At 47.1% G+C, this 142280-nt stretch overlaps 4 protein-coding genes across 8 annotated transcripts; 2 read left to right on the top strand and 2 right to left on the bottom strand.

Annotated features, from left to right (window-relative positions):
* Positions 1–28315: 28315 nt before the first annotated feature.
* LOC144094050 (uncharacterized) lies at positions 28316–59135 on the top strand. 5 transcript variants are annotated; one of them, XM_077627909.1, is made up of 14 exons: positions 28316–28507; positions 29084–29388; positions 31416–31585; positions 34329–34475; positions 37519–37635; positions 37759–37878; positions 39210–39290; positions 40996–41049; positions 41863–42027; positions 43191–43233; positions 47505–47587; positions 48442–48877; positions 49233–49323; positions 54286–59135. In XM_077627909.1, the coding sequence occupies exons 2-14, from the start codon at positions 29097–29099 to the stop codon at positions 54473–54475; spliced, it is 1989 nt and encodes a 662-aa protein (XP_077484035.1). In that variant the 5' UTR covers positions 28316–28507; positions 29084–29096; the 3' UTR covers positions 54476–59135. The 5 variants fall into 5 exon arrangements, with proteins under 5 accessions (XP_077484035.1, XP_077484036.1, XP_077484034.1 ...); XM_077627910.1 differs by having other exon boundaries at positions 28319–28482; XM_077627908.1 differs by having other exon boundaries at positions 28329–28547.
* A 7866-nt stretch (positions 59136–67001) lies between these two features.
* zetaCOP (COPI coat complex subunit zeta) lies at positions 67002–76881 on the bottom strand. Its single transcript, XM_077627907.1, has 7 exons — positions 76768–76881; positions 76443–76511; positions 76255–76336; positions 76062–76153; positions 73323–73456; positions 67669–67759; positions 67002–67120 (listed from the first exon to the last, which is right to left on the bottom strand). The coding sequence occupies exons 1-7, from the start codon at positions 76783–76785 to the stop codon at positions 67073–67075; spliced, it is 534 nt and encodes a 177-aa protein (XP_077484033.1). The 5' UTR covers positions 76786–76881; the 3' UTR covers positions 67002–67072.
* On the bottom strand, positions 70526–72958 carry LOC144094048 (uncharacterized). Its single transcript, XM_077627906.1, has one exon. It carries the CDS (start codon positions 72824–72826, stop codon positions 70652–70654), a length of 2175 nt encoding a protein of 724 aa, XP_077484032.1. The 5' UTR covers positions 72827–72958; the 3' UTR covers positions 70526–70651.
* Positions 76882–80357: 3476 nt separating the features above from the next.
* On the top strand, positions 80358–138616 carry LOC144094046 (SWI/SNF complex subunit SMARCC1-like). The gene is given in 26 exon segments (XM_077627901.1): positions 80358–80490; positions 81062–81181; positions 83849–83934; positions 85689–85812; positions 86863–86986; positions 90584–90653; positions 90735–90810; positions 92434–92517; positions 92690–92731; positions 95135–95229; positions 95309–95433; positions 98122–98213; positions 100837–100979; positions 101800–101871; positions 102218–102331; positions 104671–105203; positions 105804–105926; positions 106585–106746; positions 108355–108449; positions 109423–109668; positions 112820–112954; positions 117221–117354; positions 117356–117747; positions 132228–132368; positions 133643–133771; positions 138072–138616. Coding segments are annotated over 26 exon segments (3654 nt in total). The 5' UTR covers positions 80358–80373; the 3' UTR covers positions 138152–138616.
* The last annotated feature ends 3664 nt before the right edge of the window (positions 138617–142280 follow it).

Below are 142280 nucleotides of genomic sequence, written 5' to 3'. Positions count from 1 at the left end.
GTACGGCATGGAGCCGCTCAGATGCAAACGGTACAGCTGTTGCCTTCAGTATATGCCTTCGTCATGCGGAGCTGAAATGCTGCGAGGCACGGAATCCCTGGTCACTGAGTCGGTCACCGGCAGCACTAGGACTACCACAGTTGCCCGACTGAAAACGCATAAGCAATAAAATGGCAGCCCCCATGAACCGTCGCAGTGTAAACAAGTATCACGTGATGCAAACTGACCAATGATCGTGGCGGCGGCACAGAACAATAGGAGAAAAGAGTGCCGGTACTCTCTAGTTCTGCCCTTAGCGATGGCCGGTGAAGCCTGCAGACAAGCCACTGTGGCGATCCGTTCCCACGCTGGTGCTGTGCCCGTGAGGCCAGGGGTAGTCGTGTCGGTGGAGACGTCGGGGAAAATCGGAAGACTGCCGGAACCACTTCGCGGCCCGTGGCAGCGACTCCTTAAAGGGATTTTCGCAGAACCCTGCTCCCCGCTTGTCCCACGCAGCAACGACCAGGCGAGCGCGGTAAATGCATACCGCAGACACATGGCGAGAGATTGTGTCTTGGTGGCAATCCTCGAGAAATGCTGGCGCCAATCCTAATACCAGCTGGCGGCCATTCCTAATAGCGTCTAGCTTAGCTATAGTCGTGGGGTTGTTTCCTGTTTTGCTTATGCCCCCTGCCCTGGCCGGGAATCTTCTAATAATGCTTACCACTTGGTTTGCGTGCGCGTCTAGCTTAGCTATAGTCGTGGGGTTGTTTCCTGTTTTGCTTATGCCCCCTGCCCTGGCCGAGATTCTTCTAATAATGCTTACCACTTGGTTTGCGTGCGCGTCTAGCTTAGCTATAGTCGTGGGGTTGTTTCCTGTTTTGCTTATGCCCCCTGCCCTGGCCGAGATTCTTCTAATAATGCTTACCACTTGGTTTGCGTGCGCGTCTAGCTTAGCTATAGTCGTGGGGTTGTTTCCTGTTTTGCTTATGCCCCCTGCCCTGGCCGAGATTCTTCTAATAATGCTTACCACTTGGTTTGCGTGCGCGTCTAGCTTAGCTATAGTCGTGGGGTTGTTTCCTGTTTTGCTTATGCCCCCTGCCCTGGCCGAGATTCTTCTAATAATGCTTACCACTTGGTTTGCGTGCGCGTCTAGCTTAGCTATAGTCGTGGGGTTGTTTCCTGTTTTGCTTATGCCCCCTGCCCTGGCCGGGAATCTTCTAATAATGCTTACCACTTGGTTTGCGTGCGCGTCTAGCTTAGCTATAGTCGTGGGGTTGTTTCCTGTTTTGCTTATGCCCCCTGCCCTGGCCGGGAATCTTCTAATAATGCTTACCACTTTGCGTGCGCGTCTAGCTTAGCTATAGTCGTGGGGTTGTTTCCTGTTTTGCTTATGCCCCCTGCCCTGGCCGAGATTCTTCTAATAATGCTTACCACTTGGTTTGCGTGCGCGTCTAGCTTAGCTATAGTCGTGGGGTTGTTTCCTGTTTTGCTTATGCCCCCTGCCCTGGCCGAGATTCTTCTAATAATGCTTACCACTTGGTTTGCGTGCGCGTCTAGCTTAGCTATAGTCGTGGGGTTGTTTCCTGTTTTGCTTATGCCCCCTGCCCTGGCCGAGATTCTTCTAATAATGCTTACCACTTGGTTTGCGTGCGCGTCTAGCTTAGCTATAGTCGTGGGGTTGTTTCCTGTTTTGCTTATGCCCCCTGCCCTGGCCGGGAATCTTCTAATAATGCTTACCACTTGGTTTGCGTGCGCGTCTAGCTTAGCTATAGTCGTGGGGTTGTTTCCTGTTTTGCTTATGCCCCCTGCCCTGGCCGGGAATCTTCTAATAATGCTTACCACTTTGCGTGCGCGTCTAGCTTAGCTATAGTCGTGGGGTTGTTTCCTGTTTTGCTTATGCCCCCTGCCCTGGCCGAGATTCTTCTAATAATGCTTACCACTTTGCGTGCGCGTCTAGCTTAGCTATAGTCGTGGGGTTGTTTCCTGTTTTGCTTATGCCCCCTGCCCTGGCCGGGAATCTTCTAATAATGCTTACCACTAGGTTTGCGTGCGCGTCTAGCTTAGCTATAGTCGTGGGGTTGTTTCCTGTTTTGCTTATGCCCCCTGCCCTGGCCGGGAATCTTCTAATAATGCTTACCACTTTGCGTGCGCGTCTAGCTTAGCTATAGTCGTGGGGTTGTTTCCTGTTTTGCTTATGCCCCCTGCCCTGGCCGAGATTCTTCTAATAATGCTTACCACTTGGTTTGCGTGCGCGTCTAGCTTAGCTATAGTCGTGGGGTTGTTTCCTGTTTTGCTTATGCCCCCTGCCCTGGCCGAGATTCTTCTAATAATGCTTACCACTTGGTTTGCGTGCGCGTCTAGCTTAGCTATAGTCGTAGGGTTGTTTCCTGTTTTGCTTATGCCCCCTGCCCTGGCCGAGATTCTTCTAATAATGCTTACCACTTGGCTTGCGTGCGCGTCTAGCTTAGCTATAGTCGTGGGGTTGTTTCCTGTTTTGCTTATGCCCCCTGCCCTGGCCGAGATTCTTCTAATAATGTTTACCACTTGGTTTGCGTGCGCGTCTAGCTTAGCTATAGTCGTGGGGTTGTTTCCTGTTTTGCTTATGCCCCCTGCCCTGGCCGGGAATCTTCTAATAATGCTTACCACTTGGTTTGTGTGCGCGTCTAGCTTAGCTATAGTCGTGGGGTTGTTTCCTGTTTTGCTTATGCCCCCTGCCCTGGCCGAGATTCTTCTAATAATGCTTACCACTTGGTTTGCGTGCGCGTCTAGCTTACCTATAGTCGTGGGGTTGTTTCCTGTTTTGCTTATGCCCCCTGCCCTGGCCGAGATTCTTCTAATAATGCTTACCACTTGGTTTGCGTGCGCGTCTAGCTTAGCTATAGTCGTGGGGTTGTTTCCTGTTTTGCTTATGCCCCCTGCCCTGGCCGAGATTCTTCTATTAATGCTTACCACCTGGTTTGCGTGCGCGTCTAGCTTAGCTATAGTCGTGGGGTTGTTTCCTGTTTTGCTTATGCCCCCTGCCCTGGCCGAGATTGTTCTAATAATGCTTACCACTTTGCGTGCGCGTCTAGCTTAGCTATAGTCGTGGGGTTGTTTCCTGTTTTGCTTATGCCCCCTGCCCTGGCCGAGATTCTTCTAATAATGCTTACCACTTTGCGTGCGCGTCTAGCTTAGCTATAGTCGTGGGGTTGTTTCCTGTTTTGCTTATGCCCCCTGCCCTGGCCGAGATTCTTCTAATAATGCTTACCACTTGGTTTGCGTGCGCGTCTAGCTTAGCTATAGTCGTGGGGTTGTTTCCTGTTTTGCTTATGCCCCCTGCCCTGGCCGAGATTCTTCTATTAATGCTTACCACTTTGCGTGCGCGTCTAGCTTAGCTATAGTCGTGGGGTTGTTTCCTGTTTTGCTTATGCCCCCTGCCCTGGCCGGGAATCTTCTAAAAATGCTTACCACTTGGTTTGCGTGCGCGTCTAGCTTAGCTATAGTCGTGGGGTTGTTTCCTGTTTTGCTTATGCCCCCTGCCCTGGCCGAGATTCTTCTAATAATGCTTACCACTTGGTTTCCGTGCGCGTCTAGCTTAGCTATAGTCGTGGGGTTGGTTCCTGTTTTGCTTATGCCCCCTGCCCTGGCCGAGATTCTTCTAATAATGCTTACCACTTGGTTTGCGTGCGCGTCTAGCTTAGCTATAGTCGTGGGGTTGTTTCCTGTTTTGCTTATGCCCCCTGCCCTGGCCGAGATTCTTCTAATAATGTTTACCACTTGGTTTGCGTGCGCGTCTAGCTTAGCTATAGGCGTGGGGTTGTTTCCTGTTTTGCTTATGCCCCCTGCCCTGGCCGGGAATCTTCTAATAATGCTTACCACTTGGTTTGCGTGCGCGTCTAGCTTAGCTATAGTCGTGGGGTTGTTTCCTGTTTTGCTTATGCCCCCTGCCCTGGCCGAGATTCTTCTAATAATGCTTACCACTTGGTTTGCGTGCGCGTCTAGCTTAGCTATAGTCGTGGGGTTGTTTCCTGTTTTGCTTATGCCCCCTGCCCTGGCCGAGATTCTTCTAATAATGCTTACCACTTGGTTTGCGTGCGCGTCTAGCTTAGCTATAGTCGTGGGTTTGTTTCCTGTTTTGCTTATGCCCCCTGCCCTGGCCGAGAATCTTCTAATAATGCTTACCACTTGGTTTGCGTGCGCGTCTAGCTTAGCTATAGTCGTGGGGTTGTTTCCTGTTTTGCTTATGCCCCCTGCCCTGGCCGGGAATCTTCTAATAATGCTTACCACCTGGTTTGCGTGCGCGTCTAGCTTAGCTATAGTCGTGGGTTTGTTTCCTGTTTTGCTTATGCCCCCTGCCCTGGCCGGGAATCTTCTAATAATGCTTACCACCTGGTTTGCGTGCGCGTCTAGCTTAGCTATAGTCGTGGGTTTGTTTCCTGTTTTGCTTATGCCCCCTGCCCTGGCCGAGATTCTTCTAATAATGCTTACCACTTGGTTTGCGTGCGCGTCTAGCTTAGCTATAGTCGTGGGTTTGTTTCCTGTTTTGCTTATGCCCCCTGCCCTGGCCGAGATTCTTCTAATAATGCTTACCACTTGGTTTGCGTGCGCGTCTAGCTTAGCTATAGTCGTGGGGTTGTTTTCTGTTTTGCTTATGCCCCCTGCCCTGGCCGAGATTCTTCTAATAATGCTTACCACTTGGTTTGCGTGCGCGTCTAGCTTAGCTATAGTCGTGGGGTTGTTTCCTGTTTTGCTTATGCCCCCTGCCCTGGCCGAGATTCTTCTAATAATGCTTACCACTTGGTTTGCGTGCGCGTCTAGCTTAGCTATAGTCGTGGGTTTGTTTCCTGTTTTGCTTATGCCCCCTGCCCTGGCCGGGAATCTTCTAATAATGCTTACCACTTGGTTTGCGTGCGCGTCTAGCTTAGCTATAGTCGTGGGGTTGTTTCCTGTTTTGCTTATGCCCCCTGCCCTGGCCGGGAATCTTCTAATAATGCTTACCACTTTGCGTGCGCGTCTAGCTTAGCTATAGTCGTGGGGTTGTTTCCTGTTTTGCTTATGCCCCCTGCCCTGGCCGAGATTCTTCTAATAATGCTTACCACTTTGCGTGCGCGTCTAGCTTAGCTATAGTCGTGGGGTTGTTTCCTCTTTTGCTTATGCCCCCTGCCCTGGCCGGGAATCTTCTAATAATGCTTACCACTTGGTTTGCGTGCGCGTCTAGCTTAGCTATAGTCGTGGTGTTGTTTCCTGTTTTGCTTATGCCCCCTGCCCTGGCCGAGATTCTTCTAATAATGCTTACCACTTGGTTTGCGTGCGCGTCTAGCTTAGCTATAGTCGTGGGGTTGTTTCCTGTTTTGCTTATGCCCCCTGCCCTGGCCGAGATTCTTCTAATAATGCTTACCACTTGGTTTGCGTGCGCGTCTAGCTTAGCTATAGTCGTGGGGTTGTTTCCTGTTTTGCTTATGCCCCCTGCCCTGGCCGAGATTCTTCTAATAATGCTTACCACTTTGCGTGCGCGTCTAGCTTAGCTATAGTCGTGGGGTTGTTTCCTGTTTTGCTTATGCCCCCTGCCCTGGCCGGGAATCTTCTAAAAATGCTTACCACTTGGTTTGCGTGCGCGTCTAGCTTAGCTATAGTCGTGGGGTTGTTTCCTGTTTTGCTTATGCCCCCTGCCCTGGCCGAGATTCTTCTAATAATGCTTACCACTTGGTTTGCGTGCGCGTCTAGCTTAGCTATAGTCGTGGGGTTGGTTCCTGTTTTGCTTATGCCCCCTGCCCTGGCCGAGATTCTTCTAATAATGCTTACCACTTGGTTTGCGTGCGCGTCTAGCTTAGCTATAGTCGTGGGGTTGTTTCCTGTTTTGCTTATGCCCCCTGCCCTGGCCGAGATTCTTCTAATAATGTTTACCACTTGGTTTGCGTGCGCGTCTAGCTTAGCTATAGTCGTGGGGTTGTTTCCTGTTTTGCTTATGCCCCCTGCCCTGGCCGGGAATCTTCTAATAATGCTTACCACTTGGTTTGCGTGCGCGTCTAGCTTAGCTATAGTCGTGGGGTTGTTTCCTGTTTTGCTTATGCCCCCTGCCCTGGCCGAGATTCTTCTAATAATGTTTACCACTTGGTTTGCGTGCGCGTCTAGCTTAGCTATAGTCGTGGGGTTGTTTCCTGTTTTGCTTATGCCCCCTGCCCTGGCCGAGATTCTTCTAATTATGCTTACCACTTGGTTTGCGTGCGCGTCTAGCTTAGCTACAGTCGTGGGTTTGTTTCCTGTTTTGCTTATGCCCCCTGCCCTGGCCGGGAATCTTCTAATAATGCTTACCACTTGGTTTGCGTGCGCGTCTAGCTTAGCTATAGTCGTGGGGTTGTTTCCTGTTTTGCTTATGCCCCCTGCCCTGGCCGGGAATCTTCTAATAATGCTTACCACCTGGTTTGCGTGCGCGTCTAGCTTAGCTATAGTCGTGGGTTTGTTTCCTGTTTTGCTTATGCCCCCTGCCCTGGCCGGGAATCTTCTAATAATGCTTACCACCTGGTTTGCGTGCGCGTCTAGCTTAGCTATAGTCGTGGGTTTGTTTCCTGTTTTGCTTATGCCCCCTGCCCTGGCCGAGATTCTTCTAATAATGCTTACCACTTGGTTTGCGTGCGCGTCTAGCTTATCTATAGTCGTGGGTTTGTTTCCTGTTTTGCTTATGCCCCCTGCCCTGGCCGAGATTCTTCTAATAATGCTTACCACTTGGTTTGCGTGCGCGTCTAGCTTAGCTATAGTCGTGGGGTTGTTTCCTGTTTTGCTTATGCCCCCTGCCCTGGCCGAGATTCTTCTAATAATGCTTACCACTTGGTTTGCGTGCGCGTCTAGCTTAGCTATAGTCGTGGGGTTGTTTCCTGTTTTGCTTATGCCCCCTGCCCTGGCCGAGATTCTTCTAATAATGCTTACCACTTGGTTTGCGTGCGCGTCTAGCTTAGCTATAGTCGTGGGTTTGTTTCCTGTTTTGCTTATGCCCCCTGCCCTGGCCGGGAATCTTCTAATAATGCTTACCACTTGGTTTGCGTGCGCGTCTAGCTTAGCTATAGTCGTGGGGTTGTTTCCTGTTTTGCTTATGCCCCCTGCCCTGGCCGAGATTCTTCTAATAATGCTTACCACTTGGTTTGCGTGCGCGTCTAGCTTAGCTATAGTCGCGGGGTTGTTTCCTGTTTTGCTTATGCCCAATGCCCTCGCCGAGATTCTTCTAATAATGCTTACCACTTGGTTTGCGTGCGCGTCTAGCTTAGCTATAGTCGTGGGGTTGTTTCCAGTTTTGCTTATGCCCCCTGCCCTGGCCGAGATTCTTCTAATAATGCTTACCACTTGGTTTGCGTGCGCGTCTAGCTTAGCTATAGTCGTGGGGTTGTTTCCTGTTTTGCTTATGCCCCCTGCCCTGGCCGAGATTCTTCTAATAATGCTTACCACTTGGTTTGCGTGCGCGTCTAGCTTAGCTATAGTCGTGGGGTTGTTTCCTGTTTTGCTTATGCCCCCTGCCCTGGCCGAGATTCTTCTAATAATGCTTACCACCTGGTTTGCGTGCGCGTCTAGCTTAGCTATAGTCGTGGGGTTGTTTCCTGTTTTGCTTATGCCCCCTGCCCTGGCCGAGATTGTTCTAATAATGCTTACCACTTTGCGTGCGCGTCTAGCTTAGCTATAGTCGTGGGGTTGTTTCCTGTTTTGCTTATGCCCCCTGCCCTGGCCGAGATTCTTCTAATAATGCTTACCACTTTGCGTGCGCGTCTAGCTTAGCTATAGTCGTGGGGTTGTTTCCTGTTTTCCTTATGCCCCCTGCCCTGGCCGAGATTCTTCTAATAATGCTTACCACTTGGTTTGCGTGCGCGTCTAGCTTAGCTATAGTCGTGGGGTTGTTTCCTGTTTTGCTTATGCCCCCTGCCCTCGCCGAGATTCTTCTAATAATGCTTACCACTTGGTTTGCGTGCGCGTCTAGCTTAGCTATAGTCGTGGGGTTGTTTCCAGTTTTGCTTATGCCCCCTGCCCTGGCCGAGATTCTTCTAATAATGCTTACCACTTGGTTTGCGTGCGCGTCTAGCTTAGCTATAGTCGTGGGGTTGTTTCCTGTTTTGCTTATGCCCCCTGCCCTGGCCGAGATTCTTCTAATAATGCTTACCACTTGGTTTGCGTGCGCGTCTAGCTTAGCTATAGTCGTGGGGTTGTTTCCTGTTTTGCTTATGCCCCCTGCCCTGGCCGAGATTCTTCTAATAATGCTTACCACTTGGTTTGCGTGCGCGTCTAGCTTAGCTATAGTCGTGGGGTTGTTTCCTGTTTTGCTTATGCCCCCTGCCCTGGCCGGGAATCTTCTAATAATGCTTACCACTTGGTTTGCGTGCGCGTCTAGCTTAGCTATAGTCGTGGGGTTGTTTCCTGTTTTGCTTATGCCCCCTGCCCTGGCCGAGATTCTTCTAATAATGCTTACCACTTGGTTTGCGTGCGCGTCTAGCTTAGCTATAGTCGTGGGGTTGTTTCCTGTTTTGCTTATGCCCCCTGCCCTGGCCGAGATTCTTCTAATAATGCTTACCACTTGGTTTGCGTGCGCGTCTAGCTTAGCTATAGTCGTGGGGTTGTTTCCTGTTTTGCGTATGCCCCCTGCCCTGGCCGAGATTCTTCTAATAATGCTTACCACTTGGTTTGCGTGCGCGTCTAGATTAGCTATAGTCGTGGGGTTGTTTCCTGTTTTGCTTATGCCCCCTGCCCTGGCCGAGATTCTTCTAATAATGCTTACCACTTGGTTTGCGTGCGCGTCTAGCTTAGCTATAGTCGTGGGGTTGTTTCCTGTTTTGCTTATGCCCCCTGCCCTGGCCGGGAATCTTCTAATAATGCTTACCACTTGGTTTGCGTGCGCGTCTAGCTTAGCTATAGTCGTGGGGTTGTTTCCTGTTTTGCTTATGCCCCCTGCCCTGGCCGAGATTCTTCTAATAATGCTTACCACTTGGTTTGCGTGCGCGTCTAGCTTAGCTATAGTCGTGGGGTTGTTTCCTGTTTTGCTTATGCCCCCTGCCCTCGCCGAGATTCTTCTAATAATGCTTACCACTTGGTTTGCGTGCGCGTCTAGCTTAGCTATAGTCGTGGGGTTGTTTCCAGTTTTGCTAATGCCCCCTGCCCTGGCCGAGATTCTTCTAATAATGCTTACCACTTGGTTTGCGTGCGCGTCTAGCTTAGCTATAGTCATGGGGTTGTTTCCTGTTTTGCTTGTGCCCCCTGCCCTGGCCGAGATTCTTCTAATAATGCTTACCACTTGGTTTGCGTGCGCGTCTAGCTTAGCTATAGTCGTGGGTTTGTTTCCTGTTTTGCTTATGCCCCCTGCCCTGGCCGGGAATCTTCTAATAATGCTTACCACTTGGTTTGCGTGCGCGTCTAGCTTAGCTATAGTCGTGGGGTTGTTTCCTGTTTTGCTTATGCCCCCTGCCCTGGCCGAGATTCTTCTAATAATGCTTACCACTTGGTTTGCGTGCGCGTCTAGCTTAGCTATAGTCGTGGGGTTGTTTCCTGTTTTGCTTATGCCCCCTGCCCTCGCCGAGATTCTTCTAATAATGCTTACCACTTGGTTTGCGTGCGCGTCTAGCTTAGCTATAGTCGTGGGGTTGTTTCCAGTTTTGCTTATGCCCCCTGCCCTGGCCGAGATTCTTCTAATAATGCTTACCACTTGGTTTGCGTGCGCGTCTAGCTTAGCTATAGTCGTGGGGTTGTTTCCTGTTTTGCTTATGCCCCCTGCCCTGGCCGAGATTCTTCTAATAATGCTTACCACTTGGTTTGCGTGCGCGTCTAGCTTAGCTATAGTCGTGGGGTTGTTTCCTGTTTTGCTTATGCCCCCTGCCCTGGCCGAGATTCTTCTAATAATGCTTACCACCTGGTTTGCGTGCGCGTCTAGCTTAGCTATAGTCGTGGGGTTGTTTCCTGTTTTGCTTATGCCCCCTGCCCTGGCCGAGATTGTTCTAATAATGCTTACCACTTTGCGTGCGCGTCTAGTTTAGCTATAGTCGTGGGGTTGTTTCCTGTTTTGCTTATGCCCCCTGCCCTGGCCGAGATTCTTCTAATAATGCTTACCACTTTGCGTGCGCGTCTAGCTTAGCTATAGTCGTGGGGTTGTTTCCTGTTTTGCTTATGCCCCCTGCCCTGGCCGAGATTCTTCTAATAATGCTTACCACTTGGTTTGCGTGCGCGTCTAGCTTAGCTATAGTCGTGGGGTTGTTTCCTGTTTTGCTTATGCCCCCTGCCCTGGCCGAGATTCTTCTAATAATGCTTACCACTTGGTTTGCGTGCGCGTCTAGCTTAGCTATAGTCGTGGGGTTGTTTCCTGTTTTGCTTATGCCCCCTGCCCTGGCCGAGATTCTTCTAATAATGCTTACCACTTGGTTTGCGTGCGTGTCTAGCTTAGCTATAGTCGTGGGGTTGTTTCCTGTTTTGCTTATGCCCCCTGCCCTGGCCGGGAATCTTCTAATAATGCTTACCACTTGGTTTGCGTGCGCGTCTAGATTAGCTATAGTCGTGGGGTTGTTTCCTGTTTTGCTTATGCCCCCTGCCCTGGCCGGGAATCTTCTAATAATGCTTACCACTTTGCGTGCGCGTCTAGCTTAGCTATAGTCGTGGGGTTGTTTCCTGTTTTGCTTATGCCCCCTGCCCTGGCCGAGATTCTTCTAATAATGCTTACCACTTGGTTTGCGTGCGCGTCTAGCTTAGCTATAGTCGTGGGGTTGTTTCCTGTTTTGCTTATGCCCCCTGCCCTGGCCGAGATTCTTCTAATAATGCTTACCACTTGGTTTGCGTGCGCGTCTAGCTTAGCTATAGTCGTGGGGTTGTTTCCTGTTTTGCTTATGTCCCATGCCCTGGCCGAGATTCTTCTAATAATGCTTACCACTTGGTTTGCGTGCGCGTCTAGCTTAGCTATAGTCGTGGGGTTGTTTCCTGTTTTGCTTATGCTCCCTGCCCTGGCCGAGATTCTTCTAATAATGCTTACCACTTGGTTTGCGTGCGCGTCTAGCTTAGCTATAGTCGTGGGGTTGTTTCCTGTTTTGCTTATGCCCCCTGCCCTGGCCGAGATTCTTCTAATAATGCTTACCACTTGGTTTGCGTGCGCGTCTAGCTTAGCTATAGTCGTGGGGTTGTTTCCTGTTTTGCTTATGCCCCCTGCCCTGGCCGAGATTCTTCTAATAATGCTTACCACTTTGCGCGCGCGTCTAGCTTAGCTATAGTCGTGGGGTTGTTTCCTGTTCTGCTTATGCCCCCTGCCCTGGCCGAGATTCTTCTAATAATGCTTACCACTTGGTTTGCGTGCGCGTCTAGCTTAGCTATAGTCGTGGGGTTGTTTCCTGTTTTGCTTATGCCCCCTGCCCTGGCCGAGATTCTTCTAATAATGCTTACCACTTGGTTTGCGTGCGCGTCTAGCTTAGCTATAGTCGTGGGGTTGTTTCCTGTTTTGCTTATGCCCCCTGCCCTGGCCGAGATTCTTCTAATAATGCTTACCACTTTGCGTGCGCGTCTAGCTTAGCTATAGTCGTGGGGTTGTTTCCTGTTTTGCTTATGCCCCCTGCCCTGGCCGAGATTCTTCTAATAATGCTTACCACTTGGTTTGCGTGCGCGTCTAGCTTAGCTATAGTCGTGGGGTTGTTTCCTGTTTTGCTTATGCCCCCTGCCCTGGCCGAGATTCTTCTAATAATGCTTACCACTTGGTTTGCGTGCGCGTCTAGCTTAGCTATAGTCGTGGGGTTGTTTCCTGTTTTGCTTATGCCCCCTGCCCTGGCCGAGATTCTTCTAATAATGCTTACCACTTGGTTTGCGTGCGCGTCTACCTTAGCTATAGTCGTGGGGTTGTTTCCTGTTTTGCTTATGCCTCCTGCCCTGGCCGGGAATCTTCTAATAATGCTTACCACTTGGTTTGCGTGCGCGTCTAGATTAGCTATAGTCGTGGGGTTGTTTCCTGTTTTGCTTATGCCCCCTGCCCTGGCCGGGAATCTTCTAATAATGCTTACCACTTTGCGTGCGCGTCTAGCTTAGCTATAGTCGTGGGGTTGCTTCCTGTTTTGCTTATTCCCCCTGCCCTGGCCGAGATTCTTCTAATAATGCTTACCACTTGGTTTGCGTGCGCGTCTAGCTTAGCTATAGTCGTGGGGTTGTTTCCTGTTTTGCTTATGCCCCCTGCCCTGGCCGAGATTCTTCTAATAATGCTTACCACTTGGTTTGCGGGCGCGTCTAGCTTAGCTATAGTCGTGGGGTTGTTTCCTGTTTTGCTTATGCCCCCTGCCTTGGCCGAGATTCTTCTAATAATGCTTACCACTTGGTTTGCGTGCGCGTCTAGCTTAGCTATAGTCGTGGGGTTGTTTCCTGTTTTGCTTATGCCCCCTGCCCTGGCCGAGATTCTTCTAATAATGCTTACCACTTTGCGTGCGCGTCTAGCTTAGCTATAGTCGTGGGGTTGTTTCCTGTTTTGCTTATGCCCCCTGCCCTGGCCGAGATTCTTCTAATAATGCTTACCACTTTGCGTGCGCGTCTAGCTTAGCTATAGTCGTGGGGTTGTTTCCTGTTTTGCTTATGCCCCCTGCCCTGGCCGAGATTCTTTTAATAATGCTTACCACTTAGTTTGCGTGCGCGTCTAGCTTAGCTATAGTCGTGGGGTTGTTTCCTGTTTTGCTTATGCCCCCTGCCCTGGCCGGGAATCTTCTAATAATGCTTACCACTTGGTTTGCGTGCGCGTCTAGCTTAGCTATAGTCGTGGGGTTGTTTCCTGTTTTGCTTATGCCCCCTGCCCTGGCCGAGATTCTTCTAATAATGCTTACCACTTGGTTTGCGTGCGCGTCTAGCTTAGCTATAGTCGTGGGGTTGTTTCCTGTTTTGCTTATGTCCCATGCCCTGGCCGAGATTCTTCTAATAATGCTTACCACTTGGTTTGCGTGCGCGTCTAGCTTAGCTATAGTCGTGGGGTTGTTTCCTGTTTTGCTTATGCTCCCTGCCCTGGCCGAGATTCTTCTAATAATGCTTACCACTTGGTTTGCGTGCGCGTCTAGCTTAGCTATAGTCGTGGGGTTGTTTCCTGTTTTGCTTATGCCCCCTGCCCTGGCCGAGATTCTTCTAATAATGCTTACCACTTGGTTTGTGTGCGCGTCTAGCTTAGCTATAGTCGTGGGGTTGTTTCCTGTTTTGCTTATGCCCCCTGCCCTGGCCGAGATTCTTCTAATAATGCTTACCACTTTGCGCGCACGTCTAGCTTAGCTATAGTCGTGGGGTTGTTTCCTGTTTTTCTTATGCCCCCTGCCCTGGCCGAGATTCTTCTAATAATGCTTACCACTTGGTTTGCGTGCGCGTCTAGCTTAGCTATAGTCGTGGGGTTGTTTCCTGTTTTGCTTATGCCCCCTGCCCTGGCCGAGATTCTTCTAATAATGCTTACCACTTGGTTTGCGTGCGCGTCTAGCTTAGCTATAGTCGTGGGGTTGTTTCCTGTTTTGCTTATGCCCCCTGCCCTGGCCGAGATTCTTCTAATAATGCTTACCACTTGGTTTGCGTGCGCGTCTAGCTTAGCTATAGTCGTGGGGTTGTATCCTGTTTTGCTTATGCCCCCTGCCCTGGCCGAGATTCTTCTAATAATGCTTACCACTTGGTTTGCGTGTGCGTCTAGCTTAGCTATAGTCGTGGGGTTGTTTCCTGTTTTGCTTATGCCCCCTGCCCTGGCCGAGATTCTTCTAATAATGCTTACCACTTGGTTTGCGTGCGCGTCTAGCTTAGCTATAGTCGAGGGGTTGTTTCCTGTTTTGCTTATGCCCCCTGCCCTGGCCGAGATTCTTCTAATAATGCTTACCACTTGGTTTGCGTGCGCGTCTAGCTTAGCTATAGTCGTGGGGTTGTTTCCTGTTTTGCTTATGCCCCCTGCCCTGGCCGAGATTCTTCTAATAATGCTTACCACTTGGTTTGCGTGCGCGTCTAGCTTAGCTATAGTCGTGGGGTTGTTTCCTGTTTTGCTTATGCCCCCTGCCCTGGCCGAGATTCTTCTAATAATGCTTACCACTTTGCGTGCGCGTCTAGCTCAGCTATAGTCGTGGGGTTGTTTCCTGTTTTGCCTATGCCCCCTGCCCTGGCCGAGATTCTTCTAATAATGCTTACCACTTGGTTTGCGTGCGCGTCTAGCTTAGCTATAGTCGTGGGGTTGTTTCCTGTTTTGTTTATGCCCCCTGCCCTGGCCGAGATTCTTCTAATAATGCTTACCACTTGGTTTGCGTGCGCGTCTAGCTTAGCTATAGTCGTGGGGTTGTTTCCTGTTTTGCTTATGCCCCCTGCCGTGGCCGATATTCTTCTAATAATGCTTACCACTTTGCGTGCGCGTCTAGCTTAGCTATAGTCGTGGGGTTGTTTCCTGTTTTGCTTATGCCCCCTGCCCTGGCCGGGAATCTTCTAATAATGCTTACCACTTGGTTTGCGTGCGCGTCTAGCTTAGCTATAGTCGTGGGGTTGTTTCCTGTTTTGCTTATGCCCCCTGCCCTGGCCGAGATTCTTCTAATAATGCTTACCACTTGGTTTGCGTGCGCGTCTAGCTTAGCTATAGTCGTGGGGTTGTTTCCTGTTTTGCTTATGCCCCCTGCCCTGGCCGAGATTCTTCTAATAATGCTTACCACTTGGTTTGCGTGCGCGTCTAGCTTAGCTATAGTCGTGGGGTTGTTTCCTGTTTTGCTTATGCCCCCTGCCCTGGCCGGGAATCTTCTAATAATGCTTACCACTTGGTTTGCGTGCGCGTCTAGCTTAGCTATAGTCGTGGGGTTGTTTCCTGTTTTGCTTATGCCCCCTGCCCTGGCCGAGATTCTTCTAATAATGCTTACCACTTGGTTTGCGTGCGCGTCTAGCTTAGCTATAGTCGTGGGGTTGTTTCCTGTTTTGCTAATGCCCCCTGCCCTGGCCGAGATTCTTCTAATAATGCTTACCACTTAGTTTGCGTGCGCGTCTAGCTTAGCTATAGTCGTGGGGTTGTTTCCTGTTTTGCTTATGCCCCCTGCCCTGGCCGGGAATCTTCTAATAAAGCTTACCACTTGGTTTGCGTGCGCGTCTAGCTTAGCTATAGTCGTGGGGTTGTTTCCTGTTTTGCTTATGCCCCCTGCCCTGGCCGAGATTCTTCTAATAATGCTTACCACTTGGTTTGCGTGCGCGTCTAGCTTAGCTATAGTCGTGGGGTTGTTTCCTGTTTTGCTTATGAACCCTGCCCTGGCCGAGATTCTTCTAATAATGCTTACCACTTGGTTTGCGTGCGCGTCTAGCTTAGCTATAGTCGTGGGGTTGTTTCCTGTTTTGCTTATGCCCCCTGCCCTGGCCGAGATTCTTCTAATAATGCTTACCACTTGGTTTGCGTGCGCGTCTAGCTTAGCTATAGTCGTGGGGTTGTTTCCTGTTTTGCTTATGCCCCCTGCCCTGGCCGGGAATCTTCTAATAATGCTTACCACTTTGCGTGCGCGTCTAGCTTAGCTATAGTCGTGGGGTTGTTTCCTGTTTTGCTTATGCCCCCTGCCCTGGCCGAGATTCTTCTAATAATGCTTACCACTTGGTTTGCGTGCGCGTCTAGCTTAGCTATAGTCGTGGGGTTGTTTCCTGTTTTGCTTATGCCCCCTGCCCTGGCCGGGAATCTTCTAATAATGCTTACCACTTGTTTTGCGTGCGCGTCTAGCTTAGCTATAGTCGTGCGGTTGTTTCCTGTTTTGCTTATGCCCCCTGCCCTGGCCGAGATTCTTCTAATAATGCTTACCACTTTGCGTGCGCGTCTAGCTTAGCTATAGTCGTGGGGTTGTTTCCTGTTTTGCTTATGCCCCCTGCCCTGGCCGAGACTCTTCTAATAATGCTTACCACTTGGTTTGCGTGCGCGTCTAGCTTAGCTATAGTCGTGGGGTTGTTTCCTGTTTTGCTTATGCCCCCTGCCCTGGCCGAGATTCTTCTAATAATGCTTACCACTTGGTTTGCGTGCGCGTCTAGCTTAGCTATAGTCGTGGGGTTGTTTCCTGTTTTGCTTATGCCCCCTGCCCTGGCCGAGATTCTTCTAATAATGCTTACCACTTGGTTTGCGTGCGCGTCTAGCTTAGCTATAGTCGTGGGGTTGTTTCCTGTTTTGCTTATGCCCCCTGCCCTGGCCGAGATTCTTCTAATAATGCTTACCACTTTGCGTGCGCGTCTAGCTTAGCTATAGTCGTGGGGTTGTTTCCTGTTTTGCTTATGCCCCCTGCCCTGGCCGAGATTCTTCTAATAATGCTTACCACTTGGTTTGCGTGCGCGTCTAGCTTAGCTATAGTCGTGGGTTTGTTTCCTGTTTTGCTTATGCCCCCTGCCCTGGCCGAGATTCTTCTAATAATGCTTACCACTTGGTTTGCGTGCGCGTCTAGCTTAGCTATAGTCGTGGGGTTGTTTCCTGTTTTGCTTATGCCCCCTGCCCTGGCCGAGATTCTTCTAATAATTCTTACCACTTTGCGTGCGCGTCTAGCTTAGCTATAGTCGTGGGGTTGTTTCCTGTTTTGCTTATGCCCCCTGCCCTGGCCGAGATTCTTCTAATAATGCTTACCACTTGGTTTGCGTGCGCGTCTAGCTTAGCTATAGTCGTGGGGTTGTTTCCTGTTTTGCTTATGCCTCTGCCCTGGCCGAGATTCTTCTAATAATGCTTACCACTTGGTTTGCGTGCGCGTCTAGCTTAGCTATAGTCGTGGGGTTGTTTCCTGTTTTGCTTATGCCCCCTGCCCTGGCCGAGATTCTTCTAATAATGCTTACCACTTGGTTTGCGTGCGCGTCTAGCTTAGCTGTAGTCGTGGGGTTGTTTCCTGTTTTGCTTATGCCCCCTGCACTGGCCGAGATTCTTCTAATAATGCTTACCACTTTGCGTGCGCGTCTAGCTTAGCTATAGTCGTGGGGTTGTTTCCTGTTTTGCTTATGCCCCCTGCCCTGGCCGAGATTCTTCTAATAATGCTTACCACTTGGTTTGCGTGCGCGTCTAGCTTAGCTATAGTCGTGGGGTTGTTTCCTGTTTTGCTTATGCCCCCTGCCCTGGCCGAGATTCTTCTAATAATGCTTACCACTTGGTTTGCGTGCGCGTCTAGCTTAGCTATAGTCGTGGGGTTGTTTCCTGTTTTGCTTATGCCCCCTGCCCTGGCCGAGATTCTTCTAATAATGCTTACCACTTGGTTTGCGTGCGCGTCTAGCTTAGCTATAGTCGTGGGGTTGTTTCCTGTTTTGCTTATGCCCCCTGCCCTGGCCGAGATTCTTCTAATAATGCTTACCACTTGGTTTGCGTGCGCGTCTAGCTTAGCTATAGTCGTGGGGTTGTTTCCTGTTTTGCTTATGCCCCCTGCCCTGGCCGAGAATCTTCTAATAATGCTTACCACTTGGTTTGCGTGCGCGTCTAGCTTAGCTATAGTCGTGAGGTTGTTTCCTGTTTTGCTTATGCCCCCTGCCCTGGCCGAGATTCTTCTAATAATGCTTACCACTTGGTTTGCGTGCGCGTCTAGCTTAGCTATAGTCGTGGGGTTGTTTCCTGTTTTGCTTATGCCCCCTGCCCTGGCCGAGATTCTTCGAATAATGCTTACCACTTTGCGTGCGCGTCTAGCTTAGCTATAGTCGTGGGGTTGTTTCCTGTTTTGCTTATGCCCCCTGCCCTGGCCGAGATTCTTCTAATAATGCTTACCACTTGGTTTGCGTGCGCGTCTAGCTTAGCTATAGTCGTGGGGTTGTTTCCTGTTTTGCTTATGCCCCCTGCCCTGGCCGAGAATCTTCTAATAATGCTTACCACTTGGTTTGCGTGCGCGTCTAGCTTAGCTATAGTCGTGGGGTTGTTTCCTGTTTTGCTTATGCCCCCTGCCCTGGCCGAGATTCTTCTAATAATGCTTACCACTTTGCGTGTGCGTCTAGCTATAGTCGTGGGGTTGTTTCCTGTTTTGCTTATGCCCCCTGCCCTGGCCGAGATTCTTCTAATAATGCTTACCACTTGGTTTGCGTGCGCGTCTAGCTTAGCTATAGTCGTGAGGTTGTTTCCTGTTTTGCTTATGCCCCCTGCCCTTGCCGGGAATCTTCTAATAATGCTTACCACTTGGTTTGCGTGCGCGTCTAGCTTAGCTATAGTCGTGGGGTTGTTTCCTGTTTTGCTTATGCCCCCTGCCCTGGCCGAGATTCTTCTAATAATGCTTACCACTTGGTTTGCGTGCGCGTCTAGCTTAGCTATAGTCGTGGGGTTGTTTCCTGTTTTGCTTATGCCCCCTGCCCTGGCCGGAAATCTTCTAATAATGCTTACCACTTGGTTTGCGTGCGCGTCTAGCTTAGCTATAGTCGTGGGGTTGTTTCCTGTTTTGCTTATGCCCCCTGCCCTGGCCGGAAATCTTCTAATAATGCTTACCACTTGGTTTGCGTGCGCGTCTAGCTTAGCTATAGTCGTGGAGTTGTTTCCTGTTTTGCTTATGCCCCCTGCCCTGGCCGGAAATCTTCTAATAATGCTTACCACTTGGTTTGCGTGCGCGTCTAGCTTAGCTATAGTCGTGGGGTTGTTTCCTGTTTTGCTTATGCCCCCTGCCCTGGCCGGAAATCTTCTAATAATGCTTACCACTTGGTTTGCGTGCGCGTCTAGCTTAGCTATAGTCGTGCGGTTGTTTCCTGTTTTGCTTATGCCCCCTGCCCTGGCCGGAAATCTTCTAATAATGCTTACCACTTGGTTTGCGTGCGCGTCTAGCTTAGCTATAGTCGTGGGGTTGTTTCCTGTTTTGCTTATGCCCCCTGCCCTGGCCGGAAATCTTCTAATAATGCTTACCACTTGGTTTGCGTGCGCGTCTAGCTTAGCTATAGTCGTGGGGTTGTTTCCTGTTTTGCTTATGCCCCGTGCCCTGGCCGGAAATCTTCTAATAATGCTTACCACTTGGTTTGCGTGCGCGTCTAGCTTAGCTATAGTCGTGGGGTTGTTTCCTGTTTTGCTTATGCCCCCTGCCCTGGCCGGAAATCTTCTAATAATGCTTACCACTTGGTTTGCGTGCGCGTCTAGCTTAGCTATAGTCGTGGGGTTGTTTCCTGTTTTGCTTATGCCCCCTGCCCTGGCCGGAAATCTTCTAATAATGCTTACCACTTGGTTTGCGTGCGCGTCTAGCTTAGCTATAGTCGTGGGGTTGTTTCCTGTTTTGCTTATGCCCCCTGCCCTGGCCGAGATTCTTCTAATAATGCTTACCACTTGGTTTGCGTGCGCGTCTAGCTTAGCTATAGTCGTGGGGTTGTTTCCTGTTTTGCTTATGCCCCCTGCCCTGGCCGGAAATCTTCTAATAATGCTTACCACTTGGTTTGCGTGCGCGTCTAGCTTAGCTATATTCGTGGGGTTGTTTCCTGTTTTGCTTATGCCCCCTGCCCTGGCCGGAAATCTTCTAATAATGCTTACCACTTGGTTTGCGTGCGCGTCTAGCTTAGCTATAGTCGTGGGGTTGTTTCCTGTTTTTCTTATGCCCCCTGCCCTGGCCGAGATTCTTCTAATAATGCTTACCACTTGGTTTGCGTGCGCGTCTAGCTTAGCTATAGTCGTGGGGTTGTTTCCTGTTTTGCTTATGAGCCTGCCCAGAATTCGGATCTCATCTACTTGCGGAATTTCTTTCCCGTCTAAGAATATTGAGATTCTGGGAGGAGATGCGTTGGTTGTCCTCGTCCGAGGCCCGATGAATAGTAGTTACTTCGTCGGGGAGCAGCTCAGCCCTTTACTTTTGGCATGGAGGTCTATGATGTCGGCTGCCGCCTTTCTTCGATAGACCCATCGCTGCCATCATTGAGCCAAACGTTGACGTCGCCTGCGTAAACGCTCGTCTTTAGTCCTCCGATCCTTCCTAACCTACGCGGGAGATGTATCATAACTAGATTAAATAGGAAGGGGGACAGGATGGCTTCTTGCGGGGCGCCCTGTTTCCTAATTTAATCTCTTCCGAGCTGAGGCTCTGCATGTGCAGAGTCCCAGTTCTGTCTTTGTGAAAAGATTTGACGTAGTCGAAGGTTCTCTTCCCTACGTTAACGTCTGACAGACCGTCGAGGATGGCCGAGTGGCTGACATTATCAAGCGAGAGAGAGAGAGAGAGACTCTTTAATGAAGAAACAGAGAATTTAGCCGGGGTTTCAATATCGCTGGCATGCTACTCTGCGTAGGGAGGGGAATTTGGGAGATAAAGACTGAAGGAGAGCAGCGGGGAAAAAAAACGAAGATAAAATGCAGCCATGAAATGGGTACTAAGGATGCAGTGGCGCGTATTGATGTAACCTATGGAATGATGGAGTGCATAGTCCGACGAATGGGCTGACGAAGTTCACTGCAAGAAGAATGCATGAAGGTAACCTGCAAGTGAATTACGAGCTTATCGAGATGTCCAATGTCTTTTCAATATGTAAAAAGAAAGTTCATTGCAAGTCTCTGTTGCCTGAAGCAGGCTAAGGGGCCTAAAACTTTGTCCATTGTTAGGGGCACTGGGCAGAGCTTCTGCATGCAATGTTCATAGTACGCACGCTCGTTAGCATACGCAGGGCACTCAAGCAGGATATGTCCAATATTGCTCTCGTATCTTTGGTCTTTGGTTTGTCTATAATATCATGTTTGAGGCTTAGCATGGTATCTTGAGCTGATGTACTACACCGCTTACAATGCTATGCCGAGGAAAGTGCTCTTCTGACTCAAAGAGCCTATTTAAAAAAATGTGTGAAATCTTAGGTGAAACACACTGTGTACACATCTGGATTTTTATGAAGAAAGGAAAGGTAACTCTTCGGGATTCGCGTTCTGTCTTTTCCATCCGAGTGGCAGCCAGTCGTAGGAGCACCTGCAGTTTATTGTGCTTATTGTGCTGCTCTTGGAAAAAGAAAAAAGGCTTCTCCTTTCCTTGTATCGGAGGGAAAATAAACTATTATTGTTGTTGTTGCAGTCGCAGAGGCGCGCCACTGCACGCAACAAGTGCCGCCATTCTCTCCCCGTAATTGAGGAAAGAAAGGCGCTCGAAGAGAGAGCGGGGGATTTTGCATCGAACAAGACCTGCATTGACAACAAGCTACGAGAAAACAGCCTGTGCATACACGTGCACGACACACGCACTGCCCCTGGCAACTTAGCGCGCTTCCAGATCGCCGACCACGTCTCGACCGTTCGGGATTATGCATGTGCCGATGCTCGAGATATCAGCAAGTCGCGTCACCACCGCAACTCTGTGACGTCAGTGTGCGATGACGGAGATGTGTATTATCTTGCGTCGACATCACGCTGCAGCGTCTCCGGTCCAAGACGCTCATGCGGCCGCCTTCTGCGTCATGATTGACGTTTGGGAACAAAGGGCGGCATATGAGGCAGGCTCTGAGCGCGTGCAGGACTCTGGCCAGACTGTTCTTTCCGGTGTCCGGTGCGCGACGGATGGCTGACGTAAGGAGACGCTTTGAAGCGCCGAGCGGAACGCACGTGCTGAGCCACGAGGACGATAAATCGGTTGTTGTACCTGTCTGCGTTTGTTTGCCAACTGCTTCTGTGTCCCATTCCGTAGCTTTTCCAAAGTCAAAGCGTTCTTTATTTTCGAAAGTACAAGGCATTACATAAAAAAATATTTGGACCGATAGCAGTGCGGCTATAGTGAAACGGTCCAGTGCAAAATAGAATAAAATACACCAGGCAGTGGTAATGAGCAAGAAAATAAAATTAAAATAAAATAAAAGGAAACACACAAACAGCAATAAAAAATGGCTTGGAACAAAATGCGCACTTGAAGTAACACTTAAGAAAAACCGGTGGTAAGGGACAGGAAAAAAAGTTAACAAAGGTCAACAAACCGTTAAAAAAGAAGGGGGGGGGGGGGGGAGAGAGTCAGAGCCCTTCCTGGTTGCTAGTAAAGAAAAACTTGCGGCACAGTTTAAAGTTATTTGCAAGCTTCACATTATTAGGCACTGTGTTCCAGACTTTTTCGGCGGAAAATTGAACTAAGCGTTCCCCGTATACATTGCGACAGGCAGGCAAATTGATATTTCCATTTAATGCATGTCTTGTGTTACGGTATGGCAATAAGAAAAAAACTTGGTGGTAGGGCAGTATTAGTATTAATAATATTATTTATCAATACACATAGTTTGTAAGCAAGCATGGATTCAAATGACAATATGTGATGCTTCTTTTGTAGGCAACTGTAGCTATTGTTTGAAGACGCATGGCCAATTACCTGCAATGCTGTAGTCTCTGTATGGGAACTAAATAGATTTTGTATGTTTGGCCCCACAATTCGTGGCAGTAGCTGATGTGACAGTGAAATAGCGAAAAGTACAAGGAACGGAGTACATTGTACGGAAAATACTAACACCACGTATGGCCCCGTCAAAAGTCTCTAGGGCACACGGTTTACTTTTTAACCTGTAGTGAAGCATTCAAGTCACCCATCAAGCTGTCAACTTCTGCAAGGCGAGAATAGGCGGCAGTGGCACAAGCCTTTCAGGGTCCTCTGGTGCTTAAGGGATCCGGGACAGTTCCACAATGCGGTTCTAAAGTAGTCCTTATGGCCGAAGACTTTTGACCAAACTGTACGTTACATGCACCGGGTGTACTATGTTCACGCGACAACTTTCTGTGGCACTGTAGCAGAAGATAGGAGCGCTAGGCGGCGGCTTCCACCAGTCTTCCCGAAGCCCTCCTGATCCAGCCAGCCACATAGGTCTGGAGGCATTTGGCTGATCGCGCTCATGCCGTCTAGCAGATAGTTACAGAAAATGGACCCAAACTAGGGCCTTTTGATACTTTTATACGTAAAGAGACCCAGAAAGGGGATCTCAATAAAGGTGCGATATGTCTTGGATGTTAAAAGACGCCGCTTCATAATTATCCCCCAGCAAGGATTTTTTAATTGCGTTTTGTGGAAGCTGAGTTATATATATGCAGACAAAATTTGAACTTTCGCGCCTTTGCCTCTCCTCTCGCATGCCAAAACGGCGGCGCTCCTCCGCCGAATTTCACGAGGGACGGGTTGATCTCATTTCATGACATCACCCATCACTTTAGCCTCGAGAGGCGCGCATATCCCCCTCCCCCCAAATCGTTAACAAAAGCGCAGGAAGTTACCTGGCGCCGACTGCAAACACGCTCCCTTCTGAATCCGGCAGTGCTTGCCCTCATGTACCCTGGCCGGTATGACCCAAACTGCCATAAATGTGGTGAAAGGGCCACATACGACCACATTCTCTGGAACTGCGCAAATCATCCGCCTCCGGCGGAGTTGACACAGCTCCCTCCTCCCGAGCGGTGGGAGACCGTGCTGGTCAGCTCGGGCCCTAACATTCAAGTACGGGCAATCGAGCGGACCAACGAGGTCGCCGCCAGCCATGGGCTAGCGGCCGTCTAGTATGTGTCTCCTGCAACCTGCTCTTGACGCAATAAATGTTTTACAATCAATCAATCCGCCGGCCCCACTCACTCGGCCCCTCCCCAACCTCCGCCGGCTGCGGCGCGCGCGGAGTGGGCGCGGCTGCGCGTGACGTCTGAAAGAATTTGGCGCTGTGAACCAATGATTACGCCCGGCTGCTGACGTCACTTGCATGACATGACGTCGTATGCCAGTCTGTTATCTGTCTGTTGTTGCCAGGAAGAAAGAAAAGGAAAGTGCACAGGCCTGCCCACTGGCTCAAGCAGAGCCGCAATCGCTACCACGTGCAGATAGTAGGAGAGCTGAAAGATGGGATAGAAAGACAGGATAGAATAGACGTGCGGTATAAAGACCAAGGCCGATCCCGGAGGCAGTGCAATACCGGGCCAACCGGTGGCGGAAGTGAAGCAACCTTCAAACTCTCCGGCACATTTCCAAAAATAAGTCCAATTGGGACCCGTATCAGATATTCTACGGTGTCCGGACCGAGTCATGTCGTATGCCAGATTTCGCGCGAAAGCCCGGCACAGCGCGTCGCCGCGAGGTGCGAAAGCGGAAATTTTTAAAAATGTAAATTTCCCGCTCGATTTTGAGGCCTCGTACGCGGCATGGACGCTCGGTGGCCTGTACTCCACATAGTGCAAGCATTTTAAAGCCAAGATCAAACATCCCTTTCTGTGGCCCTTTAACGCTGAGATAAAGGTTCAAATGCAGCAGCCTTCGGTGACCGCTCCACAGCGCTACTGTAATTAGAGAAGACAGACTTCTATTTGTGTATAGATATACACCATAAAGTACGTACTACTGGGCGTGGCTCAGTAACCAATGCAAATTTGCCGCTTCGACAGTTCAAGTGCGGCAATTGCAATGCGTCCCACTGCGAATTCGGGGGGAGCGCTGTCATCAGCTCGCATAACCCGGAAGCTGTATTTTGTGCCTATTTCTCTACATGGTTCTCTGAAAGACGCCATGCTCCAGTTTCAAGGTGGCACTATACTAATTTTTTTTCCTTATAATATTGGCTTTCCAGGCAAGGTCAGCTGAATGGTTAATACCACTTATTCTCTTTAGTCACGAGTTATTAGCAAATTGTGGAGAACTTTTCATTTCTCGAATTTTTGCTAGGAAGACGTACGCAACAATATACCACGGCAAAAAATGGCCACCCTTTCAGATTACTAATTGCACAATTTCTGTCGAGTTCTTAAAATTAAAAAAAAAACTGTAGTGCCACAGAAAGCGATGGACACACTTTGTCGCATTGTCCTTCGTCTTCTGTGGTGGTGATGGTGGCTATACCTTTTTTAACGGGTGGGCCGTGAAGTCTATCGCACGGCCAAGCCTATAGATTGGCCTATGGACCTCCTTCACCCCGCGACGTCACGAAGATGCGGTGGCGCTGATGTCAGCAGCGACTTTCGCATGGTAGGCAAAACAGCTACCGCCAGCCGATGCCTACAGGCGCGCTCACATTAGCGGGAAAACGCGCAACGCAGGACGTTTTCCGCGTGCCGCTTCCCGCACAAGCCGGTTTTTCTCCCGCGGACAGCCTGCTGTGCCGTCCCGCAGAGCGATGGGTCCGGTACCTATTTTTCCCGTGCCGCTGACGAGAACAGCCAATGGGCGCCGACCGTGAACCGTGACGTCGGTCCCAGTTCAGTGACCCCGTCGGCGGAGGCGGAGGCTGCGCGCGTCCGGCCGGCCGGCCGACCGGGCACTGGGCGGCTGCTTTGCCAGCATGAACATGCGACTTGAGACGGTGCAGAAGCGACGGTGCAGAAGCAGCGAACAAACAAGTAATAAGTACGTTTACCGCAGTCAACAGCTCATCGCTCGAACCAGTCATCCTCGAGACAAAAAGGGCGACGGGAGGGGAGCTAACAGACGATCAAGACGATGACGCGAGAAAAGGGTGCGCTCTCCAGTCTTCTCTGGTGTCACGTGACTATCCCCTTCTCTTTCTGCTCGTTCGGGTCCTCCCTCTACGCCTCCTCTCTCCACATTCCAAGACAACCACAGCGAGAAAACGCGCGCAGTGTGAGCGTCATTCCGAGGAGCTGCGAGGCAGCGTCGACGTTGACGCTGTGCCGGTGCGGGAAGCTTCCCGCTAGTGTGAGCGCGCCTTACCGCAGCTGCTGCCGCTACCGGCGGCTGCATCATGCCTGAGCACTGCAGAAGCAGCATGTATTGATCAGCTGCGTCACTGTTCGATCCACGTAGTAGCATAAAAGGAAATTTAAATTAGCCCCGATAGGCTTCTCGCGATAAATACCGCATTAGTAAACTGGCTAACGGGGAATGGGCCGCGGTAGTAAAGCGCGAAGTCTGGGAGTCGCTCGGCACTGCCACTCAATGTACTTAACAGCATGTAAGTTACTGCGTTCATTCACCTTAACATCAGCATAGCACGCTTATAACTGCGCAAGAAAAAAAGCACGTATGTAGCTGCGCACGCATTTATCACCTGAGCCGGTGTGCACGGGGCCCCCGCCGGCAGGTTCACTCGCCCCCAAGGAACGCGTTCTTTTGTTAATAGCACAGCATGTTTCAATGGCACGTTTTATGGCATGTGATATTTACTTGAATGTGTTTCTTAATATGACCGACGTAATTATTTGATTCGAGTAGAAAGAAATCTGGCAAGTTCATGCGCGGCCACGTTGGCATGCTTAGAATAGCGTACCTTAAGTGTGCTAAAAGCCGCATGCTTTTTCATTGCATCATGCATGTGTCATGTTTCATGATGCAGTCCATGACCGCGAAGGTTGTTTGGAAAGAAGCAGCCGCAGGCGTGATACTAACAGACGTGTCGAGATTGAGAGGGGGCGCGGCAATGAAAAGTGTTTTCGTTATTTGTGCACGCGATATGAAACTAAATTTGGTGCAAATATGAAATTGCTGCGCTGGTTTCAGTAATGTCTTTTATTTTTAGCTATACCTGGTGCAGTTCTTGGGTAATTATAATTGACACCCTCGTCGAGTCACCTCAAGGCCTTAAATAATTGAGTAGAAAGTGCGCAAATTTTTTATGCCAGCATGTTCACAAAGCCCTGTTCTGCATATAACGCTATTACTTCTTTTTTTAGATGGTCATGTACTTATGCATGCATAGTTACGTGAAAACTTTTCTTACAAAAATAACGAACATAATACTGCACGTGTAGGAAAAAAAATCGAGAGATAAATTACACTCCTCAACGTCTCAGGAATTGTTTGCGACAAATAGAATCATTCTATTTTCATGCGTTACGAAATTACGAAGGTGTGAGTGATGTCAATCGCAGAAAATGTGAAAGGTCAGAAAACGAACCTTAACGTTTACTTCCTCGTTTTTGGCCTCTTCGCTTGCGCTTTGGTCAAAGAAATGCGGCCCTGAACTCAAAGAAAGCCTCAAAGAAATTACCTCACAATTTTCGACGACCACGCATCTCGAAAGCGTACTTTATAAATTTCTACTGAATATTAAGCTATAATTTTTCGTCACGAAACAGAACACCCCAGGGCTAAGAAAGAAAATATTTCCTGAAATCAAAAATTTTCACCAAATCGACCAGTTTAACAAGGGGAGAAGTCGGCCTGCCTGGTGCATGATCCTGCGGATAAAAACAGCGCTTAAGCGGGACAGCTAGAGGAGAATGGGGACACGACGCTGTCCCCACTTTTCGCACAGCACGACGCCTACGTATGTCAGCAGACGGTGCGCGCACGTTTGCTCCGCCGAAAGAACGCCAGCACATCCTCTCACTACTGTCCCGAAGTAAAATTATTCTGGCTAGAGTAGAGTGTCAAAAATTTCATATTTAATTCAATGCCTAGCGTAGAAATTAACGCCAGAAACGCTTTCTGTTTACTACTAACCATATATACAATACAAAGTGGCGATCTATTTCTCTGAATACGCCGCACGTGGCCAACGCGAGATGGTGTACTTCAAGAAATTACTAAGCTGTAAACATCAACCATTGCTGTGATTCGCAGAACTGAAAACGCGCCTACAAGCCTTGAAAACCCGCGCTCAACGCCTTTCCGCAACGACACTCCCTGGCCTTTTGCCTACCACGAGCCCGCTAGCGACTGTAGCGCCACCTCGTTTGTTTACAAACATGCAGGAGGTCTATTATAGGTGGCCTGCAAATTTTTTCTCTTTTTCTAGAATAATGGACCAACAAGTCACGGTCCTTATATAAGTCCACAGCGTGACCCAAAGCTGTTTTTAGAGTCTTATACTTATAGTTATACTTCTTTTGACTCAGCGCTCTCATAAAAAGCTATTGTATGCAAATATAAGCACATTTTTGGCCTTTTAACGAGCCCGTGCTGCAAAGCAGACGAAAATACGCACCACAGCCTATTGCAAAACGCGGACGCATCCGTCCTAAACAGAACGTTTGTTTGTGTTCATTTCGCTTTGCCTGGCTCCGAATGAGTATACGTGGCTTATTGTGGAGGGTTCCAGGTTTAAGCTCCAGTCATATGCGGCATGTTACACCCCAACAGCAGAGTTCTTACTCTTCAATACATTGAACTTATTTTTTGCCCGTTTAGGTTAATGCTGGCAGAGTCCTTCAAAGCATTGAACGACTCTGCCAACAGTAACCTAAACCGACAACAAATAAGTTACGGGCACAAATGGAGACAATATATAACGTGCACGTACGTGACCATAACCAAAGAGGTTATAGCGAGACCATTGCCAGGTAAAACCCTGATAGTTTACAGCTGAGGCTAGGTTAGCGCATGAAAATACTTAGTCATGGTTATAAATAATAATTTGGCAATTACTTGCTCTCAGACCACGATCTTTACTAGACAGAGTTCTGGAAGGTTTAAATGTGGCGCGTTGTTCTCGTCCAAAAGCTCTGAAAGCTAATTTGTAAACAGCTAACGTAAACGTCTCACGTTAAAATTTATGCAACAAAAAGCGGTTAAAATTTGTAGTTTTTGAAGATATTTCTGGAAAGTTTTGTAGTATGTCTCATCGGCAAATTTCTGTCACGTGACGTTGTGATTGTTAGCATTCCGTGTATTGCTGGCATCGTGTCTTGCGCACGGTAAGATAGCGTTATCGCTAGTCTTGCTTGCATCGTCTCCGCGGCGATGCCCCATCTTTCGTGACTTGGCACTACGCTTTCATTGGACACCTTGCAAGAGACGGCAAGTCAGCGGGCTCTTTCAGCACTCTTGTGAGCACTCGCGTTGCTTGTTCAGCTGTTGCAACCCGTAGTAAGTGACGTCGTTTGCTTCCGCGTTGAAAAATCCGTGTTGTGTTTACAGCCAAGTAAGACTGCGACTAAAATCTGGATCCTGCCTGTGCACGTTAAACGTGTCTACTGACACGCAGTTGCGCTGTCAAGGTTGGCACTGGGGTCACAAACACGGTAATGGAGGGCCTTGTTAGCCTTGCACGACCATGGTAGTGTTGCCTGAGAGCAAATGAGGCGCGACCTCGTTCAGCAGCAGTGTTTACTGCTGGAGAATTGTGTCTGCAGGCGCTGGTGGTAAACCGTTTGTGGACCAAAGCCTCTTCGGCTAGAGATGGAAATTACGGTACGGGTCGTCACGAGCCAGGCACGCTTGCTTGCTCATTGTTTTGGCTGCTACGGTTTTGCATGCTTCGGCGCATTCGCGTCGGCAGTCTTGTTCCGGAAAGACATTCGCGTTAACTTGGCCGCATTGTAATCTTAGGAGCACGCTTGCCGATCTGTGTTACGTGCAAAAGTTAGTAATGCTCCTCAGCATAACAAGCGCGGCATTTGCAGAAATCCTTGAGCGATGGAAACTCCTACGACCAGTGTTGACCAGAACGGCGGCGCTTCCAGCAGTTCCAGCGAGAGCGCCAATCCGTTGGCGGACCTCGGAGCGTACTTCAGCTCGCCGGCTAAGCGGGGCTACGCCACCTGGGAGGAAGTAGAGCTTGAACTGCACATTTCTGGCCCCTACGTGTCGAGTAGCTGCTTCATCGAGGTCTGCATAGCCGAGTCGATGAAGCAGGCCACGCTGATTCCGTATGACAAGTGGGTCCAGCTGACGATTCCCGACACCTTCAACATCTTCATCACCCAGGGTGAGATTTGTGGTCAGCTGGGGTGGCTTTTATGTTTAGGTAGATTTAAGCATAAGAGCACCTTTCTTCTGTTGGTGTTTATGCAACTGTAAAGCTTTCAGCATCTTTCCAAGGGTTAATTTGTATTGCAATGATACTAGCAAATAATTGCCATGTCAAACATTTCTACCCTTTGCTGTCGATGCAACAGCAAACTATCTTGCTTCTGCAGTGCATTGCGTTGTTGTAGAGCGGTTGTTTGTTAGAGCCGTGCTAAATGTGCAAATTTAATGCCTTTAAGTGCTTACTGCCTTAAGTTTTAATAGCATCCGCACGGTGCCACACGCATAAATTTAATGGCATTAGCCTTACTGCCATTTACAACCTCCCGAGTTCGCCACAACTGATTCGCCCGAGTAGTGCGTATTCTCATCTGCCATTCCACATGCAGGAAAACATGCAGCTTTGTTAATAGCATCCTAACCAGTAGCAGATGGTTAATTCGTAAGTTTCAGTCGGATGAGGCAGCTCAACTGCATCTTCGATACAAAGGATGCTATTTTCGCATGCACTTCTGGCAGATACTCCCGGCTTGTGTGCTGACACGCTAGTTTATGGCTACTTTTTTGACTTGTCAAGCAAGAACGGCGGCATTGTCTGCAAAATAATTTTTGTGTTACATTTGAACAACATTCCTGAGATATTGTGCTCATTAGCCCTCTTTGCATTCAGGTGAAATGCGTGACTGCTTTGAAAGCATTACCGTCATTGTGACTTTCATACAATGGCATTAAATGTGCACATATAGCACCAACTCCAAAAATAAAGACAATAACAATCTTCCGGCCTTATGGATTTACAGCCACATGTGCCACGGGTATTAGGGGCTGACAACTCCTCCTTCAAAGAATCAGTGAGCCCAGAGTGTTTTCTTGTTCTTCTTAGATCTGTGTGTTGCTTTTTTTTTTTTTGCAACCACTTGTATTTCGTGACCTGCATTTTGTTGCTGCTAGTGGCATCAGCAGTGCAATGTTGGGCTAAACATGCTTTGCGTTTGCAAGCAACCCTCTGATGCCTTGTAGAGACCTCGCAAACTGGGACAACAGTGCACTAATGTATTGTGCGGCTCATATTAGGCTTTATTTCTATCCAGTAAGAGTGCATGTGTCTTTTTGTTTTGTTGTCACTGCTATGATCTTGCGGTCAGTGTGCTTAATGCGAAGCTTTTAATTTCGTGGCCTGTGATACAGAGGAACTTTGACTACAGTGTTTGCATTACTGTGGGTTATTTCATGGTGCTATGCTGTTTGACCTCTGCGGTGCTTGGGGGTGCAACATTTCATCTTTGGTTAAGTCCCCTTTGTTCTCTTAAGTCAGCTTGGGCGCATATATGTTATACTATTTAAAACAATTTACGTTTAAACATCAGTATATGTTAAATGGTTAGCTTAAAATACCCACAGTGGTGCTGTGTGAGGGATCACGGCTAAATGAGTTTGTATGTGGCGCTCCTACTAAGAAACAGCGAAACTCTCGCAAACTTTTCTGCTCTATGGATTTTTCACCTACCTTTCAACATTTCTTGAAAAAGTAATCGGTTCATTTATGACTTGGCGCCATCTGTTCGATCTGGTGATAAGATTTTTGGAAGTGCGCAAATTTTTTTGCAGGGCGAAGAGAAATGATAGCGACAGAGAAAGGAAGGTGAGGTGCGGGCTTTTTGGTGCAGGTATGGCTGGAATAATGCAGAGCATGCTTCAGTATTCAGCTGCTGATTACGTGCTGAGTGGAAGAAATTGGGATGTTTGTTGTGTGTATGTGCAGTTGCATTAACGTAACACATATTAAATTCTTGCCAGGCAATGCACGAGGGTAGGTTGGTTGCTGCAGTATGCTCTGTGCTATGCTAGCTGCATTTGTGCTCACTGGAGAATCGCTGTTGAAACCGGACATTGCCGCTCCTGCCAGCAGTGATGACAGGACTTTATGTGTTGCCCAAGATTTTCGATTCAAGCCTCAGCGCCATGATCCCACCTTGCTTTTTGCAGATCACAAAATCAAGCTGGACTGTGAATACCTGGCACGCTTTCTGCACGAAGGCATTGCTGTTGCCATCAGTGAGTCCTTTGCATTCAACGAAGGCGACAACACCGACGAGCTGTTTGTGCTGGGTGTCAAGGAACTTCGAGATCTGACTGTGTACAGAAAGCACCTCCGAGTGAGTGATGCTGCCACCTGCGTATGCTTATTGTAGCTTTGTGGGTGTTCATGATAAAGTCGAAGCAACGTTTGGTACATTTGGCATGTTTTTTTTTTCTACCCCTTTGGTGTGAACCAGTGATTTTATCATGTTGGCATAGGATGAACCATCAGTAGCGAATTATAGTTGGGATGTGACATTTTCAGCACTTGTATGTGTATGACCACAATGACTACCAAGCAATCGAAAATTCCCCATGATGCATTTAAAGAAATGGCTGCTGTAGGCCTGTCTTACTAACTTTAGTGGTCAGAAAGACAGCTTGCTTTAGAAGCCTGATGTTTTTCGAATAGTAGACTGCTGGCTTTAAAATTTTCCTGTCTTCATGATGTCATTGCCATTTGACAGTGCAGTCGCTACTTGAGAGTGCAGTCCCCACTTTCCTGTATGGTTTTGTTTCTTGAGACTGAAATTGTGTGATGTAAGCATTCCACAACCATTTTAGTCACCTTGATGACAAGAAAGTATTTGTTTTAGTTCCACAGTAAATACAACAGAAAAGGTTGTTTATTACCATGTCCGTTCTGTGCAGAAGTTGACATGCTGGTTTTAAAACTTTTGGTATGCTTTTTTTTTTTACAAGGTACTTCTGTAGAAAACTTTCCATACCATTTATACGGCACAGACAGCCAGACATGCCACGAAGTAGTAGAAAGTGAAAGTAATACTTGAGTAACATGGTTACCACTTACATCTGGGATGGTGACACATTGGTTTTAAATCTATTATTGATATACACATGTAACTAAACTGATTTGCCTGATTTGTGTTTTTGAGCTGATTTGAAATATGCAGTTACATTTGCAGTTAGTCAGCCAGATTGAAGAAGTGTATTAGAACCTCACCTGTGGTTAATTATTGTGACTGTGTTATAAGTAGGCTCCTTTTTTTTCGGGTTTTATTTTTTTCAAAATTGGGGGGGGGGGGGGGAATCGGGTAGTATTTTTCAAGCTCAAATTCGGGTGAAAATCGGATTATGCAGAAAAAAAAAAGTTCTGTAATTTGGGTTTTTCTTTCAGGTCATTTTTTATAGCATAAGACAGTTTACTATAACAGTACGCTTCTCTGCTAGACATAAAATGCCCTATTTTTTCTCATTATTTCAAAAAGTGTGAAAATCGCGGGTACCGCTAAAAAATTATTTGCCGATTACAATTTGTTTTCCTAAGTTACCGATCTTCAAGAAAGCACTCCTGAGAGTGAGGAAGCAAGCAGTTGCTCACCTTTAGACCGGGTGGTGGGCTACCTGCCCACCGTGTCAGGTGGCAGAGCATTAGTCAGACAGGTTCTTGCTAACTCTTCCACGCTCCTCCCGACGAAGCCGGACCACCACGGAATGAACAATACAGGAGAATTTATTTACATTATTTACACATTTTAGCCAACTTCGCTGCCGTCGGGATGCGGCCTCTCGTCTCGGCATCCACCACCCGTCTGTGCCGTTCTTCTCGTTCCTCTCTTCCCAGTCCTCCTCTCCAGCTTGCTCTCTCTCGTCCTTGCTTCCCCGCTGCTCCCTTCGGTCGGGTCCTTGGGAAGGCATCTTCCGCTGGTTCCCTTAATCCGACGGTCATTACGGAGGCGCCGCCTCTCCCAGGCGCAGACCTTGCTCTTACAGGGCGACAACCTTCTTCGGCGTACTTCGCAGGGGCCAGCATCTCGCCCCGGCCGTCAACCGCGTACCCGGTGCCAACTGCCACCACCTCGGTCAGTGCACGCGGCCGTTTCTTGGGCACGCCGGATCGCCCGCGTGTACACGCACATAATCGCAGCGTCCTTGTGGCTGCCGTTCATCTTCGGGCCTTCGCAGTCTGCCAGGCGCCCCCTTCCGGCCCCCCTTCACGCCGCTCTGGGGTGTCTCCCATCTGTTGTCGCCTGAGCCGCGCGAACGTCCACACAAACACACCGCTCGTTTCACTCGTCCGTAGCGAGCCAACGGACGCGCCCGACAGCATTTAATCGTGCCAGTGTGTTCGGAGGCTGTTTGGGAAGAGCAACCCAGCCCAAGTCCCCCCGATAGCACCTGCCTTGTGCCACTGCTCACCTGCCCTACCGGGTGGCTTACTTGCCGAGGTGTAGCCGTTTATAACCAGGCGAGAACCTGGGGCGCTATTTAGGCGGCTCCGCCCCTAGGCCACCACCTCTACATCATGCACATATCCGCATTTGGCCTAATTACCCAAATCGACTGACCTTTTTTTTTTTGTCTCACATGACCTCTTGTTGACGTTACAGCCATCACATAAAATAAATACTCTTTAGATAAAAGTGTTAAGTTTGACGGTGTGCATGTCATTTTTTCATGTTTCTTGTTTCTGCTGCATATCTGGTACCCAGAGTATACATTTGGTTTGAGATAGAATATGTATGAGTTCCCCAAACTCATTCGATGATGAACCTCATTTGAGCCTAATGACTTTAAATGTTGCCATGTAGCAGTCGATTAATGGCATCATATGCTGATGCTGGTAGCTTATTTAATGTTGATCCGAATCGCATTAAATTTGCTAGTATGACTGCCGTCTTAGTAAGGCGGAACTTGCTTCAAAACAACAAACTCTGCATTAAAGCTCGGTGCGTATGTGGCACTCACTAGCTGTCCTGTTAATTTATTGTGCGGAGTGCTACCCGACACGTCTGCTGTCCCGATTGTAACCTACTACATTCAACTGCTTGAGAGTGTCCAAGAGATTGCTGTCTGCAGGTCTGCCAGGCCAAGCTGAGCCAAGCGGAGAAGCAGCTGCGCGAGGAGAGGCGTGCGTGGGCCAAGGAGCGAGAGGTCAACCAGCTGAACGAAGCCCTCGTCTGGGAGCTGAAGCAGGGCATTGCGGCCAAGAACGCCGAGTACCTGGTAAGTGGGTGGTGTGCTGCCTCTCATAGAAGCCAAGGATGGTAAGCTTGCAGCTCGCCCAGTTTCCCTTTCCACAGTGGAAAATTGACCTGCAAGTGCAGCTTTCGACCCCATTTTGTGTTCGCAAGGGACGTAAAATTCTTGTCCATTTGCAGTGGAGTGTGGTTTAGACCGCAGTCTACCAATCAACTTGAAACATCTTGAAACGGCTTGAAACTAGTTTCAAAAGAAGCTGTAACGTTTCCCAAGTTAGTGTGGGTGCCCACATTTGATGTGAGGTTGGGGCTCGCGCGAGAAGCAAGCAGTCTGTGCAAACTGACTAGTGGATGCTGTTGCTGGAACAGACTTTGGGAAGCTGAAGCAGAATTTGGTATGGTGCGGATAATCAGCACCTTCTTCTTACACATTAAGGCCCCTTGGCTCATCATTATTGGATTTTATATATTTTGTCTGAAAATCTGAATGGCAATAGCACAGCGCTAATCTTAAACCCGACCACTATGGGGAGGTGATGTACTTATTCCAGGCACAACTGAGATATAATCAGTTTTGGTTCTGAATCAGTGAAACCTGGGTTTCATTGACGGGCTTTAGGGGTCTTTAATTTGCCAAAGTGAGCGCATACTGTCTGAGGGTTTGAATGGTGCGTTCTGTATTGTGCTGTCACTCTGATGTTCACGGTAGTCTGCATTTCTAGACCATTTTGTTACATCTGTGAAAATATGCCAAACCTAAGAAGGCCCGCTTATTCACTGCTTCTAATTGTAGCATGCATTGTTATTAACACCACGACAAACAATTTTCATGTACTACTTGTGTTTTGCATTGGCTTTGCACAGATAGCTTATCAAGTCCCCTTATTGGATAGCTTTTGCAAGTGTAACTCGTAAAAACGCCGCCAAATTCAACAGTACTGTCATACAGTGGTGACTTTTACATCCCATTGCATCCTGCTTTGTTCCGCTCTATCTATTTTGATACTGTGTTGTGTGAGTAATCCTGTATGCTTCCTTAACCTTCCTCACATTCTGTGCAGCTCTCTGCTGCCCCAGTTTTGATTCCTTTTTTCTTCCTTCCTTTTATTCCTCATTCTTTCTATTCCCTTTCTTTTCTGGAGCAGGCAGGAATTTTGCTGGCCTGCTTTTTCCTCTTTCCTTGCACCTCTCATGTAAGCTTGGGAGGAGATGACAGATTCATGCAAGTGACATATAATACGAGGCTTTATATAGAAGGCTGATCTACTTACCTTGACAGGCGTCTATTTAATTACCCTGAAGCATACAAGTTGGCAATTTTTCCACGTTTGATAAGGATCAGTGGCCTCAAGCACTCGTTGCAGACATTAGGGGTAATAGGGACTTGTCCTGGTGTGATAGTGAATGTGACGATGACCGTGAAAATTCGCAGATCTTTGAATGCCAGTCTGTGGTGGAACAGCTGGAGGTACAAATAGCAAAGGGTATCTTGAAGAGTAGGAAAATGAAGTCACTGAAACTGACAGGAAACTGGAATTTTATGAATGCTAGCATTGTGCATAAGTGGTCCACCTTTGTATGCACATTTTTAACTTGGCACTCAAGATGAAGTCACATTTCTGATGTTTTCTTATGTTGCTGTTAATTTAACTCGGTTGCTGTGCGTTCTAATAACTTCTTGTTTTTGTGCCTGTGTTCACTGTTAGGAGTAATATAAAGGAGGCTCCTGTTGGTGTGTTCCCACTTCATTTTCTCAGGATCTAAACAGTACTAAAATTATGCATGGAATTGCAGTGTATTTGTTCTGGTCGGTACATCCTGGACAGCGTGATTTCCGAGCAAACAACTCCTAATGTCGATCAGGTGACACTAATTAGAACCAAGGTAAGGCTTGCTGGTATACAAGTGGGTGATGCCTTGGTGCACGTAGTGTGATAAAGAGATCAGGGTGGAGCTGTGCTTGTATCACCGTGGTGGCCTTCTGCTGGGCTCTGTTCAGCACTTGGTTTTCACTTCCTTGCTGCTCCGTGGAGTTTAGACGAAGCATGTGGCATGCAGAGCCTTGTAGTGTGGACCATTGGCCCTAACAATATCAGCCTTTGTCCTGAAGAATATTGCTTGCTTCTCTTTCCTGGCTACCTGAGGGTAACTCAGGTAGCCATTAATGACAATCCTTGTCTGCATCAACATTTTAATATAACTGATACAACCACCAGGTTTTTTGTGAGGTGAAGGATGTGAAATTGACCTGAAACAAATAAATCCCTGCTAGGTACAGACCACTCTCAGAAGAAGCAGCAAGTTTGCTTTGTACGCAATTGTGCACATTTTGCGTCACTAGGTTTACTTTCTAAAGTTGGAAGGTGGCACTTGAATTAGAAATATGCCTTAAATAAATAATGAATATTTATAATATTCTAGGCTCTGAAAGAAAACTAAGAACTGCAAACTGGGACTGTGCCTATTCTGTCGTGTAGCAAGAGACATCATGTTTTTTGGCTCCACAGTTTCCACATATTGCCAGAAAAAAAAAAAAAGGCTTTGGTTTTTAAAAAGTTAATCAATTGAATGCAATGAAAATGTTATTCCGGCACAAAGTTGGAGAAGTACTTCGCCTGGTATCGTTGCTTTGACGACAGTGTATGCCCTACATAGTTAGTCTTAGCAGCAAGAAATTTGTCAATTTATCCAAAAAATGGTGACTATTTCTCAACTATATCATTACGGAGGGCTGGTAATGAGCAAAATGAAAGTGAATGCAACCATTCAGGGCGAGCTATCTTGTTGAAGGATGCAGCGGGGATGCTGTGTTTAGTCTTAAGCAGGTGGTCAGGGTGTTGCCATGTTGTCAGTGTTACCCATGCATGCCCCGTAGAGGCCGCAATGCAAACTGCGCCGGCTTGCGTACATACACAAGACGTAAGGCTGGCTCTTGTGTCCCGCCCATGTGCACTACCGTCTCCGCAAGCTTCTTGCGTACGCTCAATCGTTCAGTACACTCAACTAAAACGGTCTATTGACAAGAATCTGTCAGAACCTGTGTGTTTACATTTATGCCTGTTTTGCAGAGAGCTCTCACTGAAACGGCAGCGAAGTACAGGAAGGAAGTGGAAGTGAAGGAAACCGCAATTTCAAGTTTGAGAAAAATGTTGGATGTGTCTGCCAAGCAATATGACGCACTCGCAGTACGTGCCTTCTGTTCCCTCCTTTTCCGTTGCATACTCTATCAAGCAGTTATCTCCTCTTTCTTTTTTTCCCCCATTTTGAAAAAAATCTTTCCGCTCTTCTTGTTGCGCTGTCTTGCACAGGTGAACTACAAGTTGCAGCAGGAAGCACTGGAAAACGTTCAAGAGCAGCTGAGTGCACAAGAAAGCACTAAAGCTTTGCTGCATGGTGAAATCAAGAGCCTTCAGGAAAGCAGAGCACGGGTTGGAAAAGCAGGGATTGTGTTCCGTATCTGTTTAGCACAGCTGCATGCTTTCTTTTCTTTTTTCATGTCTCTTCTTTTCTTTCGTGCTTTCCTTTCTGCTGTTATCCTTTGTTATGTAGCTCAGCACCAGTGCCTGTTCATTCGCAGTGCGGAAGGTGTTTAGTGAAGCAGTTTTTGGACAAAAGACATTTTGGTAACTGACTATGAATTCTTGTGGGTATGCTTCCTATAAAATGAAAAAGAAAATTGTGAAATATTTCTGTTTACCTTGAAGGAATGCTTTGAACAACTTCAGCCTGCCCTTGTGGATGTTTGTCTGGCATCTAAATGTGCATTTATTGCTGAGGAAATTGGATTTAAAAATTTTTCCATTACTCTATTCAAACTCGTGATGTCAAGCCTGACGGACTCTGTGATCGCCATTAGGAAGTGAATGGCAGTGTAGACTAGCCTTTGAGATTCATGCGCAAGCATTAGGAAGTGAATGGTGATGTAGGCTAGTCCCTGAGATTCACGTATAAAGGTTAAGAAGTGAATGGCAGTGCAGGCTAGCCTCTGAGATTCATGCTTAACGTTAAGAAGTGTTAAAGGGGTCTTGACACACTGCAGCTTGCTTTGCAATAACGGTCGGTCGTGGTGCTAACTGCATTTCGTTATTATCATGGTAGTATCTAGCTGAAACTCCTTTTTGGAGTGAAAGTACGCTTTGCCGTTGCTGATCGATTCAGGGTATCCCTTTGGGGGGAGTACCATCATTTTATTGAGGAATGTGCATTGCCTGTACAGTGCAGCATGCTCTCAGAAAATGCTCATTTAAGCGGTTGAAATACAGCACAACACACGTGTGCACCTTGATGCTGGCTTAGTTTGATGTCAATGATAATTCGTAACATTTTCCTTGCCCGGATATTTTTGGTGCCAGTAATACCACATTTCACAATCGGCCATTGCACAATCGCCTGGTCATTAGAAAAGCAGTGTGTGAGTGGTCTGCTCAGAAAGTGCCCGCATTGAGAGACGATTTTTTGAGTGATCATGTCTCGCTAGTAATTGCACACTGAGACATGGTTTTGTGTATTACTTGTGTGAAATTTTTTTCCACCTTGAGCAGCGTTAAAAGGAACTTAATAGTTTTTCTCACTGCCTAGGAATTGAATTTAATTGAGATTCTGCCATAGTTGATAATTCGTGAAAATAAACAGCCTTCAGTGACTCGCTCTGCCGCTGTGCTTCTAAAAGAAGTTCTTGTCGTTGGCTTGTAGGAAGACAACGAACTTCTGATAGTAGTGAGGCAGTACAATTTTCCAATTTTTGTTTTCCTCTTCCCAGTTTGCAATGAAAGCCTTGAATGTCATGACGGAAAATGACAGCCTCAAGGAGTCCATTGAAAAACTGTCCCAGAAGCCTGTTGTAAGTGCCGCTGATTGCTGCTTTTTGCTGATAGCTGCCGCAGCGCAAAATTGATTTAACTGCACATAGTTCAAAACGATCCTCTGGGTTAACTGCAACATTACTGATGAAGAGACGGATAGTTGCTGCCATGGCTGTGCAGTTACTTGACGGACACAATGATGCCCTCATGAATTACAGTGTATAGTTTGTCTTTGCTAGCTTATAATGTGTTTACCTGTGTAACGAACCGACTTTTTTTTTTACACTAAAGGTGACATCAATTTGGTGGGGGGGGGGAGTTAAAAAGTTTCGACAGATCTTTTTGCAAGAGTCGATATTTCATATCATACCTGCCTGCCTTTCCCTCTATCCATGCGCCCATTTGTCATTGTCATTCCTCGTACATTTCCAATGCACAAAGCTGAGCGGATCCATAGCCAAAGGCTAGTGACAGATCCATACACATGAATATGAAAGAGTGAGGCAGAAGCGTGCACGTACAAACACAAGACCACACATTAAAAATGGAAAACAAATGATTACACATCTTATCCAACTATATCATCAAAGTAAACCAACCACTTGTGTGTAGCAACATTGCATAATTAACACTGTTATGCAGGCAAACAGATACATGATTATAAAAATATGTGCCTCATACACCACCAACAAGATACACTGGCTGGCCATGCACGTGCCCCCCCACCAGCACCCACCCAAGCTCACCCGTCCTTCCATCCGTCATCAAAAAATGCGTGCAGTCAACAAGTTGCATTCTCATGTTGGCCGTGTTCGGGCCGCCGATGGTTGGCATCATTCGCTTCAAAAGGTGCTTGCCGCATTACGGTGCGATTTGACGATTTTGTGATAGCCAACAGTGGGGGCAGTGCACAGCGAGATAAAGCGAACAATTGATGGTGTCTTATTTTTTTTTTTTATCATTGCAGAGCTGGTGTCATTGTGTGTATTACACCAAAAGCAATTTTACTTGCAGTGAACTAAATTAGCTATGACTGCTGGCATCAGATGTGTATTTAGTAAATTAAAAAAAAATTTGTTTCATCTGTTTTAACATTTTGATTAGGATGAAACAACGTCCTTCTTAAGACGCAACTAATTTTCTGTTTTTATCTGCTATTTAAGTTCTTTTTTAGTAAAAGTGGCCTCGTGGCTTAACCTTATTGCAATGTCTTCTTGTAATGCCTGCTACAAAAGGGCTTCTTGTAGTGTCTGCTACGAAAAACAAGGTAATTGTTGACCAGTATCATTCTCTTGAATGAAACAGTTTTTCTTGTCTGAAAACTACTGTATTTCCTTGCTGCCTTTCATTTTTGATTGGACAAGCTCCTTGGCCCGGTGGTGTAGACTAGCAGTTGTGGCATTTTGTTTTTGAGCATGAGGTCATGCACCCAGTCATGGTGATGAGCACTCTTGTAAAGCATGACTTTTGTAAAGCGGGGAAATGCAGAAATACTCATGCAAAATTCTGGCATGCGCAGAAGAAATCCAGAACCTGCCGCTATTAGGCCGTGGAAATTTATAAGCGATTGCTTGACAAGTTTCTCATTTCCTGAATTTTGTGCGGCATTGCCTCATTTTAGTTCCACAGGAAAGGTGCTGTATTGTTACAAGGTGTTGTTCATTCTGGTTGCATAGTTGTCACTTGCCCTGTGGGGTGGCTGCTGCTATGCAGTGATCTAGCAATTTGGCAACTTGGTTTCAGGTGTCCGACAGCAGTGTGAGCACTTTGGATGAGGACGAGACATTTGACAATGAGGTACGCTTGGTGCATGCATGTTTTGTTTTTCACGAACAAAGGCACAAAATTTGGAATGGTCAGAGTAAAAGGCACCCTTGTGCTCTTGATACTTGAGTCTGGTATTTTAGCTCTCGATAATCTAATGACCTGTAATTTGGACGGGAGTAATGCCATCTGTAATGAATGACATCATCACAGAAGGTTTAATGGCGTTAGCTCGTGTGACGTCTGTGCAATGCATTGGCATTTGCTTTTCTGAATGGCTGTATTTTCCCGACGAAAATTCATAGCAGCGCTAAAGAAATGCTGCAGCAGTTTGAAAAGGGAATACATGAAAGACACCCTTTTCGGCAACTTGTGGTTGCCTGTGTCACCATTGACATTTAAGGGGCGTTTTTTGGGCTGTTCTAATTGCTGTGCCAGCAACGTCATTTCCCGGGGCATTGCATTGGAATAAACATTTGCATCGCTGTGTTGCTTATTCTTGCAGTCTGCATCTTGCTAGCATGGTTTGAGCATTGTTTACCCATAAACGAATTTGTGGCCACTTTGTATATCGGATTCCTGCTGTATTGGTTTTATTTTTGGATGGTAAAAAAAACATGAAGAAATGTGTTGAGATACCTGGTGCCAATGTCTTTTGTAGCCCATTTTGAGTTGTATTTTAATACCTAGTATGTGCGAATGAGAAAATGACCTGCTGCACTCAAGAAGTAAGTGCATTGTTGTTCCGAGTACGAGTGTGAGTTGCTCTGTCATCTTCCCAGATATGGTTTGACTTGTGTGATTGTTGGCATTGAATGTCACGTCTGTGTACCTGTTCTCCTTCAGGTGAACAACAACGTCATCCTCTCCGCGTCTGCTGCCAAGGAGCTCGAAGACAAGGTGAAGGAGATGATGGCCCGACTTAACGCTGCAGCCGACGAATACACCCAGTTGTACCGCAAGTTCAAGAGGCAGGAGAAGTTGACGGCACTCTGCCAGTGTGCAGGAAAGGTGAGGTGCTGTTTGAACCTCATTCGTGCTTGTTTTACACTCAATAACTCTGCCGCATGTGCATAGTTAATGGCATCAACTTTTAAAGCCCAAGGGTGGCCATGGCGGTAAAAGCAGCTCTTGTTGTTTGTGCATGAAATTTAACCATATTTAGTACACGTGTGCAATTAGGCAGACTAATTTCGGAAGTGGAAAGAGGGAAAGATGTCTCAAATTTGCAAGTTACAGAAATTAGAGACCTCACAGTGTCACCAAAGTTTAACCAATTTCTTAGGCAAATTATGAGATTTTAATTATGTCATAAGCATCGGTCTTGTAGGAAAAATAAAAAAGAAAGGGTGCTCGTGTCCTTTTTCTCGATAACATCAAAATTTATGCTTGCATCAAAACAAGGGCTGCCTCTCTTGTTGTTTGATGCTCTTTGTGGCTGATGTTCCATTAAACCTAACATAACTAGTGTTATTGTTTTTTTGTTCTGTCATTTGAGATGTGGCATTATTTGGCTGTTGATCTCGAAAACTGAATGCACCCATTGTGCTCCGTAAAGCATTCACAGTATTGCATTTTAGTAACAGAAAACATAGGGATATCTGTGTAGCATAATTAGTACTTCATGTTCCGGAGTGACTTTTGTTTGTTTGATATCATGATTGTTGCCATAGAATTTGGTGGCAGTGAGTCTGGCCAAGTGGTAGTAGCGGCTAAGAAGTGCGAGACAACTTGTTCGAAAAATAGGGGCATTGTGCAAGACCGTAAAATTATTTAAGATAAAGAAAAAAGAAATGCCATTTTCCTTGCCTGTATTGTATTTGTGTTTTGTCTACATTTCATTTTAGACTGACACATCTAAAAATGTTACTTTGCCGATGTGACTTTGAAAAGATTTAAAGCTGCCGAAATACTTGTTGCACTGTGATCCATGTAACAAAGCCTCCTTTCATGTATTAAATTGCTGCAGGTTGACAGCTGAGATTGCAGGTAGGTGGCTAACGCTAGTCAGTCTTATTGAGCTTAAGTATTATGTGTCTTGCTAAGGAAGTTGTGGTCTTTGGCATGGTAGCATTACAGACCATGTTAGCACCTGAGAAGTTTTCCATCTTTCCCGATGCTCCTTGTTTGCCGTCTGTGTGACTGCAGTGCTGCTGCTGTTTGGCCTGTTTCAGAATGATCGGCACCCTGCAGCCCGACTTTCATCATCTAACCCACGTATGCACTCCCTCATCCTTGCTTCATGTGTACAGTGCTCTGTGTCTTCATTTTTGCTAGTTCACAAGTTTGAAAAGTAACGGCCTACCCACATGGAGAGATTTTTCTGCGAAAAACTGGCAAACGGCCACCTGGTGGCTTTTTGCCGTCGATCGAGCAGGGCTAGATATGTTCGCCGGGTGGTCATCCACTTGCCGGAAGCGGTGAAGCGGTTGGCTGTCAGTGCGGACCAATCGGGGCGCGACCGCAACATGGCGGCAGCTGTTGAAGTGTGGCCTCTCCGTTTCACCTCCAATTCGTCGTTGCCGCTTCACTGTGCCTCATGTTCATGGCAAATGAAAGGCGCCCGAAGCTTTTGCTTTGTCTGAAGATGCCCGCACCGAAAAATTTAGCAATGAAATGCGCCAGATTTCAGGATTGCTTCTGGGTTTTGAGAGCTGCTAGGTTTAGCCAGTATGCATTGTTTGACGTCAGAAAGCGTGGGAGGTTCAAACAAGTTACCAATTTTGATTCAGAAAGGTGTCACAAACAATAATTTGTCCTCTTTGTTGTCATTGAATAAATAACGGCATAATTGTAAATGCAAAGCTGTTCTTTTGAGCATATTACTGGATATACAGAATCATGCCGTTTCTAGCAACACTAAAGCAGGGCGTTAGTGGCGGCTGCCTGTTTTTTGCGGCATGTGGTGCAGCACGGCAACAGCCAGCCGCCGTTCCGTGGCACATATACTCGCTGCACAATGTTCGTCATGCAAGTTCGCTCCATGTGGGTCGTCCTTAAGAGATCGTTGTAAAATGCTCCGCTGATGAAACCTAAGCAAGATCGAAATGATGCACAATTGCTTTGCATGTTAAGTGGGACCTGAACTTACATGCCAGGTTCACTGGCTTACCTGGGCCGCTAGTGTAGCTTTGATCTCTCAAAGGATTGGTCCTTCGAAGTGCTCGCCAATTGGCTGAAGCAACAGAAGCAGATGTGCCGCTTAGCTTCTCTGCAAAGCGTGATTGGATGAGCCGCGACAGTAATTGGGTGCATGTCACCAGCGGAACATTTGATTCAGCGATGCCATTCCTTCGACACTGCAGGCAGTGTTGATGGTCTTTTAAGTGGGACCTGAACTTACATGCCAGGTTCACTGGCTTACCTGGGCCGCTAGTGTAGCATTGATCTCTCAAAGGATTGGTCCTTCGAAGTGCTCGCCAATTGGCTGAAGCAACAGAAGCAGATGTGCCGCTTAGCTTCTCTGCAAAGCGTGATTGGATGAGCTGCGACAGTAATTGGGTGCATGTCACCAGCGGAACATTTGATTCAGCGATGCCATTCCTTCGACACTGCAGGCAGTGTTGATGGTTTTGGAAGGTCTGCCAGTTCTGGGACAGTCGCTCATGGCATCCAAGCAGCTTGTAGCCCCTCTCGCAAGTAACTTGCATCTCTGTGAATGCCACGGTGATCTGAGCCAATTGGAACGGTGTGCACTGTATAAATGTGTTCTTCCGGACCCCTCACCTTGCGACTGGTGGCTCCAGCACTGGGAGGGAAAGAGCACCAGTGTCTAGCTGCTGAGTGCAGGGGACTCTGCCGACTCAGCAGACACCATGGTTATGAATGGTGGCGCACCACTTTGCAGCAGGCCTTTGCAGTGCTGCAGTCATGCAGACTCTCTCTGCCATTTTAAACAGTGAATGAAATGTTCGCTGTGCTTTCAAAACACCATCCTGAACTACCGTTTTAATTGCTGCAGTAATTGTTTGCAAAATAGTCTCATCACTACCCAAATATCTGAGGGACTACCATATAAAGGGTTGCACTTTTTTTATAATTCGGGTGGGAATTTCGAAGGTGTGGCTCATACATGAATAACAAAAAAGCAACGTAAAACCGTATATTTTTTCCTTAATTATCTAGTTCAAAACAGGGAATGTGGCTCATACACCCGTGCAGCCCTTACTCGAGATTATATGGTAGTTGTCTTCCGTGGCCCTGATTGGAAGAGAGAGCTCTAGCTTTCACAGTGCTGCAGACTACTTGTGCGATAGAGTATGTAAGTCACCGCAGTTGCGTTGCAGCTGTGGTCAAAATTTGCGGCCTAAATTCTGATTATTGTTTCTGATGCGCAAAAGTCTATTATTTACCAACATAATTGATGATGATGGGACATAAAATTTCATTTCTGAGTGCAGTGTACATTTAGGTCGAGAAGTTGTGTGTGAAGCTGGTGAGCTATTCAGGTTTTTTAATTTGCAGGTATATTTTTCATAACTGAGAGCTACAACTGCTTGCGCTGTTTCAACCAACAACTGATCGCAATGAGTCCCCCGAGGGATCGGTCCCTTGGGCGAACAGAGTTGTAATGTGGGCTCTGCATGCATGGTATGTTAGAAATGACCAGTTTTTCTGCATGTTTTGCAGTTGATGAAAAAGAAAGAGGGATGAAAGAAAGGTTGTAATCTTTTTTTTAATTTCCTTGGAGTTGTTATTGCCACTTGAAACCTTCTTTTGATATGGCAACATAGAAATGGAAGCCTAGCTCTTGCTCATCGAAACCTTGACTTTTGTTCGGGGAGTGCTTGAGTCTGCTTCTTTCCTAACGGCCTGACGAGAGCATACACACTTGAGCATTCACTCGCTTGGGTGCTTTCAATATAGTCGTGGGAAAAAGAAAACAGGTGCATACCACTTTCCGTTTCTTGAACTCAGTCCAGCATACTTTGCTTCAAAGGAAGACAGCCAATCGATGTTGAATCGAGTGAAATGTCAGCATGTATGGAGTGTGAGAAGACTTTGACAAGATATGTGTGGTCACTTATGCTTAAAATTAACCATGTGTGGCACAGTCATGTGTTCTGAAGATTTAGTTACAAAGATTGTGCTGGCATTGTCTTGGAGAGTAAAGGCTGCATCAGTGGGAAAAGGAACCATATGCACGTGCTCCTCTGATTTGTGCCTGTTGCTCTCTATGAAAAAAGAAAAGAAAAGACAAGTGGTTGCCATTGGCCTAGCCTAATTTGCAGCTAACAGCTGTTAGAGATGGAGGGGCCCTTGACTAGGCTGACTCGTTCAGCATCGTAGGTCCCGTCCCCGAATGACATCGGACTTCGTTAAGAAGGAAACTGTACAGTGGGTTTATTTGCACCTTTTCAGGAGTAATGATCACAATGGAGGATGATTTTCACTGCACTCGCTGTCGAGTTTTATACAGTTCTTCGTCCCTAAATTCCCTAGGTTGAGGACGCTGTTGACGGGGCGGGAGTGGCCTGAAACTTGCATTCTCATGCACAATCTCGCACCACCGCACATAGGGACACGCCCGTGTCACATGTCGAGCCCGAGAGAGGGAAGGATGCCGTCGGGTCCACGTCGACTGCGGAGGTTGATGTTCTCTGGCCAGCCGAAAGTTCCCACGCGCTGCTTACACCTGTTCTTTAGATGTCAGCCAAAGCGCCGGACAAGATCGCATGGTCGGGTCGAGAAGTGAAAGGGGTCGTTTCGTCCATTGAGATGCTTGCGAAGATTTGCGGACGATGACCGCTAGCCCATCGCCGTACTCCCACACTGTCTACCGGAAACGAGGCCCCATTGTTCCCCCAACATAGCCACGACCATTGGGGAAGATAACCGCGGAATGACCTCTATCGCGTGGCTCGGAACCATCCCGAAGAGGCAGAAGTGTTGGTTGCCAGCAGGCGAGACTTTCTGTCGCCGTCGCCAATCCAGATGGGCTGTCGCCATCTGTAATACAGCTTTTAAATGTTCGCAAAGTTGTCGAATGCCACTGTTTGTTCCAAACCTGACTCCAAAATTCTCGTACACCACACAGCTATAGCCTGCCTTCTGGGCCCTTGGCTGTTGCTCCAGTGCTGCCATTCGTGTGCATTTAAATTTTTTTAGTGTGCATAACACCTTCTGGCCTGGCAAATGTGTGGGTGCATAAAAAAAAAAAACTGTAGACCCTAAGGCGTAATTGTACATGTTCTGGCCCAGGAAATAAGCCTTTCGGGCTAATTTGGGAAGAACCCAAAACCGGGCCTCTCTTCCTTTCATTGCTTCAGAATAAGGCACCTGTCTGAAGTTCACAAACTGCCAAGTGGTCAGTGTACTACACACTGCTAAAGGTGCAGTGCATTTATTCTTCGAAAAGTTTTACCGAGTCTTGACACTTCTTTTGCTGTTTAGTTTGAGGCAGAGGTGGCTCCTCCTAAACATTCTTCAATCAAGTTTCCTATGGAAGTGACCTGTGGTTGACTTTGGGTGTTTATGCTTTCTTCCAGAATTGATGTCCTTGGCTAGGATGGTCAGCCCTGGGACACTTGCACCGAAGAAAGTTTCAGCCAGCGTGCCAGGTATTGCAGAGGTAAGGGCACTGCTAATATCGCCCGTGTTTTCTCTTCAGTGCAACTGAACTTTCATTGCTCAAGCACTGTGAATGGGGAATATAATGGCTGCATTTGGCACTGAAGTGGTGCTGATGTTGTGTTCTGTAGTGTTGTATGCTGTTTGTCAATTTTTGGTGTCACCTTTTTTTTTTTATGTGACAAAACTCACTGAAGCATAAAGGTTTCTAGTGCAGTGCTCTCCCTAATGCTATTCCTAATGCTAATGCTATTCCTCATATTCCTAACTTGCTGTGTGGTTGCACGTGGGAAAACTTGAAATTTCAGTGCCTTTGCTATTTGCATAAATTTCGGAGTTGTCTGCATCTGTGCTTGTATGAAAACCTCACAAGTCGTTTGCAGCACTGTGAAAGGTAGTGCTGTTTTGTCCAGTCAGGGCCAAGGGAGACAACAAATAGCCCCTCGAAATATTTGAGCAGTGTTGTGACTATCATTAAAACAATTATTGCAGTAATTGAAAAGGTAGTTCAGGACGATGTTTTGAAAGTACAGCGAGCATTTCATTCACTGGTTAAATTAGCAGAGAAAGACCGCCCGAACACAGCACTACGGAGGCTTACTGCGAGGTGGCGCATCGCCGTTCATAACCATGGCGTCCGCTAAGTTGGCTGAGTCTCCTGTGCACAGCAGTTGGGCACTGGTAGTCTTTCCTTCTCAGTGATGGAACCTCCAGTTGTGGGATGAGAGGCATGGAGGAGCACATTTATACAGCGCGCATCTCCACAGCGCTGCAAATGACTTGTGAGATGGAGTATGGTATGTCTTGAGTCACAGTCCATTCGTAGCAATCAAGGTGACTCTTCTCGCTTTACAGCTGAAGGAGGTGGCGGTCGGGCATCCCTCAGCACTGCTGGTCGACTTGTCATGGCAGTTCCAGCCCAACTTTTCTGACACGGCTGCCTGCCAGGAGTGTCCTGCCACGGTGGGGACTGCCTGCACGTCGGATGCGTCCTATCATGGCCGTGCCCGGCCCAAGACAACTGCCGCGGCCCTGGTGGTTCCCACGTGCATCAAGTCACGCAAGGTTGCTGTTGCTCCTACCGCTTGGCGAAGGTCACCTTTGTCCAGGGGCAGCCGATATGCAGCGCAGTGCAGGCAGGGCTGGAACCTGCCGAGTGCTCCGCCACCGCAGGGGTTCGGCAGGGATGCGTGCTTGAAAGACACGGCTGCGCAGACAGAATCGACGACGACGGCGGACAGCGCAGCGCAAGTGGAGGCTGACACTGCAACGGCATCCCTAGCGAGGCCTGGTATGGCGCTGATTGGTCTGAATTGTTTCTCTCACTATTCGCATTTGTCGATTTTAGTCAAGCTAGTCATTTATTTGTGCTTGGCTGAGAAATTAGCGTAGCTTGTCAACTGACCCTTAAGCATGATTAGCGTGCCTTTGAGCAGGAAATGCATACAAGTGCCACCTGTGCTGGTTTTGACAAGCAGTGAAACTAAACCCTATAGTACTGCAACACCGATCAACATTGGACCATTGTTGAGGCTGTCTAGGTCACATTAGCAATGTCAGGAGTTGGCCTGGCGTTTAAGAGTTGATTGCTAGCTTTTTTAGCCCTTCCTTTGACCTCCTGTTCTTTTTTCATGTTGAAATTCTAGGAGAGGCAGAAGCTGCTGAGCATGATGGTCACTTCGTAGCCATTGAGATGCCTGAAGCAAGCGGAGAGTCTACTTTGACCACTGCTTCCGAGTGAGTCACCTTTTTATGTTTTACCAATATAAAACGTGCACTGAACTACATGATGGGCTTGGTCACTTCATTATCGACCAAATAATTGGTTTCAATCTGAAAGGTACTACAGTAGAAAGTCGATGATACGATGCCGGTTGATACGAATTTCAGAATCATACGAATTTAGAAAATGCCGTGGCCAGAGTGCATTGTGTGCAGTTGGCAGAAATTCGGATGTTAGCCCCCCACCCCACTGCGGGATGATACAAACGCACGAGCCGAGGCCGCATCCTTGAGTACCAAGTACTTGCTGCCCGTACATCTCCAACGCCGGGATTCCCAGTCGAGCGGTGCGCATAGCAAGTAGTGGGCGGTGGCACGCGGCCCATACATCGCCACGACCGCCAGTCAAGCAATGAGCGGTGGCGCACAACCAGCACAACGCTGACGTCGTGAGTCGGCGGTGGTGTGTGACCATAGGTAAACGCTCTCAGCCGAAAACAGGTCTGGATAAATTTTGCATACGAATTCTGTTCAAATTGGATGATACAAGCTTCGGAGGTACGAAAATTTTTCGTCACCCCATGAGATTTGTATGATCCACCAGATATACAGGTGTATATAGGTCTGTCAAAAGGGGCACCAAGCAGGGCAATTTCCGAGAATGTAGCTTTACATTGAGAAGTATTTTTAATACTTATAACGAAGCGCAGAAAAGAGCAGGATCAGGTACTGAATCCAACTATGTAAACTTCAATGTGTAGGGCCAATGGCCTGCAAGCAGTTGCCATAAATCTGAGAGCGATCCAGAATAAGCTTCCATGTCGAGGATTTTCGGTATCTCACCTGTTTTGTTCAGAATGTGGTGGAAAGAGCTTGCACAGCTGCAGTTGATGGCCGATTTTTCGGACTTGGCGGGACTCGAAAGATCGTTTGAATAATTGAACAGCCCGAAAAATCCGTGCTGCTTGAAAAATATAGTTAATTTGCCTTCTGCCTTGTGGTGTCCACGAGGGATAATATCAGCTTGCATTTGAACCAGGGTCATGTTTTCGTTGTGTCCGGATCGCATGCGTCTTTGTCACACCACATGCTATCGATACCGTTTACATGGCGTGTTGGTTATGCGGGCTATAAACCATGAGCGATTCTGCACCATCACAGTACAATGCATGCTCCTCGCCACTGTTTTACAGAAACAAGCTCCATGCAATTTCGGCAGGCGCGTGCTGCACGAGACAAGGATAGAGTCCATTTGCAGGACAATAGTTGTGTGGGCCAAGAGAGGCACGGAGAGAGGGGATATGTGAGACCCCATTCATTTCTTGCCTCGATGGCACGACGGGCGCTCTTGGTTTAACGTCATCAACGTGATCGCATTCTGATATTCATAGGCTGGTTTTTCTGGTGCTGTCGCTAGACGTGGCCACGGTGCAAGGGTCCTCAAAAAGAAGAGTAGTGTTCCCTGTTGCCTCAAGTGGCAGCAATGAGGCTCAGCAATTGCCATGCCTATCCAAGCTGGTTCATCTGCATATTGAGCTCAGAATGTCTCATTCCTTAGCGTTGGCAATTCAACTTGACTGCAACAGAGATGCCCGCTTTAGTTTGAAATATTGGTTATGATTATGTTTACGTTCTGCAACAATGTCTGAAATATCGCAGGGGTCCAAATTATTGGAGCCCCAAAAATACTGTTTCAAAGATTGCCTCAGTGGGAGGGCCTGGTTTGCGTCTGATGCTCTGAGCCTTTCAGTTTGAAACTTTTAATGTGCATTCAGCAGCTAGTTGTTCTAATGAATGGGTATTACATAATCAGATTTTTAAGAGGTAAAGCATGTTTTTACTTTCTTAAGGTGGCTGTCAGTAACACTGTGTCACTTTCTTATTCTTCACAATGCTTGGTCTAGGTTATGCTTACTGTAGTTGATGATTCATAAAGTTGCTGTTGTTCTTCAGGCGCCATTTTTTTGTTGACATCGAAAACATATTTTTTTTCCACCTAATATTACAATCAGGCCTGAAGAAAGACAGTTTAATTTTCTTGCTCAAAATACCAGTGGTTAGTTTTTTTAGACATACATAAAATTTTTAGTGTCTTAATTGATAGAAATAGCAACATCGAAATGCCAGGACTTTACAGGCAAACACCATTAGAATAATGGAATCAGTTTGTTTCAAAGGTGCACGTCGCACTTGAAAGTGCAAAAAAAATGATGATACCTATTACTAGTGGCAAAATCTGCCTGCATAAAAATGGCAAATGACGGGCTACCCAGCACACTGTTTCATGAAATATTATTTACTGCTTTCACTATATGGCATAAAAAACAAACCTGTTTGCGATATGAACAATGCTAAATTCATATGAAAAAAAGAAATCACTGCTAGGTGCTGCACATTCTCAGAAAAAGCTCAGAATTTGCTTCTTACACAATTCTGTACAAATTGCCTTAAATAGTTAAAGCAACTGTGAGGGTGGCTCTTGTCAGGTTTTTGTTGTTTCTAAAATCTGATTGCTGGGTCTTTCGGTACTCGCTTGACTTTTGTTCAGCAAAGGCGGAAAAACAAGTCCAGCAAAGTGGTAAAATATACTTTAATTGCCGAAAAATTTGGAGTCGGAGTGTTTTTTTCCGCCCTACTCTAGCTTAAACCTTGCGACTTTCATGACGATGTGAAGTGTCGTGAATTTGCTGTTTAATTTTCTCTGTTTAGTTTTTTGGTTTCATCTTCTTTGGGTTATAAAGATGACTAGCGGTTATGATGCAAGCGTTACCTCACCGTAATTTTTTGTTTTCTGCCCTATGCAACAAAAAGTCTTGTGCCATGTCACTGCAGTCTACTTGCGGAAATCTCTTGGTAAATTCCACTCTTTTCTAGCTTTCTTCATAGTAGCCACTGTGACATTGGAACGTAGTAATACATCAGTGTAGGAGGCCAACTTCAACTTGCGCTCAACATCCCTTTAGATCAGGGGTTGTTTAAGCATTAGAGAACCGCAGTGGCTTTCAAAAGTAACCCAGTGTGTCTTGGCTTTTGTCTCTTCCTGCTTGACATGCGTGCATTTAATTGCCTCTGACTGGCTGTAGAGCGAAACAGTCCACGGTAAGCAATTGCAGTATGATCAGTCCCAGAAATAAAGTCTGTGAAAGGAAAGGGGAGCACTGGGGCATGCATGGATTTCGATACTTGGGAGAGCCCAAAAATTGGTCCATTGAATTGAAAGGTTCCTCGGAGTACAGCTTAACCCTTTAAGGTGCTTTGTACACAATTGTGTATAAAGCGAACTCGCAGTTTTTTTCTAGGAGTGACTTGCGTGTGGTGGGGACTTCTTTGTTCAACGTGGATTTTAGTATCCTTCATGTCGCATATAATGTGGTCTTTTATGCCATACAGCAAACACAGGCAATAATATTTCAAGAAACAGTGAGCTGGATAGCACGTGGTCTGCCATTGTTGTGCAGACGGATTTTGCCTACGAGTAATAACATCAATTTCATTTCGGTTCTGAGCATAATGTTCACCTTCAAAGCAGAAAGCGACTCCACAGTTCCTTGAGTGCTTACTTGACAAACCCTGGCATTTCAATGATACTTTTGCCAACAGTTATAACACTTTATATGGTATATGGGGATTTAACATCCCAAAGCGACTCAGGCTATGACACTTTGTACGAAATTTTGCACATCCCAGCTAAAAATTTCTCGCTGGTATATTGCACTGGAAAACTAAGAAGTGATCTTTCCTGAGGCTCAAATATACTACCGTAAAAACCGGACTATAGGTCGGACCGGAATATAGGTCGACCCCCTAACTAACCAATTCTAAAAATGAAAAAGATCTTTTTCAATGGGAAAAGTACCGAAAGACATCCTTACTTTGAAACAAATGCGACTCGAGAGGTTGCACAATGGTGACAGTATTTAATTTCATTTAAATGCTGCTTGTATGTACACCCGGCAAATTTTTTAACAATATCACGCACCAATCGGCCCGCGTCTTTGTTTCTGGCACAGGCAAGTACGGCGCCGTAGAGCAAAGCCCTCCTCTTCATGAATCGCCGCAACCAGAATGGCGAGCCTTTGAATTGCGCCCTCGTGAGTCTAGAGGCACGCGCGATCTCTGCCGCTTTCACGCGGATGCATTCGGTAGTCACAGGCAGCAATCTTGCTCGCAGCGCAACGTTTCCTTCACAGTCTGCCCACGAAATGTTTTCTTCTGGTTGCTGCAAGTTGTAATACGCAGCTTCTGCCTCCGCCAGTACTAAATGCTCTTTTCGGATACTCCAAATTCGCGCTGTGCCGCCAGGTTCCCGTGAGCTTACTCGTACTCAATCGTGTTTTTCTTGAAGGCGACGGTAAATTGCCGTTAGCTTCCGCTTTGCATCTACTGAAACGCAAAATGGCGGCACTGCTGCTGATGGCGATGGTGATGGAGGCTGCTGACTTCAGCCACCCATTGTTGCAAGACTTCCGTATTTTTTCCGCCAATGACCGGTATATAAGACGGGGGTCGACTTTTCACCATGGTTTTTTGAAAAAAAGTTCGACCTATATTCCGGTTTTTACGGTACTTGGGGGCAAAAAATATTTCTTTTCGATGGAAACAAGATATGCCACCTGGAAGGGTTAAGAACTCCTGCTTTATAATGAGGGCATAGTTACTCATTGGCATCTACCTGAGCACAGCCATACGGCTACAACAGAAAGCTATGCAGCTTACAGAAACTTCATGTTTAAAATTCATCCTGGTCCAGGGTTCGAATCCGGGACCACCGCTTCGTCAGGGCAGTTGCTCTACAAGCTGAGCTAACCGGGGCAGCTAGCATATGGTAGGGCGGGAGCGAATAGATCAATAACTCGAAGTGGGAACAGCGTTGGTCAAATGACAAACCCCTGCTTTATACTGCATTCTGATCAGGATAATTGTAGGTGTAAGCTAATTGCCTTCCTGTACCGCCTTGACCTTCCTTTCCCCCCCAAGGCCTGTTTCGAAGACCGGGCATGCCTGCGTCCTGTGCACCGAAGTGGTGCCAGACTTGGAGCAGCACCTGAGAGACGTGCATCAGCAGCAGCCCTGCCCCGTCTGCAACTGCCTGTTCGATGCCACCCTGCCCAGCACCTACCTCGAGACCCACATTGAAGACCACTTCACGCCCTGGTCTCTCGACTGAGTAATGCACACTGTTCAGCTTTTGGTTTTCGACACGCAGAACCAAAATCCCTTTGTTGCTGAACTGCATTGGCATCTCTTTTGCGGCTTCAAATTATTACTCCGCATTTCATCGTTGTTTTCTTGAAGTAGACGACGGCATTTTGTGGGTAGCACAGTATGCGTGTGACTCATGAAACCGATGATGTACCATGCTAGGTGCCGAACAGTGGCACATGTGGCTAGATGTGTGAAGCAGAGGCATAAGTCAAACCGTTCTTGCTGTATCAGATAAATGGATGTTGCCTGTAAGTCACGTTTGTGCAAGATAGTTTGGTGTAGCACATCCTGTTTAGCTTCTGAACTGGCGTAGTACATTGTGTTGTGGTGTAGAGGTTGGCCATTTGTACTTGATTTGTCAACAGTCTAATCTCTGCGTGTTAGGCACAGCTTTCGCCGTGAAGAACACCCAAGGAGGAAATTTGATAACCATCTGTCCGCATAACGTTTGTTCCTTCGTATATAGATCATGCAAAGGTGACGGATTACACCCATGCTGCGATTTTATCATATAGTACTTATAGATTTTATTTCTGCATTGACTGAGCTGCACTTAAAGAAGGGAAGTTTGTTACATTGCACTTGTGAGAAATAAAGTAATGCGTGTTGTGATTTCACGGCGTCGGACACATCTTTTCGTAATCTGTAGTGAAAGCAGAGCAGAAGGTGTCTCCTTCAAAAAATGGTGATGTAAAGATTGAAAAGTTTAATGTCAGTGAATGGTGTGAATGTACATACCTGTTGCTTTATGTCGTACGTATGTCTTCCGCTCGTGTTGAGAGCATTTACTTCCGCAATAAAAGCAGTGGGAATAACGAAAGTAAAATCTTGAATTACTGTGTTCTGGATTTCACTTGCATATTTGAATTCAGGGCTTCATTGAACAGGTTTATTTGTGCGGTGTATGTTGAAAAGTATACACCTGGCAATGATAGGTAGCAGTGAGATTATTGAGGGACGGCAGTGCTCTCTCAGGGACTCCTATGGCAAATGTTTGAGCTTCTTACTGTCAGTTGTTGGCACTTGCATTTTTAAAATTATGTAAACATAACTTTACACAAAGCTTTGAGTTAAACTGCAAGGCTTGTGTGTTTAAGCAGCTTTCATTTGAATTCAGCCTTCAGGTTTTTTGTACCCACGTAGTTCTAAGCCTGCATGACTCAAATTTCAGTGCAGTAACTTTTTCAATAAAGTTTTAGCAAGCCCCCCCCTGATTTTCTCTTTTTTTCATGATTGATATGCAAGCCAGCCAAGCGATCTCATCTTCAAGGGTATGGTTAGGCTTTGACTAACACCTTGCACCTTTGACATACAGCTGCTAGGGGATAGGCATTGCGGACAATAATGTATTGTAGTGTTATATGTAACTAAGCACATCTTTTGACATTTACAGTTCTTACCTGTGCTTGAATGTGGTGTGTCAGATACTGTAACACCATTTTTCTGCATATTTCTCACTGATAATGAAAGTATAGCAAACTCTTGATAAGCATTTGGCATGTACCGTAAAAACTGGACTATAGGTCGGACCGGAATATAGGTCGACCCCCTAACTAACCTATTCTAAAAATGAAAAAGATCTTTTTCAATGGGAAAAGTACCGAAAGACATCCTTACTTTGAAACAAATGCGACTCGAGAGGTTGCACAATGGTGACAGTATTTAATTTCATTTAAATGCTGCTTGTATATACACCCGGCAAATTTTTTAACAATATCACGCACCAATCGGCCCGCGTGTTTGTTTCTGGCACAGGCAAGTACGGCGCCGTAGAGCAAAGCCCTCCTCTTCATGAATCGCCGCAACCAGAATGGCGAGCCTTTGAATTGCGCCCTCGTGAGTCTAGAGGCACGCGCGATCTCTGCCGCTTTCACGCGGATGCATTCGGCAGTCACAGGCAGCGATCTTGCTCGCAGCGCAACGTTTCCTTCCTATTCTCTATACACTACGGTCTGCCAACGAAATGATGTTTTCTTCTGGTTGCTGCAAGTTGTAATACGCAGCTTCTGCCTCCGCCAGTACTAAATGCTCTTTTCGGATACTCCAAATTCGCGCTGTGCCGCCAGGTTCCCGTGAGCTTACTCGTACTCAATCGTGTTTTTCTTGAAGGCGACGGTAAATTGCCGTTAGCTTCCGCTTTGCATCTACTGAAACGCAAAATGGCGGCACTGCTGCTGATGGCGATGGTGATGGAGGCTGCTGACTTCAGCCACCCATTGTTGCAAGACTTCCGTATTTTTTCCGCCAATGACCGGTATATAAGACGGGGGTCAACTTTTCACCATGGTTTTTTGAAAAAAAGTTCGACCTATATTCCGGTTTTTACGGTACTTGAAGCTACATGGGCGTGCAAACTTTTTTTTTCCATGAAATTATTCCAGTTTTCATTTTAGTTGCAACTTTTAAATTTTCAAGGTGTGACACCAACAAAGCCTATGGTGTCTGCCAAGAAAGAACTGCTCGTGTTTGCTCCATCGATACTGTTTTTTTTAAAGTCTCCTCTCTTCGATGCTTCTGTGTGCCAGCTTTCTACTTCACAGTGCCCACACTCCTTAGTTCATTAGGTCTAAAGTTAACATTTGGTATCCACTTCCCAGGCTTAAGCTAGACTGTGTTCTTGCTGCTGCTTGCTTGGACTGAGGATTTTAGGATGAAGCTTGAGAATTTCTGAGTGAAATGGGAAAGGTGGCAAAGGAGTCAGTGCTACTTGAAAATATGATCATTGCGACCCTGTTGCGGCGTTCTGTGCCCTATTGATTTTGACCCTTCTCAGCACAAAAGAAAGTCTGCGTTCTGGCTTGTGCATGTACCCAAACTCGGACATGCCAGAGCCCAGCCAGATGTTGTTGGTTGAGTTGATTGTTATTGAGGTGTAATGTCCCAAAGTGACTCGGGCTATGAGGGACGCCGTAGTGGAGGGTTCCGGATAATTTCGACCACCTGGGGTTCTTTAATGTGCACTGACATCACATAGTACATGGGACTCGAACATTTCACCTCCATCGAAGTGCGACTGCTGTGGCTGGGATAGAACCCGCGTATCACAGGTCAGCAGCCAAGCACCATAACCACTGCGCCATGCAGTACGGTGACTTGGCTCGAAGTTGTGGCGAAAGGTAACAGGCTAAAGTTGAGGTAACGTTCTATAAAGGAAACCATTCATCCATGAACAGTGCACTAGTCAGAGACTTGCAGCCCATGCCATCTAAGTGTGTGCTTTTCCCTTTCTCCAGTCTATTTCTGAGCCCATCAGACTGGGTGTTCTGATCCTTGTGGGCACACGTATTGAAGCACTGTTGTGGCAGCCTATCCAGTGTTACGCATGGATAGGCTGTGCTAAAGTAGGTGTGACCATCTTTCTCGTTCCCCCTTCCTACCTGGCATTTGTTCCAGTTGTTTGTAATTTTTCATGGCTGTAGGGTCGCCTAAGAGACGAGATCACTTTTATGCTTTCGTGGCATATATCATTGGTTTTGCTAGAAAGGAGTGCTTTGGTTTGTAGTGTCTTTGCGATCTGGAGAAGCACATCTGACTTAACTAGATTTGAGGCTTGTTGTGTTTCAAGGTGTGGTTACGTCCTTAACAGTGAGGAAGCAACTTGGAATTTGATGCATACATGTCATAAAAACTGGGAACTATAGAGAGAGAGAACATATACAGAGGAATCTGAAAAATTGCAAGTGCTCCGTGTTGCTGTAATTCTGACTTGACCCGTAGCCAGTTTGGCGCGTTTTAATGCCGCTACAGTTACTATATGGTGTATAGTCTTAATGGGCAAACAGTTGGTTACAGTCTGCACATTTAATATGCCTCTGCTGGAGCTTTTTACCCTACATATTTGGCAAGTTGTGGTGTCTTATCTGTGCTGTCCAGGAGGGAAGTTGCAACTGCAGTCAAACCCTGGGAAGTTTGGAACTGTAGTGCAGATTTACCCGAACCTAAATGTTATTTTCTATTGCACGAAATACTCAATGTTGTATCACCGATTTCATATTTATCAAGTAATGCGAACTGAGGCTGGTTGTCTATGCCTGGTTTTTATATTCAAACATTAAGTGTGTCCAGCATATTTACGGAAGAAAATGTTTAGTTTATTCACTGCGATAGCCACTTCTTGCAGCATTGAAATCACGTCTGTGAAACTATTCCCTGTTGTGGAATCTTTGCACCTCACAGCTGCACAGAGAGGAAGTGTTGGAAAAATGTTAGAAAATTCTTTGGCGTGGTGCAAGGAACAGCAATCAGTGCACTGAGATTGGAAGTGTTGCTAAATGATGTATCCGGTGAATGCAATTCATCAAATGCATTTTGCATTCCCACATAGGAAGACGACAAGGCTGGCAAGTTGTTGAGTCACGGGATGCAACATCCAAATAGCGCCTACCCTAGATGACAGAAACATTTCAGTTTCAGGGTGCAGTTTAAGCCTCTTTCTCGTATCCAGTGCACACTTTATTGGGGAAGAGCGAATGTATGTCACTTGTTTGTCACATGTGGACACACAATACGTTTGTGTTTTTAATGCCTGTAATCGTTTTAAGAGATGATGAGCATATCACTTGATGGGCCAGTATTTCTGTTGTAGGCCAGTTTTGTAAATAAAGCAAAACCTTTCCATTACACTTTTGGCTTGTCTTTGGTGTTGTGTTTTATATGTTCTTGCATAATAAACATCATTGTATAAGAACCACGGAGAACTGCAATGGGCAATGCCCGATCCTTGGCGAGGTAAACTACCTCAGTCTTGGTCCTGGAACTTGGTCCAGCTAATAACAGGTTTGGTGAAGTTGCTTGCATTTGTAGTAAAATGGCTGCTTGATCAGTGGCAAGATGGGAAGTCCTGTTGTGGAATTTTGTTTAAATTCATTAATGCAGGTTTATTATAGCTCATATGAGTAAGACATCTGATTACTAATAGCCATGAGTTGCACCTAAATGGTATCGCACCTCAGTCATATGCCCAAGGCTGTTTTTTCTTTAGTGCTTTAGTCATTAAGAGTTGTCAATCGGCACAGCAGGAGTCTTTTATAGGTATTTCCTGCTTAAACGCATCTCTTTTGCATCTGCAGCTTGCAGAGATCAGCATAGTCGGCTAGAAAAAGGTGATGTATTCTTACCCAAATGGAACCAAGCTTTTGAGGCTTAAAATAGAAATAAGACATAAAAATTAGCTAGTTTTCTGGCAAGGCTGCCACATGTTAAGCTGACCAAAAAAAAAAGATAGATTCCACTTCAAGAAAAAAAGAATTCACTCAGACCCAAAGCTATGAATTATATTCCCACCAGGAGAGATGAGAGGATCGCATCACAATAACTTAAATCTTCGATACTTCACAAAATTACTTGGCTGTCATTTTCCAGGAGTTAATGACTGGAGTGTCTGGCCTTTGTGTACATAAAACACAAATTTGAAGATGCACTTTTGAAAACAGAATGACATAGTTTGTGTGGTGGGAATGAGTGCAATAAAATTGAAATTTCAATTTTCAGCCCAAAAACCTTGGTACCACAGCTGTTGCTGCTTAGCTGAACTAAATAGGCAAGAGGCAGACTGCCTGCACGTTACTATTGTGCCATTAGCTACTATCAATTCATGGATACGCAACGATGAAGCAAGCTTCACTGTTGTGCAGAACAGATTTCGCTTTCCTTTAGCCAAAGAACTTAAAATAAACTTCATATTGGAGCATGCTGTTAGTGCTGTCCAGCAAACACTAATCTTTGGGAACTGTCTGCCAATGGTTGGCAAGCAGTGTGCAGTATAGGCAGGGCTTTGCGAGTGCAAGCTAATTGAAAATTTTTATAGGTCAAAGCACTTCACTAATATATACAAGAACCACCCATTCAAACTGCTGTGGCATGGGGAAGCAAGCAGTTTCATCTTGGCCACTTTAGGGATTTGAAAGTGCAACTCCAAAAACTAGAACAACTACGGTATATACATCAGCCTTTGACAAAAATATACTGTGAGCACAGTGCGTGACCCTCGTCTTCATCTGTGAATATTCCTCATCATCTCGCATCTTCGTTTTTTGAGGAGTGGCCGCCATATTTGCCAGCGGGAATAAAGAGCTCGCTTGGTCCACAGTCTCACAAGTGGTGGAGGCTGCTCTAGATCCCGCGTCCTCTCCGTCGCCACACTGCAGCTCCGTTCCGGTCGTCACCTAGTCGGACCATCTCCGAAGATGGAAACCGTCGACCAACAACACCGTGACGCTTCCACAGGCCTTGCCGGTGCCTCAGCAGGTGTGCTACCCCTACCTGCTGATCCCTCCGCCCGCCACCCTGACTCCAACGCCCCCACTGCTCCTCTGTCACCTGGACACCCGACACGAACAGATTTCGCTTTCCTTTAGCCAAAGAACTTAAAATAAACTTCATATTGGAGCATGCTGTTAGTGCTGTCCAGCAAACACTAATCTTTGGGAACTGTCTGCCAATGGTTGGCAAGCAGTGTGCAGTATAGGCAGGGCTTTGCGAGTGCAAGCTAATTGAAAATTTTTATAGGTCAAAGCACTTCACTAATATATATACAAGAACCACCCATTCAAACTGCTGTGGCATGGGGAAGCAAGCAGTTTCATCTTGGCCACTTTAGGGATTTGAAAGTGCAACTCCAAAAACTAGAACAACTACGGTATATACATCAGCCTTTGACAAAAATATACTGTGAGCACAGTGCGTGACCCTCGTCTTCATCTGTGAATATTCCTCATCATCTCGCATCTTCGTTTTTTGAGGAGTGGCCGCCATATTTGCCAGCGGGAATAAAGAGCTCGCTTGGTCCACAGTCTCACAAGTGGTGGAGGCTGCTCTAGATCCCGCGTCCTCTCCGTCGCCACACTGCAGCTCCGTTCCGGTCGTCACCTAGTCGGACCATCTCCGAAGATGGAAACCGTCGACCAACAACACCGTGACGCTTCCACAGGCCTTGCCGGTGCCTCAGCAGGTGTGCTACCCCTACCTGCTGATCCCTCCGCCCGCCACCCTGACTCCAACGCCCCCGCTGCTCCTCTGTCACCTGGACACCCGACATGGACCGTCACGACCCTTCAGCGCGAGCCTCCTACATTTGCGGGTCTCCGTGGTGGTGACGTCGAGGACTGGCTCGATCAGTACAATCAGGTCAGTGCCTACAATCGCTGGGACTCTGCCATGAAGCTTCTCCATGTGCCATTCTATTTAACCACCGTGGCTAAGACTTGTTTCGTCAACCATAAAGATACCATCCCGGACTGGACCCACTTTACATCGCAGCTTCGGCAAATTTTTGGCACTGTTGGTGCCAGCCCGGCCATCTACAAACAAAAGTTGGATGCGCGTGCCCAGCTGCCCGGCGAATCTTACACGTCTTACATTGAAGATGTCTTGAGCCTGTGTCGATGTGTCAACAGTGCCATGTCCGAGTACGATCGGGTCCGTCACATTCTTTAAGGCATCGGCTCCTTTGCTTTTACCATGCTGGCTGGCCAAAACCCTACCTCAGTCAACGATATCTGCACCACATGTCACCGTCTTGACGACCTCCAATCCCTCCGCTTGCAAGACGCCTGGGACCCCCGTCTTTCAACTGATGTGGACTAATGTGGCAAATTTTTGGCACTGTTGGTGCCAGCCCGGCCATCTACAAACAAAAGTTAGATGCGCGTGCCCAGCTGCCCGGCGAATCTTACACGTCTTACATTGAAGATGTCTTGAGCCTGTGTCGATGTGTCAACAGTGCCATGTCCGTGTACGATCGGGTCCGTCACATTCTTAAAGGCATCGGCTCCTTTGCTTTTACCACGCTGGCTGGCCAAAACCCTACCTCAGTCAACGATATCCGCACCACATGTCACCGTCTTGACGACCTCCAATCCCTCCGCTTGCAAGACGCCTGGGACCCCCGCCTTTCAACTGATGTGGACCTGCGCTCTCTCATCCGCTCCATCATCCTCGCCCTATCTGCTACTACTGCGGAATTCGTGGACATGTTGCCCACGTTTGTCGTCGGCGTCAGCGTGACAAGCGTAACCAGTTTGGTCCCGTTCGCAACGACGAAACCTACTCATCGTGTGGTTACCGCCCTACTTTTGCCTCCAATACTCCTCATCACGACGACACATACTCATTGTTTCCTTATTGGCCAACATTTCACCCCAATGGTCCTTCCCGCTTCTTCTCTCCATCGACCTCTCCCGACCGCTCGCCGATTGTCCGCTCGTCGCGCCGCCACTCCCCGTCACCGTTCCGGCGCTCTTCATCGCCTCTACGTCCAGCCTCTCAGGCACCTGGTCGCAATACGGAAAACTAAATTGTGCAGTTTCCGGAGGTAAAGCTGCACCACTCGCCCACCCTTCAATTCCTCCTACGCTGCCGTCGAACTTGTTAGCTGTTAATGTTGAAGGCAGCATTGTAGACGCATTGATTGACACCGGCGCCGCTGTTTCCGTCATCAGTTCTGCTTTGTGTTCCCATCTTCGTAAAGTGCGCACTCCTTACTGCGGTCCTTCTCTCCGTGCTGCTAATGAAGAATCCATGCATCCTTCCGGTCTGTGTACAGCACGCGTCCTTATCAACGGCATCCTGCACCACATCGAGTTCGCTGTACTTCCATCCTGTGCTCACCCTCTCATCCTCGGCTGGGATTTCCTCCACTCCGCGCAAGCTGTCATCACATGTTGCCCTCCTACTCTGGAAGTTGCTGACTCCGACCCTCCTGACGCTCCTGCATTTCCATCTCATCACTTGATCAACACCGCGGACCATGTGCTTTATCCCGGCTCCGAAGATGTCATCTCAGTTGCTTCTGCTTACGTACATGCTGGGGACGTTTTCGCCACAGCCGTGCCCAGTCTTCTGTCCAGGGGCATTCTCCTCGTCGCATCCCTTCTTCGCTTCGTCAATGGGACTGCCCTTCTGACTGCGCTCAATACTACGTCGGAGCCCATTCTTCTGCGCGCTGGTACTAAAGTGGCTTCTGTGTCTACCATTCAACCTGTCACCGTTCTTTCCTCGCCACCATCCAGCTTCGCCGTTTCGTCCCATCCTTCTTCTCCGGCAGCTATTTCCGCTAATATCAGCGACGATCTTACGCCTGCTCAAAAAGCAGAATTGCTTGCCCTCTTGAACAAACATGCCGCTTCTTTCGATACCCAGTCGAAAATTTTGGGCCAAACATCGGCGGCTACGCATCGCATCCACACTGACGGTTCGCGCATCATTCGCCGCCGCCCGTATCGTGTGTCTTCTAGTGAACGAAAAATTATTCAAGATAATGTCACCGACATGCTCAAGCGCCGCATCATACGACCTTCTTCAAGTCCTTGGTCCTCACCAGTCGTGCTGGTACAAAAGAAGGATAATTCCGTACGCTTTTGTGTCGACTATCACGCCCTCAATAAGATCACTCGAAAGGATGTTTATCCACTTCCTCGGATTGACGACGCCCTCGACTGTCTCCAAGGTGCTCAATTTTTTTCTAGTCTTGACCTCCGATCCGGCTACTGGCAAATCCCCATGCATGAAGAGGACAAAGAGAAGACAGCTTTCGCCACACCAGATGGCTTATATGAATTTAACGTTATGCCGTTCGGCTTGTGCAATGCTCCGGCCACGTTCGAATGCATGATTGACACCGTACTCCGCGGGTTGAAATGGAAAACTTGCCTCTGCTACCTGGACGACATCGTAATTTTCTCCTCGACTTTTTCTGAGCACCTCGCCCGCCTTGATGAAGTTCTAAGTGCTCTTTCCGCGGCCGGACTTCAGTTAAACACAAAGAAATGTTGCTTTGCTTCCACTTCTATCAAAGTTCTCGGACACGTCGTTAGTCGCAGAGGCATAAAACCAGATCCTGATAAAGTTGCTGCAGTACTGCATTTTCCCCGCCCCACACGGATTAAAGACCTGAGCAGTTTTCTAGGACTCGCCTCATACTTCCGTTGTTTCATCCGAGGTTTCGCATCCATCGCCGCACCTTTGCATCAGCTTCTTGGAGTCAGCACGCCCTTCGTTTGGTCTGAGGCCTGCGAGGCCGCCTTTACTTCTCTAAAGCAGGCTCTCACATCTGATCCGATACTGGCTCATTTTGATGACAGCGCTTCAACGATTTTGCACACTGACACCAGTGGACACGGCATTGGTGCCGTTCTTCTGCAGCGCCAGCAATCTTCGACTGAGCGCGTGATTGCTTACGCAAGTCGTACCCTGACTGCACCGGAGCAGAACTACACGATCACTGAACAAGAGTATCTTGCAGTTGTCTGGGCCGTTCAGAAATTTCGCCCCCATTTGTACGGTTGCCAGTTCACCATTGTAACTGACCATCATGCGCTGTGCTGGTTGTCGTCACAGAAGAACTTGTCTGGGCGCCTCGGCCGCTGGGTTCTCTGCCTCCAGGAGTATGATTTCACAGTCACCTACAAATCGGGAAAAAAACACAAAGATGCCGATGCGCTCTCTCGTTGCCCCCTCGCCTCCGCAGAACTTCTGTGCTCTCCTCCTGTTGCTTCATCGCTCCCAACTACTAATTCCATCGCTACCCACGCCTCGACGGCCGCAGCCATTGATCTGGTGCCCGCTCCCGCTCTCGGCGATCTTGAAGCAGGCCGACCCTTACTGCCGGACTCTCATTGAACGCCTGAGTGGTGCTATGCGGCCTCCAAATGCCCGCCTCCGACGCCAACTCAACTGTTTCAAGCTGGTTGACGGCACCCTTCTTTGGCACAATCATAGGCCCCTGGGTCACGCCTTGGTGCCTGTCATTCCCCATTCTCTTCGCCGTGAGGTTTTGGAGGCGCTTCACGACGACCCCATGGCCGGCCACTTAGGATTCCAGAAAACATATGACCGTATAAAGCGCCGTTTCTTTTGGCCTGGGGTCTCCACCTCTGTCGCCAAATATATTGCATCTTGCATCCCTTGCCAACGCCGCAAACGCTCCACGTCTCCTCCTGCTGGCCTTCTACAACCTCTTCCCTGTCCTTTCTCACCCTTCGAAGTCGTTGGTATCGACCTGTACGGTCCCTTGCCACTAACCTCATCGGGCAACCGCTAGATCGTCACAGCCGTCGACCACTTAACACGGTACGCTGAAACAGTCCCCGTTCCGTCTGGCTCTGCCTCCGAAATCGCCCATTTCTTCCTCAACGCCATTCTTCTGCGCCATGGAGCCCCACGTGTCCTTATCAGTGACCGCGGCAAGTCATTCCTCTCCAGCATCCTTGCCGAAATTCTTCATGCTTCCCGGACCGCCCATAAAACAACTTCAGCCTATCACCCCCAGACCAATGGGCTCACCGAACGGTTTCACCGCACCCTGTCAGATGTGCTGTCTATGTACATTCACCCCGCCCACACCAACTGGGACGACATGCTCCCCTTTGTAACCTTTGCCTACAATTGCCTACAATACTGCCGTGCAACGAACGACCAGTTTCTCCCCGTTTTTTCTTGTGTTCGGTCGCCCCCCTACCTTCACTCTCGAAGCATCTTCTCTGCCCCCACATCCTCTTCCGGTCTTTCCTATGACGAATTTACTTCCCGTCTTGCCTACTGTCGCACCATTGACCGCCTGAACACTTGACGCCTGCCAAGCCTCCCGGAAAACAACCTATGATTTCTAACACCGTGGAGTGCGTTTCTTCCTTGGTGATGAAGTGTTGCTGTGGACTCCTGTGCGTACCCCCGGATTGTGCGAAAAATTTCTCAGCCGCTTTATTGGTCCGTACACTGTACTCGAACAAACGTCCTTCGTGAACTATCGCGTTGCTCCTGTCCATCCTGCCCATGACCGGCGTTGTCGCAGTGAAGAGATTGTTCATGTGTCGTGCTTAAAGCCCTTCACCCGTCGCCCTACTTCCCTCTAACATGCGCCCGGGACGGTCGCTTTCGCCCATAGGGGGAGAAAGTGTGAGCACAGTGCGTGACCCTCGTCTTCATCTGTGAATATTCCTCATCATCTCGCATCTTCGTCTTTTGAGGAGTGGCCGCCATATTTGCAGCAGGAATAAAGAGCTCGCTTGGTCCACAGTCTCACAATACACAGTCCACCCAACAGGTTTGCTTCCAAGTGTGCAGTGTGTCTTGTTTTTCATTGACAGTGCCCCAAAATTTTTGAAGGCGAGGATAAGAATTAGTCGCTTGTGCAGAGCTCGGGTGTTGCAGGCCTGCTACATGAGCTGCACTATGCTGTCCGCTAACACCACTGGTGACCTTAGTGCTTGACAAAGTGTGTATGCATGCTTCCTTCCACTGAATTTCCTTTTCTCAAAGACAGCTGCTTTTCTGTAGGCAGGTTTTCACACAGAAGCCTTATTTTGTGGTCTCTCAACAGCGAAGCAGACAAAAGATTCCTAGACTTTGAGACCGTTCAGGAGCTTGGCTTAAGTTGCTTTTTATCCAGGCAGATTTCTATCCGCAGTGCTTAGTGTTCAACACACAGTATTTATTTTCACACTATTCAGCAAATTATGAGAGCATACGAATGTGTGTACACAAAGACCCACTTGCTTTCAAGGATATTTATTATACAAGCAACCTGCATTTGTGAATGTACACTGTGGAAAAAAAAAGGCATCTACTTCAGTAATGACCACTTCAGTTGCTCCTTGGCAGTCTGGAACACCTGAAAACAAGGGAGAGTGATGGCTGTGATCGTATTCCCATTGAGCATATAAATGTGCCATACAAAAAAATAACACTGCAGGTTTGTATTCCTAGAACAAGGGTGAATATCCTCACTATAAACTTGCATTATCCACAAAGGAAAAGCAGAAAAGAGTTTTTTTTTTTTCTTCCAATGATATGTTTCCAATACAAACACTTTATTAACCATTAGCGGACTTGGACGAGCCACGCCACCTGTTGTTTCTGGCTCTTGACGAGTCCAGCTTGTTGTGTGTCTTTTGGCACTCTGTGTCTGCTTTAAGGCGAGTAGGATCCATCCGAAGCATTTCTTTTGTCTGCCGACAGAAGGCAGCATGGGTAATAAATGGCCGTTTTGGCCCCATTCACTGCCGTTTATTACCATTACAATTTATGGTGTTAACAGGGAGTGCACAAATATGCTCAAAGTGCCCTACACAAAGAATGCAAATGTAAACCTAATTTAGCTGGGAGCATGCCATTCCTTACCATGCTCTATTCTCGGCAATGTGAACAGCAGCTACTAACCTGTGCAACAGTTTGCTCCCCAAGTGGAATGTCATCGGTTCTCAATGCGACCTTCTGAAGAATTGATGTCGGGTCTGCTTCCAGAATGATGCTAAAAAAGAATGTAGTTTTCCTTTGTGAGAGTAGCACAGTAATGCCCATTCAAGTCGCATGAAAACCAGCAGTGCTGAAATACTAGCATCCCCAACAGCTGCAAGACTGAAAGTAGTACAGACAGATGCAATGAAAATTTCACGAAACTATGCTTGCAAATGTGCACTAAACTTTGCAAAGACATGAGCTGTGAAAAGAGCATATGGTACTGAGTCACAGATTAAGTTCACGAATGAGGACTAAAACACCCCATTAACAGAGTTTTTTTGAAGATGTTGATGTGCACCAATTACAAGAGAAAGGGAAATTCCTACAGACACAACGTCACGTCTTACAACACTAAGTTTAGTTTAGTGTCACAAAGCAATGTTTACAGCTGACCAAATTTTCTTTTCACCATGTTCCTTGCACATGTATCTGACCTTCATTTGTGCCCCCCTCCGTGCAATCAGAAATTGATATTAAACACCTACCTGCCTGAACCCTATTCATGTCACAAGCCATGTCCTGAACTTATGCCAATAGTTTATGGAAACTGAGAGCCACGAAAAAAACGTGCTTTTAAGGACCCAGGAAATGAAGCCTGAAATGTCAAGATGCAGTCCATGCCGGCACGTCCAATTTGCACTCTGGAATTCTTGAATCCAGGTTGCAAAGAAATATTCTTGCACCTTGCTCATACAAAAAAACTTTGTGTGAACTATACATGATATGCAAAACTAAACAGTTAATGTGTTAATGTCAAACATTAATGTCAAACAAAGTGCACAAACTAAACAGCATTAGTCCAATGTTTAGGGGAAAGTACCATTAAATGACTAACAAGTAACACTAGGGCCTCTTCATGCTCTGACAGCAGAACAACAGGTTGTCACTTCTGTAACCATGCAAGTGGCATAGATCGGCCGGTGTGAGCTGTGCTGCTTAAAGCAGCCTTTATGCTCCCTTTGGTTCAATACATAGCGAAAAAAAAATCTATGGACATAAGGATTCCCCGAGAACTTGCCTGTCGACTAATATAACAGGCAGTGTGTGCCCGAGCACGCAATATATCAGCCTAACGATAAAAAGCAAAATCGGTACTTTGTTGAGCTCTGGGTGAGTAATGGGCGCAACAGCACATCTTATAATTAGGTTCCATATTGCAAGTTTGGTTGCAGCTGACTGTACCAAGCTCTAACACATACTGCACTCAACCAGGGTACAGTCAAATCAATATTTACCCGGTAAACTACCACAGCAGTAAACCAACTTGTATCTACCGGGTGTCCCAGCTAGCTTGAGCCAAGGGTTAAAAAATCAATTATTAGAGGCAGGCGAGTCAGCCTTGACTCGACGGCCCCGCAGCAGCGGCAGGCCAATATGTTGGTGGCGGCAACTCACACCGTCATGTGTGCTACTGGCTGACGCAGATGAGAAACCACCATCAACATATCGGCCTGCCGCTGCTGCGGGGCCGTCAAGTCAAGGCTGAGGGCGATTTTGTTTGCTCAAACTACGCTTGAGAGCAGCACGATCGTGGCACGCAAGTGGGCTAGTCACGTGGTTTATTTTGTATTTCGAGGGCTTTCTTTGGAGCCGAGAAAATGAGACGCACGTGAGGATTTCCTTATCGTAAATGGTGGAATGGGGGTTTCTGAAGGTGCTCAACAACTCCTCAAATGCAATTTGTTGTCTAAAGTCAATATTTATTATTTGGATAATTAAACATGATTAAATTATTCATTATTTTCAGAACAAAAAATTGCCTGTGGTGTACAAGATGGCTGTCACCAATATGCAACTGGTTTCACTCGCCTGCCTCTAATAATTGATTTTTTTAACCCTTGGCTCAAGCTAGCTGGGACACCCGGTACAATGTGAAAAGATGCACAGAACCAGCTTTCTGGAGCCTTCACCTATTCTTCATATAAGTTGCAGGACAAATACATCTGCCCGCTTTAAATACAGATGAAATGTAATATTTCCCAAGAAACTTGCGAAGTGTGTGATGACATGAATCTCCAGTGATTACAGTGACAAGATACTGCAAAGGCCCTGATAATACTGCCACAGTTTGACAGTGGGCTTAAAAAAAAATTAATACTAGATTAACATAACCCATGCCTGGCTCACTTCACCTTAGTTTTACAAACTGACAAATTAGAAAACTATATGAAAAAGTATCAATCACTAGCAGAGTCCCTGTCACAACAAAAACAAGCCCATATACCATATTTATTAGCGTAATGAACCAATTTTTTCCTAGAAAAGTTGACATCAATTTGAGGGGAGGGGTCATCATGTCGGGGAAAAAAAAAGTTGACAGATTTTTGTGTAAGAGGTGAAATTTCATATCATATGTCTGCCCAACTGCCCATCCATGTTCAACAAAAGTGCACAGTCAGCAAGTTGTGTCCCCGCATTCATGTCGCCAGTGTTCAGCATCACTTGCTTCGGTGCTGTATCACGGTGCAATTCGATGACCTTGTGACAGTCTACGGCTCCGGCCAATCTCAGCGAGACAAAGCATATTGAACACTGGCCCTGAAGGTAAGGTATGAGATTTTTAAACGACGTTAAAAAAAAAAAAAAAGCAAATTCTCAACAAACAGAAGTGAGGGGGGGTGGGGTCACTATGTGAGTGGGTTCATTAAACGAGTAACAGGGTTCATAGCAGTTTTAGTTGAAAAAATTCAAGGGTTTTCAAGGACTTTCAAGGCCCTGGCATAGCAATTTCAAGGACCTCAAACAATGTTGTGTTTAGCAGCTCGGACCAAAAACGAAATTCTTCAACAACAAAATCATTCATTTTATTGAAAAAGAAAAAAGAAAAGAGGCATATACCACCTTAAAACACATATAAGTAAACACACACACATTTCCTTGAAGCACACACTCGTTAAGCATATCAAGAAAGCGCTTGAAGTTTTTCTGCAATCGCGCGATCAATTGCTTGAAGGTCCTGCATCTTTTCTTTCGCAGTTTTTCTAAGACTGTTTGATTTCACAATATATGTGATGTCATTTGCTGCTTCAGCTTTTTTGGAGTAACTGTCTGCAGCTGCCGTCAAGTCGACAATAGTTTTTTCTAGTTTCTTTTTCTTGTGTCTGTTGGCTTCAATTTCATTTTCAATAAGGCTTCTCTTTGACTGCCTCAACTGCTGAGCTTCTTGCTGCTTCTGCTCCTCCAGGTATGCTTGGTACCAGTTCCATGCGGCTGAAGTAGATGTCCGCAGCTCCTTTGTTATTGCAACTTTAAGGATGCCTCCCGCCTTATCTATGACATCGCACACAATTCTTTGCCACACGTAAGACATTTCCTTCATGTTTTCAATGGAGATGTGGCAATTAAAGCTAAATCCTCTTTCTACAGTAGCTTGACCATGACTTAAAATAAGCAGAACTTTGACCACACCCCAGAGGTTTGAGCATGAAGAACGGAACTTCAAAAGATTGCAAAAAAACTCATCCAAACTTTTAGAATGCTTCTCGAATGATCCAAGGGTGTGCTTTTCTTCCTGGAGCAACTCTGTGTACTCGGCGAGAACTGCATCTCGCTGGTGCTCGCTCAACCGGTTTGCTTCAATGAGGGCACCAAAAACTTTCCTGAAGCCTGTAAGGCACTCATCCGGCCTTGAACACATCCGCACAGGATCTAAAGAGAGCGCCCTAACAAGAGGGTATATTAGTGGGCTTTTATCCAATATCTTCTTTGTTGCATTAATCAGAAACTGTTTGCACTCAATTTTAAATGCAAACACATCCTTTGCACTTATCTTGACAGCTTTCACAACTTGTTCTGCTGCATGACCAAGGTCTACTTTTTCAAGGGGAGCATGGTTCTTTGGATCATCGATGTCAATCTTCAAGAGGCTCAAGATTCCAGCAGACGCTGCTACCACAGAGCACCTTACAAACCTTGTCATTAGTTTTCTCACAACACTTTCAAGGTCCTTTGCTAAAAAGAACACCAGAGGTTTGTCACCTTGGTATTCAGTCAAAAATGGCTTGAATATCATTGCAATTCCCAGAGCAAATTGAAGTTTTGCTGGCGTCAGCGGATCAGCGCAGGCATCACACACACGTTGGAATGCAATACACTTAGGCAAACTTACTTGTTTCACTCTGGTACATTGCACATACTTGCTCACATGGGGCCACGAAAGAATGGCGCGCTCAATAACAGGTACATTTTCAACCCAGCGATGCGAGACAAAGTTGAGAGGGTATGTTGTCTGGCCAGTAACAGAGGCAAAGTCATCTCTCCGTGCAGGTGCATCGTGAAACAGGCCACTTAGGCTTGAAAGGAGGGTATCCAGGCACCACTTGCTGGCACCAACACCTGCTCTGTACGCATTGTGCAGAGTGTGAAGACCACAAGTCCCCAACTCCAGGCATTGAACTTGATAGTTGTTCTGAAGGTGACTTTGCAAATTTTTGAAACATTTCAAATTCACATTGGGCCCATCCATAGACAAGTGAACTATTTTTGAAAGTGGCAAACAATCCAAGGCATTCAAAAGCTTTTCCTGGATGTCTTCTGCCCTACTGTGTCCCATGAAGACTGATGTGTAGTACCTGGTAGTTACACGTTCAGAAACGGCGTCCCAGTACCGCACGTGGATATCCATCTGCTTCCGCTGAAGGTAGTCGTTCAATGACTCATCAAACAGGACAACGTAAGAGCCGCACTGCTCTATTTCGTGCTGCAAACACGAGAGAAAATACAGCCGCAGGCCGTGATAAAGGACGTACGCGCATTTCTTTTCACCGCAGGAGAAGGCTTTCGCGATTTCGCTGTCGGGAAACATTTTTTGGAACAGTTCCCCTGTGTGCGAAGACGAATTGTATGAGTAGTGGGAAGCTGCCACTTTCAAAGTCCACAGTACCTCGGCATCGGTCACAAGTTTGTTCATACCGCACGCATGACGCAAGTCTGATGACACTGAAGGCATGGCGCTTTCCGGTCGCTCACTGACGGTAGCCGCCACGTAGTTCCGAATCGAGTTTCCTTGCGCTCCATTTTGTACATTTGCAATGTGCTTTGCGCTTCTCATGTGGCTTTTAATTGCCGACTCGCCCATGGAGGAAACGTCAAATGCTTTACAACACGCCCTACACTTTGCGCAATGACAGTCCGAGGGATCCGGAGCAATTCACTGCTTATAAACATCATGGTCCAGCCAGGACCGCTGAAACTTGCACCTTCCTGGCATAGCGGAAAAACTTGGGAAGTTTTCTTCACAGCCCGTGAACCACGCTAACCACGAGGAAATGGTCAAGAAACAAGTACACTGGATTGACTTGGATTAGGACTTGATGAATGTGGCCAGACGCTCTGTCAATTCCGTTAAGCCTAGCCGAGCGTAAAATTCAAGGACTTCCCAGCACCTAAAAAAATTCAAGGGTTTCCAAGGCCTTGAATATAGCGTTTTAAAAATCAAGGGTTTTTAAGGGTTTCAAGGACCACTACGAACCCTGGAGTAAACACAGTATTACCACAAATTGTGCCATATTTTTAACAAAGCACACATTTGTACACAACTTTTTTTTTTGCATGCTGGTGAAGAAAATATTCACCCGCCATCGCAGATCTCGTCAACAGCAAGCATGATGATGTCAAGGTTGTCCAGAAGGACTTTCTTCTCCACATTTTTCCTCAGTATTTGGTTGATGGAGTCATACAGGCAGTTCAAAGCACTGCAGAGGATCAGCTGTAGACGGGATAAAATTGCTCACTGTGAAATTTTGAACCAAACATATATCCAAAATACTTTTGACAGCTACGTCTAGAGGTAATAAGAGGCACAAATATCAAATCTCCTGCCCCTGAAGGCGCTGAATAGAGTGCAGGCTCATACAATTCACATCCTCTCTACTAATCTTGCTTTGCTCTTCATTTCATGTGTTTCCACGGTACTTTTTGTTATTTTCCTCACATAATCTTCCTTATGCTCTGTCGCCTCCTCTTCCTCGGGGTAGGCACATGCTGAAAACTCTGTTCTGACGGGAGTTTTCAGCATGTCTGCTCCCCTTTTTTTCCTTGTTCGTCCCTAGTGTTTTCTAGGCCCTTGCTTTATTTATTTATTTTATTCACAACATACTGCCGGCCTCAGTCCTGGGCCTTTGGCAGGAGTATTTTATAAAAGCATCAAGGTCCTCCTGTACGATAAACAGGACCATAGATCATAGAGAATACGAACTATGTAATCACATCTACAAAGGAGGTTCAATGCTGCACTCGAAAGATGTGAAAGAACCGACAAAAAAAAAAAATGACAGCCGCACCATACAGGCCAAACCTACGACCTCCGTTTACTGCTTCTGGTGCTCTGCTAGGCAAGCCACGGACATGGCCTTCCTCCCTCTTAGTGGTTTATTTGCTCTTTATAGTCACAAAAAAACAGTTACATAACATATGAATAGAAAACTTAAGGGATCTAACAAAACTGTTTTAAGGGTCCCTGGGCAAATTAAGTGGGTGAGCAGAACGTTCACTTGGGCGAGTTGGTATATATGCATCTTTTGTAAAACAGCGCAAACAGCGGACAAGAACAAGAATGAGACGGGACGTGCAGCGCTCGTCCCGTCTCCTTCTTGTTCTTGTCCGTCGTTGTTCGCGCTGTTTTACAAAAGATGTAAGTAGGTGAATTAATTTACTATCGGCGGGAAAAGTAAACGGACCATTCAAGTCATTTAAAGCTTTTATTGGAGATCAGCTTAACACTCCGGCAGGAAAATGCTAAGCACGGGAAGTGCAGTCTCGCGTGGTTGCCACCTGCTTCCAAGGAATAAAATTTTAATCCTGCTTTTGTGCTCCATTTACATTTCCTGTCAATAGTTCAACGCCGCCACAGGAGCATACAGCAGAAAAAATACTGCCCAAACTTAAATCACACAGTACTGCACACATGTACAGGGCCGTCAAAAATACGAGCGAACACGGCAAAGCGTGGTCGCGCTCCCTGGAGCGTCAGTGCATCCGGCGCTTCGAAGCTATGCGGCGCAGGCGCACTGTGCTTGTTTTGCTGGAAAGAGCACCTAAATGAACGCGCTGAGATGGCGCTGTGGGAAAGCGCACTTCACTCACTGCAGCGTGTTGTTGTTGGCTCCACGTACTACAACTAAGCAACCACTGTTCTCAGTGCCGCAAAATTTCTCACTTCTAGTTTGGATTAGTTTCTGTTGTTAAGCGTCTCTACTCTATGGGGAGCGCCCGACTACTGAGTCGGTGGAACCAAGTTTGGTCTCAGCTGCTGCGGCTGTTTTGATGGAGGCGAAACGAAAGACGGTCATTTACTGCACTACATCAGTGCATGGTAAGAATCGCCGGGGGTCAAAATAATTTGAGGCCCTCCATTACGTCGATGCCTCCCATGGCACGAGTCGCTTTGAGATATTTAACAACATAAACCAATCCAGACTAGAAGTGAGAAATTTGAAACAACGCCAGCATTTAACGGAGATCGTGGCACACAGAACACAGGCTGCTGAGTTGTAGTACGTGGAACCAACAACAACGTGCTACTGAGAGTGAAGTGCGCTTTCCTGCAATGCTATCTCAGAGCGTTTATTTAGGTGCACTTCCCAGCAAAGCAAGCATGGTGTGCTTCTGCACTGTAACAGACGACACGAAGCACCGAACTCCAGTCTCCTGTGCGTCTGCACTGCATAGCTTCGATGCGCGGCCGCGCCGGATGGCTGACGCTCCGCAGAGTGCAGCCACGCTTCGTTGTGTTTGCACATATTTTGGACGGCCCTGTACATATCACCGATTCAATCCCCAACCAGTGATGTTCTTTTTCTTGTACTGTATTCAATTACGTACACCATATGATGATCACATTATTAACTTTAAAAAAAAACTGTCTTAAACAAATGCTTGGTATATCCATTTAACAGGTCTGCAATCGCCTTGAATTATGCCCATGCTGGTTATCGTGAAATTAGTCATGGCTGAGCTGTCTGAGCAAACTGCCATAGTATGCAAGCCTAACTGACAACATTCTCATTTTTTGTTATATTCAAGTAATAGCGGACACCACAGCATGCCATAGTGATTGCGCCGTATTTTTAAAATCAAAACTGTGCAAGTGACATGACTAAAGCAGCGACAAAATTGATCTTTGAACTGTGTGGTACAATTAGGTTAAATAACAGCTGTCATAACTGGGGCGTTGAGGAAACAGCGTTAACACCACAGCTGCGCACAGCTTCTGGAGTCTGGTAACACACGTTTCGGTAATTGCTAGTTCGCGTTTATAGTAAGAAACTTAAATAAAGAAGGTCTTGACGTAGAACAGAAACACGATGGCCTACCTCGTTCTCGTGACTGCTCCCCATCACGTAGAAAAACAGATCCACATTACTCCGGTAGACACACGTCAACCCATCCAACATTATTATTTCGGCTGAAATAAGGGCGAGAGGACTGCATGAGTTGGCGAACGGGAAAGCAAGAAGAAAACTGTCTACTACAGGCAACCGCGGCCCAGTCGCCCGGCTGTCTTACCATTTGCCCGGTGTGTCTTGCTGAAGAGATTCTTCTCAAACGCCTTCTGCTCTTTGGCTGACGGGAAGGTGTTATCATAGTACTGCAAAGCACGGAACGAGAGGTTGCAAGTTTCGTTTAAACAAACAACAAATGATGTAGCCTCAATATGAAAGCGAGCGGGCACGTCGCACAAGCAGTTGTCGTACCTTGGCCAAGATTCTGTTCCCATCGTTGTCGAGGATGGCAATTGCTTTCACCGTGTAGAGCGTAGGTTCCTGAACGACACCAGAAAATATTAAACGTTAGACACAGGCAGATCATAAAACACGAAACAGCTTGTGCAACTACTGTCCATAACGCCGGGTGGGACGGCTGTGTAGAGCTTTGGCTGCCACGCGACGCAAAAGACCTCGACACTAGTACGCTTGATACTAAGGAATAAGCAGTTGCTAGGCAAACATGCAAAAACATTTCACAGCACCTGTTACATACAAACATTACGATTTACTTTCGGTGCTCACATCAACTTACCAGCAACATCGACTCCATTTTGAGTGACGTGTAGGGAAGGCGTCTTGGCTCGGCTACGTATTAACGTAAAGGATGCCGTAGTCATAGCAACCACGTCGACATCAACAGTTTGTCGAGATGATTGAAAAGTCGTGCAACCAACTCAATATTTCAAAACTAAAAGTTAAAGAAATATAACCTTGCGATATTACGCAATAAACACTGAAATTACATTGCATGTCTTTTGAATATGCGCTGAGTGGCTGCATACTTTCAAGGTAGACAAGCGTAATAAAACACAGTGGATAAAAGTGTCCGGATGTTGTCTATAAAATAAAGACTTTTTAAATGTCTACGTATTTGTTTTATGTGCTGTTCCTGCGACGAGATATCACATCAGTTACACTTTAGAGACGACATCAGCCGTAGCTCAAGCCTAGGTTTCCGAACAGAGCAGTCAGTGCTGCCAACCCTAGGGATTTTTCCCTAGATCTAGAGAATTTTAACTTTGTTTAGGGGAAAAGGGATTTTTGTTGTAATCTAGGGAAATTTTACCTTCCGCATGGGCTTTTTTATTTTTCGATGTGAATCGGTTCCTTATTCACTGTTTCTTCACCACCTTGATTTTGAGAATCTGGCTATGCGCCATGTGCACGAGGGGAAAGCGTTGTTGGGATCGAGGTGGCGTGGTCGGGCCGGGAGGAGGTACGAGGATGACGGGACTCAGGGAGACTTTGGGGGGACAACAAGACATTCTATTTACATGGTGAAGGAAATGCACGGACTGTACAGAGATGATGAGGGAAGCGCTGGTAGAGACTCGATGGGTAAGGCGGAGGGGAGCCCTGAAATAGGGTTTGCCTCCGGTTCCCGCCTTCTTTACCCGTTAATAAACAAGTCTGGCCACCGCCCTTGAACAGAGTCGATGGCGCATCTGCCCAGGCAAAAGTTGGGACGCTTCCTTTGCTTCGAATTTCCTGGTCGGTTCCTGGAACAGTCTAGCTTTAGCAGTACCAGAAGCACGCTGTCCAAGAAGCACGATTCCTCGAAATCACGGCTGAAGGCAGTTGGGTGTGTTTAGAGGAAACTGACGCCAACCAATATTTTTAACTTTAGCCAAGGTTTCTGGACCAACGCGGTCTCTTCTTCAGGGGTGACTAAAGTGCCAGAAGCAGCGGGTTGCTGCCTTCGTTCTCCGTTTGTTAGCGCGTGGCGCAGTCCATGCACTAACGTACGCGGAGGAGAGTGTTGCTGGAGTGCTATTCATCGACACCTTTGTGAGCCGGATTTGCCATGACTCCGCAGTCGCCTCTTGAACCGGTTTGGCTCCACGGCCAAGACGCTCACCTCCTCGACGGCTATCCTGTGGACGGCGCGCTCGCAGTGTTCGGCGAGGGAGTTAGATTCTGAATTCATTTGCCGGATGTCATTTTTGTGTTGCCTTATTCTTTGGTGGAGGTTTTTTGTTTCGCCAATATATGGTGCCGGGTACTTTGAGCATAAGATTTTGTAACCGACACCTGGTTGTTTTTCTCTGGGACGCGGTTTTTCGGTCGTGGCAAGAAGCGGCTTGTTGTCGAAACAGGTTCGTGAGCCTATGTAGATTCCATGTTTTCTCGGAATGCGTGCGAGTGCCTCGCTGGTTCCCCTCACATACAGAAGCACAACGCGCGCGTTTCGTTGTCTCACTGTTAGCTGGTCCCCCTGTCCTCTGAGCTTGACTGGCGACCAACGCGCTGAATAAAGCCACGTGTGTAGCCATTCTTCTGTAGGCCGGCGAGAACGGTGGATTCTGCTTTTTTCTCCGCTTCAGAGGAGCCGATTGACTTTGCTACTCCAGTCATTCTGCACCGCACATTCTTCGTCACCACGTCATCATCATCATCATCATCATCATTTATTTTTCCCTTAAGGCCCCGCCCCTTCACAGGGTATTACGTAAGGAGGGGAGGGCTTCGTACATAGGAAAATACAAGAACAATGCCATGGAAAGAGGTTAAAAAAAACAGATCTAGTAAAACAAAGAGGGCAATTAGGACAACGATACAAGCAGTAACATCAAATGAGAACAATTAGAACAGTTAAAAAATTCAATCGAGCAGAGAGAGGAAATTACAAACGAATTGTTTCAGCACTTCAAACTAAGGGTGAGCTGCTTGTTGGAAGGGCTGGTCTAGGTTGGACTCTCTTGGCTGGGTTCCGGTGAAATTCCGTAGAAAAATTCGTGACGAGTCTCCTTAGAACCAATCCCCGTGACTCGCCAGTTGAAGGTGAAGTGGTTAGTCTTTTTGAGGACCAACTCGACCCGGATGCAAGCAGAAAGAGTTGTTGCTCTTTCACAACAGCTTAGGCGACTTCATATGAAGTCTGGCAGGCGTGAGTCACCACTTCGCGCACTTTTGCGTGCACTCCCAGACACCCTTAGAGCGTGTGGGGTAGCGGTCTCGGTCACAAAGGAGATGCCCTCGACTCAGCGTGACATAAAGCCGATCTGTTTGCGGGATGTACCGTTGGAGCGTGTACCGTACAGAGACCCACAGAACTTCATACCTCTTGAGGAGATATATACCTCGGCGGAAAAGTGATGTCGGCACTGTCGGAACCTCACGGCAGTACCATTACTCATAACTTCCGCCTCAGATGTTTGGAATTTTATATTGAAGCGGCAAGCCAGATATTAACCAGAATCCCATTGGACAACGTCCAGATGAACATACTGGAGGCAATCGACCCGCAAGTTGTCATCGAAAAGCGGATTTCTTCAATAGCCCCACTTGCCACATCATTCCCTTCTCTGGTGCCAGAAAAAGAAATGAACAAAATTGACTCAGAATGGAGACTGCTCCGCAATAGAGAAATAGACCTGCCGGCAGATGCGAGCATTCAACGCTTTTGGAAACGAGTGAGAGACGCCTGGCAAGGAGATGGGAGCCCAATGTTCCCTCTCTTGAGCGACTTCGTCTACAAGCTTCTCTGTTTGCCGCACTCCAGTGCAACAGTGGAGAGAGTTTTCTCTCAGATCAACCTGATGAAAACAAAGACCAGAAACAGCTTGGTGACGCAAACCCTCGCAGCTACTCTTCACGCCAAGCGGGTTATAAGAGGGGCCAACTGTTATGACTTTGCAGTGAAAGAACGCTTAATTGACCTCATGAAAAAAGAAATGTATATGCAGGAGTGAAACTAAGTCGGGATGCCACCCGAATGACGTGTCCTATGTTTTAGCGTTTGTTTGTGCACACCAACATTTGGGCACAAAGTGGATTTTCCCTCGCTCTTTGACTGCAGCCGGTGAGCGTAAGTGTTCACTGCGAGATTTTTGTTCATTTCAGGGCTTAGGCAAGGATTTATTAGGCTGTGATATTACCTAATGCTTTCTTTACCCGTGATCACGTGGTACGCGAGTTTGCATGGGAAATCAATGTGTTATTGTATTCAAAGTTGCTACCAAAGTGTGGTAAGAGGGTCTCTGCGAAATAAAGGAGTTCACAATTCAACTACGCACCTTTTTTCCATGCCTGAATATTTTTTTTCGGATCTAGGGAAATCTAGGGAAGTTTGAGTGAAAATTTGGGGGTGAAGTGGCTTTCGAGGTTGGCAGCACTGAGAGCAGTATTGTTGTTAAACATGGCGGTCGTTCAAAGAAAAAGGGACGGTGGGCCAAACTTAAAATTTTACGAATCTTCGGAAACCATTGCACAGTTTGACGGGGTTAGGCAATGGCTCCACAAGAACTGCAAGAAGGTACGTTGGTTCTTCATAGCTATTGCTTGCGTATCGCCAAATAGCGTATTTCGCCGAGAAGGAGCAATCGGTGTTTGAATCGGAGATCGGCACCGCGTCCCCCGCGTTCTGACAACTGCGGTAGCGTGCGCTCGCTTCGCGCTGGCTCGGTCGTGATCTCCGGGTCACATACGATGCTGTCTGGCAGAAAGATGCGTTAAAATTGCGGTAGTTGGCTACATGTGTCGTTCACGGCTTCTTGTTTTACTAAGCCTAAACGAAGCAGCTTTTGCAGAGTTCGCAGACATCGGTTCATCTACTCTGCGGCGAAGCAAGCACCGAAGCCTGTTTTAACAAATCTTTATTAATTCTTTCATGTTTGCGCGATGCGCAGCATTGTTTTCGGTTAATTTGTATTTCATAGTTTCGCTTAGGAAGCCTCTGTGACGCGCTTTCAAGTGTTGCTTGGCTGCGTTGTGCTCAGCGGCGTCTACAAGCGCGAAAAATGAAAAAAAAAAAAAATCAACCATTGCCCAGCCTGTGGTGTATCGGTTTCGCCTGACTGTACGTCTCTTGCGTTTTCTTTTTCCAGTACACGCAAGCCGAACCACCTACAAACAAGGGGCTGTCAAGCTTGGTCATTCAGCTGATTCAGTTTCAAGAAGATGCGTTTGGGAGAAGTGTGAGCAAACCGCCGCTGACACGACTCCCGGTGAGTACTGCAGTCCGAGCCTCGGAGCATTTTTTTTTGGCTAGAATAGGCTGCACGAAATGAGATGCCTAGTTTTATTTTTATTTTCGCATGCGAAACGGTTGAGTGAGCGCCCAGTACATCTTTTTTTTTTTTTTAACAAAGCCGCAACCTTTATCAGTGTTTTATTTATTGTCTTTTCTGGCATCTACGGCGTCTTTAACGCGCGACTTGCTTACTGCAGGAGTCTTATTGTTTGTGACTGGCCTTTATTGCCTTCATAATGTGCAAAATAAGCTTGTGAAATGCCAGTGCCGTCCTGTGTGCCTCTCTGTGTCTGCATCCTTTCGCTGGTTTTATTTGTTCAAAATATGTACCAACTCGCCCAGCTCTCTACTCTACGGACTGGTCTGAAATGCCTCACAGCTGGTCAGCATTTTTCCTTGGTAATATGCTCTGCAGGAACATGTTGCCAAAGTAATTGTATTTTTATCAGAATAGGTAAAGTCAAGCGGGGATCGCACACGTCGGAAGAGAAGTCATATCTCCTGCGCTGTCTTCTTGGCAGTATGTTCCTTCGACCACCAAGTCACTGCTTGTCACTGCATACTTACGAATGGCATTAAAATTGTGGATTTAGAAGAGTTAGGGACAAGAGTTGATGGAGAACACCTTAGTAACTCCTGATTTGTTAATGACAGTGGCCTGCTCATTAACTTGGGAGAGGAATAGCGGCGCATGTTCGAGGACCCGAGCACTCGAAGCAGTACAGTAGCACTGAGAGTTGATATGAAGAAAACAAGTATTGTTCAACAGTGTGAGAACAGAGGAACAGTTTTAAATAGGCAGTGAGGTATTGAAAGTGGCAATGGAATGTTTTTGTCAAGGGCAGGTAGTGACCACAGAATGACTATGAAAGAGAAATAGGAGAAATAAGAATGAAGTGGAGTTCATTTACATGGCAGTCTCAAGTCAAGAATCCTTCAAGAGGAAAATATCTCTCTATAGAAAACTAGGTAATAGTTGTATCTTGGCAGTGTTCACCTATGGGGTTCAAACTTGGACGTCAACAAAATGGTTTGAAATTGAATTGGGTACAGCACAGTACACCATAGAAGTTAAAATGGGAAGGATAACATTAGGAGGCTGGAAGAGAGCAGCGGAGGCTTATATCTTAGCTTAAAAATCAGGAGGAGGAAATGTGGAAAGCAGAAAATGGGTTTTCTATTATAGTAGTGAGTAGATTTTGAGAGAAGGCAAATGTGGCAGGCAGCAGTGATGAAGTCAGGGGGGAGATGAGATTAGATCAAGAAATTTGTGGGGTAGGGTGGTGGAACTTGGTGCAAGACAGGGTTTTTGGATTTTGTGGGGAGAGACCTTTGTCCAGTAGTGGATAGCCATGGGCTAAATTAGGAAGACATTTGTGTACCTACCAGTTCATTGCGTGCTGCAGATTTCTCTCTAATCAAAATGTACAACCTGCGGTGAAAGTGGACATAGTTCACATTTCAGATTAGCAAGGCTGTCACAAAGGCTTGCGGAAGTGCTCCCTAGCTTTCCGAGCTTTGAAAAGTGGGAAGACTGACCCACATGGTGTTCATTGCGTGTAATTATGCCTTGGTCTGCACATATCTAACACCGTTTGCACATACTTGGTAGAGAAAAATGGTGTCAGATTTGTTAATCACTAAGCCGGGCAGTTTTGTGGTGGCAACATGTTATCCAGATTCATCATTGTTATCAGCCTGGTTACGTTCAGTACAGGGCAATGGTCTCTCATATTCATAATCAATTGCCTATTTTTTTCTTTTCAAAATGAGCAAAATTTATATGGACAGAACCCTATAGAAGCACCAAGGTTTGTTATCCTATTCAGGCTGTTGTATGATGTGCTTTATAATGCTAGTTATTTCGCCCTTCTTGTTTTGATAGATTTTACAAGGTAAACATCTACTTACTATAGAAGCACCAAGGTTTGTTATCCTATTCAGGCTGTTGTATGATGTGCTTTATAATGCTAGTTATTTCGCCCTTCTTGTTTTGATAGATTTTACAAGGTAAACATCTACTTACCATAAGAGCGATAACATTTAGTTATGGCTTCTCGATTTCACTCATTAAACAAAAAAAATTGTTTGTACTGGTTTTTGCAGAAGCCTGATTTTCGGGAATGCAGGCTTACAGCATCTGACAAATTTATTGCTGCGTAAAATGCTGATTAAAGCGTCCTCTTCATTGCAAATGCAGGGTGCTTGAAACAGGGAAAGCCGAGATTTTATCTTTGTTTCAGTTACAGCCGAAATTTTTTCTCAAGAAAAATAAAGAGAAAGGAAATCACTCTTTTTGAGGAGTGCTTATTGTTATGTTCAGCTTCATACGATATTTCTGAATTTGTCATTGTCATGCATTCTTTGTAATGGTGGCTGCATAGAATGGTGTTTGAGAGGTAGCCGGAACGAAGAATTGGGAATTCTGATTTTTGCTGATGTGTGAAACCTCAAAAGACTGTGCAACATTACAGTACAAGCTGGGTAAGGGTGCTTAGGCAACACTTGGACAAGTGGGCTTTGTGTTTTCAAGAAATCCATCTACCTGGCCTTTCTCCACCATGACTTGTGATTGTGCTTTGTTGTAGTAACATGTGCATTTTTGATTCTTAACGTATCTTATTTGTTTCCTTCTCCTCAGATGAAATGTTTTATGGATTTTAAGCCTGGAGGTGCACTTTGCCACATCTTTGCTGCTGTCTACAAGTTCAAGAGCGAGCAGGGATGGTAAGCATGAGCTTTCTCAGCATTCTAAAATGTCTAGGGCATACAGGCAGGCCTGCAGACATACGTGCACCTTTGTTAGTGTGGCCAAATTCCAATGTCTCTGCAAGCGTGTGCTTGTAGTGTAATGTCGTACGTGGTAGGTCGCGCAGTAAGATTTAGTAGCAGTTTCTGCGTAATACTGTAGAAATCATTTTCTTTGGTACCCGTTATTACTCAGAAATCGGTTTCCTAGATGTTCTTTTCTCTTCCCGTTAAAAATTTTTGACTGAGGCTAGGGGTAGTACAGATAGGTAAGGGACAAGCCTGCAGGTGTGTTCTTTACTCATTTTTGTTTGAGAAATTGTCATTAAAATCTGCATTAGTAGCCATTTTTGAGAACAATAACTTTTCTAAGCAGGAAGTTTAGGGTAAAAATTTGAGATAAGAACAAATTCAACTTTCGAGGAAGTACCATTTGTTTGCTTTCGTCGTGCAGAAAAAAATTAAATTCATGACTCCTTCAAGCACTTGTGTGCATGGTTTATGTCCTTTAGGCAGCTTTTCAAGTGGTGCGGGATTTTCCTCTCAAAGCTGGGTCAGCCACTTGGCACGCACTGTTGTAGGTTGGTTCATTTCATCCTGGAACTTGTATTGCAGCCAGTCGGAGATCTTTATAGTTGAATTTTTTGATTTTTTTTTTTTGGCGTTTCACTCATTTCACTGCGCTCTCCGAGGCAAATTTATTTCAGTGAGGTTTAGATGTTAGAGACAGGCTTCTAGATCACTGTTGTGGGAGACCCGTCGCTGTGGATCACTATCTTGGGTGTTCTGGTGTTGAGAATGAAACTGCGGGGTCAGATAGCGGCCAGGCTGTATTTCATTTGAGAGTTGGAGGCAAAATGCCTTTGTGCTGTGCAGTCTCAGTGCACGTTAGAGAACTCCAAGTAGTGTAAATTAATTTTGGGCCCTTCATTATGGCGTCTCTTAGCCAATTTGCGTAGCGTTGGGACGTCAAGTTCCGTTTACTGTACCCCGTCCGCAACAGCTGTACTTTGAATGCATTAATACTGTGGGTGCGTTATTGAGGTGTGGTTCGTCTTACAGTGCAGCACACAGGGAAGGTTTGCTCAGGAGATTGTTAGCTGCACAATTGAGAATAGTGGCATAGTTTGGAAATGCTTTTGTGGTTAAAAGTGATGTTTTTCCTCTCATTTTTGTGTAATGCATTGGTAGTTAGTAATATAGTGACATGCTTTGGTGAACTGAATGTTAACATATGTTTGGTTGGGAATTTTAAGTGCTTAGAGAGCTATTCTGCTGCCACAGCAGTGAACAGCATTGGCTAATGATACTGGAACTATGCAGGTGCTATTTACTTAGCCATTTGAGAATATCAAATACAAATTTATTGATTACATGCAGGGTGGGTACAGGCAAGGGTCCCAAAGTCAGGAGACTGTAACAGGAGCTTATAAGAGCATATGAGTTGTTAGAGCCAGACAAGTGCCATGCAAACCAAAAACTTTGCACATTATTATTTCCAGCTGCTTGCTCTTATCCTCCATTTAAGTGTCAAAAAAACTCTGCTGTGTCTTGGATAGGCTGTCCTAGCTCGATGATTTTACTGGTGGAAGTGCAGATCTGTGCTTCACAATGTCTAGAAGTAGAAATCCAGTGTTGCCACCGAAGACTTGTAGCCATGCGGTGCATGTGAGATAGCGATTGGACAGAGCAGCAACTAATATAATGCTCATGGAACTGTCATGCAATCGCAGGCGCAGGTTTGACTTCCAGTCCCCATCGCGCATGGACCGCAATGTGGAGATGTTCATGACTGTGGAAAAGACCCTGGTGCAGAACAAGTGTTTGTCTCTGCCTCACATCTACATATCTTCCGAGGTGAGTGAGAGCCTGACCTCTTAGAAGGGCTTAAGGGAGAGACAGGAGTACGTCATGGTGTTCTGACTGCTCCCACGTGTTGCTTAGCAGAAACTTGTAGGTGTAATGTGTGCATGCGGAAAAGCGTTGACACGGTTGCATGGAAATGTGGTTGGAATAGCTTAGTATGCTCTGTTTTCTTTGGTGGCAACTGTGGTACCCTCACGGATGGATAGGTCAATTTCTTTTTCTGTGCCGTCAATGATAACTGCTGCCCACTGCTGAGGCTCTGTGTATGCTTCATTATTTCACGAGACAGGCACCTGGTACGCTCTTGAATCAAGGCCAAAGAAAACCTTGTGGTTGGTATAACTGGGGATTTTTGGTCTGGCCATGTGTACATTTACAAAAGTATGGACATCATAGCTTGAATGGCTTGGAAAATATTGGATATGTTTTTTAAATATTGCATGAACTTCCAGCTCGTAAAGGCTGGTATCAACCTAGGCTCAGTGCTTGTGGCAATGTGGATGGAAATCAAGGCCCCTGTGCTCACGATTTCTAAAAACTTGCTGGAACTATGCTGCACTTTGTTGCCTAACCTATCTAGCTTTGGCAGAATACCAGTGGCTTTCATAAGGCTCTGAGCAACCTGGTGTGCCTTGACTTCCGTGTCTTCATGCACTAACATCATGCAAATAAAGACCATGCATACGTACAGCCCCTTAAAAAGTGCCCAAATTCTATTGCTATTGAATGAGGAATTGCAGCATGATTAGCTCCAAAATAAAGGGGGAAAAGGAAAGGTTGCATTTGAGGCATGCATGGATTCTCAATTTGTGAACCCCTGGGATAGAGTATTCTCTGTATTGGTGTGTGAATTTTTTTGCTATCAAATAGCTTATGATGAGGAGAGAACGTGTTTTATGTGAAATCCTGGAAATTTCAACTGGAAAGCTGTAGCACTTGTGCTTGGAGTTCTTGGCACTCTCGTGTCTTTCAAGCGAAACTGTTTTGTGCATATATGCAAAGTTGCTCTGCCCTGGTGACCCTGCCCTGGTCACCCTGCAGGTGGAGAAGCAGCTGATATCACGCCTGAAGGACATCATCAAAAGGCACCAGGGCACGATTGCAGAGTCTCCAGATGATGCCACCCACATAGTCTACCCGCCCGTGCCCACGACGGATACCTCTGGTTCGTAGCAGCTGAGCAGGGCTGGCTCACTTAAAACATGGCACTTGTGCTGAGGCAGGGACCTAAGATACGCAGGACAGCAAAATTCACCCGCTGGAGTGTTGCAGTAGAGTGGCAGCAGCTCAGAGCTTATTTTGGCAGCATTTTTCTTTGTGCGGGGGTGAAGGGGGGAGGGTACAACAACTGTCCCTGCTCACATGTTGCTTCTTGCATGTTGCCCCTTGTTGCAGGCAGTTATGCAATTCTCCGTACTTGTACAAGGCAAGTCAAAGCCCCCTTCCAAATTCTACCGCTGTTTCAAATTTTAAACAGAGTGGCCCACACCTGAGGGGAAAAAAAAAAGCACCTTTGCCTGTCTTCATTACCTTCACTACTCCAGTCTTTGGTAGAGAAATGGCAGAGCTGTGGCAGTGGGGAATTTTCGCAGTCTTAGCCTGTGGATTCTTTAGCTTCATGTCGGAGGAACCTGAATGTAATGGTGCCTTGGCACCAATCCCGTGCATTCTTGTGTTTGTGCACTGTGCTTTTTAAGAAGTTCACACACTGCCGGTAGGGATCAGAGTTTTTGATGTGGAGCATTCCTGATAATCCTTTGCTGGCGTCTTATGTCAGATGGACAGTTTAATGAAATCAAATCAGATCTTTATTTCATGTATAAATAAATACATGAAAGAGCTGTGGAAAAAAGCTGCCCAAAGGCAACTTGACTGGCCTGCTAACCCAGTCGTTCTGACAGCAGCGGAAATAACACATGGAATGTTCACACACACAAACTGGAAAAGAAAGAAAGAAGAAAATCTAACAAAAACTAAATTTGTCTGTTACATGCCGTGCACTGGGGCATATACCGTATAAACACGTGTAAGGGCCGCACTTTTTTTCCCAGAATCGGGGGGCAAATTTCGGGGTGCGGCCCATACACGCGATTTTCGAAAAAAAAATTTTTTTTTTTTTTTCAAGTGAAAGCAAACCAATCTGGAATGCGGGGCATTTATTTACCGTTCAGGCATCACTCACGGAGTCTTCAGACTCCGAGCTGGTGCTGTGTTCAGGTAAATGTTCAGCCCACAGAAAGTCGTCTTCTGTCCCATCTAAACTGTTTGAAATTCCGGTCACTTTGAAACTCCGGGTTACTATGTCGGTCGACACGGAATTCCACGCGAACAAAATCCATCCAAGCACAGTCGTGAGCGGTGCCCTCTTAAGCCGCCCTGTCGGCGTCTCGTCGTGATTGCCATTGGCCATCCATTCCGAATACTGCCTTCGAAATTCAACCTTAAAAGGCCGATTGACGCTTACATCCAGGGGTTGCAGCATGCCGGTGAGGCCGCCCGTTATCACGGCTATGCCTGTGCGGATACCGCGCAGGTGTTCCTTAACCCTGCCCGTCAAGTGACCACGGAAGCTGTCCAAGACGAGTAGCGATCGTCGTGCCAGCATGGCGCCTGGGCGCTTCTCCCAAACGCTTTTTACCCAGTCGAGCACAAGCTCATCGTCCATCCAGCCCTTTTCTTGGGCGCGAACTACAATTCCCTTGGGGAAAACGCCTTTAGGAATCGTTTTTCTTTTCAGGATGACATAGGGGGGCAGCTTCCGCCCGTCCGCGGTGACGCACAGCATAACGGTAAACCGTTGGCGCTCCGCGCCGGTTGTCCGCACGAAAACACTCTTCTTTCCTTTCAGTTCAACTGTGCAGCTCTCGGGACAGTCGAACCACACGGTGGTCTGGTCGGCGTTCGCTATCTGCGAAAATATATAGTTGTGCTCACGACGCAGACCGATGACATACTTCTGAAAGCTGAGCACCTTGTCGGTGTAGTCGGGGGGCAGCCGCTGGCACAGCGTGGCCCTTCGCCGAAATGATAGGCCCTTCCTCTTCAGAAATCTTCGTACCCAGCCGGCACTAGCCTTGAAGTTCTCGTGCGGTATGCTTTTAGCACGCGCCAAGGCTTGTGCCCTCACGCGCAGCATGTCCGTTGTCAACGCGTAGCCGTTGTTCCGCACTTCCATTGAATAGCATAGCAGCTCTTCTTCTAGCTCAGGAAATTTGCATGGCTTACCTCGGAAAGCGCGCTTTTTGGAGCTGGTATTCTTCAACGCATCCCTTTGTTCTCGCCACCGTCGGACACACTTCTCGTCCACGTCAAATTTTCTGCCCGCGGCACGCTTGCCGTGTTCGAGAGCGAACTCCACTACTTTCAGTTTAAAGCCCGTCGTGTAGCTGTTGAGGTGCTTGCCCATCGTGCAACAGTGACAATGCTCGGAGGCAGTTCATGAAAAAGTGAAGAACGACAGCGCACGAGAGCAACAACTATGCCGAGCGACCACGCTAACACAACCACCAAAAAACGCATGCTTTGACAGCCAGAACAGAACAAAGTTAGACCTGGCGATACCGTTGCCGATACGGATAGCGGAAGTACAGTAGCAGAAGCTCGCGGCAGAAGAAAAGATGATGATGATGACCCGTGGCCTTGGGCGCCATCCATGGGCGGCACCTCGAAGCTCCTGTGCGCATGTATTTCAAAGGCTATTCTTGCGTGTTTCCTGGAAAGTTTGGGTGCGGCCCTTACACGGATTTTTTTTTTTTTTTCAAATATTTCCTTTGGGAATACGGGGTGCGGCCCTTACACGGGTGCGGCCCTTACACGCGTTTATACGGTATCAGTTGAATGTCACGGCAAGAGCAGGTTTGTATATCTGTTACTGAGTTCATAATTATTTAACAGCAAAGGCAGCATATCTGTTGTTTACTAGAACTGAAGCGAGTGGCAGGCACGACCGATTGTGCCGCATCGAGGCAATGCCTAATGTACTTGAGAAAGAAAATTTTTCCTTTTCCTTCGATTGCATTCTACATGTGAGCCATATGTGTTTCGTGTTCCAACTTTGATATTTATTGTGAGCCTCACTGTCCGCAGTCTTGCATGCCGATATAACTGTGGCGATTGAAGCACTACCATTAAAGTGAAGAGTGCTTGTGGGCCAGTCAGCATTAAGAGCAGTGCGTTTGACTTATCAGTTCTGTGAGCTTTTATTGTGCTGTCCAATGCTCTGATTAGCAGTAGTGGCCTCTAAGCACATAAGCTCACCACAGTCGTGGAAGGACAAGCTGATTTCTTGGAATGCATCTAAGCAGCATGTAAAAGAGCGTTTTCAAGTATTCCTTTTTAAATGGGAAAGCAACTGTTTTTGCACGTAGCGATAGCTCTAGTTGGAGCAAGTAAAACTATTTGTTTGGATACCCTTCAAATAACAGTTGCATTTTAAATGTTCTGTAGTGCATGCCCTTCAACATTGTAGCGCTTTGTGTCGCTGTGATGACAGTTAGTGCATATTGTGAACACCTTGCAGCTTTCTGGTCTTGAACAACAATAAGTGGATTCCACTCGTTCAGTGAAAAAGTTAACGTGTTTGTCGCACTATTTTGCATATTTTAGTGCATTTGCTTTTGAAACATGTAGAAGCCACTCCAGCTTTTTGTGATAGCCAGCATTTAATTTGATACCATATGCCAAGATGACTGCTGCTTTCTCTGGAGCGGAAACCCCAGAGATGTGACCCTCCTTTCACTGTTCACTTTGCCTCCGCTTGCAGAAGAATACGTGCGCTTGGTGATGAAGCGGGATCGGAGTGCTCTCATCCACTGGTGGTATTTTCCCGACAGGTGAGTGGGCCGCCGCTTGGCGCTTCCCGCTTGTGACCACTGTCAACAATCTCCCCCTCTGTCTTGTCTGTCCCCTTCCAGCTTTGACACCTGGGTGTCCGGCCTGGACATTGACATGGAGCCCGACTCGCCACAGACTCACACGGGGCCCTACGAGGTGGGTGCTTTTTGAGTGGATGGGTAAACGTCACATTTTGGGTCAGGGGCAGGTGATGCCTCTGGAAGGCCATGAGCATGATGCACCGAGACGTGTGGTTTCTCAACTTGCACCGCAGCGGTGGCCTAGTGGTTTGGCTGCGACTGCGTATTGTCAGCTGTGCGGCGGGCACATAATCTGGGACCACGCGGAGAATCCGCCTCCGGCAGATCTAGTCATATCTTCCATGCCTGAAAAATGAGAAGCTGTTCTCACCAGCCTGGACCTGGATGTTCAGTCCCGGGCCACTGAAAGACTGATGCTCGATATGCATCAGTGCGTGTCCTGTGACGCGATCATTCTTGTTCCATGCCCGCAGCGGGTTGACTGCATGCAATGCCGACCTGCGCCATTTCTTTGAGTAATGTGCCATGCTTAGAGGGTCAGGTTGTCCTTTCTTCAAAAGACGACTATCTAAAGTTTGGGGTCAACGCGGGGTCTAAGGCAGTTTTGGATATACCCGCCGTGGTATATCCAAATATACCGGCATGGGACGTGTGCTACCTGGCACACGTCCCATGCCGGTGCCCTTTTCCATTAGGGTGCATAGTGCTCCTTGCATAAAAAAAAAGTCTTTAATTCACTTGCAAATCAGTTCCGCTGAAGAAAATTCTAATTCAGCGCTATTTATCTAGTTTGTTTGCGCTGGCAGTCGCTTCTTCGGACAAGCAGTAGGTAGCACGAGGGCAAGCTTCCGATTCCGATAATCTCCAGGTCATGGGTCATGCCGCAGTCTGAAACTGCAGGACTGTTTGCAGTTCAGTTTGTCGCTAGTCAGTCGGGCTGCACGCATATGTAGAGGTAGGATGAAACACCACTGGTTTGCTTTTGATCTCCGCGGGCTTAGGACTGCTGTTCTTGTGATTGCATCGTTACGCATTTGTTGCTTTGAGTTCAAGCATGCCATGATCCATCCCGCGAGAAACTACAAAACAAAATGCGGTGGTGGGTTAAAGCACACGGAACGGGGAGGGGAACTTTCTTTTTGGCCAGCAAGGGCTACGAGCTGGGCAGTCCACTTTCACACGGCGAAATACAGTAGTCGCAAAGTTTGTCCAGTAACGGTAGTGCGTTCCTGCATTGAAATTTTTGCGTGTGTCCATTTTTTTTCTGTGGTCAGATAATTCGAAAACCCCGTTCATTCAAACATATTTTATAGTCCCAGAGACTTCGAATTAATGAGGCTTTACTGTAGATTGCCTATTTGTTCCCAGAATCCAGTTTGTTTAGAAAACAATCTCAAAGACTATGACTATGGTTTTTCTATGCCCATTTAGGTGCATTTTCATCACAAGTTCTTTTAGTGGTGTCCTATGTATTTCTGGTTACCACTTGTAAAAGTTCATAGTAGTCTTTTAAGATCCTGATTTTTTTTAGGGGCAAAGAGTTGACGCCAAAGAGCATCTTTAGCGTCCCTTTAGTCCTTTACAATCACGTTTCACCCTCTTTGCAATCAGTCACTATGATTAGCACTCATTTCGTGGTTACTTGCTGCCTTTCTGAGTGTGATAGCTGTCTGTGCATTTGTGAATTAAGAGGACGAGAAAAGTGACTGTTACTCACTGCTGCTGTCTTCTTGTCCAGGTCAATGCCAAGTGGCTTGTGGATTTGGACGATTACAATGAATGGATGAATGAAGAGGACTACGAAGTTGAGACAGATGCCATGGTGGGTGAGACCACATCATGTATTAGTGTGGAATGGCTCCTGGCTCTGCCTGCCTTGGAAGGTTTCTCTGTCATTGCTGCTGTAGTGCAGAACTTGGCTTTGTTTTTGTGCTTGTGGATTGGACCTGGGTTTCATTGTCTTGCTAGGCCATTTATTTCTCTTTCACTTCCAGGGCCGCAGACGGTCTCCCAGGGGAAAGTACACTTTGGATGAGGTGAGGTCACCGTCTTTGTCTAGCCATTGCTGCTGCTAGTGCATTTGGATTGAACAGCGTACTTTACATTGTTAACGGTAATGCTTAGGGATGTCATGTGTAGGTAGGCATGACTGTGTCAGACCTAATTCCTTTTATGAATGGGTTTTATACCTAGAAAAATTTGAAGTGCGGAGCCTTGTTGAGAAATGGTTTGAAGCATTACATGTTCCTGCTAATGTTTCTAACACTAATGAATTGTTGTGCAGCTGTTATGATAAATGCAAGACTTTTAAAGGCGCTCTGAAACACCTTCCGAGGAAAGCACATCAACTCGCTCAATCACTGCATTGTGCTGTCATGAAAACCTGAGCTAAGTAATACACTGGTACACGCAGCAGAGGACCCACAATCACACGTGAAAGTTGACAAGCCCTTCCCGGCGAATTTTTCATGCTCGCACCCTCCTCCGTCGCTTGCATCTACGTATACATGTTGAGAGGTGGCTACAGGTTGGATTCTTTCAGACGTCAGGCAGCTACCATGGCCGGGGCCGATTTGCTGCGTAGCTCCGGCGGGCCACCAAGCTTCGCCCCCGGAGGTGGGGCCGGCGGAGGAGCGCCGACCTTCCAGCGTGGAAAAAGTGACGAGAGGAGAGGGAAAAGCACAAAGACGCTGAAATTCAAATTTTGACTACAGATAACTCAGCTTCTAAAAAGCGCACTAGAAAATTTCTTGCTGGACAGTACAGTAAAAGCTCGTTAATTCAAACTCGGTTAATTCAAATTTACGGTTAATTTGAACTAACGCCCGGGTCCCAGCACAGTCATGTGTATTTCAATGGGGGAAAACGCACGATAATTCGAACAAGTCGGCATCCGCTACGATTAATTCGAACTAGGAGCCCCTGGCTGACACCGCTCCTCGTAAATAGAAGTTGACCCATAGTAAGTAAAACACACTCCAAATTTACCAGAGGTGTAAAACAATGGAGGACAAAAAAAATCCGGGTGCACAAGGCTCACGGAGCCCGTGTTCCAGTGCATGCTGTAGCAGGTTTTCTCTGCCGGAGCACTTGCCCGTGCCGATGATGCTTAGGCGCGAGCCATTCCAGGTTTTCGTTACGCTGCGGTCGCTGGGTCGCAATCACGTGGTGTAAACAACATATTATGGAGGTTCGGGCGGTGACGGCTTTTGTTGGTGCCGTGAGCGCCACCTACGTGGTCAGCAGCATGGAGGTGTTGGAGCCCTCGAGTGACGCCGATATAATTGAGGCTGCATGCTCTCAGCAGATGTCGCAGGGCTCACATGCAGTGAGAACAGCCGACAGTGATAAGTCCGACGGCGGCGACGAGACTGTGCCACCGCCAAGTGCACATAAAGTAGTGTCGGCGCTCGAAGTTGCAGCACGCCACTTCTCTGTCAGTGAGAGCTCTCACGTTGCACAAAAGCTTTGGGCAAGCTGCATGATGGAGTCTCGGCAAAAGAAACGCAAGCAGATGCACATCGCCGATTACTTTTAATTTTGACACTCCTTCCCCGCAAATAAACATGTTTTGGAGCACAAATAGCATCCTATATTCAGCACTAAAGCTAGCTGCTCACGCGAATGCATTCAAGTGCTTGTTCCTGGCGCATAACTGGCCAATCAATTTGTTTCATTTGCCACTAGGACCGGATGAATTTAACTCTCAGAATATGCCCGCCACAAAAGTGTAGCAGCGCCTAGCTTGCGATAATGGGTCTAAATGCGACTGCTTCGGGTTCTGCCTGCGTGGTGGGGTGCTATAACCGCTCATTCTAGCGCCCATTCAATAATTCGAACTTCGCTTAATTCGAACAATTTTCCAGTCCCCTTCGAGTTAGAATTCACGAGCTTTTGCTGTATTTGTGAAGAGGCGTGCTTTAACATCCCAACCATACTGCAACTTTATTAGAGCCCCCTTCAGAGCCCCTTTAAGCACGTAAAGATGTTGTTGGCCTTGTCATTAAGTTTTGTTTCAGTCTTGTTTTTCACCCTGATGCATGTGACTGAGGTAATCTGAGCATATGACCACGGTTGCAGCATGGTAGATAAACGCAGAAAATGCTACAGAAGCTCATCGGCATCTTCTGGATGATGGGATTAGGGGGCAGAAAATGGGGTTTTTCTTTGCACTTGTAGTCCTCATATGGCGTGTATGCAGCTACATGATAAGGTATATGAATAACTGCTGCTGCATTTATATTTGGGTTATGCAGTATTCAGTTGGTGCAGCTATTTGGGGCGGGCAAGCTCCTGGTGGTAGGTGTGTATGCAGGAGCTCTGGTGTGAAGCTGCCTGGAGTGAAAGTCGAGGGTTTGCATAAGCATCATGCTCGATGAAAGCCGAGCGCTGTCACGAGGCACCTATTGCTAGCATTGCCTTTTTTTATTCTCCCGCAGTTGCTCTCAGGAGAAGGCGAGAAACGCGACAGAAAAGGCATCAAGAAACGAAAGAGGTCTCCGTCCCCTCCCCTGGACAAGCGGAAGCGCAAGGGGTGCGTCCGCACTGCTTTTCCAAATTCTCCCTTCTCGCTCACTTTTCTGCCATTGAGTTTTCGCTCATTGCTTGCGCAGAGGGCGCAGCCCGGCAATGGGTAAGAAACGATCATTCCGCGACGACGAATCTGACGACCTGACTAAAGACATGGAGGAACCCTCCCCCGAGCCCAGTCTTCAGGAGGTCTCCATTCCCCGAAGCAGTGAGTGTACATGCGTGTATGTGTGCGTGCTCTCTGTGGCATGGTTCGCAGAGAGTGCTGAGTTGTATCCTGTAAATGTGTAAGTGAGCTGCAAAACTGAAGATCTGTCGTCGCCAGGGCTGTTGCTTTGAATTGCTCGTAGATGTTATGGCACAGTCTTCTGTGCAAAAGGCCAACTATTGTTGAGAGATTTTTTTTTATTTCTTTAATAAAGTAGCCCACAAAAATAATGCCTGGCATGTTTGCAATTTCATTTTTTGTTTCCTGTAGCAGCCCCGTTCGTTTCACCAGTGCTTATTAGCCGAATCTGTTGACCATGTCTTATTATGTATGTCAGTAGTTGCGAGAGAAAAAGCTGTAGGGTATTTAATTGAAGACAACATCATAATGGCTTTTAGGCGGCTGCCAGTTCTGCATTTTTATATTGCTGCTGAGTTCCCTCCAACACCGTGATTTTCTGTTTCTGACCTTTCACAGAACTTGAGAGTAATTGTTTACTCCAGTTACTGGTCTGGAGCCGTCTGCTCGCTCTGTGACAGGGTGTCTGAATCTGATGAACAGCATTCACTGCCAAATTTACATTAGAAGCAGTTGTACTCCGGCCAGAACAAGCTAGGGGCATTTGCGGACCAATGAGTGAGAAAATATTAGCGTTCCTTTTGTGCGTTGTCTGTTATAAAATGAGAGGCTGCAAGATGCTGGAAGGGACACATGTAATACGAACTCTGATCGAATGTGCAGATTTTTGTCTGGAGCAGTTTGGGTTGCTCCGTGAGGGTGACCATAGCTTGACAGTCGTTCCAAATCTGACTTATTAGCAGACTTTCTCTGAGGAGGAGGAAAAACATTTATTCAGAGCATAAAAACTGGGTGGGTTCAGTACGAGAACCCATTGTTCGCCATCATAATCCGGCCCCTCTCAACCAGCGATTTCTGGTCGAGGGGGCTGTGGCTATGAAGGGTTGCCTCCCAGCGCTCATAAGTTGGATCAGGATTGCTGTCCAAGTCTGGGTTTTCTTGACATTCCCAAACCGCGTGAAAGAGTATGCCAACTGCTCCACAGAAGGGGCAGGACGAATGGTAGGTGTCTGGGTACCATTTACTCATTAGGTAAGGATTGGGCAGAGTATTAGTTTGTAGTCTCCTGATTATGTGCTCTTCATATTTACTTAGTGTTTTGTGAGGAAGTGGATATTTCCTTCTTGTGGTCTTATAGTACTCCATAATTTCTGCATAGCTTAGTAAGGGTGAGGGGTTGTCAACTGTGTCAGAGAGAGGCGGCGTGCCAGATGCTCGGAGGAGGAGAGCTCGAGCAGCTGTGTTGGCCGCCTCATTGCCCGTCGTTGAGAGGTGCCCTGGCGTCCAGAAGATCTGGATGTTGGAAGGATTAGACCTTTCCAAAATTTCCCAACACGGCGCGCCAACGCGGCCTCTGAGGTAATTGCGTACCGCTGCTTGTGAGTCAGACATAACCGTTGCCTTGCTGTTCTTTGATATCGCTAGTGCAGTGGCTGGTTCTTCAGCCGATGTGGTATCCACCGCTTGGATACTGCAATTGCCGCGACTCCGTTAACGGGTCCAGCCGCATCGACATAGATCGTGTCCTTGTTTTCATCCCAGCGCTTAGAGAGGTGTCTAGCTCTGGCTAGTCTCCGTCCTCTGTTGTATTCCTCATCCATGCGTTTTGGTGTGGGGTGAGTCGTGATGTGTGATCTCATCTGCATGGGCATGTCGATCTTGTCAGCGACTTCCCGGGGTGGACTGATTCTCAGCTTCTGTAATATTTTCCTGCCAGGCTTAGATGTTGAGAGCCTGACAATTTGATTTACACGGTGGGCCTCTATTAGTTCGTTGATGGTGTTATGGATCCCCAGCTGTAATAAGCGCTTAGTGGATGTGCATAAAGGGAGTCCCAGCGCCGTCTTAATTGCTTTTCGAATAATAACATCTAGTTGGTCTTTCTCCTTTTTGCTAAGCCTTAAGTACAGGGTGGCGTATGTTAGTTTAGAGAGAATGAAAGCCTGAACTAATCTTAGGGCCTCCTTCTCTCTTAGCCCATTTCTTTTCTTGATTACCCGGCGTAGCATTCTAGAGACTTGTTCGGAATAGGCTTGGAGCTGTCTGATTGTAGTGGTGTTAGTGTTGCCGCTGGGTATGATGGCTCCCAGGATCTTGATCTCTTTCTTGATCGGAATGCTCATACCCTGGACCGTAATGGCGACAGAGGGAGTGGACGGCAAAAGCCCCGTATTCTGCCTCTTGCCACGGTCAATCAGGAGTAACTCTGATTTCTCGGGAGAGCACGTTAACCTATGCCTCGCCGCATGCTGGCACATGACTTCCGCTGCTTCCTGAAGCCGGTCTTGAATTTCCCCTTCATTACCGCTGCAACACCAGATCGTAATGTCGTCGGCGTATATAGCGTGCTCAATGCCTTGGATGCGGTTTAGCTTCTCTGGTAGCCCGCATGGTCAGTTTGAAGAGAAGCGGAGACAAGACCACTCCCTGCGGGGTGCCCTCCGAAAAAGGTGCTGAAGGTTGGTTTGTAGGTGCTTCAAATTTCAAATCTGCATTCAAAATTCGCCACAAAAGACACTTTTAAAACCACTGGGCTTGCATAGCCCGGCATTATGCCTAGCACATTTCTCCCCCCCTCCCCCCCCACTCCTCCTCCTCCTCCTCTGGCAGATCCAAATCAGCGGAGTAGCAAGGACAGTGAGCTGCAGCCAGTCAAGGGAGGCACCCTCATCGATCTGGATGGCGCCGACCTGGACGACAAGGTACGGGCAATGCTTGTCGCACTGTTACCAGAGGCCCATTGCGTGATTGAAGTCGGCAGGTCATGCCAGTGGGCTCCCAAGAGACCATTGTCTGGTGTGACACCATTCCACTGCTTATAGTCTGATTTGTGCTGCAGGAATTTTTATGAAAAAGCAATCGGAGGTTTTCTTTGAAAACGCCTTTGACCGTGTTACGTCAAAAGTGACAAGGGTCTGCTGCAGTGCATTGTTATCATGAGCACAGGAACATAGGTCTGACGTGAGCCAAACATTGTTGGTCATTGTTAGGCAATGTGAGCGGTGGGTGTACAGATGTTTCTTTTACAGTGCTTGCAGTTGAATGGCTCCCACAGCTGGTAGCTGACTGCGAAAGCTAAGCCCAGTTTATTATCGTCCTTATAATTCAGACTCTAAGGGGACCGAGGATGTTTTCAAATTATGCAGCATTTTAATTAATTGAGAGGGCGTTTATGGAGTAAAAGCTCAGTAGTTTGACTGTTGTCAGTGCACGTTTCAGAAAAAGTCACATGAAATGGCATTTAAGAAGATGGCAGACAGCTTAGTATCATGAAACACAACAAGTAAAATGCACAAAGGATCCTTGACACGCAAAACTTATTGGGCAGGTAAGCGTGAGGATAAAGCTGCTCAAATGCAAAGAAGAGAAACGATCCCGGATATATCGAATTATTGCTTATATCGAACAGTTGTAAAATTCCTTTGGGAATCCCATGCAAAAGTATTGTAAATTTGTTTGTGTTTATTGAACTTACGCGCACCCCATATTTGATATATCGAACTCCGTGCCACGCCGCGCTCCTGCAAGTGCGCTTCTCCCAATATGACCCACCCTGAAAGTGGCCTTCTCCTAATGGAGTCACGATCTCGAAATCTCATCTTGTGCACGGCGCTGGCCTTGGACACCTCCTTGCGAAGCTGCACAAGTAAGAGTCACGTGATGAGAACTTGTGGGGTAGGAACGGAAATAGGAATGACCATAGGGGCATGTAAGGGGCTGGGAAGAGGGAAACCATGCTGGCCGCAGGCACGCAGACGCCCAATTTCTGCATGCTGGTTGGCTGACTCCGCTGGCCCAGCCAAAACAAGCGACGTCAGCTAGCTGTCACTAACATTTTGGCCATTTTAGCTGTCACTGCTGTCGGCGTTGCTTGGGCATCTGACTGGGATGGTACGGTGCGGCGGTCATTCTTTTTGCTTTGTTCGCGAGGCCAATGTGAGTTCGCTTGTGACTTGTGCAGTTCCGTGCATTTTCTTTTTGTTTTGGTCACGTCTTCGGGAGCCATGAACGCGAAAAAACGTAAGAATTTGGACTTGGCAACAAAGGTGGTCATCATTGACGGGTGGAGGCCGGCGAGAAAAAGTCGTTGGTTGCCGATGCGTTCGGAATTCTTTGTAACACACTGAGTACAATCCTGAAGACTAAAGACGACGTGAAGCTGAAGGCAGCGCAATCCAGTCGCCCTGGAGCGTGTTGTATGCGTGCTCCGACCTATGACAAGGTTAAGAAAGCTTTGTACGCCTGGTTTTTAGAGACACTTGCCAGAAGGATCCCTGTCGACGGCCCGATGCTCATGGAGAAAACGAAATGGTTTGCTGTAGCCTTCAGAGAAGAGAGCTTCACTGGTGGCACTGGTTGGCAGCAGTGTTTTAAGAGTCGCTTCAGCATCGTTGGAACAACCCTCCCGAGTGAAAGCGAGACGGGTGTCTAGACGCAGAAGACGACGGTGCTGGATGCCTGGACAGCTAGTTTTGTGAGCTCTCAGTGTTTGCAGGCGCCATCCCAGACTGTTTAGCAGCACAAGATTTTGTCAGTGCTGACGATGACGTGCAAGCTGTTGTGGATCGTGTTGATGCTAAGATTGTGGCTCACATCATAGATACCGAGGAAGCAGACCCGAGCAGAGGTGAATATTCAAGCGGAGAGCCAGCATCATTCATACCAACTAGGTGGCTCAGCGGTTATGGTGCTTGGCTGCCGGCCCGAAAGATGCGGGTTCAATCCCGGCCGCGGTGGTCTAATTTCGATGGCGGCGAAATTCTAGAGGCCCATGTACTGTGCGATGTCAATGCATGTTAAAGAACCCCAGGTGGTGGAAATTTCCGCAGCCCACCACTACGGCGTCCCTCATAGCCTGAGTTGCTTTGGGACGTTAAATCCCCACAAACCATCAGCGTCATTCATCGCTGTTGTGGCACAATGAAAGGCAAGCTAAGCTTACAAACTTTTTTCTTGCGAAGTAAAGTGTGGTGGGAGTGGAGCTGTGCTTTCGTTTTTTTGTGGACTTTGGAGGAGCAAATCGGTAAGTTCTCACTTGTCATGATCCTGGGGAAATGTCAGAGATGTGAGCAGTTTTGAAGTAAGCATCTAATAGGTGTATTTCATATTTCAAATTATCAATATATCGAACTTTTTCACGATCCCCGTCGAGTTTAGTATATCCGGGATCGACTGTAATCACAAAGCAATTAGAAGAAAAGTTATTTGTTTCAGTGGTGTGGGCCTGTTGTTCAGCTACAGGGGTAGCTGTTTTTTTTTTCTTTTCTAATTTGGCTTGCTGCTGTCTAGCCTTTGAACAAGGGTCGGTGCTTTCTTTTGGTGCAGGGTGACCGGGACAAGGGCTCTCGGCCCGGTAGCCCCAATGGTGTGGGCAAGAGTGAGAAGGCTGAAGCGCACGACGACAATGTCACCGAGCAGGCCAACCACATCATCATCCCAAGCTACGCAGCCTGGTTTGACTACAACAGGTGGGGGGTCTGAGCTGTGCTTCCGCTGGTGCCTTCATCTGCATGTGGGGAGTCCATTGGAACAGTAGTGACAGAAAATATTTAGTGGATCTGGATGTAGGAGGGAGCTGAATAATGTGCATTCGTTGCCGAGGTTTGAGTGAGTGCATGTGTGTAATTTGAGCATCCTGCTGCCATACAGCTGAGGCGGATTGCCCGAAGCTATGAGGAGCAAATGGTGCTAACATATTAGATTGCTTGGGGCCCCATGGGCAGAGTATGTTTTAAAGAATAATAATGTTTTTGGAAACCTAAGCAATCTTTGTAGCTGGCTGCAATTAAAATGCAAAAGGTGCATTGCTCTCGTAGAGGTCTTTATACTGTGCTCTGTTGGAGGCAGAGTTGTGGTGTAGGGAAACCTTGATGTGCATGTAAAACAGCTGCATTAGTGGCGAAGGTATTGATCTGATTGTTGGGACCACTGTGGAAGCAATTAAGTATCCATGATACATTAGAAGGGTGGCAGTTTCACTGTTTTAAGAGCAGCTTTCAGCAAACTGTTTGTTTTCCCATATCCCTCTGTATGAAGTTGAAATGTACACTTTCATCTTGCGTTGTATGTGTTCATGTTCTGTGTATTATGTTTTTCCTTGACGATGCTTCGTTGTTGTGGTAGCTTGCAGTTCTTGTTTATGAGCTCATGCAGGTCAGCAACTGTCCTGGTATGGTATTGTGTCATATGTAGGCAAAGCGGTGTGTGGGTGTGATGAAACATGTGATGGTTCTTAGTTGAACAAATATCGCATTGTAAAATGCTTTTCTCCCTCCTTTGCTCTTTCAGTATTCATGCGATTGAGAGGCGGGCCCTGCCAGAGTTCTTCAATGCCAAGAACAAGTCCAAGACACCTGAAGTGTACGTTTCTCTGCTTCATGGCACTAGTGCGTGTTTTAGGGTTTTTACTGCTAATTTTTTACCTCCCTCTGTTCACTTGCAATTTCTTTCACACTAATGATATGTTGCTAGTTTATTTTCACTTGTGTGTACTTGCTGCAAATTGATTATTGAAATATTGTAACATTGCAAAGCAAGAGATGCATTGTGTTCAATGGGAAAGCAAGGGATCTCCAGCTTAGATCCAGGAAAACAAACCCTGAGGCTTTAAATTTAAACGTCTTGTAGCCCCTGCCCAGACTGGATGACTGTTCAGCATTTTTTTTTTATGCAGCTTGTGCATGCATTGTCTGATTCCCTCTTGCAGCTACATTGCATACCGAAACTTCATGATAGACACGTATCGGCTCAATCCTACGGAGTACCTGACAGTGACCGCATGCCGGAGGAACCTGGCAGGAGATGTGTGCGCCATCATGAGGCAAGTGGCTTCACTTCACCCCGTTACCTCAAGGGTCCCCAGTTAGAGTGCGTTACACGACTGGTGGCTAACACAAACAGAACACACATTATGTACGCATATCTTCATGGTTAAATGTGAAAGTCGTACAGCCCATAAAAGTGGATGTGCAGGTGATTGCAGTTCCAGTTCTTAAGCCGAGTGACAGAGGGATGATGTAGCAAACGTAGTACAGTGAAAGCTCGTTAATTCACCACTCGTTAATTTGAAATTCTGGATAATTCGAAATAGTCATCGTGGTCCAGTCCGCAGTGCATAGAAGTCTATGTGCGTAACAGCTCGTTAACTCACTCAAAAATTGGCGCCGCCACCCATAATTCGAACTGCGCGCCGCCAAGCGCTGCTTTTGGAAACCATTCTTGGAAGCTTTCACGGCAGAACGATAGATGGCACAACCATCGGGGCGCCGCTAGGGTGCTGGAACAAGTACTAACCAGTCTTTCCTGCTGCGACTGCTTCGAGGAACGATGTTTTAGTGTTTTAGCCCTCGTTTTGCACGCCGCTTGCTGTGAGCTTGTGTCCGCGAGATGTGTTCGCGTGGGAAATACTGCGCCAAGACGGTGAAGGAGGAAGTGTCGATTTTACGCGAGGTGGACGAACGGAAGGCCAGCAAAGTGGAAATGGCTCCTGAAATGGCTCCTGAAATTCGATCGGAGGATGGAGCTAGGGAAGCGTCAAGTTCTCCTCATTGTGGATAACTGCTCGGCACACAAAGTCGACGCCGAGCTGAAAGCCACAAGGCTAGTATTTTTGCCCGCCAACACGACTGCGGCCTTGCAGCCAATGGATCAGGGGGTGATCAGAAACTTGAAATGTTTCTATAGGCGCCACATGATCGAGCGCAATATTTTGTGCACTGGAAACCAGAAGACCAGCACCATCACATTGCTCACAGCAGTGCACATGTTGGTGCCTACATGGGAGCAGGTCACGCCGTCCACAATTGCAAACTGCTTCCACCACTGTGGCTTTGCTGCCGGAAGTTTGGAAGAAAGTGGCGACAATGGGAGTCCAGAGCCTCTGCCTGCGGCTGTGCATGCTGTACTGCAGGACGTTACTTTTGATGATTACGTTGAAGTAGACAGCGATGCAGCAGTGTGCGGTGCCCGAAGTGATGAGGACATTGTCGATGAAATTGTTGGGGAGCAATCTGTCCCAGAAGAGGCAGAAGACGAGGACGACGAGGAGGAGCAAGAGCCCGTGCGTCCGTCCGTGGCAGAAGTTATGGGAGCGCTGAATGTCGCGCGCCTTTTTTTCAGCTTTGAAGAGGGGGAAGAAGACTCTCTGCGTCGCATTCGCGCGCTAGAAGACCAAGTGACTACGGTAGCCCTCAGAGAGAAGGAGCAGAAGATAACAGATTGTTTTGCTAAATAAATGTTTTTCGTGCCATCCGGGCATCAAATGCGTTCATTTTTGCTCACTTTCATTAGTTTCAATTTTGGTTAATTCGAACTGGCCTGGCGGCCCCGTGGAATTCGAATTAACGAGCTTTTACTGTATAAGCCTGTGGGTGGCCAACTTGAAGGGGATGACCAGTGCGAAGTGAAATCTGCTCCAGAGGTTGCATGATGAAGTGAACTGTGAAAAAAAATGTTATAAAACGATCTTAAATCACATACTGGTGATTTAGTCGTAACAAACAAGGTTTGTTAGGCCAGACATAGGTAGTTTTTAACTGCAGTGTGCTGATGTATGAATCGCATAAATGAATGAATCTGGTGGTTCAGTTCTGTACTCATTCTATTGTAAATTTGTTTAAGTATGTTTGTTTACGGCTTCAGATAGCCAGGCCATATTCTAGCTTTGACCGAACAAGTGATTTGTACCAAACAATTTCAAGTTTTGCACAACATGATTTCTGTTGGCTGATCACATGGCGACGTTAGTGATGTGCATGGTCCAGGTTAGATCATCGAACCAGGTTATTCCCAGGTATTCATATAATGGGTATAATTCTTTGTGGCATTCAAGATTGCGTAACAGGGCAGGAGAAGGTTATGATTGCTGTAAAATGACAGGAGCTGGCATTTACTGGGGTTGTACCATGAACCATTGGTTACAGCAGTCCTGTAAGCAGATTAGGCCACTTTGGAGAGCTAGCTGATCGCACGACCTAGTAACTGTGTAATAGATGATGCAGTCATCAACAAATTTACAGATGATGCAGGAGACATGTGGGGGTAGGTCATATTGCATTTCATCCACTGCATGGCTTACTTAGAACATGCTTTCAGGGAGTTAAAGTGCACTGATCTCGGAGCTCTCACGTGCAAGTCTGATGGTTCTCGGTCACTCGACAGGGTGCACGCGTTCCTGGAGCAGTGGGGACTGGTGAACTACCAGGTGGACGCCGAGAGCCGCCCAAGCCCCATGGGACCGCCGTCCACGTCACACTTCCATGTGCTGGCCGACACCCCCTCGGGACTGCAGCCGCTCAACCCTCCCAGGACTCAGCAGCCTTCAGCAGCGCAGCAGATGCTGAACCTGGATAAGGCCAAGGAAGAGGGCGGCAAGGACGAAGGGGGCGGCATCCCCGCCCGGGGTGCGAGTGCCGGCACCACCATTGGGGGCGACGCCCTGGGCCTCAAGATGGACCAGTACGCCAAGAAGCAGGCCTACCTGCGCCACAAGGCGGCCGCCACGGTGTCGCGCGAGTGGACCGAGCAGGAGACCCTGCTGCTCCTGGAGGCCCTGGAGATGTACCGGGAGGACTGGAACAAGGTGTGCGAGCACGTTGGAAGCCGCACCCAGGATGAGTGCATCCTGCACTTCCTGCGGCTGCCCATCGAGGACCCCTACCTGGACGACCCGGCTGCCGGAGGGGGCGCCCTTGGTGCGTTCTCTCTCTTGTGCATGCATTCGCACATCGCGTCTTCTCATTCTCATCCAAAGCCCACTGCGAAGTGAGAAAGTGCAGCTGGGTCTGCCATGAGCGACATGCCAATGAAGGTGCAAACTCTGGCAGCATACATAGAACACTGGCTACCTTCCAGCTGTGTGTCCTTCGAAGTGTCCACACACCTTTGTTTTAGTGCACAAAACAAGACAAACAGAATTGCTACTCAATTCCTTTGACTGATGTTTGAGCATATGTCCATATGAACCAGTAGTTTGCCTTGTTGGCAAGTGGGGGTTGTTGGCGGGGCATGCATTGGGACATTCTGGTGCTTTTGTCGTATACAGTCCTGTAATTTAACCAGATGGAAGTCTGGCATGGTCTGGCCTGTTTGCCTTAGGCATGCCAGGACAGCCATTATTGAGCGGTCTAATTACACATTGTTTCTCTCTGCTCTGGCTTGCCACAGCCCTTAAAAAGGGATTATAGAGGTATTTCGCCTCCTTAGTTGTCAGTTGTCCATCTCCTTCGGGCATGTGCACTTCCTTCTCAACTTTCTTGATAGTGGAAACCCTGACCGGGTGTGTTGTGTTTCAGGCCCTCTGGCTTTCCAGCCCATTCCATTCTCCAAGGCTGGCAACCCCATCATGTCCACTGTGGCCTTCCTGGCTTCAGTGGTCGACCCCCGGGTGGCTGCGTCGGCAGCCAAGGCAGCTATGGGTATGCTCATTTACTCTGTCTTCATCAGCAAGCACATCACGGTGCCTATGCAGCTAATTTTAACCTTCAATCAATCAATCAATCAATGATTTTATTTCTTCCTCACAAAAAGATTAGCAGAGGACGAGGAGGGCTCGAAGAAAAAGTGGAAGTTTCCACTTGACGAGCTTCGGGCCCCCTATTTACAAGGCATATACAGTGGAAGATTAAGAAACATACATCTTTCTACATTAGAAAGTTTAAAAGTCAGTACGTATAATATGCAATACAAAAATAATATACTCATTTTTGAGCCACAAATAAAGGTCAGTATGTACAAGGAAGGCAGCCACGGTAGCACACCAATTCTACAAGAGAATTTCTAAAATACATAAAACAATTTCATACACGCTCACTGTCGCGTTACAAAGGACTTAAGCATATTGTTGGTAATGGTGCTTATGCAGCTAATTTTAACCTTAAAGCTTCATTGAAGTGCACGTGGCTTCATTGGTCTTAGTGTGTTATCGTCAACCCAAGGGCATAATCTTCAATGGTCACCTTGAGGGGCGATGCTTCAGTGGCTCTGTGTGATAAGACTAGGCACGACAAAAAATGTTTGTAGGAGGGCACACCTCCCACCAGCATCAGCTTGACGCTGCCTCGTCTTGAACTGCAGAGGAGTTTGCCAAGATCAAGGATGAGGTCCCGTCGGCCCTGCTCGATGCGCACATCAAGAATGTAGAGACAGCGGCGGCCGAGGGCAACGTCAACCCCAAGGCAGGCCTGGGCATGACGGGCATTGCGGGAACGGGCGACAAGGAGCCGCAGGAGGGCAACGGTGAGCGACATGTGCCACTCAACACTGCCAAGGCAACTGGTGCTGAAACAACTTTTGCATTCTGTTCTTCCTTTTTTTATTTTGATGGGTGATGACCATTTGCTGCAAACTAATGACATTAGTGTTATTGGGTGGTGCACCATCTTTTGGCAGAATTTGCGAGATGTATGACTGTATTTGGCACTCTCCTTAGTGGTCGACTCCTTGCCTGTTATTTGGTGTAACTAGAAGCATGGTGCCATTGCGTATTTGCTGAGTTAGGCTAGCAGGAAGCATTTTAATGCTGAAAGAGCCTTGTTTTACTTATTATTTTAACAAATGCAGCACTATTGCCTATTTGAGGACAGACAGTGTCTTCCTAATTGTAGCATCAATGGGGCTTGTGTATATTTGCATTAGTAACCTTCAGCTGGCGTAGAAGGAGCCGCACTGTAGGTTTACCTAAAGCAACAGCAATTTTGGCGGAAAGTATGATTTGGAACGAACTACTCTGAGGTCTGCACATCAGCTTTCTGTCCTTGAGAAAAAATCCGATGCCCAGACCTGTTTGGACTCTGTTCAGCTGCAAAAGACACTTTCATTGCCGAGACGTCCGGAGGTGAACGTTTGGAGATTCCCCCTCCCTCTTCCAGCTTGATTCTAACTATTGGCATTGGGGAGGATGTAGATGGTCATCAGATTGCTTGGCATAATTTCTCATGTTTTTTTTTTTTTTTCTGTGCAGTAAAAGTGCACTAGCTGTAGTAATGCGAAACTTGACAAAAAAACTTACGATCCATCCGAAAACATATGATCTAAACAGTTGTTTTGAAGAATGCAATTGTTGAATGGAGGTACAGTGGCACTTATTGACATTTTCACTTCATAATTAGCATTCATAAGGACAAGGTCCAAGCAGCTCCTTTTCCAATGCTTACAGAATTCAGTTCGCATTTGTGTTGTTCTTGGCGGGGAAACTCGACAACACATCTAGTCCATTTAAAGCAATGGCAATTATTAGTGGTCTTTTCCTTGTTTGCGGGTGTGAACATCCTCTTCACGAATGTACTGCGGGAAGTCGCCGTGTGGCTGACTGTCGCAGCGTTCTTGCTCTGCGTTCCCCAGACTTATTCCGCTCGTATGTAAGTGCATCTGTGTACTTCTCAGATGCCTCACCCGTTTGCCCTAAGGCCCTGTGTTTCTTCTCTCCATGTCGCATCCTCGTGAGAATGGCCCGCTTGTATGTCAGCGCATTTATTTTTTGTGTCTGTGTGCTTTGCCCCTTTGCATCAGGGTACTGCAGAGAAGCCACCATAGCGGGTGTCTGCCCCTGCATTACTGTTATTCCATGTTGTGTGCCTTCAGGTTCAGCCCACGCTAAACGACTAGAATTTATTGAATTATTGAACATAGTGGCTGGGAAGTCGTGTTACCCTGGAACGTATCAACTGGGATAAATATGGTGCAACTCTGTGGGACCGTTTTATTGGTGGCAATTTTGAGCCCATACACTGGTAAATCATGTGAACTGGAAGCGTGTCAATGTACTGTACTGTGCTTTCTGTTATATGCAAAGAAATATCTGTCATTTTCCTGGCTTCCATTGCCTCACTGTGGCCTCCCTTTCAGCCGGAGAAGAGTCGGAGAAGGCTGAAGAGGGCAAGGAAGGCACGGAACCGTCGCTCTCGGCCGAACTGAAGCTGGAAAAGCCAAGCAGCTCTGAGGCAAGGCTCGAGGTTCTCTTCCTGACCCCTGCAATATTTTTGTATTGGATAATCTGCTATGCTTTCTCGACGTTTGGAGCTGGCCTTCCCTTGTGATCACTGTTCTGAACTTCTACATGAATCGATAGGCATCAAGGGTGTGGGAAGAATTGGGAATTAGCTTTCTTCGCCTACTGCACTTAGTCATTGCAAGTTAACTGTGTCGTAAGATATGCAAGTAGGCCAAACAGGGTAGCTCATTTGCTTTGTAGGCTGTCACATGCAGGTTGCCTGAACTTTTATGTGATAGCATAAAGAGCTCATCGGCCCAAAAGGCGGCGTGGGTTTTTGCACTTGGTCGGGGTGTGAAATAAAAGAAACAGAGTAAGTGCAATTCGAGAACCTGCGGCGGCATGAACAGAGCTCCGCTGACCAGTGCATTGGACCACTAGGCCATTGCTGTAGCCGTACATCCGGTATGTTAAACTGCCAGTTTATCGCACTGTGCTTTGTACATTGTAGTCTTCATCTTCCATCCGTGGGTGTTAGTCCAAAATCAGCACGCAGGTATTTGCACATGCCAGCCGAAACTGGAATGCGTGGCCGCTTTACTAGCATAAAAAAAACTGCTTAGAAGTGTCATCTCGCAGGCATGCAACAAATCACACAAAACGGCGGGGGATTTGAAACAACAAATTGAATTCTCATTGGGGTGCATTAGCTCTATGCTGTCACATTTTCAGGTGGGCCGGGTGCTCGTCGTCTCTAAATTTTTCTAGTGAATGTGCATTTTATTGTTTTGTACTTGAGGTTGCTGCTGGTCTGAGTTTGCAAAGAATGACTGTAGAGGGGCTCTGAAAGGGAAATTTCGTTGGTTGATTATTGTTCTGTCATGGGGGGAGGGAAAGGCATGGTACAAAGAAGCAAGATGGTGGTGACTCGGGCAGCCATGGTAGGAGTGTTGCCGTCATTGATGGCTCATGTGCTGTCACAGGAGAACTCGTCCGCTTCGGCTGATGGTGCCCCTGGTACTGCTGCGCCCGCAGCCGGTGAGGCCGACGATAAGATGAAAGTGGCCAAGTTGGCCGAGGAGCCCAAGGAAAGCCCTGGAGCGGTGGCCGACCAGGAGTCTGCAGAGGAGCCCAAGCCACCCGAGACGGACCGCGACCGGCTTGTCAAGGATGCACAGCTTTCCACGGCAGCTGCGGCAGCTCTCGGTGCAGCGGCCGTCAAGGCAAAGGTGTGTGTACAGCACAGCCTCCCCAGCCAAGTCGAGTGAAGTTTCAGCATCTTGCATCCACTGGTCAAGTGCATTGTTGAGGAAACACGCAAAAGGGGCACGAAATGTTTCAAGGGGCAGAGACTGCACATGTATTCTCGACACATTAGTAGGATGCCTCGGGACTTCAGAGATGGCACTGGTTTTGAGGCACGCTTTGTGGCAGGAGATGAAGACACTGCATGTGGCTGCTGGTTCAGGCGGTGCTGTTTGCATAATGGAAGGACTTCTTATTCATTAGGCATATATTGCCTTAGAGGTGTAACAGTGTAAGGAGGCTCCTAAAGAAGCCTAGCTTTGCAAGGCTGTTTATGAAGCCCCCAAGTTTTATGGTTAAAGGCATGGCTAGTCAGCCAGACTGCTTAATCACCCTCTTAAGGCCTATCATCAACCATTGAATATTGGAGCGAGCTATTCATTTTGGGTGTAACGGGGCAAACGGATGAAAGAAAAGGAACTACCTAGTCAGTGCTACTCTGTGTGTTCTTTGTTCCTTCTCTGTTCCACCAAAAATGAGCATTTACCAACTAGCGCAGCTGCCCATCCTACTAGAGTGAACTACAGTAGAACCTCGTTGATACGTTCCCGGTTCGTACGATTTCCCGGTTCATACGATCAAAATCGAGGGCAAGAAAAAATGCCCCATAGAGTTACGTGTATTTGTTTCCCGGTTTATACGTTCCGGGATCACACGATTTCCCGGTAAATACGTTCAGACTTTAGTGAAACAATACGTTTTGCGACGAAAAGAAGAAGAGTTGGCTGAGAGCAGGCACACGCGACTTCTTCCTCCATGCTTGCGTGAGCATGGCGTAAATCGCCGCCGCGGCGGTTTCTCCGCTCGGCGCGGTGGCATGTCAACGGCGCTGCCCCACCTACTCCTCCAGTCTCTCCGATTCCTAGCAGGGTTAGTACGTTACGTTCACTATATGCAGCAAACAGGAAGCGCTCGCGATATCGCTTGGTTTCCGCTAGTCAAGCGAGCGCCACTCTGGTTGCTTTATAGCCGGTAAACAGGGTGGTTCTGCTCTCTGGTTGCGTAATCGGGACGCACAAGCCCGTCAAAATTTTTATCTCCTAATCTACCGCAGATTTGACTATGCAACTTTGTTTTGGTCGATGCGGGTTTATTTTGATGATTGCCTACTTTTAAAGCTCCCAGACACCATCATCAGTTCCCACCACCCTGCGGTCGGACGAATAGCTACCAATTCTCATTTCCACCTTCTTCCTGCGTCGTTTGCTGGCTGCCATGGCGTCTCATAAGCGTAAGCCGTTGTCCTTGAAGGAGAAGTTGAACATCTTGGCAGTCGTCGACGCAAATCCCAAAAAGAAGCGAATCGACATTGCAAATGACCTCGGACTGCCAGCATCAACTGTCAACACGATCGTGTCGAAGCGGAAGGAGATCGAAGGCAACGCGTTGGTGTTCGGCGCAGGGACAAAGCAGGCCCGTGGAGCCAGGCATGGGGAGCTGGAAGAAGCACTTCTGAAGTGGTTCAAACAAGCGAGAGCGTCCGGTGTCAACTTTGACGGAAGTATTCTTCGCGAGAAAGCAATGGAAATTGCAGATGTGCTTGGGATTGATGACTTCACCGCCTCGAATGGCTGGATTAGCCGATTTCGAGCTCGGCATGCCATCGCGTATCGGCAAGTGAACGGCGAAGCTGCAAGCGTCAATCCAGCTGACATGGAAAACTGGATTTCGTTGCTGCCCGGAATTTTGAATGCACACGATCCACGAGACGTGTACAACGCCGATGAACTGGGACTGTTCTTCAAGGTACAACCAAACAAAACGCTGTGCCTGAAAGGCGACGATTGTCACGGCGGCAAAGTAAGCAAAGACCGCGTGACGGTCCTTTTATGCTGCAATGAAGATGGGAGCGATATGCTCAAGCCTTGGGTAATTGGGAAAGCAAAGAACCCGCGCTGTTTGCGCAATATTGCACATTTGCCTTGTGTTTATAAAAATAACACAAAGGCGTGGATGACCTGCAGCATTTTTGAAATGTTTCTTCGGTACCTCGACGGACGACTCGGATCGAGAGGACGGAACGGGCTGCTGTTTCTAGACAATTGCGCGGCCCACCCGAAGGACACTTCTTTTCTTCGAAACGCCCGCGTCATTTTTCTTCCGAGCAACACAACGAGTCATCTACAGCCCTTAGACGCTGGGATTATAAAAAACGTGAAGCACTTGTACAGAAAGTGCATTGTGCGACGATTCCTGGCTCGTGTCTCACGACAGCAGGACCCGGGGAAGTTGTCGTTGCTAGACGCAATGCACTACTTGGTCAGTTCGTGGGAAAGCGTTACGAGCGATACTGTGCGTAACTGTTCTCACAAGTGCGGTTTTCGGCGCGTGCCAGGGGCCGAGGAGACCCAGGAGCCCAGTGATGACTATGCAGAGATCGACGAAGAGTTTCGGTCAACCGGTGCCGATGGCTTGTTTTCAGAGTTTGTTGCCGTCGACGACAACGTGCTGACCTGTGAGCCGCAAAGCGTAGCCGAAATAGTGGCCGAGGTACGAGGCGGCGAAGCGTCTGATAGCGACGAAGAGGACATCCCGACTACTTTCGCCCAGGCCGCCGCCGGACTAGATGCGCTGCGGAGTTTTTTCCGCGACAAAGAGAACAGCGCTGCAGATAAGAACATTCGTGAGCTAGAAAAGCAGCTCTACCTTTCTAATGGTCGCACCCTTCATCAGCGAACGCTGGTCGACTACTTTAAGCAGTGAAAATGAAAATAAATGCCCTTGCACATCGTTCTCGAGTCTTGATTTTCGGAAATCAAGGTGAGTTTGGATCATACGTTTTCCCGGACAATACGTTTTTTTCTCGCATTTAAAAAAAAAACGTATCAACGAGGTTTTACTGTATCTTGAAATTCTAATTAGGTTGAAGCGTACAGGAACATGGTGGTGATGATGATAAAGAACATGGGGCAGGTAGAAAGTGTAAGCCACATAAATTAGAGCAGCTATCATTACCTGTGGGTGTTGCTAGACGTGGCCTTGCTTGTGGGGTCGTTTCTCGTTGCTTTGTGTGCAAGTAGTCGCGTCAGTCACATCTGTGCTCTCTCTCTTCTTACCTCTCCTCCGTCTCCTCAGCACCTGGCAGGCGTTGAAGAGCGCAAGATCAAGTCTCTCGTGGCTCTCCTGGTGGAGACGCAGATGAAGAAGCTGGAGATCAAGCTGCGGCACTTTGAGGAGCTCGAAGCCATCATGGACCGCGAAAGGGAGACGGTTAGTGCACCGTTGATTGCCCCTGTGCTGGAAATTTCCGCTGCAGGCAGGGTGACCAAGAAACGGCATGGCAGCGTGGAAAGTGAAGTTGTCGTTTATTGCTGTACTAGTTGTATGTGGGACGGAAAGGAAAAAAAACTAAAACATGAAAGGGAGTGCAGTAGTATCTCGGTGTGATCACAGCTGATGCAAATATCAGTATGATATGAATTTGTAATAATTGTGTACAGTGGACATAATTTCGGATGGTGCACACTTTCCTGCGCCACTACAGATTATGTACAAACGTGGGAGCCATGGCTGTGACCGCACTCGCAAGCACTAAGTGCTGCCCTTGCATAGTAAACTCCGCGATTGCCAGTCGCGTAATACGCATCATGAGTAGTGGCACGTGGCCAGCATATCCGTAGTTGCACGGAGAGGGACCCTCAAATCGCCAGCGTCGCGATCGCCATTTGTGCGGTGTGCACTGTGAGCACTGAAAGGTGGCATGACTGCTTCCTTGCAGTTGTGCTTTGCACTGCTTCGTTGGTGGGTGGCGCTGTGAAATGTGCTGCACGTGCTAGGTTGTTTGCTACGTCCATGCCACTCACATTGCTGTCTTCCTAGTACAAACAGTCTGCTTATATAATATAATACAGCACAAAATAGTCTCAACCTGTTCTTTCTGAAGAATGAGCGACACAACCGGTGGTAACGCTTCATCTGCCGCCGCTGCTAGAGGAGCTGCCCGAACAGAGGCTCAGCGCTGCCAGAATCCAGAGGTGTGCGCCGCCGAGGCAGCAGCCAAGTGCTGCCGCCACCAAGGGGACCCTGCCGTTCGAATTGCCAAAGCGCAAGCTCATTGCCGCTGCCAAGAGGGCCCTGCCGTTCGCGCTGCCGAAACTGACAAGAGTTGCACTGAAAATTGCATTAGGGAGTACCATAACTATCCCTAGAATTAGTAAAAATAAATCCAGGCAATAATTTAGGGTTGTGCAAATTGCGCGAGTAAATATGGTACAGAACACTGTATTTTAACCCGTGTGCAGCTGCAGGGTGTTTAAGGGGGGACGCGACCCTTGAAAACCGAAAAATCGTGAAAAAGTTGATTTCTGGAAAAGTGCATATTCCCTCAGTATGTGTCATGAACTACCTTTTCTGTAAATATGAACGCCTAATTCGTTGTGAAAGTACTTCAAATTAAATATCTAACAAGCCGCGGCAGCCGCTGAGCTGCGAGAAAGCGCCAAAAATACCCCAACTTCACACGGATGCCGTTCTTCATCCAGCAAACCAAGCGCCGCCATCTTGGTCTTGTTTTGTTCGTGAATTCTTGCTCTTTTTTTTTTTGCTGCCTTCGATGGCGGCGGCATGGTGGGAGCGTGGCTTGCTTGCGATTGGGGCCCTCAAAGCACCTTCAGAGTTTCCCGCGCTTGAAATGCGAGGCTGCGATTGGGCGAAGGGCGTGCTTCGCGAGAACGTGGGGAACCGCCCGGCCGCTATTGGCTGCTGCATGCGCTGACGCTTGCCCCGGCCGCCCTGGCTCTTCCCTTTTCTCATCTGTGGTTTGTGCGTTCTCTTCACGTTTTGCCATTTTTGTGATCGTTGTTGTCGCCGTCTTTACGGTCTCTCGCCGTGCCGCCTGAACAGTTTCCTGCAGACTGTCGTGCGGTCAGTCACGATGCGTCCAACAAAGCTAAAGACTCTACACGCGTTCGGTGTGCGGAAGCGTGCTATCAAGTTTGTTCGGCAAAGTGTCCCGCCAACAAGGACTGTGTCGATGTTTCCAGCCACGTAGCTTCTGCTACATTGCTACTAGACAGCGATTGCGTCGCTGCTTCCAGCGACATACCAGCAGCTTCATCAGTGCAAGAATGTGTTGCTTCGGGCATGCCTTGTGTACTGTACGCATCAACCTCGGCGATTGCGGCATCCAGCTCCTGTCTCGCATCTACCGTACCCTTGCATCGCTCATTCTGGCTGCATCTCTGGAACCCCTTATCGGATTTCCAGGGTTTTTTTTTTTTATTCCGTACCTGAATAAATTTCTGAGGGCAAGACAGGTCTGCTTTTTCAAGTTATTGTTTCTGAAATTTGTCATAAGCAATTGAAATTTGTTTAATGAAGGTCTAATGAGTGACACTAAATTCAGTGCTGTGCTAAACTTTTCCAGTAAGGAAATTTAGAAAAAGGGCTCTGTTCTGCCCTGGGGCTCCTATCCAGGAATGGCCATGATGAATTTCATAGTGCCAGCGCTATTTTCAAATTCTCCAGGCCTGGAATAAGCGACTTATGTGAACCACTTCGATATACTCCTGTAACTTGAAAACCAGTGTCCACAGCTCCGTGAAACCTGGTAGTTCTTCTAATGGTTGTGCTGTGAGCCTACCCTGAAAATTTAATTCAGATATCTAGGGAAACAAAAATGTTGGTGTTCGAGGGTAGCCTTCTTTAATCAGTGATCACGCAGTCTTTGTGAGGGTTTTATCTTTCCGTGCTGTGCTGCTACACGGGACTACTTCTATAGTAATTTTGTACCGGGTTTGTGTACTGAAGTTTACGTTGCAGTACAAAGCCAAGTGCAATGCATGATTAGCCCAGTGTGCATTTCAGTGGTGCACATATACCAGGTGTCCCAGCTAAAAGTAACCAAGCTTTTAAAAAACACTGAATGCCCTAGCCGCGTGATACCAACTGAGGGTTGTTTAGAGTCGCGTGACCTAGTCTGCAGTATTTTTTTTGTTCTCCAAAGTTAATAAATTAGTTAAGTCTAATTAGCTAACTTTTTAATTATTCAATTGAGGAACAAAGTGTCAATATAAAGGTTGCAGATCACTTTGAAAAACAGTTGACTGCAACGTTTGCACCAAGACACCGTTAATGAAAAGTAGTTTTTTTTCCGGCCTTAAACCCTAGCTCGCACAATAAAAAAAAAAGCATCTATGTGGCAATGGTGCCATTTAAACATCTCAAGACACGTCTTAGAGGACAAAAACCATTTTTACTGAAGTGCTTTTCCTGATGAGCCTTTGCATGCACATTGGGACAGAGATATGACCCTGCTGCTGGTCACGTGATAGCTTTCTTTTAAGGCCAATAAGTAAAGCTTCCTAAATCGTACCATGATGGAAACAGCACTGCTAGGGGTTTTTTGAGAGTATCTAAAACTTTTACATTGACACTTTGCTCCTCAATTCAATAAGTTAAAAGTTAGCTAACTAGACTAAACTAATTAATTAACTTTGAAGAACGAGAAAAATACTGCAGACTAGATCACACGACTCTTAACAACCTTCAGTTGGTCTCGCACGCCTAGGAGATTCCGTGTTTTTTAAAAGCTTGGTTACTTTTAGCTTGGGACACCTGGTATATTGTAATACCTTCCATCTGGAAAATTTTTCTTTAGCACTTTGAGTTAACGAACGTTTATTGTAAATTGAAGGCACAGCAAAACCTTGTTAATTCAACTCCTGTTAATTTGAAATTTGGATAATTCGGGCTGCTGTTGGAGTCCCACCAAACGCCCCTGAAGTCTGTGGTGTCAGAAGCTCATATATTTGATCGCCCCGGGGCTGGCATTAATTAATTTAAATGGGCTTCAGAAGTGGTGCTGTGTGGGGCTACGACCTGCTCAACAAGTGGTCGTCTGATGTGCGCAATGGCGGCCATGTTGTTGACCCATTGATAGGCAGATAGTCTGGCCCCATACATAGTAATGGCGGCTATTGACAGAACATATCAGCCAGCCAGCTGGGCCTATAGCTGCACGCCATTTAGAGCAATGATTGTGTTTCATTCACTTTTTTTGTTTTGTTTTCCGAAGGTGTCTTGTTCCTCTGGGGCCAAGGCACGCTTCCCTCATTTCAGTTCGTGTTCTGTTCAAACATGCTGAAACTCCGTGCTCACCACATGCTGTTGTTTGCGCGGTGGAGCCTCCTCATGTGCAATGCCACATGCGAAGAAGCTTTGGCATTACCGCACCGTGCACTAAAGAAGCCATGGAGACTCTTTCTGTGATGGAGGAGTTCTGCTTTCGACACTCCCATGAGCACGAATTAAAACACTTGATAGAACAGGAAAAAATTGCTGTTGTCTTGCAGTTTTCATTCTAAATGAAGGTGACAAATTTCCCAGCTTTTCACCAAATAAATCTCACTTTCACGTGAGCAGGGCTTGCATTGCCTCAAACTATGATCAGGGGCAGGAGATACGAAGGTACAGAATTTTTATATGAAACTGCACCCGTCTATTAGCAAAGTTGCTTGTGGTCACCACCCGTTACAGCTGGAGTACCAGCGGCAACAGCTCATCCAAGAACGGCAGCAGTTCCACCTGGAGCAGCTGCGAGCGGCTGAGTTCCGGGCACGGCAGCAGGCGCATGCTATGATGATGGCCCAGCAGGGCACAGCGGCCCCCCCCTTCTGCCCCGCCTCCGGGTACCCCCTCAGCCCCCGTGGGAGGAGGAGGCGGTGGCCCCACAGCTGATGGAGACCCAGGTCAGCACCCACCGCGAGGTGGTCCTCCCCTACCTCCCCACCCACAGCAGCAGCAGCCACCACCGCAGCAGCGCAGCCCCTACTACCCTGGTTATGGGTCAGCCCCAGCCACAATGGGCGGAGCACGATCGTACCCGCCCACTGCAGGCGGGGCGGGTGGCTATGGTGCTCCCCCCTACCCTTCAGCCAGCGACCCATCGTTCAGAGTGCCGCATGGGAGCAGCCCCCAGCCGGGGGGACCAGGCGGTGTGCGGAGCCCTGGCATGCACCCGGCCGTAGCACCTCCCCCGGCCTCCCTTGGCCAACACCCCTCAGGTGAGACACACCCCATGCTGGCTTGAAGCCATTGTTGCCTTCCATGCAGCAAACCCTCGCATAGAACATCTCTCTTTTGTATGTATGTTATTGCAAGGTGGACAGCGTGCTACCTGCATTTTATGTGTTATGCATTGTGCAATCCTTGGAGCATGGTGGAAAACTACCGTGTGTGTGCTTCACCTCATGAGATCAGCCTGTGTTCCCTCTATGCAGCTCAGCTCACAGCGTGGAACTTAACGTGGCAGGAACTGTCTCGCCAGGAACATCCTATATCTACGTTTTCTGTGCGACCTGTCTCGTGGAAAACAGTAGCTAACCTTTGTGAAGAAACGTTAGGTAGCCTGGCACTTATTGTAGCTGTGTTGCAAACAGTGCACTAGCCTCACAGGCTCACAAATGCAGCAGCAGTTGCAGTGCTGACAGAAGCAGTCTGTGCACACTAGTGTTACCTGCCTGTAAAGTATTGTAGGTGTTTGCTGGAAACAGTTAAGAAAAAGAAATGGCACAGGCAACTTTAGCTGGTTAGGCGCGTGGCTTTTGAGGCAACTTCTTAATTGTGCGCTCATTATTGCCAGATGCAGCGTTTAAGTCATACCCAGGTATTGCGACCGTTTAGTTGTCAGTGATGCATGTATATGTGTACACTTCCTAAACTAGGCTTGCCAAGTCAAAGCATTTCCATTTAGCTAGATTCCCCACAACTGTAATTGAATGACTTGTCAACAGCTGCAGCTTATGATGCCATTGTTTTCAGAAAGGTCAGCTTTGTGGCAATCGCGAGCTCACACCAGCATGACACAGTTAACAATGTGGACATCTGCTATGGCCGAGTCGGTCAGCAACTGTTTGCAGGCTTTTTGATAAAAAAAAAAAATAGTCGGGAACTGAGAGACAGCACTTGCCTGCTTGTAATGCTGAATGCTGCGGAATGGATTTGTTTTCTTTGTTGTGTTATAAGCTGGGTGAGCATTTGTGTGCTGTTTGGCTTGCTTTGTGCACATCGTGCTGCTGCAAGGTGGAAGAACTAAAGTTTAAATGGCAGAGGTGTGTGTGCATCAGAATTTTCAAACAGGACTCGAATAAAGATGGTGAAAGCTCGGTGGTACGATCACGGTTGCTAAGAATTTCAGGGTGATACAAATTTGTAAGATTCCCTGGCCAGAGTGCATTGCGTACGCAGTGCAGAATTTCAGACGTTCCGAACGCTGTCCTGCGCCACTACGGATGGTGTGAACGCGCGAGCTACGACCACACACTCAAGCAATAAGTGCTGCCCGCACTTCACCAATGCTGCAATTACGGGTCACACGTTATGCACCACCGTGAGTGGGTGATGGTGTGGCTGTAAATAAATCCCATCAGTGAAATATTCATACAGTCTGAAATTCGTATCATTCAAAATAAACAAAATCTGAATGTACTGTGCGATGTCATGCTAAAGAACCCCAGGTGGTCCAAATTACGAATTTAGGCCGATAGTTTTTTTCAAATAATTATATTCCAAACGCTAGGGTCGGCTTAAATTCGAGGATTTTAAGAAACGCGCCAGTTTTTCATTGAAACTGCTAAATATGGTGCATAGCTAGCGCCATCTAGAAAAGTCAGTATCGCAGCCGCTACTAGCCGTGCCAGTAGCCAACCGTACACAAGCGAGGTTGCCATTTATAGCTGTTTCGTGTCAGTGTGCGCCGTGGTGTTATCGTGATGGCACCAAGCAGGAGATGCCACTACAGTGCCGCTTTCAAGCAAAAAGTTGTGATACCCGCAGAGGCATCGTCAAGCCTTCAAGCCAGGCGGGACTTCGGCGTCGACGAGAAAAACGTCCCTCGTTAAAGGGGACAGCGACAGCAGCTTTTTGCGTGCACCACATCGAGGATGGCATTTAGCGGACCAAGGAAAGGCCATCACCACGAAGTGGAGACACTTTTGGCCGACTTTGTTCGGACGCTGCCCTTCCAGTGACAACAGAAGTGCTCCAAGCAAAAGCTAGGGAAATTTCGAGGGAGTGAGGCCTAACGCCAAAGGATTTCAAAGCCAGCCGGGGCTGGCTTCAGAAATTCATGAAGTGCTTCGGCTTCAGCCGTCGACGTTGCACTTCAATCACCCAGAAGCTGCCAGTCGATTTTGAAGAAAAGCTGATAGCTTTTCAGCGCTACGTGCTGCGAAAGAGAGAAGCGGCAAGCTACAACCTTGGGCAAATCGGCAACGCCGACCAGACGGCTGTGTATTTTGATACGCTAGTGCCGTACACCGTGAATGAAAAGGGTGCCAAGGAGGTGAAGGTGCGCTTTGCAGCTACGAGAAGCAGCACGCAACTGTGATGCTGTGCTGCACTGCTGATGGACATAAACTCCCTCCTTATATGATATTTAAAAGGAAGACACTGCCTGCTCGAGAAACTTTCCCAAGAAATGTCATTATGCGGGCAAATGAGAATGGGTGGATGATGGGTGCGATGGTGGAAGAGTGGGTTAAGGTTGTGTGGCGATGGCGTCCAGGAGCCCTTTTGACAAAGAACTCTCTCCTTGTCGTCGACTCTTACCGTGGGCACTTGACCGACAACGTGAAGGCTGCGCTCGCCGAAGCGAACACGGACCTCGCTGTCATACCGGGCTGCATGACGGGCCAGTTGCAGCCACTTGATGTCTGAATCAACAAACCTTTCAAGGATCGTCTGCGCAAATATTACACGGACTGGTTGACTGACGAAAACCACATGCTAACGGCAATGGGCCGCATCAAATGTGCATCGCTATCGCAGCTGGCGGGCTGGGTAGCTGGAGCGTGGGACGACATCCCAGGTACTTTGATTGTGCGTGCCTTTAAAAAGTGCAGCATATCTAATGTGCTTGATGGTACGAAAGATAGCGCACTGTTTGAAGGTGACAGTGACAAGGAACACAGCGACGACGACGTTGAATGAGCTCTGCACGTTCAGATTCAACAAATGCCGTTTGCATTTTGTGAACGCTGTCCTCGCTTTTTTTGTTCGGCCTACATTCGAGGTAATACCGTATTTATTCGAATCTAGGCCGATAGTTTTTTCAAAAAAACGAGATGTAGAACTCTTATGTCGGCTTAGATTCGAAGATTTCGTTTCGAGGTTTCGTATTCGTAAAATACGAATAAATGTAGCACGCAGGTGGCGCCCCCACAAAACGCCAACGAAAGACAGCACTGTAGCCGTTGCTATCCGTAGCCGTTGCTATCCGTAGCCGATACTGATCAAAGCACACATGAGCACTGGCTGCCATTTTGGCCTTGTTCTGTTCTCGTGCGGTGGCGTGAGCACATTCGCAGCAGTGAAGTTTTCGTGCGTAGTTTTTATCACCAACACCATGGCACCAAACAGGCAGTGCCATTATAGTGCCGCCTTCAAGCGGAAAGTTATAGTCGCTGCAGAGCAGTCGTCAAATCTTCAAGCCGGGCGGGACTTCGGCGTGGATGAGAAGAATGTTCGCCGTTGGAGGGGGCAGCGTAACGAAATTTTTGCTTGCGCGGCAACGAGAACGGCTTTCACGGGCCCCAAGAAAGGCCGCCATCCAGAAGTGGAGGTAGCTCTGGCCGAGTTTGTGGAGACGCAGAGGTCAGCGGCACTTCCAGTGACCACGGAAGTGCTGCAAGCCAAAGCAAGAGAGCTGGCGAGAGAGCGAGGCGTCCCCCGGGAACTGTTCAAAGCCAGCCGGGGCTGGTTGCAGAAGTTCATGAAGCGCTTTGGCTTCAGCCTCCGACGTCGCACGTCCATTTGTCAAAAGCTGCCGGGCGACTTCGAAGAGAAGCTGATCTCATTTCAGCGATTCGTAATAAGGAAGAGGATGGAGCACGGCTACGCCGTAGGACAAATGGGAAACGCTGACCAGACGCCGGTATGGTTTGACATGCCAGTGGCGTGCACCGTGAACGAAAAAGGTGCCAAGGAAGTGAAAGTGCACTCGGCCGGATACGAAAAGCAGCGCATGACTGTAATGCTGGCCTGCACGGCGGATGGCCACAAGCTGCCGGCGTATATAATTTTTAAGAGGAAGACTCTACCAGCTCGGGAAGTGTTTCCAAGAAATGTGATCGTCCGCGCCAACGAAAATGGATGGATGGCGAGCGATATGGTTGAGCAGTGGATCAGAATGGTTTGGCAGCGGCGTCCAGGGGCCCTCTTGGCCAAACGTTCCCTCCTTGTCCTGGACTCTTACCGTGGACACCTCACTGACGGCGTAAAAGCTGCGCTTTCCGAAGCCGGTATCGACGTCGCCATCATACCCGGCGGCATGACAGGCCAGCTGCAGCCTCTTGATGTGTGCCTCAATAAGCCTTTCAAGGATCGGCTGCGCAAGTACTACGTGGACTGGCTTAGTGAAGAGCGGCGCGAGCTTACACCAACAGGCCGAATAAAGCGCGCCTCACTGGGAGTTGTAGCCACTTGGATAGCTGCAGCCTGGGATGACATCCCAGAAAGCTTGGTTGCACGCTCATTCCGCAAGTGCTGCATCTCTAATGCACTTGATGGCAGTGAAGATAGTGCACTGTTCGAGGAGGCCAGCGATAAAGAAGTCAGCGATGATGATGACGAATGAGCGGGGGCTGATCCCGGGCTGGCGTTGCATATGTCTCCTCGCCTAACGCCGCCTCTCCTCCTCCTCTTCTCTCAAAGCTCCTTTGGCAGCTTTTTTTTTTCAACGGTCCCTCTCGGGGCCATCAATCACGCTTCGGCAGAGCATGCAGGCACGATGCTTCCCGCTGTGTCTCACTCGAGTTCCTCTCTCTACACCAAGTCGCCTATGCGCAGACACATGGTGCAGTCGTATCGCGCCACGCACTTTCACGTGCGCGGCGACGTAAGAACAGTCGTGTCGCGTCATAAAAATAATTGTGATAATGAAGTATAAACAGTGTTGTTTTTTCGGCCGGCCTACAATCGAGGTAAGTTTTTTTTTTTCTGTGGCCTTCAACTTTCGGGTCTCGGCTTAGAATCGTGGCCGGCCTAGATTCGAGTAAATACGGTATATATATATTTTTTTTTGGCTTCGGACTTTAGGGGGTCGGCTTAGAATCGGGGTTGACCTAGATTCGAGTAAATACGGTACTATCTGGAGCCCTCCACCACAGTGCCGCTTATAGCCTGAGCTGCCTTGGGACGTTAAACTCCATAAAACCAAATACCATCGGCCATAAACAGATTTGCGTGAATGCACTTTCCATGTTTCTGCATTCAAATTTTGTTCGTTTTGGATGATACGAATTTTTGATATATATGAATATTTTTCGCGACCCTGTGAGATTCCCATCATTGAAGTTCTACTGTTTAAAAAAAAATATGGCTTTGAATAGTTCTCGGTCAGACACCTATGGATGCTCCCAGAGTTGAAAGAAGTAAATAGGGCAGATGAGAAAAAGTGAAGATACTACTTATTGTCTGGAGATTTTTTTGCATATTTCAAGCTGCGTGAACTTTATTGGTTGTGGAAATGATCCTTTTTTCCAGTGACAACCGTGAACATCAGTGCTCTGGCGTTCAATTCGTGTTTGCAATTTCGAGTGTCCACCCACCTCTGCCCAGCAGCGCTGCTCCATACTAATTGGGGCTGCTTGACAAGCTTGCATGCTGTGCACTGCTAACCACTCTGGCGTGAATGTGCATTGATTAGCTGTTCTGCACTCCTGCATACAGTTCTGTCTCACACACTCTTTCTCTCCTGCTCGTGCGCATATCTCCACAGCCACTGAGGTGGGACAAGCAAGAGCATCACTTATGCACTTTTACTGCAGGCTTGCTTTGTTTCAACCTTTAGAATTTGTCATGCTCATTGGCAGTAGGCAGTTACAAAAGTTGGAAGGAAAAAGACCTGATGGCGTGGGCAACGAAGAGTTGTTACTTCCTGTGTTACTTCCGAGCGTTTCTCTCATGTTGGCCAGCGTACTGATTTGCCAAAGATTGTTGGCGGGGTGAGGAACAGCGCTGTCTTGACTTCGCACGCACTGGCCTAACTGCGGATGTACTGAGCTTTGTCGCTTGTGTTTATTTCTTCTGGCAGGCACCTATCGGCAACATCATTCCTCCATTCTCACGGGACATCCATACTAAACGCACTCTGACCTACAAACAGAGGGGACATACCAAAACAGCTGGCACTGTGCTTCTTCCTGAAGTGTGTCCGCTCAACCGAGTGGCCATAAACTCTTAAGCGCCTCCGAGTGAAGGCGCACACACGCTGAACATTGCACGCTGTGGCCGATGTGATTACCGGCCCGAAGCAGGATTTTGTGTTCATTGTGACCGGCAGTCATGATTAGCAGTGTGTACCATTCTTTTTGCCAGAGCAGACATTCCGCACATATTTCATTTCAGAGCTTTGGTTAGCTGTTAGCATTTACTAATATATGAATTAGAGTAATATTTTCATAAAGCATAAGCGTCTGTGTGTCAGGTTTTGTTACAACACTGTAATCTCTGCTGCTGGAGTGTGGTGCAGAGACGTCTAGTCAAGTCCTTTGTTTTTGAGCAGATATGAGGTGCCACTCGCGAGTTGAAAAATAAAGAATTGGTCTGTTTGTGTTGACATTATTCTCTGTGTCACTTTTAAATAACACATTCGCAAACTTTTCTCACACCTAGCTGGCTAGAAAAAAAAGGGAGTCTTTTAACATGAATTCTGCACACTGTATAGTTCAGTAACTCATAGGCATTCAGGCTGTGAGTGTGAACTCTAGCTGTGTTTTTGTTGATGGGCAGAGGTGTAAGCCAGCAGGAAATGTTTCTGAGGCCTGTGGACATATTCTCGCAGAGTGTAAACTTGGCACTCTCTTCTAATTGCAGCTGTTTTTCTCCCTTTCCCTCCCACTGCTGACATGCAAGGTTTGAGGTGGCAGTAAGACGTGGACACCATTTTGATTCTCTTGCGATATTGCTGCATGACTTGCTGCCAGTGCATGGCCTCTCTCGCTTTCTCTGCATATGTGCACCAAAAAATAGGAAACAAAGGAAGAATTGTAAAGTAGGCTGTAGAAGGTTATATAAATGCGTTCTGCTTTGAGCTTAGATCAAGGCACATGCTTCCCGTCTGCACGAGTAATGGAAGCACCTTCATAGAATTTAGTTCTTTTGAGTTTTGGGAGTTTTTACAAATCATCGTGGCATCCATAGTCGCAAGCAGCATTTGCAGGTAAGCCTGGATTGCATTTGGAAACGATTGCCAGAGTCTGTGTTGATGTTATGCCTCATAGTCTCAAAGTCGTGTTATCTGTAAAACTTAGTTGCTCGCATTTGGTGTTTAGTTTAATACATGAGAGAAAGCTCGCCATACTAGAAATGTCCCATTCTGCACTTCCAGATGTGCTTTACGCTCATGCCTGCTTGATTCTTAAGCCCACAGTTTAGTGCAGATATGCTCGCATTCTTCTCCCATGTCATGCTGCACCTTGCTTGCTTCAGGAGAGGCTTGCTTTCTCTCGCATTCTGCCTGCCCACATGGCTTGCAGCAGCCATGGACTCTCTCTTCCAGGACATTTTGTTGGGCCATCTATGTGCCGCGCTTCAGAACAGTGTGTTATTGATACCAGCACTAAGTGGCTCCCATTGGGCACTTGCCAAGTGCTTACGTGGTCTTCTCTGCATTCGTGTCATTGGAACTCGTGACTAGGAAAGATTATTGGTGGCATGCAGTTCTTTTGTTGTCTTCATTAATGGCCGGCCATTTCATTTGGGGCCGCTGTCGTTTTTGCATCTCCAGCATATTGGTTGGGGGCTTCATTCCTTGCTCTGGGTGCTAAGAAGCTAGTAATTTGTGTGTGCATGGGGCAGGTGTGCTTGTCTTGAGTGGTTTGTCAAACTGGGGGCCATGTTGACCTGTTACCAGCTCTAGCAGGGAGAGAAGTACAGTAACAAATAAGCGTGCACTGAATGGAAACGTACCATTTCAGTCGCTCCACTCCTCGGATGTTCTGCTGTCCGGCTAGCGGCTGAATATTAACAGTGTGTGAAAGAAAAAAAGAAAACTGCTTTATAGCAATGTGCAGCTTTTTCTGGTCGCAGCCATGACTGTGTGGTAAAGGGCAGTGAGGATGTTGCTTTTGCACTCATTGTTTCACATTCTGCTCAGGTGCACAGGCTGCTTTCAGCCTTGTCCTTCAGTGTGAAGGCCGATTCAATGTATGGCCGTGGTTGCTGTAGAGGAAGAGCTTGGCACCGTGCATTCTATCGTAAGAGAGCATTTACGCAGTCTTGAACTCGCTTGGCGCACTTAGGTCAGCACTTGAGCAATGTTCAGAGACTGCAGTCGCCTTTCACATTAAGAGAAGAGGTGAAGAGCTGCGGGAAGTATTCAGCAGACAAGGGACTGGAAAGAGGTGCTCGTTATGACATAAATGACGCAAGCCAACAGGCACGGAACCAAGGGGCATAGAGGATGTCATTTTTTTTTTCATTTTGTAGTTTTTATCAATGGGAGATAATAAAAGCAGGAGAAAAAACAACCACATGCCACCAGTGGGATCCAAACCCACAACCCACTGGTGGCATGTGGTTGTTTTTTCTTATGCTTTTATTAATCTCCCATTGATGAAAACTGCAAAATTAAAGGGTGGGGGCAACAGTGATCAGAAGCAGCATATTTGCTGCACCACTGATTGATCCCACGTTTGGCTGTGATCATGACTTTTATATGCCCAAGGTGATCATTGGAAGGTGATGCTTGCACTTGACTGACAGAGAGGTTGAGTCAAACTCTGGTTGAACTTCTGCCTTGTGAGGGTTCCTAAGTGCCAAAGCACACTGGCAACAGCCTCTGCCCTGAGTTTATTGTCTTGGCTTAGCTTCCATGCTGCATTCTGTGACTTGTCTTCTCTTCCTTGCTCGCCTCTTCAGTTTCGCTGCTGTGATGGCATTGATGCCAGCTTCTGCGGCCACACTTGGCAACCTTTCTGCGTTCGTCGTGCATTGCAAACCATGCTCTCTCTCACAGTTCCTTGCCCTTCAGGGCCTTGGCTCTCGCAGCACCGAAGGCAGTTATTTAGCATTGTGTCAGAGCCTTGATCGATACTACTTAGCCTTGGCAAAGTGCTCTTCCCCACACAATGCTCCCTCAAATGTATACCTGTCCATTAACCCTTGGGTTTTGGTATGTTCGTTGGAAAGACGTGGCTGTTAAGGATTGGCGGTGGAGGCGAAGGAAGAAAGAGAAGGGCTCGAGCGAAATGCGGCATGCGGTTGGGAGGAAATGCGATGCTGGCAGCCTGGCATTGAAGTGGTTTGACACCACTTGTGTCCCTCCCTCCATAGTGGCTTTCTTCATATTTCAAACAGACCTGTTATGTCGAAGGTATTGGATATCGCCAAAGATAAGCAGTGCTCCAGTCATAAATCAAGAGATCCTTAAATCAAATTTAGATTTCATGAGAACTGCTTGTGGTTCACTTTCCAAACATAGGTAATTCAGTATTGTCTTTTATCTTGAGCTATTATGCCAGATCAAATCTCTGCAGGTAATTTGATGATCATCGCAACAGCTTGTTTATAGTTAAGAGCAGTTTAAAAAAAAAAACTGCCTCGAATTTTCGGTGGTAGATGTGTGTCCTCATGAATTCACGTGGCAAGAAGGGAATCAAAATGTTGCTGAAATCACATGCGTGAATCTGCCACATTTGTAGAACCACATTGGAACAGCTTTTGTGGAGGTGCGGTATTTGTTTCGGAAAACTTGCTCCATGCCATATGCCATGGTTTCCAGCCTGTTAAATGAGGGAATGCCACACTTTGTGGATAGTTTGTTGAATCTGTCGTCGGTGCTGCCAGGGCTTGGGATGTCTGGAGTTTCTTCTAACCCAGGCCTTCCTGCATAGCGCCGTTGTTCAGTTCAGAAGCTGTGTAGGCTTTGCTACAAACTCTGCTCATATTGGGAAGTGATATGTGAGCGGTAATTGCAGGCTAGAAGCAGCTCTTGTGACTGGTGCTTAAAAATGTTGCCCTATTCAAAGGCTGCATTCAATCGCTGCCATGCCAAAGAAGGTTACCGTAACGATCTGCAGCCAGTCTGGCATGGTCTGCACTACTACGTTTGTTTTGGCCTCATCCCTTTCAAACTACTGTTTCACGAGGCATAATTCACCAACATACTTTTGCCAAGCTTTTACTAGTCATGACTTTGTGAAGATGCGAATAAATTCTTCGTCTAGGATTACTTCTGGCAGTTTGCAAATTTTAGTCTGTGGGCTTTTGGCCTTACCCGAGGCAAGAATGAAAACGTGCAAATTTGTACTCGTAGTTACCATCCATGCTCTGCCTCTTCTGTCTCTTCTTAACCAGTTCGAAGTAGTTTAATGCGGGGCTCAATTATACATCTAGGCTATTTGTGCTTTTATTTTTTTGCTTTGTATTTGCTTGCGCACGCTGTCTCTTGTTTGTGGTATGCTTCCGAGAGCAGGGCACAGAAATTAAATCTCTTTATGGCTAGTTGTGCAAAAAATTTAGCCAAGCTCGCTATGCGTATGTAATCATTCTTGCTTTTACTAGAACAGAAATTGGCTTGATGGCGCTTGTTCACCTCTTCAGTTATAAATATTAGTAGGCTCACAAAGTTTAGCTGAAAATTGCATTGTCAATGAAATATTGATCCTATATGCGCTTTCATCCCTGGAGTTGCAAGCTAGATGCCCTGTTGCTAGGCTTCATAGGTTTGGAAGCTGAGTGTGAGCGCAACTTTTTTGATAATCACTTTCAAGTACGTTTTGGAGTGGCAGCAGTAAAACCTCGTTGATACGTTTTATTTTTTAACTGCGGGAAAAACGTATTATCCGGGAAAATGTATGATCCAAACCGCCTGATTTTGAGAAATGTAACTGTAGGATGGGGTAAAAAGACATTTATTGACACCTTCACTTTATAAAAATGTCGATTGGCATTTCTCGGCATAAGAGCTGAACAGATCCATTCCAGTGTTCGCTGAATTCAGTCCGCGTTCGCGCTGTCTTTAGCGCGGAAGGAAATTCGTAACACATCCGGTCCGTCGACGGCAGTGAAGAAAGTAACCAAAATCTCTTCGTCATTTTTCGGATGCCTCGCCCCTTTGCTTCCAAGTATTGTGGAAAAGCCACCGCGGCGGCTGATTGTCGAAGTGTTTCTGCTTTTTAAGCCGCGTTTCACAGACCCGGCCCGTTCGTATATATGCGCATCGCTGTAGCTCGTAAGAGGCTTCGCCTCCTTTCCCTTATGCACCGCGAAGAAACTTCATACCGCATCCCCGCAGAAACGGCCGTCGAGAATGCTAGCGCGCCGTTTTTATATTTTGCCCTTGATAATGGTGCTTCACCTCGTGGCATCGAAGTATTGCAGAGAAGCCACCACAACGGGTGACTGCCGCAAAAACCATGTTGCGTGCCCTCTCGTTCGGCCCACTTGTATGTTTGCACATGTGTGGTTGGTCAATAAACGTATTATACGACCGCAGTTTGTCGAAATTTCAAACGCAGTAGCCGGGAAATCGTGTTTTCCGGGAACGTATTAACCGGGAAATAATATAGTGCAACTCTATGGGGCTTTTTTTAATGTCCGCGCTGTTGAGCGTACGAACCGGGAAATCGTATGAACCGGGACCGTATCAATGAGGTTTTACTGTAATTGTGGCATGTCTGGCCGAGATAGAGCTCAAAAATTGTGGCCAGTTGAATAACTAGCATGATTACTGTTTCACTTGAATTCGGAACTCAAAATATTTATTCCTGTTCATCCCTGTTTAGCAGCTTAGCATCTGTTCTTTGAGGGATATTCGTTAAGATGGGCTATAAAAATAAGAAAATAGATGCCCTGTCCGCACACTCTTGAGAGACTGTACACAGTTATAGTAAGCACCTCAGGTCTTTGCATGGCCCCCTGCATAAAAATGCATAAACTTGCTATTCCAACTTGCGAATAGTGCCACCTAGTGCCTAGATCTAACACAAGTAACCAACCAGAGCAATATATTGATGCGGTTGGGTAGGTATTGGCAGTTTAAATTCAGTGTGATTGTTGGCTGAATGCAGAGTAGATAGAAATTGACAACTTTGTTTGGAATGAAAGCATGAGTGAATGAGAATGGTACTAGGCTTAAGCAAATAATTTATTGCTACATGTCAGAAACTATCGAAAAGCTGTGCAACGGGACTTGCACGGAAGCTAGGAAAAGTGACACTGTTGTTTTATTGCCATGATTGGCCCATCGCTGAGTAGCTGCAATGAGTGCATACTGTGGCATTTTGCTCAGATGTGGTGCTATGATGCTCTGGTGACATGCAGGTTCATTTCTGTCATGCTGTTATGTGCAGGGGCCGGCAGCTGGCAAGTCTTTTCTTGGGAGGGGGGCACCGCGTACATTTTTTATTTTCTAATTAGGTACCGTAGTTACAAGATTGTAAGTTAACCCCCCCCCCCCCCCCCCCCCCAACATCACATTTAAGAAAAAAACAAACTTGAAGGTTGTTTACGCTTGGCCTTTATTAAAAGAACGTGATAGCATTATCCTGCGGTCTCCGCTTATCGTCAGCCGCTATCGGCTGCCCCGTACGGGCGCGCCCAGGGGCACATTCCAATACGAAAATGTATAGGCACTGGACTACTCGTCCACACTTGCGCCATCGTCCTCACTTGTGCTGCCTTCGTGACCGCTGCTGCGGTCCCACAGCTCGTCGTTCTGAAGTCGTGCATCGAAATCCTGCACTTCGCATATAGCCACATCACGACATAGCGTGGAACAGCTGAAAATTTTGCCTGGCTGCAGCACCTGTATCTGTTGCGAATGTCGAACTTGCGGCCCGGCGTGCAGTTGATCGTTTCTTCGCCGTAAAGAATGACAGCCATCTTGAATGTAGCCGTAAACGAGCGCCAGTCACTTACCGGACCCGAAGCGCAGATGACGAAGCACTACATTAAAAACTTGTGAAACGTGGCCAGCAGCAGTCAAATGCGTCAGAGCCAAACAGAAACTACGTGTGAGTGGCGTCGGCTCTTCTGTCGGCTACCGACACTGCCCGGTGCCGCTGCGGTTCCGAGTGGTGGTGCTGCCGCGATTGGAACAGCGGCCCTTCCATCAACTATTGACGCTCCCTTGAGCGCCGAGTGCGCGGTTAAAAGTAAAAAAAAAAAAACAAACTTGGATGACACCTATTAAGAGTAGAACGTGAATGCGTTATCTGCCGCTGCCACTTACCAGCAACCGCAATCTACGACCACGTGTGGGGAGTGGACTGGTGCAGTTTTGTGCTTATCGACAGCCACCATCGGCCGCCACGTGCAGGGTGGGGATGCCGGTTCTGCGCATTGACATAGCAGCTGCTCAAGGCCACCACCAAGAGCCACGCGAGGGAGCCGCGCAGCAAAAATGCAACCATGCTGGAGCATGCCTGATATCTCGTTTGTCTCGCCTCTATTTATGGTGTGATGCTTTGGTTTCGATTTTAAGTCGACCCCCCACTTTGGATTCTCAAATTTTGAAAAATAGGTCGACTTACAATCGTGTAAATATGGTAGTTAATATTCCTTCTGTAACTCCTTAACCATCAGGGACACAGCTATGTAATCTTGAGCACACCACAACTGTAGGGGCTGCTGGTACAAGTCCGAAGTGTACCACTCAAACTGGGGAAAGCATGTAAACACAGTCTATCGCACTTAAGTTAGGAAGAAAGGCATGTTGATGCTGCGTGGGAGTCCAGTTTAAGGTTTTTGTATTAAAATTGGTAAGCTGTTTGGCGCTGCCAGAAGGCAAAGCTCACACTGGTAAGATCGAAATGCACGGTGTATGCTCATTGCATCCGGTGGCACTGTAGGGGGTGTGTCTTGGATTTAAGCTGCCATCTGCAAGCTTTTCATGGGCAGTGCTGCTCTTGCAGCTGAACATTTGAATGCTGTGCCTTTCTTTTAGTGGCTAGAAAGAGCTCTCCGAATAAAGTACAGATGCTTCATAGGACACTACAAAAGCGTCAGTCTATAAGAATACTGAACTGAACTGAAGGAATTCAAATAACTTAGGGTACTAAGATTTCTGGTAATTGAATTCGGGTTGCGTGCCTTGTAACTGCATGATCTGTGCCACATACTCGTGCATTAGCGAGTACACACGGTTGAGTGAAGTATTATCCCACAGCTTGGCTGTTCCCGTGGTATAAGCAGAATCAGCAGTCTGAAACTGAGGCTGCCTTGGCTGTCTTAGCTTGATGTGCACCAACCTTTTTTTTTTTTTTTGTTAGACTGGCACTTAATGCAGGTGGGTCCCTCGCATCTGAGCATCTGTTGCAGGCGGCCTCAGTCTTGGCCCTGTCAGTTTCAGAGCAGCACGAGTTGTATGTCTTGTGCAGTGTCTTTTGTCCAGATCGTTTCAGAGTGTCTCGTCTTGTCTGTCCTTGTAACACTTGTTTCCTCTGTTTCCCCTCCCGTCCTCCCCCCATCTTATGGCCTCATTTTGTGCCTCCCTTCCCCCTTTCTGTTTACTCGTTAAATCTGCCCTTGGCCATGGCAGCTGGAGCACCGCCCATGCCCTCCATGAACGGAAATGGGCCCCCAGGTGCTTCGTCCCCCATGGATCAAGGCACACCTCCGCAGCCACCGCCTCCGCAGCCGCCACACAATCAGTGCCCGCCCGGCGTTGCCCCAAGCCCAGGTTGCTAGACTTTCCCCCCTTTGTCTCTCTCTTGTCTTCGTGCCACTGTGTTTTGTACAGTTTCATCAACCACCCCTCCCCAACTGAGCAGCATCTCACTTCACTGAACAGCAGGTTTGCCACGGTGCATAATACAGTGGTAGTCATGGCAGCCTCAAAATATAGTAAGCCTTCTATTATTTTCAACCGGAGGGCAAATTTTCAGCATCATTTAACGGCATATTTGCGGAAGCGTTTAAGTATTTATTCATGGTCAAGGTTTTTAAGTTGTCTTCTAGCACAGAGGTGTATGGACTTGAGGTAATGAACGAAAAAAAAAATGTACCTAAATATCCTGCGCAAAATAAGCAAGCAAGCAAACATGTCAGTTTTCATTCACAGGCACGTGATGCCAATGGAATTCAGATTTAGCTGGGAGCTCAGAGGATATGGCAGGCTAAACTATTGGGTGCACAGCAATGCCACATTGATATCTATGACTGTTGTGTTTTAGATTTTTTTTTTCGTACATACATCCATGCTTGAGACTGATGCCACCATTTTAAAATTTAAACCTTGATACTTATAAATGTGCATCTGTTGCATGTGTATGATTATGCGAAGAGAGTAATTTCGCATTGCAAGACATTCTGATCAGTCTTCAGGTGACGATACGTGTATAGGTTGTTTGTACAGCTGTGTCGACTGCTCTGATAGTGCAGTTAAAGGTCTGCACACTTCTGGTTCATTGTGCAGCTCTTGCAGTTCTGGAATTCAGCCATTGATTGAAGCTTCTGATTACATTGTAGTTTCAAAAAGATTCAGCGCTCACATTTGCTGCATGATGGTGCTTCTGAAAGTGTCGTGGTCACTGTTAACACTTTAGTGGCCACATTATTAAAGTCAAAGCCGGATATGTGTAACCTAAAAGCGACAATGCATTGCACCCAAGCTAGTGACATGCTGCCCGCCGGCGAACTGGTAGCGCACTGCTTGCTAGCTGCTGAGAGTCCTAACCTGCTTCGCATCAAAGCCGCTGTGGGTGGCGCTTTTGAACTAGCCACTGAAGATGTCTAATAGTGTTAACGGTACACGCTAAATACAATTATCGCTAATAAATTAAGGTACAATTGGTTTCTGCAATGCCTTCAGTATCAAAACACCGCTTGTGACGCAAGGGCTGCCGCAAGGCTTCAGTTAGGCTGGCTTCACCACATGGCATCGATGTGACGTGGAAAACAAGTACAAGAGACCGAAAGCCAACCTTGTGTTCACCTCGACATGCGGTTTCACAGCACAAGCACTGCCAGCAGTTTCCCAAGGCCGTGCACCCTACCTGTCTTGGCGTGCAGAAATGAAGACTTCCATTAGGAGAAGTGCCACTTGCGGGGGTACAGCGCACAATTTGATATATCGAATGTCCAGTGAGTTTGCAGTTCGATGCACAGAGCGACTTTCTTATACTTTGCATAGGATTTTCAAGGCGTTAATCTGTGTGTTTGATATAGCCAGTAAATCGAAACAGCCAGGTTCGATATATCTGGGCTTGACTGTATACAGTAAAACCTCGTTAATTCGAAATCGCTTAATTCGAACTTCCGGTTAATTCGAACTGACGGCCGGGTCCCGGCAAAGTCCTGTGTATTTCAGTGGGTCAAAACTCCCGATAATTCGAATATGCCGGTATCCACGTCGGTTAATTCGAACTAGGCGCCGATGGCTGGCATTGCTCCTCGCATATAGAAGTCACCTCGTAGCAAATACAATGCGCTGAAAATTTTAAAAAAAATGCAGAATGATGAGAAAAAAAATAAGCCAGCACGCACGAGGTGAGACGTGAATTTCGTTGCCCGAACCAACCCTCCGGTGCATGCCGTAGCAGGTTTTCGCTGCCGGAGCGTCGAAGCATTGGCTTGTCTATTTTTGGCTGACGCGCGGTCACGCGGGTAGCCACCCTACCGCGGGCGCCGCCTATGCTCCGGCCACGGTGGCTCTGGCGCAAGCCGTTGCAGGTTTCCGCTGCGCCGAGGCGGTCGTGACCATTTGAGACGCACGCGACCATGGAGGAAGGAAGTACTCGGGAGAGGCGGTTACGTCACATTTTTTTGAAGCCGCCCTTTTTTTCTGATGGAAATAAACGTTGCAATCAAGCGGGCCTCCCCTCCCCGTTCCCCCGCTTCCCTCTACTTGGGCGCCGTCCCAGCGCGCCTGCCCATGCAGCAGACGACGCCGCTGCGCCCAGCGTTCTATTGGCTGCGCCGTCGGCTAAACTCTCCCAGTAGCCCTTGCGAGAACGCGTGACTTCCGGTACCCTTTTATTGTGCAGCTCGGGAAGCGAAGACTCCTTCCTTTCCTTCATCCTGCACGCAGCACCCGGCCCCTCTTGCGCCTAGTCTTTGTTGCCGCGATGTCTAGCGAAGTTTGTGTTGCGTGATATTCCTTGTTTGTTTGGTGTCTCGCTGGTGACGTCTCATCGACTGTGGCAATCATGGCAAACCGAGGAAAGTACTCCGCAAAGGATTTGAAGACGAAGGTGGAGATATTACAGGAGGTCGAACGTGGTCTCCTAACAAAGACAGCGATCGCAGAGAAGTTTGCAGTCAAGAAAAGCACGCTGTCCACATACCTCAAGAACAAGGACTCGATCTTCAATGCGTATCAAAAGGAGATGGAGCCCTCGCGGAAACGACTAAGAACATCGGCTCATCCAGAGATGGAGGATGCTGTAATGGCATGGATTAAGGACGTTCGCAGCAGGAACGTGGACCAATAATTGCCGCAAAGGCAGTGGACTTCGCCAGCCAGATGGGCATAAGTGACTTCAGCGCGTCGGAAGGCTGGTTGTCGCGTTTCAAGGCCCGTCACGGACTTACGTTTAAAAGCGTTTGTGGAGAGGCAGCCGCAGTCGATGAAGAAACGTGTCAAAATTGGATCTCAGGTCAACTAAGGGACTACCTTGCCGATTACTCGCTAAGCGATGTGTTCAATGCAGATGAAACCGCGCTTTATTTTAAGTTGCTGCCGAACAAGACTGTCAGTTACAAAGGCGACACGTGTTCAGGCGGGAAGAGAAGCAAGGAAAGAGTGACGGTGTTCGTGTGCGCAAACGCGACTGGCACGGAACGGTGCCGCTTGCTAGTTATAGGCAAAGCAGCGAAGCGTCGCTGCTTTAAAGGGCTAAAAACTCTCCCTGTTGATTATACTTTAAACAGAAAGTCGTGGATGACGCGAGCAATTTTCACGGATTGGCTGCGCACACTCGACAGGAAGTTCGCGGCACAGAACAGGAATGTTCTGTTGTTCGTCGACAACTGTTCAGCCCATTGCGACATCAGCGGACTGAAGGCGATCCGTCTGGCATTTCTGCCGAAAAACACTACGGCTGTGCTGCAGCCTATGGACCTTGGGGTTATTAAAAACCTCAAAACACTGTACAGGCGCCACCTCCTAGAGCGGATTCTTGTGTGTATGGACAGCGGCAAATCGTACGACGTCAATCTCCTTGGAGCCTGCCACATGCTGGCAACATCGTGGAATGCTGTCAAGGCGGACACAGTCGCGAACTGTTACCGAAAGTGCGGCTTCATTGAAGGCCCAGAAGCCTGCAGCACGGCAGAGCTGGATGCTCAGTGTGATGACTCCATCGCGCTGCACCCTGCCTACGCTGCTTTATCGGAGGGTGTTGACTTCCAGAGCTTCGTAGACGTTGACAGCGGCGTGGAGACATCGGGGCCGTTAAGCGATGCCGAGATTATTGAAGCGGCCTGCGGTGACCACATGCCGCACAACTCGGGCGCGGCGAGCACAGCTGACAGCGACGACGAGTCCGACGGAGGCGACGATCCATTGCCACCCCCGAGTGCATGTGAAACAGCGTCAGCACTCGATCTGGCTGCGCGCTACTTCTCCGCCGATGATAATTCGGGCGCTGCGTTGGAGCTGTTGGGCAAGTTGCAGACGATGCTTGTCGAGTCACGGCAAAGAAAACGAAAACAAATGCGCATCACCGATTATTTTTCTCTTTGATATGCTTTGCCAATCTGCTGTTAATAAACATGTTTTTGAAGCATAGTGTCATATTTAATCATTAAGCTTGCTGCTTACGCGAATGCATTTTGATGTTAGCTCCAACCGCATAAACAAATTAACTTTATTTCCTTCGACATTCGGGCTCTATGATTTTAATTCGCGCAATCGCCCGCCGCAAATGTGTAGTAGCGCGTAGTAAGAGATAACGATCTCAGATATGCCTGTTTTAGCTTCGGCCCGTGCTGCCGGCCGTGATGGCCGCTTTTTTTAGCGCCCGCTCGTTAATTCAAACTCCGCTTATTCGAACAATTTTCCGGTCCCCCTCGAGTTCGAATTAACGAGGTTTTACTGTATTAGATAAGCCTTCGTATAGATAACCTAACCAGACAAAGCAGTGCTTGATGCCTTACGCCTTGCGTAAAACAGCATAAGTGAAACTGCCTCTCCATTAAAGGAGGATTTCGAGTAGTGCTAGAGACAAAAGGGGCATGATGTCTGAGCAAACGTGAAGCGTCATGCCCCTAAACTTTTTGTCAGATGTTCCACGATGACCATCTGAAGCAATTTTGCTCTTGCTCATACAACAAAATATTTATGTTGTGCTGCCTTTTATGCTGTGCAAAATGGTTACAGTTAAGTGTAAAGTTTTAGTGAATGCTGAAGTTTTGGTGCCAAGGTGAGCTCATGATTCTATTTATATGCTATGTAGCCTAAAACAGCTGCTAAGCAAACCTTTTTTAAATGTTGTGTAGCTGGCCAAATTTAAAAGTGGTGCAATGATTTTAATGTGCCAAGAAGTCTGCGAAAGAATGTGGCGTTGCTTACATGACGTACGTGCCTGAAGCCTAGATGAAAGCATGAAACCAAAACCAAAAACAGGACGTTGGATCTGTTGGCATTGTGACACCAACCCCATGAGGCATTCTTGTGACTTCACGTTGGGCTCCTTTTTTCCTTCTGGGTGTCGAAACAAAACTGTTTGTCACAATTAAAGGCAGGATTTTTGTGATGCTACTGCACTGGTAAGTTCTGTTACAGTGATCAAAGGCCAACTCCAGGGTTTCGTGTTGATAGTCATCACATTCCTTAGAGTCCGCCCCATTCCGGTACAAAAAAAAAACATTTTTCAAAATATAGCAAGTAGAAATATTTCAAAAGAGCAAAAACATAAACCGAAACTGGGCTTTAACCAAACGATGATGCCACGACGGACTGTCCCATGATGTTGCGGATACTGTCACAAAGCCGATCGTGTGCGCATTGATTGCCCAAACTTGTGACTAAGTGAGAGCTTGGGTCATTATTCATCTGAAATTGCCAAAAGGCAGCTCAAAAGTCTGTCCTTCAGTAAATGCAGAACAAATATTGATGGCCATTTGCAAAGTTGCTCGTATTTCCCCAATTGAGGCCATGAAATTGGAAAGTATTAAAATTCGTTTGCACAGCAACAAAACACTACCCCACTGCAAAACTTGGCATAAATGACCAGAAAACTGCTTAGAACTTACTGTGGAAGTTTCAGTAAAATCAGAGGAAGTGGAAAAAATGCTGCAGTTTTCTTTTTAAGGTTGATACCAGGACCTCTTTGAAATGGCTGCCTAATTCCTATGGAAAAGTGTTGCTGCCACCGCTCTTTTGCTCAACTTGGGTCTCGGATGCATCCGTCCCTGTTCCTCCTCCTCCTCCTCCCCTCAGCCGAATGCGAGGCCCCAGCCGTGAGCGGAGACCCGGGAACCGGCGGCGCAAGTCCTGCACCAACTCCCCCTGGACTGTGAATTTCTCAACATGACGAGAAGCCACGGGGGAACCCCCTTCTTGTCACCCAGCAGCCATTCATTCAGAATCGTGCCACCCTTCATTGCTTGTACATTACTCGGACATCTTGTGCACGGCCCTGCTCACGATTGGCGTACTATCCCACTTCTGTTTGTGTCAGTGTGCGACTTTTTGTGTTTTCTCCTCCTCTTTGACGGTGCATCAGCAGCCTCCGTTAATTTCCGACAGGCACGACAGCAGGATGGCGTGCTCGCTTTCGAGAGTGGTTTCTTGTCTGCAGCGCTCTTGTGCGAGGCTGTTGGGAGCGTTTGGTCTCCAGTCCTTTCCACTTGAATCGCTAAAGGCGTAGCTCAAAGTTACATCGAGAATAATGTTATTTTTCTTTTGTTGGAGGGAGATTGTTCAGTACTAGCACACTCATACACCATCCCATTCAATAAAGAGTTTGTCCCAGTGTCCTGAAATGCAGTCACTTTATCCGTACATACCATCATGATCACATTGATAAAGTGCTGACGATTACTTGGCATCACACAGGTCAAATTAGCCTAACGACTGTTCAAGTAGTCCTGCTGCAGTCTTTGTTGAAGTGCATTATCATTTCTGCACAAACCATTGCACTGCATAACTTTTGCAGGCAATCAGTTTAGTTTGGTACTTTGTGTTAATGTTGAAGGTAAAATGTTCATGGATACTATGCAGTACATCTGTTTATAAACTTCATTTATCTTCATCTAGTTTGAAGCTCATGCTGGCCTTTAATGAAATGTTTCAATGAAAGTTGCTGAAGAAGTAATCTGCACGTCTGAATATACAGCAGGGCAGTATCCATCCATGGTGAACATGCAGATGAAAGGGGTTCGAACATTGTTGTTCCCCCCATGTCCACTGTGCTAAAGCCGTGTGTTCACCGCAAGTTGCAACACAGCTTCCTGCAACTGATTATGTACTGCTATTCACGCTGCTGTTTGCAAAGAGTTGCACAAATCAACATAAGCAGGCCCCAGAAATTATATGTTCGAGAAGGATAAGACATAACACATTGAAACTGGTGAATGGCCCATATTAAATTGCGTGTGCACATTTTGAGAGGCTTATTATGGTCATTCTGCCACTGCACTGAGGCCTCTTGTTAATTTGAACTGATGCTCTATCAGCATTGACTATATGAAATTGGTCCACTTACTTTAAACTGCAATTTTTTTTTTATCTTTCAGGTCCGAGTTTTTATATTCAGAGTTGACCACAGTTGACCGCAGTTGATGGTATATCTGGGGAGATGTTTTGCAATGTGCTTGTAGACGGGATATACACAAGTCCCTGTCAGACCATCGATACATGGCACACATTTATTCTTCAGAGAGGCAAAGTGAGCGGAAAACTTGGCAAGAAGGCTTGTGAACTTGGTCACATCTTTTCAAGTCTCTCTCTTGGGACGGGAATTTCTTGCCTGCTCTTCTAGTCCTCATCGCTGAAATGCAAGGATTTAATTCTACAAGGCAGCCAAAGCTGATGATTATCACTCGAAAGTTGTATAGCGGCTTCATACAAAACACTGAATGCTGTTGTGCTAGTTATAATCTGTTTAAAGCTTCAAGGGCTCTATTACATTCGTGACAAGCACTCTAAACACAGGAAGCAAAGACCTTGAGCTTGCAGTCTTTAAACTGATCCCGCTTAAAGAAAACATTCCAGAATGAGACTGTTGCAACAACCGATGACATATCGCCAAACATGCTCAGTGATTTGTCGTACTAAACGTCTGGTACTTAATTATGCCTGCAAGGTCAGTTTCACTGTATCAGTATACAGTTAACATTAACTTGACATAACCAAGATGTGTTCAATCAGAATTATTTGAAATTGATTGTAAAGTGCATCTGAAATCTGCTCCAAATTCAACATTTTTCCTTGAAACGCATGGTGGTGCTATGTACTTGTGCTGAGAAGCATATTCTGTACAGTATGTGCAGTACTTGGAGAGAACATGAGAAATGGTTAAATTGGCTGTTAACTCAGAGAAAAGCAGGTTTCACTGCAAAGCAGGAATGAGGCTTCGGGCTGCTCCTAGCCTGTTTAAGAACTAATAGCTGGTTTAACAACTTCTCGTGTTCTCTTTAAGTATGACACATTCTGTACATGCATCCTCACAATGTGCTGGCAGGCATGGTCTCTCTGCACAAGGGGCCACTCTTTAAGAGTCAGGCTTCCAATTCAGCGTGTTCAATTGGAACCCTAGAGCCCCTGAACATTATTATCTTCACAGCAGCTGCCTAGCTAAACCATGCTGTGTCATGGGAGCTAAAGCATGTGTATACTCAAAGGGAGAACCATCAAGTTGTTTGTACGCATAGGCAACGTGCACCTGGTCCTGCCTTTTGATCAAGAATATTTAATAAAACGTTTCATTTGATAAACGAAATTTCATTTGTGCCTTTAGGAAAGTATGGATGTCTATTGGCATATCTGACAAAGTAACGGAAATGATTAATGAACATAAGTTAGTCAAGCTCTGCAAAGTGTGTGTGGGATAGGTGCCAGTGTTGAATTGGCATAGCACCTGAGGAACACCACATAAGCATATAATATATAAAGAGCTGCATATTACTAGCATCTTTTGCAGATTATGGCATCTGTTATGGATAAAATCCAGATTCATAACTGCATGTTCAAGGTGCTTTGCCATTATTGCAAAACTCAGATTGACGAAGCACAATGTAGAGTAAAACCTCAGTATGTTTCCTAAAAAATGGGAAAAATACATTCGGGAAAACGTGCGATCAAAAGCTACCAAGAATTTGAAAAACGTGACCAAAAATGAGGTAGAAAAGCATTAATTCAGTTTCACTCCTATAAACTGGATAGCGTGTAGTGGCACCAGAGCTGAATAACTTTTGAAAGATTGTAGGCTTCCATCGCGTTTTTCTTGTCCTTGGCATGAAATAAACTTGGCAACATACCCAGGCCGGTGACGGTAAGTGTGAAAGTAGCCAGGACCTCTTAGTTGTATTTTCGGATGCTTCGTCCTATTGCATTTATGCACAGCGGAGAAGCCACTGTGGTAATGGGCTCTAGCACGTCATTTTTTTTTTCTTTAATGCTTCGCCCCATTGCACCGATACATTGCGGAAAAGCCACTCTGGCGGCTGACTGCCCCTGGTCTCCTGCTGGTTGCTGATTTCGCATGGCCCATACTCTGCCCACTCATATGTTCACCTACATTTGAATGGCCACTTAACGTATTATACGATCAGGATTGGCAAAATTTTGAACTTATCGCCAAATCGTACTTTCCGGGAATAATATAGTGCCACTTTACAAATCATTTGTATTTGCTTCCAGCTTTGAACATACAAACGAGGTTCTACTGTATGCGCTGTTTGGCTTGCAGCACAGTTTCTTCAAATGGAAATGTTTTTGGGAACCATCTCTGTTATCACGCAGTGTGTCGAAACATGCACGTAACTGCTGAACACTGAAGTAGAATACAAAGTGCAATTTCAATCAAGCCATGTTGTATGAAGCACCAAGTTACAGCACGGGACAAGTTTTGTGTACCATATCCCTTTGCCGAGACAGCGTGAAAAGGGCGCGAGTTGCTTTTTCTGTCTTACGCACACCGACCGTTTCTCGACAAGACCTTCATGGTGCTACTGGCATGGAATGTCACACCCAGTCATACAAAGGTAGCCAGAGAGCCAATATTTAACATGTACGGCTTCCATTTCTACTCGTTATACTCGGAACAGCAGCCAGTAATTTCGGCACTGCTTGATATTGAAAGTTTCCACAAAGATGTATGAGTAGTATGGTTGGCAGTATGAATTTTCAAGCTGAGTTGGCTGCCTTTTTCCACATTTTAAGGAAAAGAAGAACACAATATAGTAGACACGAGTTTAAATCCTTAAAACTGGGACTTCCTAGAAATATGTTTGAATTAAGAAATTTTGATCAGTACTCTGCAATAACAAGCTCACCCAAATAGTCATGCTTTGGATGATATACTACTGCTATCGCATATGAAAGCATAAAGCCCCCATATTTAATTATTGCAGCACTTATGAATATGCAAGTTGGTGTTTCAACGCTGGAAAACCATTTTTTTTTTTTTCAGCTAAACCATTGTGC

The sequence above is a fragment of the Amblyomma americanum genome, chromosome 6 (assembly GCF_052857255.1).
Source record: "Amblyomma americanum isolate KBUSLIRL-KWMA chromosome 6, ASM5285725v1, whole genome shotgun sequence".
Lineage (NCBI taxonomy): Eukaryota > Metazoa > Arthropoda > Arachnida > Ixodida > Ixodidae > Amblyomma > Amblyomma americanum.
Note: the sequence above shows the minus strand (reverse complement) of the source record. Positions and strands in the feature narration are given on the sequence as shown.

Bases quoted from the DNA above. Each gene is read 5' to 3' on its own strand.
- LOC144094050 (XM_077627909.1), top strand. From the start codon at position 29,097: ATGGAAACTCCTACGACCAGTGTTGACCAGAACGGCGGCGCTTCCAGC. The intron at 47,588-48,441 runs GTAAGGGCACTG...CTCGCTTTACAG, and splicing joins GCGTGCCAGGTATTGCAGAG to CTGAAGGAGGTGGCGGTCGG. The intron at 49,324-54,285 runs GTGAGTCACCTT...TTCCCCCCCAAG, and splicing joins ACTTTGACCACTGCTTCCGA to GCCTGTTTCGAAGACCGGGC.
- zetaCOP (XM_077627907.1), bottom strand. The intron at 76,154-76,254 runs GTAAGACAGCCG...CCCTTATTTCAG, and splicing joins CAAGACACACCGGGCAAATG to CCGAAATAATAATGTTGGAT. The intron at 67,121-67,668 runs GTTAGTAGCTGC...CCTTGTTTTCAG, and splicing joins GGGAGCAAACTGTTGCACAG to GTGTTCCAGACTGCCAAGGA.
- LOC144094048 (XM_077627906.1), bottom strand. From the start codon at position 72,826: ATGGGCGAGTCGGCAATTAAAAGCCACATGAGAAGCGCAAAGCACATT.